The sequence below is a fragment of the Bacillus rossius genome, chromosome 2 (assembly GCF_032445375.1).
Source record: "Bacillus rossius redtenbacheri isolate Brsri chromosome 2, Brsri_v3, whole genome shotgun sequence".
NCBI lineage: Eukaryota > Metazoa > Arthropoda > Insecta > Phasmatodea > Bacillidae > Bacillus > Bacillus rossius.
Window position 1 is genome coordinate 129303160 of NC_086331.1, and position 101773 is coordinate 129404932.

Consider the following 101773-nt stretch of genomic DNA (forward strand, 5'->3'; position numbering starts at 1 on the left):
AGTACACACACACAAGATGGTGTACTCCAGCAGGTGGTATCTCCTGGTAGCATTTACTGAACATAAAATGTCGAATCCATGATGGTCGACAAGGACAAAGTCAAATTTCAAGGACAAAGTCAAATTTCAAGGTCAAGGTCAAATTTCAAGGACAATGTAATATTTCAAGGTCAAGGTCAAAGTTCAAGGTCAAAGTTCAAGGTCAAAGTTCAAGGTTAAAGTTTAAGGTCAAGGTCAAATTTCAAGGTCAAGGTAAAATTTCAAGGTCAGGGTCAAATTTCAAGGTCAAGGTCAAATTTCAAGGTCAAGGTCAAAGTTCAAGGTCAGGGTCAAATTTCAAGGTCAACTACAAATTTTAATGTCAAGGTCAAAGTTCAAACTCAAGGTCAAAGTTCAATGTCAAGGTCAAAGTTCAAGGTCAGGGTCAATTTTCAAGGTCAAGGTCAAAGGTGTGGTGACCAGATAATTATACTAACATGGTATCAGCACATTCTAGCAGACGAAACCAAGATGATGATCTCCAGCGGGTGATTTCAAGATGGCGGCCGTCACGGAAAAGTGCAATGGTGGTTTTAAGGATTTTTTTATTATTTAATTCGATTAGTTACTTTTTTTATGATTTTTAAATTTTTTCCCGAATCTCTAGCATTAAAATTACGGATTTTCAAGATGGCGGACATGACGTCATGCTCACTGGCGATATGTATGCTTTGAAAAAAAGTGGTGGGAGTCAGGCTGCCTGCAGCCACTGTGAGGAAGGATCAGCCGCCATTTTTTTTTGCCCGCACCGGGTTCGAACCGAGGACTCCGAGCTACATGTCGTAAATGTATGTTTTTAAAATAGTTTTCATTAAAATTTTATTAATTGAATTTTTTTTATAATTTAATTTTTTTTATTAAAATCGGATAATAAATAAAAAAGTTAAAGATGGCGACCGTAACGATAATTGCAACGGTGACGACATAATCCAAGATGGCGGTCATGGTATCCTTATTCCTAGAAATGGCTTATCGGAGACTGTAGACATGGATGCTTAAGCCAGTTTTAGGAATTTCTAGTCGCTGGGATTTTTAAGGACTAAAAACGGGAAATTTTCCCTCGAAACGGGAATTTTTCCCTCGAAAACGGGAAATTGTTTCTTAAAACGGGACTTTTTGAGTCATTTTGAGTCATTTTTGAGGAATTTTGAGTCAAAAATGGCCGCCATGACGTCACAAATCCGATATGGCGGACCGGCTCTCGGCTCCACACCCAGAACCCGTGTGCCCGGAAATACTTTCCTATACTACTATTATTGGTACCCAGTATCATTTATTACGCTTAATCAAATTCGGCGGTATAGTTGTTAATCTTAAAAACATACCCCTTTTTCATCCCCTAGCGATTGAATTTAGCAAAATATAAATATTTTGATTGCATTCGTATGTGTATTAATGGTACCCAATATCACTTAACCTTTTTCACAAAATTTAAAATTGTCGATTGGATGGTTTTGTATGTTAATTATTGGCACCGAATATCTTTTCTTTAGCTTGATTAGTTTCAGAGATATAATTACCAATTTCAAAACCATATGTACCCTTTTCATTCCCTTAGGGGTGGACTTCTGTAATTAGCCTATATATATCCTAGATGTTAAGTTAGCCAAAGACTTTTCTAATGAAAAAAAAAAAGTTCATCAAAATCCGTCAAGTAGTTTTCGATTGATGCTCGAACAAACAGACAAAATTTTAAAAACTATTTATTTGTATTCTCAATAATGTAAATAGGAATTTCCAATAGTTTTTTTTAAATTTCATCTAATGTACAGACCTTTTGCCTCGAGCATTATGATTATATGTTTGTAACTGATTTGTTTTATATCCCAGCGCCTATGCTCATGTAATAAACAGAATGTAAATGAAAATATTTATAAAAACCAATCTGAAAATTATAAATTATTTTTTCAGAAAAAAATGCTGAAGGGCAATGTGGTTGTCTTAGTATTTTCATTAAAATGAGCCTATAAATGCTTTGAAAAGAAAATAATAAAATTTTTTATGAGTTAAAAGTTTTTTTAATAGATTTTACAGGAACTGTATTCTACTAAAAATCACCGTTACTTATATAAATAACCAAATGTGTGCGTGTACATGCGTTAGAGTTAAAACTTCGTTTTGATATGATACACTAAACAATTTGAAATAAATAATTACAAAAAAAAATATTAAATAATTGTTACGTAACTTTTATAACAGAAAAAAAAGTTTTACAACACAATGTGTACACAGGTAATTATAAATATGCGTACCTATAAGCTGAAATACCCGGTATTGCCTGAACTTTAAGGAGTATAAAGAGACTTTTTATTTTTATTTTAGAGAGACTAATTCGAATAGAAAAAAATAATGTTTTGTTTCAGAAAATAAATGAAGGATGCGAGTACTTTATTCAAATTCCGATATAGCCTAGATAGTAATTTTCGTCCTCTGTGAATGTCAAGTGCACAAAATCTCATCAAAAAGTAGATACCAAGCAATTTTTTTAAAGGAGGAAAATGTAATATGAGGGTTGTTTTACTAAATTTTATGTAGCAGTGATCTTCTTTACTCTTTTTCTAAGTAAGACGTAGACAGTTAATTTTTAAAGTGTGCAAAATTTCTTCAAGAATTACCTAATGCTGCTTAGGGGCAGGATAGGGGAATGGGGCGGGTTTATAAATATCACGTGGACATAGATTTTTCCTTGTTTTTCGAACTCAGTTGCAGAGAGTAATGCTCAAGTGTGCAAAATTTCATCAGCTATACCAAAATTCAGCTTTAAGGTGTGGGAAAGTGAAAGGGGCGTGTTCTTTACAAATCTCACGTGGCCAGTAGCATTCTCCCCGATCTGATGCGCAGTAGTGCCAACTATGAAGCTCGGAATAAAACTGTAAATATGTATAAAAGAAAGCAAACAAATATGCAAACAAACAAAAAAAAATTGGTTGTCTGTAAAGTCGGTTTACGGACGATAGTTTAACTTGACAACGTCATAACAAAACATTGATGAAATTATTGCATACTTTTATGAATAAAATTGAATCATTTTTATTGAATTATCACTATTTTGTATGGATAGGTACAAAGAAGGACTGAAATGAAATCTACAATTTAATTGATAAATTTACTTTTATTTGCATTCATTAATTCAAATATGTTTATTACTTTAACGAAGAGATTATTTTAACTATAACTTTTATACATATTTGCTATTTAACTTCTTCCAATCTGTGTTATTCTGTTAAGGATAGGACGATGATAGGAAAAGTAGGAAACGAATGGGAGTGTTTCAAGTTTAATATGCCTCGAAAAAGTCAAATCGATGGTTGTTCCAATCGAGTGGAAGAGAGATAGATGCGGCGCAAGCGTACAATGAGCGTAACGGGACACAGCGTAACGGGGCAATATGCGTTACGGGACACTTTTTCGTGCGTGCAGCCGGCGTTCATCGATTTATCAGACGTCACGTCAAAAAATATTTATCGTTAATTTCTTTGGTATATTTAAAAAAAATAAACATAATTTCACACAAAATTATTAGTTAGGTACTTCTGTAGATACAAAGAAAATATTCTCGCATGTTGTAAAGTTCATAATGTCTTTTTTCAACTATTTCAACTAATAACATTTATTTGAACGTGGTGCTTTATATCACTTTTGCTTCCACCGCATTTCGCTTCTCAAAGTTCGCCCAAATTAATTTTCTGCGCCGGGGTGTGGCGAACCCGTCGTGCAGAACACATTGCACGTGTTACAGACAGCAGCTGTCTGCCTCCTGCTAATATATTCCCCTGTGCTCCTCAAATTATTCACATCTCATGTAAGTTTAATTAATTCCGAGTGTTTAACCCGGCCGGCGCCGCTCACGTGCTGCTTAATTAAACCGGGAAAGCGCTTAATGAAGAGGCCGCGTCGTGTAGCATCTCGGCTCTGTCGCAGCCGCGCTAATGGCAATCCTCGGCGACAACCAGGGGAATGTCAGTCACAACAACTGCTCAACTCCTTTCCCGACTTCACGTCAGGGGCAGGCATCTCTCGCGAAACAATCGGAGCTCCTGTTGGACTGCAACAAGCTATACTCCGCAACAGCGTCCGTGAGAGAAGTCGTTGCCCCATTTGACCGAGCCACTCAGGACTCGTTTGCTTCCGCGCTGAATCACCGTGATTGGTGTTGTTACAATCGACTTGCACCTGAAAGAAACTCACCCAATCACTAGAGACCGGAAAAAATTCGCGATTTCAATGACCTGTAGGATATAATCCATGATCCTCTATGCACGCGGGGAAATTACATCTGCTCATTGGCTACTGACTCGTGACACCTGTTTAACTGAGACGCTAGTGATTCCATACTTCTTTTGTTTAAGGTTTTTCGCTGGCCGAGTGTCATTCAGATAAACTGTGGCCCAAACACTGATGCGGTAAAAAGGCAAACGTTTTTGGATTCTAGCCTATCACGAAATGAATCCGCGAATTTTTCCGGTCTCTACCAATCACTAGGGACTGGAAAAATTCGCGGTCTCAATGGCATTTAGGATAGGCTCCACGATCCTCTATGTACTTGTGCAAATTACACTTGCTGATTGGTAGATACCTGCAAAATTCGCGGGTTTCGATGGCCTTCAGGATAGACTGCACATACCCCTGTACACTCGGGCAAATAACGCAAGTTCATTGGCTGCCGACTTGTAAGTCGTCTCAGCTGGTTTGTCTGTGATTCGATCCTTCTTTGGTTGAGGGTTTATAACTGGTTGAGATTAGTCCAGATGAACAGTAAGCCAATAGAAAATTATCTAAGAGGTATATGTGTATGAATGCTAGCCTATCACCGAATGAATCCGCGAATTTTGCAGGTCCTTACTGATTGGATACTAATCCGTGACACGTGTCAACTTGAATGCTTGTGATTCGCTGTTTATTTTCTTGTCGAGTATTCTTCATTGGCTCAGGGTCATTCAGGTAAACTGTGGTCCAATCACCGAAGCAGCATGAAGTTGAACTAGTTTGGATTCTAGCCTATCGCGAAATGAAAACCGCGAATTTTTCCGGTCTCTACCAATCACGGAACACGGACGATGCTACAGTGTTTCAACTTCCAGCTACTCTCAGAATATTATCGCTAAACGTTCGTGGCCATACTTAGATCATGCAAACGGTAAGTGTACACGCTCCTAAAATTGTGTCATAAATGCGTACAGGTTTTCCGTATGCGTATGAGTAGAGACCGGAAAAATTCGCGGGTTCAATGACCTCCAGGATGGACTCCAATTTGCTCTACACACTCGGGCAAATGCCAACTGTTCATTGGCTGCTGACTTGTGAGTCGTCTCGACTGGGTGGCCTGTGATTCGACACTTCTATGAGTGAGGGTCTCTAATTGGCCCTCAGTCCTCCAGATCAACAGTGAACCAATGACAGAAGCAGCAAAAAGTATAATTATTTGAATTTTAGCTTAACACGAAATGAACCCGCGAATTTTTCGGGTCTCTAGATATTACACATCAAGAATTACAACTCGTTCCCGGGGCATGCCACTCCCTCACACTCTTCATGGCAGAGATGCCTCGTGGCGGAGGTGTAAAATATCAGCGTTCGAGATTTTCAGTCTTTAACCTAATTATAAAGTGTATCTATTTCAAACTCGACACACAGGACATATTTAATAGGAAACGATAAAGTAATAATTAGATACCGAAATAATTCGCGGATTCATTTCGCGATAGGCTAGAATCCAAACTAGTTAAACTTCATACTGCTTCGGTGATGGACCACAGTTTACCTGAATGACCCTGAGCCAATGAAGAATACTAAACAAAAAAAACAGCGAATCACAAGCATTCAAGTTGACAGGTGTCACGGATAAGTAGCCAATCAGCAAGTGTAATTTGCATAAGTACATAGAGGATCGTGGAGTCTACCCTAGAGGTCATTGAGACCACGAATTTTTCCAGTCCCTAATAATAATTGATAGGTGCAGTCATTTTTCACGAATAAATCTGAACGCGTACTAGACTGCAACAAGGTATTTCCGCACCAGCGGTTTCTCCCTTGTGATTGGCGGTTGTCTGCGAGAGAATTCGTTGCCTTATTTGACTGGGCCATTCAGGACGTGTTTGCTTTCGCGCTGAATTGCTGTGACTGGTGTTGTATCAATCGACGCGGAACTGAAAAAAAAAACTCACCCAACCACGAAACAGAGACGATGCTACAGTGTTTTAACTTTCAGCTGGTCGCGGCATCTTTTCGCGAACTGTGCATGTCTCTAATAATTAGAGACCGGAAAAATTCGCGAATTCATTTCGCGATAGGCTAAAATACAAATAGTTATACCTCAGTGCTGCCTCTGCTATTGGCTCACAACTCACCTGGATGACTCTGAGCCAATGAGAAACACTCAACCAAAGCTGTATCGAATCACAGGCTGCTACGTTGGGACGTCTCACAAGACAGCAGCCAATGAGTGGGCGAAATTTGACTGAGTGTACGTAGAACTGTGGAGTTCATCCTACAGGTCATTTAACCCGCGAATTTTTCCGGTCCCTACTAATAATTGAGAATAGAAATGATAAAACATTGCAAAGCATTAACTAGGGCGACATAGCGGCAACCGAATAAACACAAGTCCCTCCCCTCTCTCCCCCTACCCTTATCACCGGGTGACTGGCTCCGCCCACTGGGTACATTGATGCATGGTACGATGCGGTCGAGAAGGATGCACACTGCAGCCTAGAGCTCAAAGTCGTAGCTCACGCGCATCATTTGTTTTGTCAAATGAGCGACAGAAGACAGCTACAAAAATCATACACAGTGGGAGACACACAGGAAAATATATTTTTTTAATATTTTATTTTAAAATATACCTTAATATTTACACTCTTTGTAATATTTATTTTACTACTTTTCAAATGTTCAATAATGTTCTTATTAAATGAAGTCATTAGAATTTTTTTTTGCACGAGAGCATTTTATACCATTAGGCAGCGTAGAGAGACATTATTATATTATGTGTAATACACCTCCATCGCACTTTTTTAATACCATGTCGCAATAACTTAGTAAAAAATGACATAATTTAGAAGTCTGTGATATTATAACGCTCATACTTTTATAAGAATTTTTCAGGAATCAAAAAAATCATTAACTGAGTGTTTTGGAACTTAATATTATTTGTTTTTTGTTTTGAGGAGACAAGTCATTTCGATGGAAAAAATAACATGCCATGTGTATATAATTGCATTTAAAAAAAGTTTTTTCCCCTTGTAACCGAACTTCTAGTAACTTTCTCGTAATACAACTTCTAGCTGAAGGATGTAAAAAACTGTCGCCAATATCTGACAAACTGGAAAGAAATGAGAAAACAACTAGAACTAATGAAAGCAGTTAGAGGTTAGAGTCAAATGTAATTGGACTCAGTTGGAGCAATTGGATCCATAGTAGCTAATTGGAGCAAAATTTATCGAGCGCAATTGGATATATTGTAGTCATTTGGAGCTGTTGGAGCAGTTGAAGCATTGTTCAAATATGATTTAAGAATATATATAGTAATATATTTATATGTTCTTATATATTTATGTTTTTTTCTTTAATTCTGTCCCTGCAATTCGTAGATTTTTGGTATGTAAACATGTAATACATATTATAGTACTCTTTTGGCGTATAAAGTTTTGTTAGTACTATCACAGAGAAAAAGGTTTGTTTGAATCAAACAAATATTTGTTTATATATGGCGAAACAAATATTTACTTGGTAGAACAAAATATTTTGTTATTTTAACCAAACTCAGTAAGTAACAAAAATAATTTGTTACAACTAACCAAATATACATTTGAGTTGACAAAATCATTTTGTTGGGTCAACAGAACCTTTCCTACTGCAAAAAAATTGGTTTGAATTAACAAAATATATTTATTTCGCCATATATAAACAAATATTTTGTTGCGGCAAACAAACCTTTCTCTCATTGATAGGCCCGACAGTTTGGAGATTATGGTCATATGTGCTTGATATTTGTCATGGCTTGTAGAAATTTATGCCAAGAATCGAAAAAAAAAAAGCATGTATTGGTTCAGAGTGCTTGGCCAAAACGCTTGACACAGTACATTACTTGGATGAAAGTTGTGTCATGCATCGAAAAAATAATCGTGGCTTGGAGATGCTTGGCTTATATGTAGGGGCAGGCATTTTTCGCGAATAAATCTGAAAGCCTATTAGACTGCAACAAGGTATACCCGCACCAGTGGTTTCTCCCTTATTATTGGCGGCCGTCTGCGAGAGAAGTCGTTGCCTTGTTTGACCGAGCCACTCAGGACGCGTTTGCTTTCGCACCTGAATTACTGTGATTGGTGTTGTAACAATCGACATGTACCTGAAAGAAATTCACCCAATCACGAAACACAGACGATACTACAGTGTTTTAACTTATAAATAATCTCGGAATCTTTTCGCGAAATATGCATGGCCCTACTTTTATGCTTTTCATTTGCTTTTACTTGGACGTATTGTGTACTCAGTGTAGACAAAGAAGACCTCATGGTTCAGTAATGCTTGGGCGATAAGCTTGTATTTGGCAGTCTTAAGGTGCACATAAGGTGCACTGAATATGGCCAACATGGTAGGCATACTGATATTGTGTAACATATTGATCTAGTCGGGCGGTTATCTTGTATAGAGTCCTTGCTCTTGGTAATGACGATTAATAAACTCGACGAAAAATAATGGGGAAAAATTAAATAAATATGTTTAAGCTAAAATAACCTTTTTTTATCGATCAAGGATCGAACCAAGGACTGGAAGTGATCATATCAATAAATTTAATATGTTGATTTTAAAAATCAATTTTTAGAATTTGTTCCGAATTTATATGTTAATATTTATAAATATTCAATATGTTGGACAATATGGCTGTAAATATGGAGGATGCTATGACAGCTGACGGTCTGTAACTGGCACTACTGCATTCTAGCAATAAAAAATAAACAAACATGGTTGCAGAAAACTCTATCAGTGGAAAACTAAATGGCGGATAAAAGATAACTGCCCAGTTAAAGGTCAATGCCGAAGGTATACATGAGAGGCATGAATTTGATGAGCAATATTCCTCCGAACATTTCAATTTTTGAAATTTTTGATTGTTTGATTTTTTGGAGAAACGTTTTACCTGAAAACGGAACATGTTGAGTCATTTTGGTGAATTTGGGGTCAAATTTGCGTATTTTAATTCAGTTTGGGCGAATTTTAGCAAATTTCAAAGATCAAGGTCAAAGATCAAGATCATTCAAGATGGCGGCCTGACATCACAATCCAAGGTAATGGACCCCAATCCTTATCCTCGCACCAGAACCAGTAGCAGGAGAAACTATTATATACTTTTGATTTTTTTAATGAAATTGTTTTAAAGCTTACGGTACGAGGTACCTTTACTAAAAACAAAAAAAAAATATTGTGTAATAGAATAAAGAATTATTTTCATTATAGCATGTTTTACTAAAAAAAATCATGATGTTTTGGCAGTGCCAAGTTGAATATAATAAATAATGTGAGAGGCAAGTGGTTCGCCATCTGCACATTCGTAAGTTTGGGATAAACCATTAAAATCAGTATCCGATAATAATGTTATAGCCACGTATTAACCATGTTAGTAGGTTTTATTGTCATGTTTTGGACTACACGTGAGCAGTGACTACACCGAAGCCCTTCCTTCAATGGAGTAGAATACCGGCCGTTGTAGCAGCCCGCACACACACACACACACACACATTAACACACCCGTGCCGGCGTGATTTAGGACGAGTCACTCAGATATGCGCCCAAGATTGAGCACGCAAATCACGAACCAGCATGCATGGTGGCGTGCGGCGCAGAACTCAGGCGCCAGTCGTTTGTTGTTGTTAGCATCGCGCACGCGACGAGATCATGGCGGATTCCTGTCGTCAGACGGAAAGGTTTGTGACCCATTTGTACAAAGAACAATTATCGACCTTGCGGCAAGTGAAACCTGAGGAATATAGGGTTGTTAATTTCAAGAACAAGTCATATTGATAGGTAGAGACCGGAAAAATTCGCGGATTCTTTCGTGATAGGCTGAAATTCAAACATGTGTACAATTCTGCTGGTTCTGCTATTGGCTCGCAGTTTAACTGGAGCTCTCTGGGCCAATGAAAGATCATCGACCAAAGAAGCGTCGAATCACAAGCTACCCAGTGGAGACGCCTCACAATTTAGTACTCAATGAAAACGCGTGTTTACTTGAGAAATGCAGAGGATAATGGAAGCTATCCTATAGGTCATTGAATCCGCGAATTTTTCCGGTCCCTATTGATAGGGACCGGAAAAATTCGCGTTTTCGATGACCTTCAGGATGGACTACAAAGTCCTCAGTATACTCGGGAGAATAACGGCTGTTCATTGGCTGCTGACTTGTGAGTCGTCTCAACTGGTTTGCCTGTGATACGATACTTCTTTGGTTGAGTGTTTCCCATTGGCCCGGAGTCATCCAGATGAACAGTGAACCAATAACAAAAGCAGCTTAGAGGTGTATGTATTTGAATTTTAGCGTATCGCGAAATGAATCCGCGAATTTTCCCGGTCTCTACATATTGATATGTCCCTTATCCTAGTGTCTTTGGCCAGCACTCCTACAAAGTGGATGCAGATGCCATGTTGCCCCGAGCCCTTAAAGAAACACTACAATGGAATGATGCTATCAATGGAGAATGTTTAAGTTCCGCCGTCGCCGATAGATGGCAGTTAAGGGTAATCACGAACACCCTATTTATTTTGATGTAGTACACATAAATAGATAGATAGAAAGAGAAAGCAGTGGAAACCCAATTTTGAAAATTTGAAACATAAAAAAAAAAGAAATTTTCTCATCCATATATTTTTAACATATGGGGAAGTTAAAATATAAATTAATAAATAACTAAATAACTCTTAACTAACAATTTAATACTAAAAATTAAAAATATATGGTATGTTTCTGATCTCAATCTTCAAGAGTAATTTCATTCCATGTTCCGTGCAAGACCCCGCACACTTGGTTCCAGCAGTTTGCTTTAGTTGGTTCGTGCTGTAGTCCTCACGCCGCACATCTATCACGGGCGGTCGCTTTTCAGTTTCGTGTGTAAACCTTTCCGCATCAGACATCGCCAGCCAGTCTCCAATTCCAAACTACAACTGAGCTACACCAGACATGCGCGGACATAAAAAATGCTTCGTAAAGTTTTGCGTTGAAACGCCGACCCCCAGAGAGGCTTAAAACGCTCGCATAGCGCATAGGTTTAACAACGTGTTCTCCACTGAACTGTTGACTCGACCTTAACGCCGCAATAAAGGCACGGCGCTTTAAACGTTCGTACAGAATATCCACCATGGGTGAGACAATTCACACAAGGTTTATGCGATTGTTACGTTTATGCACTGCTATTTGTTTTATTGATAGGTTTCAACACAACGTGTTTTTTTTAATTTATTTTGACATGTCATATGCAGGTTTTGAAATCATTGTAACCTTTAAAAATTTTACAAACGGAAATAAACAAACATGACATTAAAAAAATACCATTGTCGCTTCAAGCTGTTAATTCAGCAGAACCTTCAGTGCCGCGGAGTGTACTGCCCGCTATAAAAACACCCAGTGGCTGCAAATCGTGGAACTCGGACTTCTGAACACAGAAAGAGTACACGAAGTTTTTGTGAGATGGACCCATGTTTTTAAAATATTACACTTCTCATATGTTTTAAAATTATAAACATGCATGGTAAAGTCCCCAAATATGGAATACCTTTTGTGTTTGTCTCGATAACTTTGTATTTATGTTGGTATAAATTTCTGGCTTGCAAAAATCATAAATTGATATTTAATAACATTCACGTAATTTTTTATTATTAAATATCAACTGGTAGTTAATGTAATTATGACATTCAACACAAGGGACAGTATTCAAATATAGGTTCACTAAATGTTAATGTGAAAAACATAGTGTGCGTTATATGGAATACTGCCCCTTGTGTTGAATGCCATTTGCTTTCAATTGATATTGTTAATACATTCCTTAAAATTGAAAAAAAAAACCATAAACATCACTAGTAGACCAACAATTTTCACCATTAGTTTTCATGTAACATCTTCATGAAACTAAAATATGATTATTAGTCACGGTTTCAGCGACTAAATAAACTGTCAGTTATCAAAAAGAATTATCTCAATTATTTTACTTTGCAATTGCATCACAATAATCTTTTTGAAGCTTTCCATCAGAGCCAGTATGTGCCGAAATTTGTACATTTTGGGCACTGAACCCAGTCAACGCTTCTCTGAGACCAAAAATATTTGCAGAAGATACATTTTGCATCTCCATCTTCTTTGCTTTCAGAAGTTTGATCGAGATCATCATCCATGTCTGAAGAATAATCTCCACTCTACTTTCTACCTAAACATTTCGTTTGGTACCATGTTCATGCGATACGAACGGAGATGCTGAATTCCCTTTTCACTGATTTCCTTTTTGCTTGTAGTTTGTGTTTGTTTGGAGTGCTGGTTAGGACCATTGCTGTTCCTCGTTCTGGTCCACGATTGCTTGGAGCTGCAACACTTAATTCGGGTTCTGTACACGTGTCTTCCACGCTCACATTAACTCCAGAAATTACACCATCAACCCGGTTAGTTTCTTCTGAAACAATGTTAGCCCCTTCGTTTGGAAATCATTATCCCGAAATTGGTCTTTGTCAAATGGATAGATACTAGATAATTTGAAACAATTAATTGCTGTCTCCACTGTAACATCCCTTGTGTAGACTCTGCCAAATAGTTCATTAACTTAGTATTATGTAACTGATCTTTTTGGGTTATTGTGATTAGCTAGCCACTTCCGAATTTCGTTATTGTAGAATATTTTCAGAGGATGTACGAATGGCAAGTCTTGTGGTTGCAATTTATGGGAGCTATGTGGTGGCAAACAAGTTATTACAATATGGTTCTTATGAGCATACTCTATGAAATACAGGTTTCGGGAATGAGAATAATGACCATTGAGCAGGGTTCGTCCGATGGCAGCCCTCTTTATATGTCGTGGTCAAGCTTCTCCCAGATTCCAGAAGCTTTCCGAGGCTCGTGGAACCGGAACAGCGGGGCGGAGTTTCCGCTCAGTTCCCCGCCAGACACGAGGATGGCCGAGCGGCTCCGAGGATAGCCGAGGCTTTCCTTCGCAGCGACTTGCGGCCGTTGCTCTATGCATGGCGGGTTGCGTTCTCCGCGCGCTCAGGCGCACGACGAAAGGCAACAATACACACGGAGACGCAGAGACTCCGTAACAACATAAGCAAGTCCCAGTGTTCAATATTTGTCTACGAACATTACAGCCATTCTTTTTCGATGTTCTAGTTACATCATCATCACATTTTTACGTTTTGGCATTTTTGTAGTGCCTACATTAGTAGAACTCACGCATAACTTACTGTGTCACCGCAGCAACCCCTACACTTGCATTCAAGAAAAAAACTTTTTTTTTGGTAACAAGAACCCTTGCTTAGTGCTTCTTGATTACTGTATGGATGACTGATACTCTTCATGCACTCTCAGGGAGACATCTTCAGATAGTTTATTTTAGTACCAACAGATGACAGCTTCATGCTAATTTGTTAAAACGGTATTCAATGTTACTCTAATAGTAAAACTACAACTTTAGTAAGTTGTAAGTTTTTCAAGACACTACCTAAATAAATTATTCTATTTAATTGAACATAGAACCGCATTTTGAACTATGCGCATCTTTTTATTGCAAAAATTTCGTAAACTTAGTAAATTTAGTAACTTGAGCTCACGAAACTAACAACTACATTCAACTTCCCAGCGGGGAAATGACAGCGGCACGAGATCCAAGAGTTATCAGCCTAACAGACGATCAACTAAAGAAAACTATCTAGCAATTTACGGGAAAATAATTGTGGTTTATTTACAAAACTTTACTTATTTACATATAGTCATTCACCAGTTAAAATATACATAGTAAGTGATTCCAAAATTACTTACTTATATCAACAAAAAGCAGCATGTGGCTCTACCTTAACTGTAATATTTTCACATATAGCACGTTCTTGTTAAAATTGTATTGCAACAACTGATTGCTTTATTTTATACAACAAAACCTGCAAATACCTTGGCTGCAGAACCAAACATTGCCCTTACAGATATTATGCCTATTATTTCCATTGTGTGTGATTTTTCCACTGGGAAATGAGGTAGGTAATATTAAAAAAACATAACATTTTAAGCTATATTTGTCATAAATTTAAATAGTATATTATCGATGCAGAATAATTCATAGACAGCACAAAACTTTGAAACCATCAATACAACCTTTAAAGCTCTGGCCGGCTTCGAACACTGTACCCAAGAGAACAAAACCATCTGAAGAATTGTCATCTCACGGTGCGTGCATGAAGAAAATACTCAATCTTTCAGCCACAGGAAAATTCACAGATTACCTCAGATTCTGGATATTTTTTTTTTTTTTTTGCATTTCTGTGCTTCCTAAATGGAAAGTAAATGAAAATAGCATGTGCGTCAAAGTGGAAATGTATAAGGAAAGACAGAAACAGAAAAGCTGAAAGCTGCCATAAATATAAACAATCTAACTTCCGGGCCAAGTACCCAAGGTTGCGTACGTTATTAATTGCACTGGATTGGAATATTCTTTCAACATAACACGTCAAGTTTTTCTACAAAACATTTTGTTAAAAATTGGTTGTCTGTAAAGTCGGTTTACGGACGATAGTTTAACAAAACATTGATGAAATGATTGCATACTTTTATGAATAAAATTGAATAATTTTTATGGAATTATCACTATTTTATATGGATACAAAGAAGGAGTGAAATGAAAGCTACAATTTAATTGATAAATTTACTTTTATTTGCACTCATTAATTCAAATATGTTTATTACTTTAACGAAGAGATTATTTTTACTATAACTTTTATACATGTTTGCTATTTAACTTCTTCCAATCTGTGTTATTTTTTTAAGGATATGACGATGATAGGAAAAGTAGGACACGAATGGGAGTGTTTCAAGTTTAATATGCCTCGAAAAAGTCAAATCGATGGTTGTTCCAATCGAGTGGAAGAGAGATAGATGCGGTGCAAGCGTACAATGAGAGTAAAGGGACACAGCGTAACGGGACAATGTGAGTAACGGGACACTTTTTCGTGCGTGCAGCCGGCGTTCATCGACTTTACAGACAACCCCCTCATTTTTTTCCCCTTTTTCTTTCAATAGTAAAATTATGATAAGTAGTTGTACCCTTCACTGGGTGTCGCGAGCAGATGACCCCACTCTGACAACAGCAGTGGCGTCCCTGGTTGGCCGAGGCAGGATGATTCCGCAGTGGTGTGGCATTGCCTTCCGCAGGATGAAGGCGTATCCTCTCCCCGGGCATCGAAGTCGTGGCCCTTGGCTCACCAGGCACACACGCTGGCCACTAGACCAAGTTGGCAGGCGACAAGAGAAATAACTATATATTACAAAAAATTTAAGCTTCAGTACTTCAATATGCAATTATGACATGTCAAAATATCTCTTTTTTACTCATGAGAACACCATATAGTATCCATAGGGCTATGCATATTTCGCGAAAAGATTCCCAGACTAGATGAAAGTTAAAACACTGTAGCGTCATCTACGTTTCGTGATTGGGTGAGTTTTTTTCAGGTACGTATCGACTGTTAGAACATCAATCACAGTAATTAAGCGCGGAAGAAAACGCGTCCTGAGTGGTTCGTTCAAATAAGGGAACTACTTCTCTCGCAGACGACAGCCAATCACAAGGAATAAACCTCTGGTGCAGGTATAACTTGTTGCAATCTAATAGGCGTTCAGGTTTTTTCGCGAAAAATGCCTGCCCCTAAGTATCCATAATAAATATATGTATTTTCTGAACGACCAGGTACTTTATAAGCCACACAATTATGATTACAATGCAAACATTATCTTCAAAACCCTATCAGAGGAAAAGCTACCTTTGTACAAAACAGACAGCCAGATACGATGGTATTTTTCGAGCGAAACATTTCCTGAAATAAATATTGACGCAAATATTGGCACGTGAAATAATGCAGAGAGTGCACTGAAGGGAACGTGGTGCAGATTGCACTCTCTAAACAACACTGTTATGCTTACATATGCACCAACACATGGCATAAAGTGCATGCATATCACATGAACAAACCATCATTGTGGCCATTAAATGCACCATAGCAAAAGTACAGTCAACTTAAAACTGCCCATTAATAATTAAACCAGATAAATACTTAGCACTCAAAATACCACATACTCGTATTTCGTAGTGTCTGCCCCTCTGATACAACGTAGAACATTGGAGCACGAACGTACATGTGCAAAATATATTTTAATACTAAATTAATAAGCATTCTGCATTGTAACAACATATTTTAAATACTTTTTGACGTGACAACTTCTAATAAATCGATGAACGCCGGCTGCACGCACGAAAAAGTGTCGCGTAACGCACATTGTCCCACTACGGATGTGTCCTGTTATGCTCATGGTACGCATGCGTGGCATCTCTCTTCCACTCGATTGGAACAACCATCGATTTGACTTTTCAATCATATTTTCGTCGTTTGAATTATTAATATTATCTAATTTAACGATCGTCCACCGATTTTCAGCACAATCGGTACGGTTATTAATTTCCCTTCTACCAATATAAGAAATAAACATGGCGGACTACATACGTTTTTAAAACTTCCACAACACAAAACAAATTTTTTATAAATATATATATATATATAACATCTGAAACAATTGCTTCCAATGTGGTCTCGTGGTCGTTCGGTTAGCATCGCTGACTGGCCGCTGCGTTACCTTGATTTTTGTACTTGTAAAAATAAATACGGCGCGCGCGACACTACAAAAGTAATAAATATATATGAATTAATAAATGCAAATAAAAGTAAATTTATCAATTAAATTGTAGATTTTATTTCACTCCTTTGTATCCATACAAAATAGTGATAATTCAATAAAAATGATTTAATTTTATTCATAAAAGTATGCAGAGGTAGATTTTATCATACAATAGATAGAAAAATTAAAAAAAATTCTTCCTCAAAGAATATAATATTTTTAATGCCTAAATGGTTTGGTTGCAAAAACCTATTACGGCTCAGTCTCAGGCCGAATATGATATTTCATTTTCTTCTGGATCAATCATTTCATCAATGTTTTGTTATGACGTTGTCACGTTAAACTATCGTCCGTAAACCGACTTTACAGACAACCAATTTTTTTTTAAATCATGTTGTACACTACACCAATTTAACTAGGCTATGTAATTTTTAACGTTATTGTTTTTATGTGATTTAAACATAATGTACAAAACTAGGCCAAACGGTAAGTTGTTGAAATTTATGATCTAATCCCTCGTGGGAAAAAATAAAGCTTTACCATCAAAATTTGACAGTCTTTTATTCACAATCAACAATATCTAGCACGTGAACTTGATATATTGTCGGACAGTTTCATAATTACTTTATTTTTTGATTGAGAATATTTTGGAGACATTCCGCGATTATTCTTTCTGAGCAATTTACATCCTACTAAATGCTACCTAAAATGATTTGCGCTTTCACGTTGAACACACGAAACTGAAATAATGAGAAACAAATCAATTGCTATTGCGCCATTTACAACAGCAATGTTTATAAAATACCAGAAACAGATTACAGTTGGCAGAATTCCGTCATAAAAAAAACTTCAAGAAAATAAGTTCCTGGTTTCTTACCGCCATGGACAGTTGAACGGAAACTAGTTTTTAGTTCAAAATATTTACAGTGTTACGAGAGCGAATTCAATGCCGAGTGAATCCTGAAAGTGTGCAACTAAACACAATTCATTTATAGCTGGCTTGATTTTTTTTTCTAACTGAAAACATAACACTTATTATTTATAAGTGCAGTCGCTGGTCCAGAAAAAAAAAAACATGCATATAAATAGCTCGTAGTTCGACGAGAATCGTGTGCTCAGCGTGCGAAAAAGGACTGACAGAGATATATATATTTTTTTTATTTCGCGATGCGCGCATTTTTGATGTGAGGGATGTTTTCGTTCAGGCGTCCGCCACGCGGTAATCCGGCCGGAATACATGAATATCTAGTGCGACTGAGTCGGGCCGCGGTTGCCATGGCGACGCCAATGGGCGCGCGGAACGGCGCGGGCGCCACGTCACGACCCCGGTGGTGGGGGGAGGGGTGCGGGCAGGGGGAGGGAGCGGAGGGGTTAAAAGGGGGCGACGCGGGGCGAAGCCTGCAGTCGTCGCGGCGCGCGGGATGCTGGCGCTAGCGTTGCGAGTTCTGCTTCTGGCGGCGAGGGCGCGCCTGGCCGCCCCCAGCTGGATGTGAGTCTCTCTCTCTCTCTCTCTCTCTCTCACCCTCTCTCACCCTCTCCCACCCTCTCGCTCGCCCGTCCGGCCGAACTTCGCGGCCTCATTCACCCCCTGACATTGATTCCGCTCTTCTCCAGAGTCCCCGAGCGACGCGCGGGCCACTGCTTGCCCGCCCGCGTTGTTGTTGTTGTTGTTGTTTTTAATTCAACCTGGTCACTGCTACTTGCGTTCTTAGGGACGTTTCGGAAGCTAATTTGGAAATCACTGTTCCAAAGCGTGTAAGTTTTGTATTTTAACTGTGATTCAGATCTAACAGTGGTACTTAGCAGTAATGATAAAAGTAGAGGAAAATTAATGCAAGGTGCTGTTTGCTGCGATAAAAAAAAATAAACACAACTTTGAATCTCCAGTGGCACGACGTTTCTGATATAATCCTGCGGCCGATAGACGATGGCACACTGACCTAGCTCTGCGGACACGTTGGCACACTGCTCCGTAGTCGCGTGTCTGCTACTGCCTCGGGGTAACTCGGCCGTGTCGCTTGCCACTGTGGACATATACGTGGTGGACTCGTCTGATCTTCATAAGCGAGTCAAACTTAGGGTTGCCGCTTGTAAAAAAAAAAAAAATTGGTTGTCTGTAAAGTCGGTTTACGGACGATAGTTTGACGTGACAACGTCATAACAAAACATTGATGAAATGATTGCATACTTTATGAATAAAATTTGAATCATTTTTATTTTAATAATAAAAGAATAAATACTTGAAATTATACTAGTAATCCGATTTTTAAAATCCAAGAATTATTAACCTTTATTGCCGAAATTGTTGTTGTAATAAGCAATGAAAACCACATTAACTTTTCACTTCACTTTATAAACAGTCGACGAAACAGTTCACGTGTAGATGACTTGTAATTAATTTTAAAAACTGGCATTTAGCTATAAAGTTTAAATATAATTATGAACAAGTTTTCATATAAATAAACTGTAATCAAATATCTATCATCAATTATATGAATCACCATAATTTTTTAGTCAATTGTAACATAACCTATTATTACTGTACTCGCCGACAGCGTAACGGAACACAGCGTAACGGAACAATGAGCGTAACGGGACACAACGTAACGGAACAATGTGCGTAACGGGACACTTTTTCGTGCGTGAAGCCTGCGTTGATCGATTTATTAGGCGTTGTCACGTCAAAAAAACAAAACTGTGTTTATACAATCATGTTACGTGACACGACTGAATGCCTGCCGGCAGACTAGCCGATGAATCAGTGCTGCGAGGCGTCCCGTGGCCGCCACGTGGACGCCAGGGCGTCGCGACGCCGCGAGGAGGGCGCTCGCTGCCCAATCACAGGCGCTGTTGCGTGGGAAGCCTTCATTTCACAGACGAGAGAGCCGCACCCGAAGTTCCCCCAAGTTCATGCCCGCTTTTTTTCCCCGTTCTATCTCATTGTATAAACCGGCGTGGCGTTAAATTTTGCGGTCGATTAGGATAGGTTAGCTACATTATAAATACTTTAAAACATTGTGGAAGGTTGGTTATATTAGGTAAGTATAGCTACATTAAAAATACTGTAAAATCATTTTATGGTTGCTTAGCAAATAACTTCTTAATGTGTAGCTAACCAGGGCTAGGAAACCGTTTACATGATTTCACAGTATCTTTAATGTAGCTATCCTAACCAAATCAACCGTCCACAATGTTTTAAAGTATTTATAATGTAGCTAACCTAACCTAATTGACCATTAGTTATCATGAGTTACAATGAACAAAAAACCCGAAAATGCATGATCGGGCGTTTGGCTCTCTCGTCTGTGAACAGAAGGCTTCCCCTGTTGCGTCGGGCTCGCGTCTGGTTGGCCGCGAACAAAACACAACTGCGTGCGTCCTGTTTACAAAAAAAAAAAAACCTAAGAAACGCAGCTAAGTTATTATGGAAAAAATATATATATTTTTTTGTGGCAACAGCAATCAACTGTTATTGTACTGTGCCAGTTTCTGTCGATATTCGCCTACTAGCAGCTACAATGCTTGCACTTACAACACCGTCACGAGACGACAGCATGTATGCTAGACTCCAATGCGGCCTGTGTATCGGCAACTCCTGCCCACGGAAGAGAGCGACATATGTTTTAAATTTAATTTAATTTATTCGATACATTCGGCAGTGGCGGACACAGGAGATTTATTTCGGAGGTTGGATTAAAAAAAATTATAAAAAAATTTGTACATGTGTATTTGATAAAAATTATACTACTATTGACACTAATAACTAACATACAGGCCTACACACAGCAACATACTTTCTTCACTGATACTTTTCTGAGGGGCAATACACCCCCGCCCCCCTAAACCCCCTTCCCCTGCGTCCGCCGCGAACGTTCAGAAAATCTTTGAATTATGGTACAAACCATAAGGCTATGGAACAAGTCAGTTTTTCACGGAATAATTTAAAACATACATAGCAATATATTTATGAAAATGACAATTACGCATTAAATACTGAGATAAACATTTCAAACAATTTAATTTTTAAGACTACATACATTAAAAAATTTAACCAGGTTCAGAAATATTTACTTTAAGTTTGTATGGCTTCCTTAAATAAAAAAAATATGATACAAATATATTGTTACGATTTACTGCGGGTTCGTAAAGGATAGCCCAATTAAAGATTTTTATCACACACAGTTTTATTGATTGCCACTATTTACACTACTAGCTAATAATCTAAAAATGCAAATTAATCAATTGTACTAAAAAAAAATGTTGCTTCCCCAGTCACTCGTTATTACACACCGCACACCTCGCTGGGCCGCACCTCTGGCGCAACTATCGCCGCAGCACCCCTCGTGGACCTCCGTCGCCGCACTCCGCCGCCGCCGTCGCACTTCCCCTTCGCCGAGATCCCACTCGACGCCTCGCTCGGAACTTCGCTCGGGACTCCGCCGCACCCGCGGCACTATCGCCCAGAAACTTCGCCGCGGGAAAACTCCCGACTCCACTCACTCACTCCCTGCCCTGGAACCTTCGTCCAAGGACTTCGCCACTCTGCCGCACCCGCGGCACTATCGCCCGGAAGCTCCGTCGTGGGAAGGCTCCCGCCTGAACTCTCTCTCTGAACTCCACTCACTCTCTCGAGGCCGCCGTCCTCGTTTTATCTATCAGCCGCAATTTCCAGAACTCGCGAGCGCGGCCGAGGCCAGTCGCGTCATTCCGCGCCGACCCGACGGCAGAAATCTCTCGAAACACGTGTCGGCGGCTCGTGTAACTCCACAGCTGGCAGGTTTCAGTTACGTGTCAAAGGCATGGCGCCGCGCGGGGATTGTTGGGAAGGAGGAGGGAAAGCGACAATCCTTGTTATCTTCCAGGCGCGCGCGGTGCATCTCATGTTGCGGCAGTCGCCAGCCAGCTCTGCACCTGCACGTGTCCCGGCCTTGCTCACGTTCGTAACAATATTTAAAAATTTTTTTGGATAGTTCATAATGCCTAATACATGAAATCGTAAAAATAAATGCATTCAGATATGCAAATTACTATTTCATTTTGGATTATATAAATCAATAAGGCTAAGGAAGTTGATACTGACACAAGGAACAAGGTAAAACCTACACGAAAGAAACCTCAAAAATTATTACAAGTTTACTATACATATTTAAAGGTATCATCCCCAAAATTCTTCCACCTTTTTGTGTTGTGTGTTTCAGATTTTTTTTTTTAAGTTACAAAAGAGAGAGACGGAACAAAATTTAAAAGTAGAAATATACTTGCCAAAATTATTCAGTTTATTCAGTCTGTATGGTTAGGTATTAAATAGTATTATTCCAACATGAAAGAAAATGAGAATTGTTTGAAAAGTTATCAGGTAGCAGCATGCATTTTTCGCGAAAAGAATTCGAGACGACCAATGTGGTAAAACATTGTTGCATTTCCCGTGTTTCGTGATTGGTTGTGTTTCACTGCAACAAATGAATCACAGCTCCACAAGTGAGGAATTAAACGTGTCCCAAATGGCCTGGAGAAATGGGGCGACGACTTCTCTTGCAGACGGCCGCCAATCACAAGGAAAAAACCTCTGTGACGTGCATATCTTATTGAATTACAATGAAAGTTAAGATATTTTCGCGGTAAAATAAAACCCTGCCAATAAACTCAGTTGTCTGTACTCCAGATGACGTAATTTAAGAAGGGTTCAAATAAGAAGCTGTCGTATAAAGGCGTGCTTCGCGCTAGATGCAAGAGAAAGCGTGCTACATCAGATGCGTTTAAGGCGGGCGCGTCAGATGTTCAGTGGCCTGTTAGCGCGAGACTCTAAGATGGTGAAGAATGTGTGTTTATTTGAGCATATCTTTACGTCATTAGAGACGTCAACACGCCCCATGAATCAATCATCATCGATATTGCAAGGTAAAATATTGGGTAATCTTAGACAAATTTAGGAGAAAACATTCTTACTAGAGTTAGTGTAAGTAGTGTATTAATGTATGACCTGCGCCTGACGGGAGTGCCGCCACCACTTCAAGAGCACCGGCCTCGGCAACTGGACTAGGTCCACGAGTGTGTGGTCTGTGGCACAGGTACCTGGGCCTGAAGGGAGTTACATCACCACTTCAAGAGCAGCGGCCTCGGCAACTGGACAGTGTCTGTGAGTGTGTGGTCTGTGGCACAGGTACCTGGGCCTGAAGGGAGTTACACCACTACTTCAAGAGCAGCAGCCTCGGCAACTGGACAGTGTCCGTGAGTGTGTGGTCTGTGGTGCAGGTACCTGGGCCTGAAGGGAGTTACACCACCACTTCAAGAGCAGCAGCAGGCTCGGCAACTGGACAGTGTCCGTGAGTGCGTGGTCTGTGGCGCAGGTACCTGGGCCTGAAGGGAGTTACATCACCACTTCAAGAGCACCGGCCTGGGCAACTGGACTGTGTCCATGAGTGCCTGGTCTGTGGTGCAGGTACCTGGGCCTGAAGGGAGTTACATCACCACTTCAAGTGCAGCGGCCTCGGCAACTGGACAGTGTCCATGAGCGCATGGTCTGTGGCGCAGGTACCTGGGCCTGACGGAAGTTTCATCACCACTTCAAGAGCAGCGGCCTCGGCAACTGGACAGTGTCCATTAGTCTGTGGTCTGTGGCACAGGTACCTGGGCCTGAAGGGAGTTACATCACCACTTCAAGAGCAGCGGCCTCGGCAACTGGACAGTGTCCGTGAGCGTGTGGTCTGTGGCGCAGGTACCTGGGCCTGACGGGAGTGCCGCCGCCGCTGCCGCAGGACTCGGAGAAGGGCGCCGGCAGCGAGGACCCCGGCGTGGCTGAGGCTCGTGCGGTGTGCGGCTCGCTGCCCGGGCTGGTGCCTCAGCAGGTGAACACGTGCATGCGCAGTCCGGACTCGCTGCGCTCCGTGGCGGAAGGCGCGCGCCGCGGCATCGAGGAGTGCCAGTACCAGTTCATGCACGAGCGCTGGAACTGCACCGCGCACGCCGACGACCAGAGCGTGTTCGGATACGTGCTGCAGAGAGGTACGCCAGCTCAACATGTTCCCATGTGTTGGATATTTGAATTACTACCCCCACATCGCAGCATGGAATCATCAATTCTTTTTTGACGTGACAATGTCTAATAAATAGATGAATGCCGGCTGCACGCACAAAAAAGTGTCCCGTTACGCTGTTTCCCGTTATGATCATTGTACGCTTGCGCCGCATCTATCTCTCTTCTACTCGATTGGAACAACCATCGATTTGACTTTTCCGAGGCACTTTAAACTTGAAACACTCCCATTCGTTTCCTACTTTTCCTATCGTCGTCCTATCCTTAACAGAATAATACAGATTGGAAGAAGTTAAATAGCAAACATGTATAAAAGTTATAGTTAAAATAATCTCTTCGTTAAATTAATAAACATCTTTGAATTAATGAGTGCAAATAAAAGTAAATTTATCAGTTGAATTGTAGATTTCATTTCACTCCATTGTATCCAAACAAAATAGTGACAATTCAATAAAAAAGATTCAATTTTATTCATAAAAGTATGCAATCATTTCATCAATGTTTTGTTATGACGTAGTCACGTTAAACTATCGTTCGTAAACCGACTTTACAGACAACCAATTTTTTTGTTGTATTTTTCAAACTACTTAAAATTATCTTTAAGCATTGGCTGTAGTAAACATTCGTGGTCTGCTGTAACTATTATGTCATATCCAGGCAACACATGTAAAATTATAATTAGAGGTCTGATCCCAGTGGTTACAAGCTGCTGGTTAACACCAAACTGTATCGTTATAAATAAGTTTTATAATATTTTACCTTAATGAACTTTTGTCTCGCCAACTACACGAGTACATTTTTTTTTTAAATTAGAGAAAAAATATATTCTATGAATGAAATACAGTAAAGTATCGTTAGGAAGGCAGACAGGACCGCAACGTGCGCCAGGTTCGGAGCTGGCTGGCGGTCCCGCACGGCCACTGACGTCACGCGCTGTCCATTGTCGTAAGGCATGCCCCCTCCGCTCCCCTCGCGTCGTCCTGCCACGCCGCCGTTATCTGTAGCTGAGCGGTCTGGGAAGATCTGCGGGCCACCGCGTGAAGTGGCGTGAGCGACCGACGCTATTCTCGATGCTTCGGACGTCGGGTCGATCCGGGATGACGTGACTCGTCGCAGCTGCTCTTGTCGGTTCGGGGAGGGTCCAACAGACTACTGATGCAGCGACGTCGGCTTCCGCGACAGTTTGGTGACAGAGTCTCGCGACGGTGAGGGTCGTGAGTGCCACGGGTGTGGCGAGAGTTTTGGCGACAGAGTTCCGTGAGGAGTGCGGTGAGGGTTCCGCGTCGTATGCCGCGACGAGTTCGGTGACGGAGTTTTAGCGACAGAGTTCGGTGACGGAGTTTTGGCGACAGAGTTCGTTGATGGAGTTTTTGCGACAGAGTTCGTTGACGGAGTTTTGGCGAGAGAGTTCGGTGACGGAGTTTTGGCGACAGAGTTCGGTGACGGAGTTTTGGCGACAGAGTTCGGTGACGGAGTTTTGGCGACAGAGTTCGGTGACGGAGTTTTGGCGAGAGAGTTCGGTGACGGAGTTTTGGCGACAGAGTTCGGTGACGGAGTTTTGGCGACAGAGTTCGGTGACGGAGTTTTGGTGACAGAGTTCGGTGACGGAGTTTTGATGACAGAGTTCGGTGACGGAGTTTTGGCGACAGAGTTCGGTGACGGAGTTTTGGCGACAGAGTTCGGTGACGGAGTTTTGGCGACAGAGTTCGGTGACGGAGTTTTGGCGACAGAGTTTGTTGATGGAGTTTTGACGACAGAGTTCGGTGACGGAGTTTTGGCGAGAGAGTTCGGTGACGGAGTTTTGGCGACAGAGTTCGGTGACGGAGTTTTGGCGACAGAGTTCGGTGACGGAGTTTTGGCGACAGAGTTTGTTGATGGAGTTTTGACGACAGAGTTCGGTGACGGAGTTTTGGCGAGAGAGTTCGGTGACGGAGTTTTGGCGACAGAGTTCGGTGACGGAGTTTTGGCGACAGAGTTCGGTAACGGAGTTTTGGCGACAGAGTTCGGTGACGGAGTTTTGGCGACAGAGTTCGGTAACGGAGTTTTGGCGACAGAGTTCGGTGACGGAGTTTTGGTGACAGAGTTCGGTGACGGAGTTTTGGCGACAGAGTTCGGCGAGGAGTGCGGCAAGAGTTCCGCGACATGTGTCGCGTGAGTTCCTTGACGAGTTCGGCGACAGTTCCGAGCGGATACCGAGCGAGTTTCGCGACAGTTCCGAGAGTTCCGCGAGCGAGGGAAAGTGTGACATCCGAAGTGTGACATCGAGAGTGGCGCGACGCGGAGCGACGGGATCGAGAGAGTGCGCGACTGAGTGGCGCGAGACTGTGTGTGTGGACAGGCGCGAGGTAAGGGGCTAACCACAGTTGAGCCTAGCTCCTGTGAGGAGTGCGAACTGTGGACTGGACAGACATTGAGTGACTTGCGAATAAACATTTTTTAAGTGCGAGTAATTGATTATTATGCATTTTAAGTAAGATTTATTATTGATCTAAATATTAGTAATCTATGAAACTGTAACAAAACTTAATTGGCCTATCCTTTACGAACCCAGTTCTCCGCACTTCATAAAATCGTAACAGTATTATCTCACACAATTGAATTTTTTTTAAAATTCTTTCTTTAGTATTACTTCGCTAGTTAAAAAAACTTAGCATTGTCCAGGACAAGTGACTGGTTTGTGTGCTTCAATCACGTTAAACGGTCTAATTTTCTCAATTTTGAATTGCCGAACACCATTTCACAGTTGTTCAAGCGCCAGCGTCTGTGAGAGGGATTCTGGGTTTGATTACCGGAAAAGGCATGTATTTGTATAATGTATAGCGCTTGTAATTATAAGATAAGATTAAGTTTAGTTTGTAAGCTGCGCCCTGATCAGCATAACATCAAAGAGCCCAATTAAAATGTATAAATACAACATGTTTGTATGGGCCAGCCATATTGAAACGTAGAATGTTCAATAAGTAGAGAGGAAAAATTCGCGATTTCAATGGCCTGTAGGATATACTCCATGATCCTCTATACACGCGGGAAAATTACATCTGCTCATTGGCTACTGAATCGTGACACCTGTTAACTGGGACGCTAGTGTTTAGATACTTATTTTGCTAAATGTTTTTCATTGGCTGAGTATCATTCAGATAAACTGTGGCCCAATCACTGATGCAGTAAAAAGGCAAACGTTTTTGGATTCTAGACTATCACGAAATGATTCCGCGAATTTTTCCGGTCTCTATCAATAAGACATTAATTCGTGGAGACATTTCTCAATTTGCTACTAACATGATAGGGTGAAAACTTTAGTGTGCTATTCTTGAATCATTTGCAGTTTGATTTTAGAAATGAATAAATAAGCTTGAGTGGATTGAAACACGCTCTCACTTCTTGCCACTTTTTCTTGCATCTTCACAGGAACCTATTTCTTTGGTAATCTTGGGCCTTAAGACTGAAGTAGAGCCCAGGCTAGAAACATAGTTCGGTTATCCTTATTCTCCAAGGATTAATGAACACGCGGAAAATGCCATGGAAATGTTAATTTTTATTTCATATTACCAAATTTACATTTAAACTCGTGCTTCATTCGCGCTGAAGTTATCTGCCGCCGTGAGGTAGTGCGCAGAAAGCGACAGTTGTCACTGTGGATAGAGCAGGCCTGTATACGTAGGTAATGGTGAAAGAGTAGGTAAGTGTGCGTGTGTTTGTGTGTGTGATTGTGTGAGAGATTGTGTGAAAGATTGTGTGAGAGATTGTGTGAAAGATTGTGTGAGAGATTGTGTGTGATATACAGTAATGTGTGTTTTAGATCGTGTTGAATATATTGTGCGTTATAGATTATGGGGCACGTGTCGTTTTGCCTAAAGGCGTTTTGCCTAATTTTAGGCAAAACGCCGTTCAGGCAAAACGCCGTTAGGCAAAACGCCGTTAGGAAAATCGCCGTTAGGCAAAACGCCGTTAGGCTAATCGCCATTAGACAATTCACCGTTAGGCAAAACGCTGTTTCCTCTTTTAGGCAAAACACCATTAGGAAATTCGGCGTTTGGCAAAACGCCGTTAGGGCATATCGCGGTTAGGTTAGGTTAGGCCAAACGCCGTCAGGCAAATCGCCATTAGGCAAAACGCCGTTGGCCAAATCGTAGTTGGGAATAACGCCGTTAGGCAATTCGCCATTAGAAAAAACGCGGTTAGGCAAAACGCCGTTAGGCAATTCGCCGTTAGGCAAAACGCCGTTAGGCAAATCGAGGTTTTGTCATCATAGTAACATTTTAGGCAAAACGCCGTTAGGCAAATCGCTATCAGGCAGAACTCTGTTAGGGAAAACGCCGTTAGGCAAATTGCCTTTAGGCAAATCGCCTGTTACTCAGATTATGTGTTATAGATCGTGTGTAACATATTGTGTGTGTGTGAGAGAGAGCGAGTGATGGGTGGTCTGCGGCCCCATAGCGAGGGGCGAAAAGCAATATTGAGTCTCGGTGCGGTGATGTAAAAATAGAGTGGAGAACCTAAGGCACCCTTGAATGCTTCTCAGAGGACTGCGAAGTATATTCGAGCCAGCCATAAAGAAGATTAGTTGTAAAAACAGCAGAATAATGTACTAACGATATTTTATGTATTTAACTAAGGTGGAATTAATTACATGCCGGAATTGAATAGTTAAATATTTTGTTCCGCTTCTAATTTTACAGAGAGTCTTATTTTGGAGCACATACTGTAAATACAGATTTTATTTTATGAAAAATACATTAATTAAATAATTCAGCCAAATCAACCATAGCATTTTAAACACTTACATATCATATTTAAATAATGGTGTTACTTTATATACCCAATTTATGTTCAAAAATAATAGTAGTTAACTAAGCATTAAACAGATTTTCTGTTCTCTTGTAAAATTTAATGTTTGTTGGATACAAGGTTGTTTGGGTAAATCATTAATTTACCAAAGGCCTACACTGACTATGCATTAAGAAAGCTTTGCGTCCTTAATTATCAAATTTAATAATTTGTATTTTTTTGTGGAAAAGGTATCAGAATAATTAACACGATTAAACAGAAAATTCCAATTGAGTAGGTTTTTTTTAAGTAAGTGCTAAAATAAGGCCATCTAGATCGTCATCGCATAGAGGTGTCAGCAATAAAGTTCTACCGTTTTATATTTCAGTTGTTACAATAAGCACGTTAAGATTAACAATTTTTTTTTCCTTTTCGTAACTTCCTAAGTACCTAGCTAAGTCCGCGAAATCAAAACTTTAATATTTAAGTTTCTCGTGGTAATGCCTGGTGGGTACGCAGCCCGCATGGCGGTGCTACACGACCTGGCGGCCCACAACGAAGGAGTAGCTTTGGGAGTCAAACAGGCTTGACGGTCTACAAAATAACTAGTCACTGCACGTACTTTTAAAGAAAGTGTTCAAATGGTTCCCTGCAACATTGACATGTATGTGCCATCGAATAAGTTTACGGCATTTTTGAAAAAGAAAATATCTATTTGGTCATTTTTTGTTTAATTTTATGTAGGCTAGTTACTAATGTTTCTTAGAAAAAAAATTTAAATATGACCTTCAATGGCATGTAAAGTTTTGTGTGTAGTAAGTAGCAAGTTTTTTTAATTTTTATATGAAACTGTAGTTATAATAATATTCTCGTTTCGAAAGACATTTAGTTAAATAAAATCATTAGTGAAAATTAAACGAAAACTTTAAAAACGAATAAAAGTTAAATACATTTTTAAAGTTATTCATGCGATGGGGATTTTGTTTTAGACATACGCCATTGAAGTTTTGATCTTTTTTGTCATGGAAAAAATTCGAGATTGCAAAAATAAGAACACAGCGAACAGATGGACACAGCGCTGAATCTGAACAAGCACTATGTACAACACAACGACGACAGCACAGCAAAACACAGTCAAACTTTAATTATCACACAGCGCAATAATTCCGTGGAATGAATTTAGTCATGATAAAATAACAGCACAGATGAACACAGTGGGCTAACACAGTAAAAGCAGACAACAAATCTGGAGAACACCCCAACATCCGAAAACCCAACGATAAAAATAAACAGGTAATATGTACAACACAACGACGACAGCAGTGACTAACACAGTAAGGCTTCTATGACAAAAAAAATTGCTACGTTTCGGGAACTGGCATCTATTCCCGTCATCAGGCACAAACAGACCCTGTTTATTGACGTGACAACGTCTAATAAATCTATGAACGCCGGCTGCACGCACGAAAAAAAGTCCCGTTACAATGTGTCCCGTTACGCTCATTGTACGCTTGCGCCGCATCTATCTCTCTTCCACTCGATTGGAACAACCATCGATTTGACTTTTTCGAGGCATATTAAACTTGAAACACTCCCATTCGTTTCCTACTTTTCCTATCATCGTCCTATCCTTAACAGAATAACACAGATTGGAAGAAGCTAAATAGCAAACATTTATAAAAGTTATAGTTAAAATAATCTCTTCGTTAAAGTAATAAACATCTTTGAATTAATGAGTGCAAATAAAAGTAAATTTATCAATTAAATTGTAGATTTCATTTCACTCCTTCTTTGTATCCATACAAAATAGTGATAATTCAATAAAAATGATTCGATTTTATTCATAAAAGTATGCAATAATTTCATCAATGTTTTGTTATGACGTTGTCACGTTAGACTATTGTCCGTAAACCGACTTTACAGACAACCAATTTTTTATAATGAAAAATTGATATAAAAATAAACTGTAGCAATTTTAATGAAAAAAATTAATCAACATGTTTAGATAATACTGAAACTATCTTTTTTTTATATTACTGAGGTCAGTTCGCACGAAGACTCATTTCTTAATTTACAATGTGGAACGACTTGTAAATTCAACGAAGCGTAACAACCAGGATTCCAACATGCGAGCTAGATATTGCACAGAACTTGACTAATGCTTCGCAGAATGTCACCTCTCACCTGTTGACTCGGACTCGAGAACAACCGCGCGCTACATGTGGTCTGTTCGCCGGCTCCACGTCCAGCAGCGGGGGAAGTGGAATCATTAGCGTAACACACCGACACGCATATAAGGATCTATGAAACTTTCTCATCTTACTATTGCAATAATACGCAAATACAATTTAAAAGATTGAGAAATATTTAAATCTATCTGATAAAATGTAGGAATAAAAATATATTTTCAAAGATGTTGTGCATTTTAAAGGGAAATAAATACTTAAAGTAAAATTTTAAAGTTATTTTTAAAGGGAAAATTCTCGAACACAAAATTAACTCGAGCTTGAGATAGCCCGAATACAGACTGGGAGTACGTAATTACCAACCGTACGTGTCTAGCCAACAACTGGTAGTGTTTGGTCGCTGACTGGTCATGCCTTGATGATAACTGGACATTTCGGCCACAAACTGAATGCATCTGCCCGCCAATCACGTGCCTGGCCACTGAAAAGACATATTGGCTACCAACTGGATTTGGCTGGTTAATCGACTTGAATGTGGAGATGTTCTGAAAGCACGTGTCAAGGCATGCAAAGGACTTGCTTCGCCTTCTAATAAGCTTTTAGAAATCGAGAAACGCTAATAATTTCCTTGTTTGTACTGGTAGATATTATGTAATAAAATTTTATTGGTTATTTTGTTGTTTTATTTCTCGAATATGTCACTTTTTTGAGTAATTTCAAATAAATTATCTTTTTTTATCGAGTAAGGATCGAAAAAGAATGGATACAGATCGAATCAATCATTATTTTAACAAAAGATTTTGTTGATGATTTTTGGAATATTTTCTTGACTCTCTATGTTAATAATTACGAATTTCGAAAATGGCAGCCAAGATAACACTGGTAGCTTACTGATGGCTGGTGGATGAGGAATTTAACCAGTTTTTAGGATTGTTTGGTCATATTTTATTTAATATATTTTTACCTGAAATTAACTTTTTTGCATCAGTCAAGGATCGAAGCAATGACTGAAATCAAAGGAATCAATTAATTTTTCAATAAACAAATTTTTGATGATTTTTGGAATTATTCCCGAATTCTTGGGTAAATAATTGCGAATTTCCATGATGGTGGCTAAACTAGCACCAGTAGCTTACTTACATCTGGTGGATGAGGAATTTAACCAGTTTTTAGGATTTATTCATGATATTTTGTTTAGTACATTTTTAAAACCTGAAATTAACTTTTTTTTTACATCAGTCAAGGGTCGAAAAAAGGACAGATCGATCTAATCAGTAATTATTTTAATAAGCGAATTTTCTGAGGATTTTTAGAATTTTTTTCCGATTTTCTAGCTAAATAATTACAGATTTTCAAAATGGTGACCTAGACGACAAACAAGATTGTGATGGATGATACGTTAATAATAACTACTGCACTCTTGTGGGTAAAAATTAAATCAGTATGGTGACAGCACTCTCTAGCAGACGAATACAAGATGACCGATACAAAATGGCTGCCATGATGTCACACTGGCTGTTTTAATATCAGCCTTGATATTAGTGGTGGGGGTTCAGTGTCCGGGTAGCCTCTGTGGAGAATGAACCACATCACCATGTTTGCACTAACCGGGTTCGAACCAAGCTTAAAAATTACAAATATTCAATGTGGTGACATTACATCATAATTTCAAATTTGTGTAATGGAATGTTGTGTTAAAAATTTATTATATAAATTGTTTATGAATTTTTAATTTTTCCCAATTTTTGGATGACAATTGCGTATTTTCAAGATGGTGGCCATGACATCATAACTTAAAAATGGTGCAATGCATTTTAAATTAAAATTTTATAATTTTTTATAAATGTCCAAAAAATTATTTTATCAGGTATAGTTACGGATTATCATTATGGCGGACGTGACGTAAAGTGAAACGTTGTCGTCATAATTTAAAATGGTGGAATCCAGGATAGCGGCAGAACAAAATGGCGGAAAACTAAATGGCGGCAGGTGTCAAAGGTACAGGTCTAAGGGCAAGGTATAATGTCAAGGTCAATGACAAGTTTAAAGGTCAATATCAAGATCATACAATATTGCCGCTCTGACGTTACAATCCAAGATGGCTGTAGGCAATCTCCATCTACACTTCTAATCATGACGTAGTACCGCCATTTATGTACTACTGCATGTTTTCGGATGCAACCCGCTCTTCACGTTAATCTCTACCAAAGTACTTTTTAAGTGTGTCTTAAACGCGCCTCTTTACAACCATCTCTCAGTGCCGAGATGATTACACTACTCTCTATCGCCCTCGAACTTAGCACATAACCTCCTCTCCCTCCAGTGCCTCGCGCGCTGCGAGTCATCGCTTCCACCGACAATGGAAACTGCTGGATGACTGAACAGCTGCGACTGACCGGTGTCCGCAGCTGACGATGCGAACCCACGCGCGCGTAACGGCACAATAATGCACACTGGATCTGATTGTATTCTCTGCGTCGTTCGGCATCTGCAACTGCACCGACCACGAAGACATTGCTGACATCCCGTACGTACGTGCGATGCGGGAAAACAAGCGCAGTCTCTTATTTAATACAACACGCACGATTCATGCTGTGCGCCTACTTTGAATAGTGAAAAATTAATTTCCCTTACAATACCTTGATTTTAAATTTTTCGTTGCATTAAAAAAAAAAAAAATTGCGTACGAACATTTCTAGACAACAATTTATGTGTGTATGTATATTTATATATACACACATACATACATACACACACACACACACGCGCGTATTTTTTGCTGTTCGAAACACATTCACAAGGCCTGGCGCCTGGTCAATATTTCCTTATGCGCCTTTCTTTCCCTGAGAGCGGGCTCGAGAACTTGGCAGCTGTGCGATCCAGCCTATTGCTCCCCCCACCCCTGCCAGAGCCCCCCCTCACAACCCCCCACCCCTCCCACCCCTCACACCCCTCGCAAGGACGTGACGGCAGGCCGTGACTACACGAGGGGGGGGGGGGGGGGGGGGGGGAGAGAGATATTGCGACGTAGCCGAGGCGAAGCTTGCCGGCTTCCGCGGACCCAACTGATGACGCGTTTGCACGAACTCCCTTTTTGTGCTTCACGAAAATCAGAAAAACTGCAGAAATAATACAATCTTACGAAATTCGCGATGTTAGTTTCAAGCTTTGGAACTTTAAACGCGCGTCTGCCACTCATAAATATGATGTTACGATAAATAAAAATAAAAAAATTATAAATAGCAGTTTACCAAGATACACACCTAAAATTTTTTTTAACGGTATTCTGAAAGGAAAACTTCGGTTATGAGATTATACAATGTACATCTAAGAGATAGTACGAGATACTATCTCTGAAATGTTTTAAATATATCTAACAAATGTTAGTTACTAACCGAATAACAGTATACAGGTCCTACCAAAAGTTTAAGACTATCAGCGAATTTAAGATGATAAATTTAGATTATCAACATCAGGTAAAAATTACTTAATTAGTTTAATAACTTTTAAAATTTCCAATAACTGTTTTACTAAGAAACAAATTACTCTTTTTTACTGTAGTAATTAATTGTTGAAAAAAACAAAATTTAAAATTTTAGAAAATCATTACAACAGTACACGCAATGTCATTATTTTCTGTTGTTTCTCACAATTTCTTAATAATGGAGGTGGATAAAATTCTTGCAAGAATACGGTAATTTGCTTTAAAAATTGTAACTTGAAAAAAGTTACATGAACAAATAGCAGTCCAGAGAAAAAAATTTTAAAACATTCTTTTTCATTTTTATAAAATTAGCTAACTAGGTGTCAAAAGCCATTAAATAGTTTTTTTTTAAATACTGTATTAGGTTTAAGAAGCAATTTCTACAAGAAATTTAGATACACATACACCTATTAAATTATCTAATGGTATTAAACTGTTTAACAATACTGATTTACACAAGTTATTAAAATAATACTTACTTTAAAAAAACACCCTTTTCTTGTGAATATGGCCCTTGGCACGGTGCACAGCAATAAGCTGAAACCCCGTTGTGTTGCCCTCTGTACAAATACTGCCTTACTAGATGCCAGCAAGTCAGACACAGGTGGGTCCCTACCGCGACCCGCCTATCCCTGCAGCATGGCGGGGTTCAACCTGAGCCGCACGCCGCCACGTGGAGCCCGCTCAAGGGAACGAGTTCTCTGCACCGTCCGCAACCTATTTGCTTCAGAAATAGTTTCACATTATTTTAGGTACACAACAATGGAATCATATATCACTCAGTTCCCGAAACTACATCACCTTATTTCTACAAACCGCCGGGTACCGCCGGAATCTCCGTGCTGCTGATCGACGACTGTGGCATACTCGCTTCCCGCACAGCATTTTTGCGCTCAGATTTCTCTTTCAGTCAGTAGCGCCAACGATTCACAGTATTTACGTTAGTAGATAATTATAGTTCGTTCTGGGACAGTGGCTGGTGGCGGGGGATCTGGGGATCCGCGGCGGCCATCTTTGAATACGTCACTTCCGGCGGCCATCCACTTAACAAGATGGCTTCTTCCAGCAGACTATAATGAATGGGTAGGAGTGGGGGGCTCGATGATGATGGCAGTGTAACGAAAAGTGCAACGCACAGGAGTGAGGATCTCGATGACGAAGTTATCAAGTTTTTTAATTAAAATTTATTTATAATATTTAATTTTTTTCCCGATGATCTAAGTTGATATTTGAGGATTTTCAAGATGGTGGATGAGATGTCATAATTCGATGAAATGTTCTAGAAAACAAAATGGCAGAATTTTCTAGAAAACAAAATGGCGGAATCCAAGATGGCCGCCGGAGGTGACGTAATCCAATATGGCCGCCGGAAGTGACGTAATCCAAGATAGCCGCCGGAAGTGACGTATTCCAAGATGGCCGCCGCGGATCCCCGGATCCCCCGCCACCAGCCACTGTCCCAGAACGAACAATAATTACCTTCTTCCGTTTTATTTTGTCCTGCGTTTCGCTCGTTCTATTTCCACTTCCTTTCCGTGCACTGCAAAGTTTTTTTTTTTTTTTTGCTGTTATGTAGTTGTTAAAAATTTCATAGTAAGTAGATATAAGTACCCATAAAATGTCTGCAGTTACTGTATTCTATACAAACGTGGTATATTTGCCCCAAACCACGCACTGAACAATTACACTTCTATCTAAGGCCGCTCGACGTGTAATGCCAATGACTCGTTCTGTTACCCGACTAAACGCGCCCCTCTCCCGTCAAATGCGGCTGGTGGGAAGAGTTTCGGCTGATTCGCTCTTGGCTTGGAACCTTCCTCCGTCATTCGCTGCCTTCCCCGCTGACCCCCGTGCCGTTGTCTTCGGGTAACGGTCGTTTCCAACTCAACAGTTCCCGTGTCGCTCGTAACCATTTCGCAATGACACCAAGTATTCGTACCTAAATGAAATAGGTTTTCACGTCGAAAGAAGATTTTCCGTACAGTTGAATGAGTGCTGCAGGAAAGCAGCACGACATAGCGTCACCGTGCAAACAAACAGACAGACCCCGGCGGCATTGCCAAACTTCGCACAAATGCAGGCGTAGGAAGATTTCCCCGTCGTAATAAGTCGAAAATAACTTATATATTTTCACAAATATAACACAGAAATGCAATAATTTATTGGTTTCGCACGTCATATAGATTGGGTGATTCGTATTTTACTTCGGCGTTAAGAGTAAGTCATTAGTGAACTAAATTTAATATTGTCAGGAAAATAGTGACAGTTTACACAGTAAAATGCACAATTTTTTTTTGTTATTTTTATCTCACGATACATTATTTTTTATTTATTTTATGAGTCTTACTAACGTCACCTTTTATGCCCATTGGATAATCGGGTGTGTGCTTACAAAATCATCTTAAAACAATCTTACGAAGGGGAAAAAAACACAAATCAATGCGCTATCCAGGATACAGCCACTCACACTGAATTGTTGCTTTAACCAATCACGCCATGGATGACGACAGGCAAAATTAAGCTAACCCTCCATCTTCCGGGAAAAAATATTGTTTTGACGTGATAACGTCTTATAAATCGATGAACGCCGGCTGCACGCACGAAAAAGCATGACTCATTGTCACGTTCCGCCTGAGCCGAGCGTGCAAGAACCGGCCAACCACCGTGCGAGAAAATCTTCTACAATATCAAACAGGTTAAGGCGAGCTTTTTTTAACTAATTGTTCGTGATTATGTTTAAACAAACTTATTTAAATTAAATTAGCAAAAACTGTAAAAAATATTTGAAAATTAAAAAGTATGCAAATTTTCATCAATGTTTTCTTATAACGTTATCACGTAAAATTATCAACCGTAAGCCGAATTTACAGACAAACCCCCTTTTTTTCCAGTGCATGTTGAGATGTTTACGTGTAGCGGCTGCAGGACCAGGCGTGTGACGATGGCTCCACACTCGGGCAGGCGAACCAGGCGCGGGGCTGCTATCTCCACCCTCGATGCGAGGTGAGCAGGCCCCAGGCGCTGCGATTTGCCCGATTACGTCCAATCGTGCGCGCGAACGCTGCGTGGCGGATCCCAAACAAACCAACTTGGCAGGGGCTTCCCCTCGAACTCTGTACCCACAGCAGCGCGGCAGCGGGGACTGGATTTACGCTCGAGAAAACATATGACTGACGTGACGGGATTTTAATATAGTAAATATTTAGGTCTATTCGTGTCAATAGTATGTCTGGCGGTTGGAGTCGGGGTGTCAATTGTGGATTGGAGTCCGTTGTCTTGGCTTCTGACATCACGGTGGGAATTTTGGATAACCTTGAACTTCACCTTGACCCCAGCTACCATATTGGACAACCTTGACTCGGGTTGGCATCTTGGATGACCTTGACTTGGGTTGGCATCTTGGATAACCTTGACCCCAGCTGCCATCTTGGATAACCTTGACTCGGATTGGCATCTTAGATAACTTTGACCCCAGTTTCCATCTTGGATAACCTTGACTCGGGTTGGCATCTTGGATAACCTTGACTCGGGTTGGCATCTTGGATAACCTTGACTCCGGTTGGCATCTTGGATGACCTTGAACCCTACCGCCGTATTATATTTGAGTACCCTAATTCCAAACGTTGCAATCTTCGTTACGGTGGCGTCACCATCGAGCCCTCTCTCCGGGGTTACACTTTTGCGACAACGGCAGAGAGGTGTTGCTCGGCTGACTGTCTTTGGGGGGTCTCTCATCGATGACTTCGCTGGCGGGGTGTTTGTACCTTTCTTGCTCAACGAACATGTTCACTCAGAAGAATCTTGACCACTCTTCAACACACCAGCTTCGAAGCTTCCACGTGGCTTATCTTTCGTTTCCGTGGCGGACGAAACGGCTGCGCCAAATCTCGAAGCTGCCTTCGCTCCGGCACACACACCGCGGCGGTGCACAATCAAGGGATTACAAACAGACTCGTTACAGAGTACACTCTGCAACAATTACAAGCAGTGTTTTACAGTCACTTAACTTGTAAAGTAGCTTGCGAGTGTTTTCCTTGTACCAAAGTGACTACTTGCTGGGTTTGGTATGTAGGGGAGAGTGTTGTACCTTGACCATGGTGTACCTTGGGCCAGTTTGATTATTGTGCTTGTCCTGTGACCTAGCGATGTCTGGATGAAGTTTGTCGTTCTTAGTGACGATTTCACCCGCCAGGTTGAGTAGAAATGCTCTAGCACAAGAATTGCGCGTACTGCAGTAAAATGTTTTTTTAAGCTGTGTGAAGTAAATTTTTTCGTTTCCCGTTGAATGTGTTTTTTATTGAAACTACATGTATAAACATTGTGTTGTGTACCACTACTGGATAGCTCGTTATTTGGCGAGTGAAAAATGTTAAGCATTTATCTTTCTGTCCGGTTTTAGACTGACAGTAGCCATTCGTGTTAAAAAATACATCATCATGTACCTTGGGCCACAAATGCATCTTGTACCTTGGACCAGTGGTCCATGGTACAAGAGATTACCATTAATGGCGAATAAATGCTCGTTTGTGGGGTTGTAGCATCCCAACAATGGTAACATTTCCCCCACACACATTTCATAAGCTCCAGCCATTGGACATAGGCCTATCTGTATTTGGCCCACTGAAGACCTATAACAATCAGGCTGTCAGTGAATGGATGTATAACAACAAGGGAAAACATTTGAAATTTTTATAGTAGCAGATGCCTTGGGGATGGCTTAGCCAATAGCATTTACACCAAATAACATTTTGTCTGGGTTTATAAAATGAGGAATATTTCCATTAAACTCAAGAATCTTCTCCGATTACGACTTTTTGAGTGCATACGATACTGATCGGGCCATAGAAAACCCGTCATCAGAAAAGCTTACGACTGCATCAGAGGACCAAATTACGGAATCAAGGGGGCGTAAAGCATCAACCTCTACAGCTTTCAATGAACCAACACCCAGCAGATCATGTGACTCTCATAATAATGCTGTTCACTGTGTTACACCTGACACGAAAAGAGATGAAAAGAAAATTGGTCACCCCTGAAGACATCCAGCCATATCCGAAGGCTGCACCAAGGAAAATATCAAACAGAGGAAGAAGATCTAGAAAGACGATGATAGCTACGGACACTCCAGAAAAATAAGCTATAAAGCAACATAAAGGTAAACAGCAAAGGAAAAAACACAGAAGTTCTTTTAAAATTGCCTAGGATTCAAGCGATGTGCTTAAATTAAAGCCAGCCATTAAAAGCGAACATTCTGAGAAGATATCGATACCTGCAAACATGGCGAAGAAGCTGAAACTACTGGATCCATTGTCATCTGAAAGTGGAGATGAAGACACTTTGCTTTACGTAGGCCAATCTACCGATAAAGCAACTGTGAACAGTGTTGACGAAGAATGTCTTTAGAAGGCTGACCGTAGTGGCGAAAAGTGGTGCAAATGAATTAAATGTCGTCACTGGACTCCTTTCTTGTGCGCTGGGGTAGAAGGCAACGACTGGAAAATATAGGTTGTGATTATTGTGTTTCATGTTAAAACCTAATGACCTATTTGTATATTATTTTTTGTAGGTCTATCATTGTTTAATAAACAGTAGGACCTAGTCATATAAATAAGAGCTTTTCAAACAAAATTTTAAAGCCATTTTTTTACAATTATTTAAGGTAACCTAAAGGATACTTGTCCGAATTTTTCTTTGTATATTTTGTGACATTATTTACATTACTTCTAACGGTGAAAGCAATACTTTGTTTTGAATGCATTTTGTTTTACTTTTAAGGAACACTATATTTGTAAAATGTTTTATTTGTGTTTTGTATTGTTTTTTGCTACAGTATATGAAATAATGATTATTAATAATTAACTATAATTATTATAGTTCTAATATATTACATTAGGTATATAGGCTCGGCTATTTATTACTTTATTAATGTGGCCCAAGGTACAGGATGGTTGTCCCAAGGTACATGAGCATCGTGTACCATGGTCCACTATGCAACATATTATTGTTTTGTTCCAGGAAATATTTTGTGCATAGATGGTGGGTTTATACCGATGCAGATACAACGAAAACACATTGAAGAGTTAATTGCGTCCAAGAAAACAGCAAAGGTCGTATTTACAACTCGAGAATTCCGATTTTTATTATAAATGGTCCAAGGTACAACACCCTCCCCTACCGTCATGAAATAAAAAACTTGTGAATTAGAAGTGTGTTGGTATTATAGCAATGCGTCCCCGAAGGCAGTCCGTTGGAGGAGTTTTTGACGAAATTCCGACCCTTCTATGTCCTCACACCATTTGACCACGTCACAACCGTTAAAGAGTTCCCTGCTCTATCTAGAGTTCAAGTACGGTCACAACCCATCAACGTCAAATGGCTCCCGGCACCATTTATTCCCGACCAAAAGTACACAACCTCATTCACAGCAGCCAACACTTCCATCCTTCTCACTACCTCAGCAATCCCGCTAGACATCTTCTCACTGCCTCAGCAATCCCTCAAGACATCCTCCTTCTCGCTGCCTCAGCAATCCCTCAAGACATCCTCCTTCTCACTGCCTCAGCAATCCCTCAAGACATCCTCCTTCTCACTACCTCAGCAATCCCGCTATACATCTTCTCACTGCCTCAGCAATCCCTCAAGACATCCTCCTTCTCACTGCCTCAGCAATCCCTCAAGACATCCTCCTTCTCACTGCCTCAGCAATCCCTCAAGACATCCTCCTTCTCACTACCTCAGCAATCCCGCTATACATCTTCTCACTGCCTCAGCAATACCTCAAGACATCCTCCTTCTCACTGCCTCAGCAATTCCGCAGGACATCCAGGAAGCGACAATTTTCGTCTCATTTATAGTCAGTATGTTATTTACAGTTTTGTTCGAAGTAAGTCAGGCATCTGGGAGTCTAGTACAATGGGACGCTAGGCCTTGGTGCCGACCTCCGTAGCGCAGTTGGAGGCTTTCAGTGCGAGTGGTTCTGGGTTCGAGTCCCAGGTTAGGCATGGGTGTCAATTCGCAATGTCTATATCTGGTCACAATCATGTCAAATACAATGAAACTGTTAAATTGGCGATAATGATTACCAACAATGGCGAATACAAAAATAATTGATCAGAACACCTGCATCTCACAAGGTAGAACCCCCAGTTTTCCTCAAGTGGGAAACGGGGCGGATGTTGCCATAAGCCGGTGTGTTTTTCGGGCTACTCTCGTTTTCTTCGCCAATCCATGGCGTTAATGCTCCATCATCACCTCATCGCCCCTCACGTGAAGCCAGTTGGCGCAGAGGCAAGTCGCTTGGCTCGCATTGCAGAGCATTGACTACAGACCCGAACACCGTGATTCACTCCGGGTGAATCCTTGCGAGGGCATGGCGGATTCCTTGCCCGCCATCTCTGGTCTGTGACATTGTATGTCACCGCCTCTGGTGTCCCGCTGTCGACGATACGTCAAGGCTCGGCTCCATCCGACATGTTAGGCTACTGCATTCCCATGTCATTATTTACTGATGTAGATCCATACAAGTATTGCATTAAAATTTTTGTTGCTGATTATGTCACCCGATTTGTGCTTCAAGTTATCAGCTTTTCTGAAACAAATACTGGCAAAAATAAATAACTTAAGTTTTTGCATTACTAATTGCGTCGTTGTCACTCAATCGAAGTTAATATAGTTTTCCATAGCTGAGTAACACACACAAATTTGATGCTTAGATCTAATTATTAAAAAATTCATAAATCACCAACAAAAAAAATTCTACATGGTGGGTGAAGCCATTACTGTATTTTATTTAAGGTAAATTACTGAAACTTTACTATTTTTCATATCAATTTTTTTAAGTGTCTACCGATAGGGGTAAAATGTCACGCAAATAGATTTTGTGTGGAAGTATTTGGTGACATTTGTAACCAAACAGAACACTTACAGAAATGTAAGTTGACCTGACTGTGACGCCAGCAGCGCAGTCGGGTGACATGACGGGCGGGTGTTGCAGGCAGCCGCGAGACGGCCTTCGTGTACGCGGTGACGAGCGCGGGCGTGGCGCACGCTGTCACGCAGGCCTGCAGCTCGGGCAACCTCACCGAGTGCAGCTGCGACTCGTCACGGCACGGCCGCACCACCGCCGAGGGCTGGAAGTGGGGCGGCTGCAGGTAGGCTCGCCCCTCTCACCATGCTCATCATGCTCTCCCCGCTCACCCCTCTCACCCCTCTCCACTCTCCCCTCTCCCCTCTCACCCCTATCACCCCGCTCCCCTCTCCTCTTTCACCACGCTCACCACTCTCCCCTCTCACCCCTCTCATCATGCTCACCCCTCTCATCATGCTCACCCCTCTCATCCCGCTCACCCCGCTCACCCTTCACCCCGCTCACCCCTCACCCCGCTCACCTCTCTCACCATGCTCACCCCTCTCACCCCGCTCCCCTCTCCTCTCTCACCACGCTCACCACTCTCCCCTCTCACCCCTCTCATCATGCTCACCCCTCTCATCATGCTCACCCCTCTCATCATGCTCACCCCTCTCATCCCGCTCACCCCGCTCACCCTTCACCCCGCTCACCCCTCACCCCGCTCACCTCTCTCACCATGCTCACCCCTCTCACCCCGCTCCCCTCTCCTCTCTCACCACGCTCACCCCTCTCACCCCTCTCACCCCTCTCACCCCTCTCACCCCGCTCCCTGCGCTCACCCCGCTCACCTCGCTCACCTAGCTTACCCGGGGGCGCGGAAGACTGCCATATCGGAAATAAACCATAATGACAGTATTCCGCCTGGCCTCTTCGAAAAAGGCGGAAAAGTACCATAACGGAAATCTGCCATAAGTTCAAAGGACGAGGCGGAATTCTACCACATTTCCTTATACACTCCATGGAATGAGTACAGCTGCTTTGCTCTCGAAGTAGTGTATAGAATACATCGCTAGGTAGCACTGTTAACCTCCTAGCTGTATCTTAGGTTAACTTAAAAGGCTACAGATAGCGCTTCTGACGGTTACTTTCTGTAGTTCCAGTCATAAATCAACTAAACAGATCGCGCACTAATAGAAACAAATGTTTCCAAAAATGGGTTATAGGAATCAGCACTGTATACTTATAGCCGCGATCTCTAAAAATAAAAATATGGTACTTTTCATCCTGTTTTGACGGGGGAGATGGGGCGACGGAAGACTGCCATACTGGAAGACTACCATAATCGAATTTTTTCCGTCTGGGGGCGACGTAAAACTACCATAAGTTAAAACGCGACCATACAGTCCTAATACTCGAACGACATGAGTATATTATGTCTATTACCTTAAAAAGAATTTGAATAAATAAGCAGCATATAAAGTCTTGTGATTCTAGTTAATGTTTTAACTCCAGGTCACTAGTTGAAATGAAATGCAATCTAGTGACCGAAAATCACAATTCCCTGACAACCGACGGTTAAGTTATATATATATATATATATATATATATATATATATATATATATACTGACTCATCACGATATCTCTGGAACCATAAGGCCTAGAGACTTGAAATTTGGTAGGGATATTCCTTTCGCCGAGTAGAGGTCAGCTAAGAACGGATTTTACGAAATTTCACCCGCAAGGGGGATTGCGGGGCCGTTAATTTAAAAAATCCACATTTTCAAACTTTAGCTCTCATAAGTATAAAACTTGGCCAGAATATTCTTTTTGGCATGTTAAAATTTACCATGAACGAATTTTATGAAAATCCACCCACATAGGGCCATGCGGGGGCGTTAAAAACATTAACTTTAAATCTATAGCTCCTACAGATTTTAAATTTGGCGAAATTATTATTTTGGCGTCTTGAGTTCAACTGAAAACGAATTTTACAAAATTATATCGAAGGGGATTGCGGGGGTGTTATAATGAAAGTAAAAAAAATATTAATTACAGTTCAGGCTATAATGAATAATAAAATTAATATGTAGGATTCTATACTGGTTCAATTTAGATTGCTCATGTTGACAGAAATATTCTTTTGTTATAGAAATTGAATAAGCGTTGTAAAAATCATAACCAAAATTCTTTGTTGTCAATAAACTCATCAGCATTTGAATTCAACCAGCGTCTTAAGTATTTGAAAAAAGTGAAGAAGATTTTAGCTAACCAAGTATTAATTTTTATAATTATCACTACATTATAAATGAAAAGTTATATCTTATCTAATATTTTTTCATTCTTCATAGCTTTTCAATGCTGAGAATACAACAATTGAACTTGGAGTTCAGTTTTCGTACGTAGATGACGATGACATTTATTTTCTCTCCTTTTCAATTCTCGATTGATTTATTACGTTCTTTGACTATTATTTAACCTCTGAATTTGCAAATCTCTAGTTCCAAATAATAAAATCAGAAGAAAAAGAATAAATTTTATCAATTAATTATAATTAATTTAATAAATTGTATTTTATTTAATTTATAGAGGTCATAATGTATTGTCTCCATTTATTAGCCTATTAGTTGCTCTAAATTCAATTATTTATGAAATATTGGCCAAATTTTTTTATTAGTTGGTTTATATTTGGTTGTTTTATTTAACATAAATTTTATTTTCTATTTAAATTAGTTAATTTTGGAATTTGTAATTAAATAAATTTTTATTTCAGTTATTAAATTGAAATAGGTTATTTATTTGTAAATAATTTAAATAAGATTTTATTGTAAATTGTATTATATAACTTGATTATGTTCATAGAATTGAAGCTATCTTAAAAAACAAATGAGATTCATTTTGATACTTTTTTTATTGTGTCAAAATAAAAATATAACCAGACAGCTGTCAGGATAAATATTTTCAAAAAACTGATCAGATTGATTTATTTAAATCAAGTAGACCTGATTTAAGTGAGCTTAATTAAGTGAGATTAATTATTAATATATAATTGTTCTTATAATTTTCTTCGTTTTGGTGATTTTTTTTATTTGAGTAGAATGTTAGTTAATGTGTAGTTGATGATAATTTAGTTAATTGCTACTCAATTCAGAAGTGGTTTTGATTGACATTTGAAGTGAGTGAAAACAAACTTAGTAAACTCAATCAATAAGAAGTTATGCTTCATAATCTTGAAGTTTTGGTGAGTTTTTATGTAATTTTTTTTCCGTTTAAACGTATATAATTCTAATATACTCTACTATATTCCCCGTGTAATTCATCAACATAATTTTAAATAATTCAACTTATGAAGTAATAACTGAAATATTAATTACATCTCCGTTTAATAGTAATTACTAGATTCTTAATTAAATTTAAAAACGTCCGTTCATTATTTTTTAAAGTTTATTAAACTTTTTTTAAATTTGATTTGTTAAGTTATTGATAAATAATACATTTAATGAAATTTTATTTATGGTTATAATGATAGTTTAATTTTTTAAACTATTATTTTTCAAATAAATTTTATTACAATGCTTACCCACTGTAGCATGTCTGCTACAGCTCTGGCCTGGATAAGGTTTATGTTGGCAGAAATGGTAGATGGTGTATTTATTTTTCTGGCCTGCCTAGTAATAGAAGTTATTTTGATTTACGTTTGTTATATTTGGTTTAACGTAAAAAATATATGAAACTGTAATTTTTATTTAGCCTTCTTAATTTGTTAATTTTAATGGACTTTAGTTATTATATTGGTCTGGAAGGTTCGAGAACATCATCGATTGTATCGCTCCGCGGCGAACGCACGTGGCGGAAGAGCTGTGTGTCTGACGTCAGCGGACATATGGAGTGGGTGTGACGTCAGAGGACGAGTGATCGGGAGTCGGCCCGTGGGCCTAGCCGGCGGCGGACGTGTCGAAATAAAGCGGGTTGGCCGTAGTGATGCTTCCACTACGAAGCGATTATGAACGGCTTGCCCTTTTGAAAAAGGTTGGGGAAGCCGTATACGTAGGACGCGAGTGAGCGGTGAAGAGGTTGGTGAATATCGCGAGCATGTTTTAAGGAGGAAATACGTGCGTCGACAACACCTCCGAACCAGCATGACGGGAACTCGTCGCAGCAGAAAATCGCAACTACGGCAACGTCTAATGGTGATGGTTCGCCATCATTTTACACTCGTGAGTAAGTGAGTGTACCACGTGACCGGACTTCTCGACGTGGAACGCAAGTAAGTGCCAGCCATGCCACCGCCCCATTGGCCCTTTTTAGTCGCAGCAAGAAATGATAAAGCTGGGATTTTGCAAATTTAAATAACTTACTACGCAACCTGATTGTTCAGCAGTTGGTTACCTTCCGCGTGCAAAAATAACTATACTCGACAGACTATGACTTAAACTGTGAAAGGTTTTTTGTTTTAAGCCAAAATTTTGGAACTAGATAAAATTTTTTAAGATATTTAGTGAGATGTTAATATGTGTTAATATGTTGTTACATTACGCTTATCAGATGCAAAAGTTTATCCTTTAATATTTATAGTTGTACTATGCCTGGCGCGTCAGAGGTTGTTTTTAATATGTTATATATATATATTTATAGTTAATATTTTTTTGGGGTAATTATATTAATTCTTCGGAGCTCCGAAATATAAGATCAGAGTATACCGTTGGTAGTAATTGATGAAGTATTTTGTGTATAGTTTAACGGTAATTTTTTTATATGATACAGTATGTAATGGAAGTGGTTCGCGGCGATTTGTGAGAAATCCGTTTATGATATATTTATCTAACTATTAAATGGTGCCATATAAATTTCTCATTTTTTTTATAACTTGCTGTCCCCTCTCACTGTTCAAAATCTTACTAGTAGTGTTGTTGTGTCTGCTATCGGTTTGGATTCAAATATTTGTTTTTGGGGTTTGCCTGCGCTCGCGGTACGAGTCATTAGAGTCTTTTGACGGTGTGGCGAGGCGCGGGAGTTGTACGTGTTGGCTAGGGTCAGGGCCAAAACGTTATAAAGTGCGCTACTCTGCTATATGCAGTGGCTGGAGGGCAGCAGGCGTAATGTTATTTCTTGTAGGGGTCATTGTGTTTGGAATAATAAGGGCTAGTATGGCAGTGAATGTGAGTTGGATTTTTAATTTGCAGCGCCCGGACTTGATAAACAACCTGGAAAAGGTGGGGATAACAGTGGAAGGGCAGGAGGACATAGAATTCCTCCAGGTGACGTTTATGGAATACGTTTTGCATGGAGCTGACGGAAATGTTTCAGGGGGAGAGGTTAATAAAAGTGATCATTACTTGAATCAGAAATTGTTTTTCGAGGCGATAAAAAATATTCCTTACTTAAAATATAAAAATCCGGAGGACTTAATCCAGTTTTGCAGCGAGGTGGAAAAATTGCGGGAAATTAAAGAATGGGCCGACGATAATATTATTTTGAAGAGTGTTGTAGTTAAATGTTCGGGAGTAGCTCGCGCCGTAGTTATTGACGGATTGGTTAATAACCTTAGTTGGTGTGAAGTAAGTGAGGGTTTATGGGATGCCCTGTGTCCGCGGCGCCGTAAGTTACAACTCGTGCAGGACAGAGTGTTTAGGTTTCAAAAGGAGGGGGAGAGAATGGGTGATTATGTATATGATATTTTGTTACACTTGAAAGTATTTGGTTTGTGTTTACCGCAGCAGGCCATGGTGGATATAATTGTAGAAAATATGAATCCCGATGTGAGGAGAGAGTGTTCATTTGTGGAAAGACCGAGGGATCTGAATGGGCTGCGAAGGTGGTCGGTAGAAATAGAAAACGTGATGTATGCGCGGCAGGAGTACCAAAAAAATATACACGGGGTGAACAAAGTTGTCGAAGAGAGCGTAGTTGAGGAAATATTCACCCGCGGGAAAAGGAAAGGGAAATGTCATACGTGTGGGGAGAAAGGGCACTATAGAGTAGAGTGTACTCAAAAGGGCAAAGACAAGGTCTTGAGGGTTAAGAAAAAGGGTAATGATTGTTTTTATCGTCACGAAGGGGGGCATTTTCAGCGGGGCGGTCAATCAATTTCTAAACAAGGATGTTTTTATTGTGGGAAGAAATCGCATGTGGTTCGTTTTTGTAGGAAAAAGGGGCGGCTAAATAAATTGCGTTTTGGGAATAAACATTTTTTAGCCGTGATACGGAACGAAAATAATTTACAGGTAGACCTTAAAATGTATGAGGAGAAGGTGGTGGCTCTTATTGATACTGGGGCTACCCGAAGTTTTGTAAGTGAGGAATTTGTGAATAAGCTATTAAAAAGGGATGGGAAATTAAAAAAAAAATTAGCGGTCGCGAGTGGTATGGAATTTCAACTCGCAGACGGAAAAAATAAAATCTCTAAATTAAAGGCTTACTTACACATTAAAATTGGATCTTTTTCATGGGATCGCGAGTTTTGGGTGATACCTGATCTTATTAAGGAGGTAATTTTAGGAATGGATTTTTTGGTGGACACTCGGGCGGTTATCGATTGTAATAAGAAGAAGTTGAGTTTCTCCTTTGAGCCAAAGGTTAGTGTGAGGTTAACCAAGAATAGGAGTAAGACAGAGGTAGTGTGTGGTGGAATGCAGGGGGCTGAGAGTAGGTTAGATCAAGAAGTGGTAGGTCGAATTCAAGAAATTATCGAGGAGTTTGGAGATGTGATCACTGATAAAGTAGGAAAGTGTGAAATAGATCCTTACTGTATTAAGCTAACGGATAACAAAGCAGTGAAGTGTGTACCATACCAGTGCCCCCCTCCGAAGATGCAAGCCTTTAGACAGATAATACAGGATTTAATGGAGAAAGGAATTATTTGTGCGTCAAAATCTGTGTATGCGTCACCGGCCTTTTTGGTAAAGAAAAAAAAGGCAGGGGAATATCGTTTAGTGCTGGACTATCGCCTTTTGAATGAAAAAATTCGGCTAGATCCTTTCCCTTTACCTAAGATTGAGGTGTTATTCCAATATTTGGGCAAGGCCAAATATTTCACTATTTTGGATCTGAACGCGGCCTTTCACCAATGTGTGCTCGACCCTGAGAGCCAGCCGTATACTAGTTTTGTGACACCCTGGGGCCAATATGAGTGGAGAAGAGTACCTTTTGGTGTGAACTTTGGGGCGCAATGTTTATCCAGGATTTTAGGGAAAGTTTTACAAGAGTATCAATACAAGTTCTTACTTAGCTTTTTAGACGACATCTGTGTGTTTTCCGATTCCTTGGAAGAACATTTTCAGCATTTACGGAAAGTGCTGGAGAAACTACGAGAAGCTGGGTTTACGGTAAACCCGGAGAAGGTGTGTTGGGTAAAAAGGAAAATCAGTTTTTTAGGATTTATTGTGGGAGATGGATGCTTAGAGATGGATCCTGCAAAAATAGCTCCGATTGTTAATTATGGCCCACCTAAAAATCTGAAAGGGGTTATGCGCTTTTTGGGGATGCTGGGTTTTTTTAGCAGGTTCATACCCGATTATGCCACCTTGTGCGCCCCTTTAAATGAACTAAAAAAGAAGGGAGTAGCCTTTGTTTGGGGTGAAGCTCAGAATAAAGCTTTCCAGGAGTTAAAACGCGCCATTTCAAGCCCTCCGGTGTTGGCACTTCCAAATTTTGATAAAAAATTTATTGTGCAAGTGGATGCGTCTAGTTTAGCCCTAGGGGCGGTTTTATTGCAAGAAGGAGAAAGGGGTTTACAACCTGTTATGTTTGCTAGTAGGACGCTCAATAAACATGAAAAAGGTTATAGTGTATATGAGAAAGAGGCCCTCGCTTGCGTCTATGCCTTAGAAAGATTTGAGTGTTATTTAGAACACGATGAATTTGAACTACATACGGACAACCAGGCCCTAACTTGGCTCTTTACCCATCCTAAGCAGCTTGGAAAGATTGGGCGGTGGGTGATGAGATTAAGTCGTTTCAGATTTAAGATTCGTCACATCAAAGGGCAGGAAAATAAAGTGGCCGATGCTTTGTCGCGCATGTATAATCCCGAAGAGCATGTTGTAGAAAATGAGGACCAATCAGACGAGAGCGAATGTGAAGAGGAGGACGGGGTGGAAGTTAAAGAATATTTAAATGTTTTAGGAGACTTTCCCGAAAGTTCTATAGGTATAGAGGAATGGCAGGAGAGGGATTGTGACGTCAGAAATATTCGTAGTAAAGTAGGGGAAAAGGGGTATGAAAATTTCCAACTTTTTAAAGGAATTCTATATTGGGTGAAAGATGGGGTAAAAAAGGTATATGTCCCCGAGGGTTTGACGAGTGTGCTTTTAAGATATTTTCATGATTCTTGTGTAGGAGCCCATGGTGGAAGTGAGAAAACAGAGGAAAGATTAAAGGGGAAGTTTTATTGGCCCACCCTAAAAAAGGATGTGGATGAGTATGTTAAGCAATGTCATTTGTGTCAAGTGTGTAAACAACCCCGCAATAGTAAGGTGGGGAAATACTCGGTGGAGAAGATCGAGAGACCGTGGGAAAGAGCATTTATTGATGTTTTTGGGCCCTTACCGCGCACCGTGCGAGGAAATAACTGTTTGTTAGTATTAGTAGACGGGTTTAGTAAGTTTTGTATAATGATGGCTTTGCGGGACATGAAGAGTGTGCAGGTGGTACGGGCATTGGTGGATAAAGTTTGGAGTTTGTATGGGGGTCCGGAGCTACTGGTTTCCGATAATGCCACTTATTTTATGAGTACCATGTTCCAACAAATGTGTTTCCGATGGGGGGTGAAACATATTACTACGAGCCCTTATTATCCCAAACCCAATTTAGTTGAGAGAGTAAACAAGAATATCAAGGTAGCCTTAAGCATTTTTCACCAAAAAGACCCCCGCCACTGGGATGATTCGGTGCCTTATCTGAACTTGGCGTTTAACAGTAGCAAACACAGTGGAACAGGTTTTACTCCTGGAGAAATTTTTTTGGGTCGAGAACTCTGTCACCCTCTATTAAATGTTTGGGGGATCAATCCGGAATGTTTAGAGGTACATAGTCCTAGACGACTGGAAAATATGTGGAATGAAGTTGCTATCAATTTGGACAAAGCTAGGAATAAGATCTGTTCGCAGTATAACAAAGATCGTATTCCTAATCCTTATCAGATAGGTGACAAGGTTTTGTGCAGACAATATATACTTAGTAATAAAAAGGATTTTATTTCTGGGAAACTTCAGCACGCTTTTGCGGGGCCCTTTGAAATAACTAGATTTCTAGGTCCAGTCACGGTTTTGCTACGAGATGTTAAGAATGTGTATAAAGTAAAGAAGGCGCATGTTTCGCAGTTAAAAAAATATATTATTCCAGGTGGATAATGAGTTGGGTAGGTTAAGAGTGGAATATTTTTTGTTATGGTATTTGATTTATTTTTAAGTACTGTCGGTTATAGCGGTTAGTCTTTGTTCCTTTGTTAATTGTTGGTGCTATCTTGTCATTACTTTGTTCCGTTGTTAGGTGACTTTGTGTAGTTTTCTCTCCTTTTTATCTTTATTCTTGTTCTTACTTGCCCTATTAATTGTACTTTAATTGTTACCTTTTATTGTTAGGCTATTCGGTCCTAGGATGATTACCGCTAAAACGATAAGGGTTTGGATAAAACCTTTTCTTTAATTGCTTCAATGGTTTTTTTTGAGCGGGGTGATTTGTAGCATGTCTGCTACAGCTCTGGCCTGGATAAGGTTTATGTTGGCAGAAATGGTAGATGGTGTATTTATTTTTCTGGCCTGCCTAGTAATAGAAGTTATTTTGATTTACGTTTGTTATATTTGGTTTAACGTAAAAAATATATGAAACTGTAATTTTTATTTAGCCTTCTTAATTTGTTAATTTTAATGGACTTTAGTTATTATATTGGTCTGGAAGGTTCGAGAACATCATCGATTGTATCGCTCCGCGGCGAACGCACGTGGCGGAAGAGCTGTGTGTCTGACGTCAGCGGACATATGGAGTGGGTGTGACGTCAGAGGACGAGTGATCGGGAGTCGGCCCGTGGGCCTAGCCGGCGGCGGACGTGTCGAAATAAAGCGGGTTGGCCGTAGTGATGCTTCCACTACGAAGCGATTATGAACGGCTTGCCCTTTTGAAAAAGGTTGGGGAAGCCGTATACGTAGGACGCGAGTGAGCGGTGAAGAGGTTGGTGAATATCGCGAGCATGTTTTAAGGAGGAAATACGTGCGTCGACAACACCTCCGAACCAGCATGACGGGAACTCGTCGCAGCAGAAAATCGCAACTACGGCAACGTCTAATGGTGATGGTTCGCCATCATTTTACACTCGTGAGTAAGTGAGTGTACCACGTGACCGGACTTCTCGACGTGGAACGCAAGTAAGTGCCAGCCATGCCACCGCCCCATTGGCCCTTTTTAGTCGCAGCAAGAAATGATAAAGCTGGGATTTTGCAAATTTAAATAACTTACTACGCAACCTGATTGTTCAGCAGTTGGTTACCTTCCGCGTGCAAAAATAACTATACTCGACAGACTATGACTTAAACTGTGAAAGGTTTTTTGTTTTAAGCCAAAATTTTGGAACTAGATAAAATTTTTTAAGATATTTAGTGAGATGTTAATATGTGTTAATATGTTGTTACATTACGCTTATCAGATGCAAAAGTTTATCCTTTAATATTTATAGTTGTACTATGCCTGGCGCGTCAGAGGTTGTTTTTAATATGTTATATATATATATTTATAGTTAATATTTTTTTGGGGTAAATATATTAATTCTTCGGAGCTCCGAAATATAAGATCAGAGTATACCGTTGGTAGTAATTGATGAAGTATTTTGTGTATAGTTTAACGGTAATTTTTTTATATGATACAGTATGTATTGGAAGTGGTTCGCGGCGATTTGTGAGAAATCCGTTTATGATATATTTATCTAACTATTAAATGGTGCCATATAAATTTCTCATTTTTTTATAACTTGCTGTCCCCTCTCACTGTTCAAAATCTTACTAGTAGTGTTGTTGTGTCTGCAATCGGTTTGGATTCAAATATTTGTTTTTGGGGTTTGCCTGCGCTCGCGGTACGAGTCATTAGAGTCTTTTGACGGTGTGGCGAGGCGCGGGAGTTGTACGTGTTGGCTAGGGTCAGGGCCAAAACGTTACACCACTTTAATTTCCTATCCATTGCATTTAATACTGATCCACAGCGAAGCGTGGGCGGGTTTAGCTAGTTTATATCATATGTTTAAAATGCCACGACAGATTGTCACCATCACGTGTATAACCATCTATAGTACTGAGGTGGCAATTCAATTGATTTATTTTTACGTCATGTATATCAAAATAACGATAAAATAAACTTAAGCATGAATGATTTCACAGAAAAAATATGTTTACGCTACTCCATCTTTAATAATACCCACATTATATTTCTGATGGGCTATTGGGGTTCACTTCACTACTACCTTACTTCTTAATGGCGGTGGTGTTGTTTTTGTCATGTTGGGGATGTTACAGGGTATTGTGATTCCAGCATTATGTTTTTAGCATGGGCTGTGAAAACCATTAGAAGAGTATTCTAACATATAGATATACAGGAAAAAAAACTATTGCCATTAAGAATAGATAAAAAAATCCACAGCATTTCCAACTTGTATACTGTGAATACGGAATATTTTTTATACGTTACTTGAGAACGATTTATGTTTGCTGTTTAAGTTTTACTGATTAAGTAGTTGTGAAATTATACCTATATTTTAACTGCCTCAATGACTAAGAAATAATTTAGAAATACTGTAATGAGCTGGTTAAGTGAAAACATTTCAAAAATTTAATTTATGAAAGCCTTGAAATCATGTTTATGTATGTTTACTAGGGGAATAGCCTATTTCCTATATTATTTTTCTTCTTATTCTGAAATTGTTGCTTGTCCGTAAACATATTAATAGCGAGGTCAATGCAGACGGCAAAACACAACGCCACAGTAGAGCGACAATGTGAAAGGGATTAGCCGTGACCTATAGTTAGAGACCCGTGAAATTCGCGGGTTCATTTCGTGTTATGCTAAAATTCAAATAATTATACCTTAGTGCGGCTTCTGCCATTGGTTCACTATTAACCTGGAGGACTGAGGGCCAATTAGAGACCCTCACTCATAGAAGTGTCGAATCACAGGCCACCCAGTCGAGACGACTCACAAGTCAACAGCCAATGAACAGTTGGCATTTGCCCGAGTGTGTAGAGTATATTGGAGTCTATGCTGGAGGTCATTGAACCCGCGAATTTCACGGGTCTCTACCTATAGTACGGAACCATCCTACCAATTCTCTAGAAAAAAATCGGTGGGGCTGTATCGAGAGTCACGGCCGTTGGTTTCACGTCAAACTTCTATGTCAGCGAGTCGCTTTTAGTTTAATGGTTTAAAATAAAAACAACAAAAACGAGAAATTGACTACGTACTAAAAATTTTAATTCAAAACAGACACTAAATGGTAGCTTACTATTAATTTCAATTAATATTCGACGAAAATTCTGTTTAACATTGGCCTGTGATATGATAAATGAGATACCGAAGGCATAATATAAAATTAATGTTTTTTGGTGAACGTACAATCTGTATTGCCCAGTGTTGTCAGTTCTCTATACACAATCACACGAATCACCGCGCTATCACATCTGAGTCGTGAGCTTCACTGAACAGAAATTTTTTCCGAACCTAAATTAAAACTACGTGTATTTGGGAGGTCTAGGTAGGGAAGACTTAAGTGCGTCTCAGGCCGAAGCCTGTATAGTTAGAAAAATGTTAAAGCAAGATTTCCGTCAGCGGCACAAACCACCCACTTAAAGTAACAAAACTAGGCAACAAGTGGTTTTCAATGCTTACGACGAATGCACCCACCACTCAGAAGTGGGTTATAGCTAGGGACACCTGTATTTCGCGAATACATTTCGTGTCAAGTTATTTCACAAAATACTGTAGCTTTTCTCCTGTGGTTATTGGCTGAGGTCGGTGAGAGGTGTCGTCCCGCTCTTGACGGGGCCAATGAGAATGTGGTCACCGTACTGCTGCACCCTCACAATTTGCCATGACTCTTAGAAAAAGCTACAGTAGTTTGTGAAATACCTTGACATGAAATGAAATCGCGAAATACAGGTGTGCCTAGTTATAGCCCTCTTTTTCGGACAATTTACCCCAATGTGTGCACAGGAAAATCATCAACGAAGATATAGGCCTATACGTTCAACAGGGGAAATTACAGTTCGATCACAATTTCTGGTCCAATGCCCAGAGCGATTGCAATTGACGCATCGGAAATTGCTATATTTGCGAACCGTTAATACTGAAGAACAATAAATTCCCCCACCCCCTTTTTTTCCCAATTAATTTATATCAATGCAGTGTATTTGCAAACATTTAAATTACTTTGATTTGTTAGTATGAACTTCTTAACCTCAAATATCCGTGCGCTTCTTGGCTTGAAGTATACAAGCTGTTTATTTTCTTCTTCGCCTGTGACGCCGGCGGTTGGAGACAACCAATATCTGACGCTCGGGCGATGCTCGCGCGTAGGCGCGTGCGTCATCGACTCTGATTGGCTGGAGCTCGTCACACCACGCCTCGTTGCATCCCGGCGTGCTGCAGGCGCATCTTGTGATTGGCTCGTGATTTGCGGCCGTCTGCAGCAGCAGCTACTGCCCTGTTTGGCCGGGCCATTTAGGACGCGCTTGCTTCCGCATTGCTAGGGCCATGCATATTTCGCGAAAAGATTCCGAGATTAGTTATAAGTAGAGACATGCAAAATTCGCGGATTCATTTCGCGATAGGCTAGCATCAAAACAACTATACCTTCGTACCGCTTCTGCGATTGGCCCACATTTTATCCGGGGAACTGTGAGCCAATGGGAAACACTAAACCAAGAAAGTGCCGAATTACGGACAGCCTAGTTGAGACGTCTCACGCGTCAGTAGCCAATGAACAGGTGTCATTTCCGCGAGTATTTAAAGGACTGTGGAGTCTGTCCTAGAGGTCAATGAATCCGCGAATTTTGCAGGTCTCTAGTTATAAGTTAAAACACTGTAGCATCGACCGTGTTTAGTGATTGGGTGAATTTCTTTCAGGCGCGTGTCGATGGTTACAACACCAATCACAGTATTTCAGTGCGGAAGCAAACGCGTGCTGAGTGGCTCGCTCAAATAAGGCAACGACTTCTCTCGCAGACGGCCGCCAATCACAAGGGAGAAACCACTGTTGCGGGTATACCTTGTTGCAGTCTAATAGACGTTAAGATTTATTCGCGAAAAATGCCTACCCCTACGCATTGCATGGCTGACAGTAGACATGTTCCTGAAATAAATCCAGCCAACCACGAAACACAGACGATGCTTCTGGGTTGTAGCCGCGTCCAAGGCGAAGATATCGCCGACGTTTCGGTCGACGTTGCAGTCGCCATCATCAGGGAGCAGTTACCTACTCACCCTGCCTTTTAATAATCTCGCCTGTGATGGAAACTTTTTTCCGATCGGCTGCAGCTCTGGGTCAATCAGAGCCTTCCTCTCTTCTGATTGGCCTACAGCTGCAGCCAACTTAACTAACCCCGGCACACTCCGGCACACCCCGGCACACCCAATAGCACCATTTTGCACCTTGTAATTAGGGACACCTGTATTTCGTGAATAAATTTCGTGTCAAGGTATTTCACAAAATACTGTAGCTTCTCTCATGTGGTTATTGGCTGAGGTGGGTGAGAGGTGTCGTCCCGCTCTTGACGGGGCCAATGAGAATGTGGTCACCGTACTGCTGCACCCTCACAATTTGCCACGACTCTTAGAAAAAGCTACAGTGTTTTGTGAAATACTTTGACATGAAATGAAATCGCGAAATACAGGTGTCCCTACTTGTAAAACCAATGTTTTCCGGGGGAGGACCCCTGGACCCCCCCCCCCCCCCCCTTCGTTTTTTGCTTGGAGTATGTGCACTGTGTAGGGGCCACTTTTCTGGATGATGCCAGGGGCACGGGTCTGCCCGGCACATCCCGGCACACCCCGGCACACCCCGGCACACCCCGGCACACCCCGGCACACCCCGGCACACCCCGGCACACCCCGGTACACCCCGGCACACCCCGGCACACCCCGGCACACCGCGGCACACCCCGGCACACCCCGGTACACCCCGGCACACCCCGGTACACCCCTGCACACCGCGGCACACCCCGGCACACCCCTGCACACCCCGGCACACCCCGGCACACCCCGGCACACCACGGCACACCCCGGCACACCCCTGCACACCCCGGTACACCCCGGCACACCCCGGTACACCCCTGCACACCGCGGCACACCCCGGCACACCCCTGCACACCGCGGCACACCCCGGCACACCCCTGCACACCGCGGCACACCCCGGCACATCCCGGCACACCCCGGCACACCCCTGCACACCGCGGCACACCCCTGCACATCCCGGCACACCCCGGCACACCCCGGCACACCCCTGCACACCCCGGCACACCCCGGCACACCCCGGCACACCCCTGCACACCCCGGTACACCCCGGCACACCCCGGTACACCCCTGCACACCGCGGCACACCCCGGCACACCCCTGCACACCGCGGCACACCCCGGCACACCCCTGCACACCCCGGCACACCCCGGCACACCGCGGCACACCGCGGCACACCCCGGCACACCCCGGCACTCAGCCGCGGGAGATATGCGCGCGCCCCGAGAGATGACATCCGACCACGGTTCAGGTGTTTACTCATTTCCGGGAGACACTGCAGGTAGCCAGTCCTGCGGTGGACTAGTTGGTGTGTTTGATTAGGGGGGGGGGGGGTGTGGTAGGGAGTTCATTAGGGGCAGTACAGTCGCGCCTAGAACATTGCAGCCGGGAGGCCAAGCTTCAGTACGTTGCTGTGATAGAAACATGTGTTGATTTCACCTATTTATGAAGAAAAAAAATTTGTTACCATAATAATAAACTTATATTTTAAGGTTTTTGCTCAGGAAAGGTTTGAAAAAAAAACCTTGAAATTTTGCCACATTAAAGTTAATTTCTAACTTTAGTCACGAAATAAGTCTGTCGTGAGGCGTAATGTCAAGGTCAAACACTTAACATTGTTGTTCTACTAGCGACCCGCCCCGGTTTCGCACGGGTGCAATGCTGATACTAAATATAATAAATATAAATATAGACTAAAAACAAAAGATAATCAACAAAAGATACCTTTGTATTCTATTCAGTTCTTTTTTGAACTTAAATACCTTACCTTAAACTACGATTTTCGATAATTAAATAAAAAATATTTTACTTACTATTCGTTCGACTAAAAACAAAAGATAATCAACAATTATCAACAACATGATCTATTTCGTAGAGTTCAGCCAGCGTTTGCAATGTAAGCGCAAAAAAAAAAAAATGTTTATTTACGACATCACATTAGAAACCTCTAATTTTATCAGTGTTTCTCTAATATATTACGCATGTATTATACATATAAACCTTCCTCTTGAATCACACTCTATATATTAAAAAAACCGCATCAAAATCAGTTGCGTAGTTTAAAGATCTAAGCATACATAGGGACAGACAGACAGCGGGAAGTGACTTTGTTTTATACTATGTAGTGATTATAATGCAAAAAAAAAAAGTATTTCTTTTCAACTTGTTTCCAAAATAGTGATATTGTGAGCAATGAACTATAAATGTCGAGCTTGAGAGATGATTGCAGAAATGGGAGAAAGTGATAAGGGCAGAGTGGAGCATGTGGCTAGCGCTACTATCGGTAAGCAACACCACAGCCATAGCAGTGGGCCCTGTCCGAGCCTGCATGACACCGCACTATCGCGTACTTGTTGGTGTCCTTTATTTTCAGTATTTCAGCTGTTGCCTGCATTTGCGCTCTCTTGTGTCATGTCATGATGCCTGTAGCAATGGTGCTGACCCGGGGTAGTCTCTGAGGCCCGCTGGCTCTTGCAATATCGTAACTGTCAAATGGGAATAGTGAAAGTTATACCACGGCCCATATGGGAATCAATCCAACTAATAATAATTCCACGCAGATGACTTCTTGGGTAGCTTGTCGAACTGGAGAGACTTCAATTTCTAGGGATCGGAAAAATTCGCGGGTTCAATGACCTGCAGGATGAACTCCATAGTTCTACGTACACTCGGTCAAATGTCACCCACTCATTGGCTGCTGTGTTTTGAGACGTCCCAACGTAGCAGCCTGTGATTCGATAAAGCTTTGGTTGGGTGTTTCTCATTGGCCCAGAGTCATCCAGGTGAGTTGTGAGCCAATAGCAGAGGCAGCACTGAGGTATAACTATTTTTATTTTAGCCTATCGCGAAATGAATTCGCGAATTTTTCCGGTCTCTTTCAATTTGGTTACCTAACCTCGGAGTAGATTGTTCTTTGTATCAATAAATATTTTGTGTTGAAATATTAAGTTGTTATGCATTGATAGTTTTCCACCCGGTTTCTGCCTTAAGTCAGCGGGGTTTGGCTAAATCTGCCAACATAGTCATGTCCTTACTTAAGTATTTTAATTTGTCAGACAGTTTATAGCTTTGTGTGGATAAACTGTGCTGGACGTAGACAGCGAAGTGTAAAATAATAATAATAATTAATAGAATAAAAAATATTTGCATTTACATGCATTTTTTACTTAATAATAATTAATGAAAAATTTGGTAGTTTGACTTTTGATTTTATTTTAGAGTTTTTTTATTCAAGTTCCAAGCACACATTTTAAGTGGTTTAAAAATATAGCCGCAACATTCTAGTTTATTTTCCAGGCCATGTTCAGTACTATGTCCATAATAAATATTACTATAATTTGTTTAGATTAAGCCGAGTCAATACAAGGAAATTTGTACTATTTAAAACGAGCAAGTAATACCGTTTTGAACTTACGTATTGAAACCGTGAAATTACTGTAGTGGACAAGAGTACTCGAAGCAAATAGGAATCGTCTTATTGTTAGATGCATAGCGCATAGGTTAAAAAGTGCATACCGCCGGATAACCTTTCTTTTGCTCACTTAATAAGCAAGTCTCCAAAATCGGAACCAATACTAGAAATGATTATTCAACATCATATTCAAAAAGTGATCATACTCGAAATGCATTAGGCCTATGCTTAATACAGAACCATATGGCTTATATTATTACAATACATTCGTAAAAGCATGACAGGTTACTCTGCACATTACAGTAAGCATAATGCCTTCCCTTGTGGATGCTGAATGTCCCGATGTTCAGGCACTGTTGGGTCTACAGCTGTAAAACACACAGTGTACAGTGTACCACCTTATGGCATACGCAGCACACATCTAGTATGGTTGTAGAGTATGCCGTGTGGCTCGCAGTCTCTTGTCTTACATGCACAGACTATTTTTTTTTGGTACTTTTACAAGGAAAATTTTGTAATCTCAGTTCGCCAACGATATCACTTGTAGGCAGAGCTTTGCACTAAATTAAATCGTAAAAAGCTCTGCCTTGTAATTTTACCAGTGATATCGTTGGCAACTGAGTTTCCAAAAGTACACCAATTTATTTGAGCGTATTTGTTAAGGCTTTACAGTTACCGTTAAGCGCAACAGGTTGATGTCCGTACAATGTGCCTGGTGGTACGAAGAATCTCATCCTATATGCTTGTCATTGGTGTTTGCTTAGGTGAATGGCATGCTAAATACCTAAAAATACTGGTGCTGAATGGCACGTGGTTCGAAGGCAATGTGTCCACATACTTGTGATTGTCTATGGTGTTGTTGCTTGGCACACCGTGTATGGACACACAGGATGCCTAATGTCGGTGCCAGTAATTACTGTTGTTTACAGTCTGCTTGTTCGTAGTGAAGATGACCACCTAGTATGCTCGTGTGAATAAATGGGTAAGCGTTTGCTAAGTTTAACACTTGTGTTGTCGTTTTGATTTCTTCACCCAAAACTTTGGCTTCTAAAATGAAGAAGCAATTTACCTAGAGGGTCATGTTTAATTAAAATATACTTTTAAAGGGTAGTTTGGAATATAAAAATTACATTTTTTTACAATAACCAGTGATCGAACCATAAAATGGCCATTCATAAAATATATTAATATGTTATTTTTTAAATTTTATTTATTTCATAATTTTATAGATTTCGAAATGGTGGCCAAGTTGCCCGTCAAGATAGCAACCAGTTAGGTGTCTGGTGATAGACAAATGAAGCAAGATGGCGATGGCGAACTTCAGCAGTCCACAAGAGAATCCAGCCTGTCAACCGATGTGATTGCCTTGACACCGCACTGGTTGGATAAAAATTATATGATATACATGACCTTCTTTATATGTACATTCATCGGGAATCGAACACAATATCTTAAAAAATGCACGACGTAGGTTTTTTTGTTTCTGTATTTTTTTAATTTTTATTAAACCATTTTTCATGTAATGTTAAATAGGCTAATTAATTTTTGCACTCGGTGGGTTAAAACTAGTAACTCCTTACTCGATGGCATAATTGCCCTTTTTATTACAGTTTTTTTATAATTTTTTAAAGAATTTTTTAAATGAAATATTTCGAAATTTAATGTAAAAACGTGCTCGAGGTGACATTTCAAGCCAAAGAATTTTTTGTGGAACGAAACCGCAATCTTTTCTTCTTAAAACGATAAATTTTCTTTCCATAAAGAGATTTTTTGGTACATTTTGTGTCACCTTCGAACATTTTGAAGGCAAAGCTACCAAAACGACAGAATTAAAGATTGCGGACTCCCGATTAGTCCTCCATGCTCTGACTCGAGTGCTTAACTGTTGGCGCCTTATTAACTCTCTATGAGTCCATTTATTGTGCGTACAAGTTAACATCTATGGTCCAACTTTATAAATATTTCTTCAGAAATATCTGAAATCGGTTGAAAACTAAAAATATAAACATTGTCCAGCATTGCATATAAAAACTAGTCCTAATTATGCCTGTTCGAACACATTTCAGATAGTCTGGATTTGCAGCAATAGGTTGTTTATTGGCTACAAAGATAACAATTGCTTTCAGTTGCAACAATTCGAAAAAGAAATATATAAATATATATTATTTTGTCGTGGCAAGGTTCGACGTCCCTGTGACGTGCAGTATGTCGTGATGTTGCAGTGACAACTTGCACTACGGACTGCAGTTCTCTCGCCGCCCCTGTGACGTGCAGTGTGTCGTGATGTTGCAGTGACAACTTGCACTACGGACTGCAGTTCTCTCGCCGCCCCTGTGACGTGCAGTGTGTCGTGATGTTGCAGTGACAACTTGCACTACGGACTGCAGTTCACTCGCCGCCCCTGTGACGTGCAATGTGTCGTGATGTTGCAGTGACAACTTGCACTACGGACTGCAGTTCTCTCGCCGCCCCTGTGACGTGCAGTGTGTCGTGATGTTGCAGTGACAACTTGCACTACGGACTGCAGTTCTCTCGCCGCCCCTGTGACGTGCAGTGTGTCGTGATGTTGCAGTGACAACTTGCACTACGGACTGCAGTTCACTCGCCGCCCCTGTGACGTGCAGTGTGTCGTGATGTTGCAGTGACAACTTGCACTACGGACTGCAGTTCTCTCGCCGCCCCTGTGACGTGCAGTGTGTCGTGATGTTGCAGTCACAACTTGCACTACGGACTGCAGTTCTCTCGCCTCCCCTGTGACGTGCAGTGTGTCGTGATGTTGCAGTGACAACTTGCACTACGGACTGCAGTTCTCTCGCCGCCCCTGTGACGTGCAGTGTGTCGTGATGTTGCAGTGACAACTTGCACTACGGACTGCAGTTCTCTCGCCGCCCCTGTGACGTGCAGTGTGTCGTGATGTTGCAGTGACAACTTGCACTACGGACTGCAGTTCACTCGCCGCCCATGTGACGTGCAGTGTGTCGTGATGTTGCAGTCACAACTTGCACTACGGACTGCAGTTCTCTCGCCGCCCCTGTGACGTGCAGTGTGTCGTGATGTTGCAGTGACAACTTGCACTACGGACTGCAGTTCACTCGCCGCCCCTGTGACGTGCAGTGTGTCGTGATGTTGCAGTGGCAACTTGCACTACGGACTGCAGTTCACTCGCCGCCCCTGTGACGTGCAGTGTGTCGTGATGTTGCAGTGACAACTTGCACTACGGACTGCAGTTCTCTCGCCGCCCCTGTGACGTGCAGTGTGTCGTGATGTTGCAGTGACAACTTGCACTACGGACTGCAGTTCTCTCGCCGCCCCTGTGATGTGCAGTGTGTCGTGATGTTGCAGTCACAACTTGCACTACGGACTGCAGTTCTCTCGCCGCCCCTGTGACGTGCAGTGTGTCGTGATGTTGCAGTGACAACTTGCACTACGGTCTTCAGTTCACTCGCCGCCCCTGTGACGTGCAGTGTGTCGTGATGTTGCAGTGACAACTTGCACTACGGACTGCAGTTCTCTCGCCGCCCCTGTGACGTGCAGTGTGTCGTGATGTTGCAGTGACAACTTGCACTACGGACTGCAGTTCTCTCGCCGCCCCTGTGACGTGCAGTGTGTCGTGATGTTGCAGTGACAACTTGCACTACGGACTGCAGTTCACTCGCCGCCCCTGTGACGTGCAGTGTGTCGTGATGTTGCAGTGACAACTTGCACTACGGACTGCAGTTCTCTCGCCGCCCCTGTGACGTGCAGTGTGTCGTGATGTTGCAGTGACAACTTGCACTACGGACTGCAGTTCTCTCGCCGCCCCTGTGACGTGCAGTGTGTCGTGATGTTGCAGTGACAACTTGCACTACGGACTGCAGTTCACTCGCCGCCCCTGTGACGTGCAGTGTGTCGTGATGTTGCAGTGACAACTTGCACTACGGACTGCAGTTCTCTCGCCCCCCGGTGACGTGCAGTGTGTCGTGATGTTGCAGTGACAACTTGCACTACGGACTGCAGTTCACTCGCCGCCCCTGTGACGTGCAGTGTGTCGTGATGTTGCAGTGACAACTTGCACTACGGACTGCAGTTCACTCGCCGCCCCTGTGACGTGCAGTGTGTCGTGATGTTGCAGTGACAACTTGCATTACGGACTGCAGTTCTCTCGCCGCCCCTGTGACGTGCAGTGTGTCGTGATGTTGCAGTGACAACTTGCACTACGGACTGAAGTTCTCTCGCCTCCCCTGTGACGTGCAGTGTGTCGTGATGTTGCAGTGACAACTTGCACTACGGACTGCAGTTCTCTCGCCGCCCCTGTGACGTGCAGTGTGTCGTGATGTTGCAGTGACAACTTGCACTACGGACTGCAGTTCTCTCGCCGCCCCTGTGACGTGCAGTGTGTCGTGATGTTGCAGTGACAACTTGCACTACGGACTGCAGTTCACTCGCCGCCCCTGTGACGTGCAGTGTGTCGTGATGTTGCAGTGACAACTTGCACTACGGAATGCAGTTATCTCGCCGCCCCTGTGACGTGCAGTGTGTCGTGATGTTGCAGTGACAACTTGCACTACGGACTGCAGTTCACTCGCCGCCCCTGTGATGTGCAGTGTGTCGTGATGTTGCAGTGACAACTTGCACTACGGACTGCAGTTCTCTCGCCGCCCCTGTGACGTGCAGTGTGTCGTGATGTTGCAGTGACAACTTGCACTACGGATTGCAGTTCTCTCGCCGCCCCTGTGACGTGCAGTGTGTCGTGATGTTGCAGTGACAACTTGCACTACGGACTGCAGTTCACTCGCCGCCCCTGTGACGTGCAGTGTGTCGTGATGTTGCAGTGACAACTTGCACTACGGACTGCAGTTCTCTCGCCTCGCCTGTGACGTGCAGTGTGTCGTGATGTTGCAGTGACAACTTGCACTACGGACTGCAGTTCTCTCGCCGCCCCGGTGACGTGCAGTGCGTCGTGATGTTGCAGTGACAACTTGCACTACGGACTGCAGTTCTCTCGCCGCCCCTGTGACGTGCAGTGTGTCGTGATGTTGCAGTCACAACTTGCACTACGGACTGCAGTTCTCTCGCCGCCCCTGTGACGTGCAGTGTGTCGTGATGTTGCAGTCACAACTTGCACTACGGACTGCAGTTCTCTCGCCTCCCCTGTGACGTGCAGTGTGTCGTGATGTTGCAGTGACAACTTGCACTACGGACTGCAGTTCTCTCGCCTCCCCTGTGACGTGCAGTGTGTCGTGATGTTGCAGTGACAACTTGCACTACGGACTGCAGTTCTCTCGCCGCCCCTGTGACGTGCAGTATGTCGTGATGTTGCAGTGACAACTTGCACTGTGGACTGCAGTTCTCTCGCGTCCCCTGTGACGTGCAGTGTGTCGTGATGTTGCAGTGACAACTTGCACTGTGGACTGCAGTTCTCTCACCGCCCCTGTGACGTGCAGTGTGTCGTGATGTTGCAGTGACAACTTGCACTGCGGACTGCAGTTCTCTCGCCGCCCCTGTGACGTGCAGTGTGTTGTGATGTTGCAGTGACAACTTACACTACGGACTGCAGTTCTCTCGCCTCCCCTGTGACGTGCAGTGTGTCGTGATGTTGCGGTGACAACTTGCACTACGGACTGCAGTTCTCTCGCCTCCCCGGTGACGTGCAGTGTGTCGTGATGTTGCGGTGACAACTTGCACTACGGACTGCAGTTCTCTCGCTGCCCCGGTGACGTGCAGTATGTCGTGATGTTGCAGTGACAACTTGCACTACGGACTGCAGTTCTCTCGCCGCCCCTGTGACGTGCAGTATGTCGTGATGTTGCAGTGACAACTTGCACTACGGACTGCAGTTCTCTCGCCGCCCCTGTGACGTGCAGTGTGTCGTGATGTTGCAGTGACAACTTGCACTACGGACTGCAGTTCTCTCGCCGCCCCGGTGACGTGCAGTATGTCGTGATGTTGCAGTGACAACTTGCACTACGGACTGCAGTTCTCTCGCCGGTTCGTGAACGCGCCGGAAGTTGTGAGTTTGCTCTCCCAGCCTAAGAAAATAATGCAAGTGCGGCTGCAGATGAACTTGCACAACAATGAAGTTGGGAGGCAGGTAACTCTAGGTTCATATTCATAAGCGCCTTGTAGGACCGTAAATAAACCTTTGTTTGGAGTCCTGACCTCTTGTTATATTTCCATGAAAACTTTGCTCTAGTATGCAATTTGATGTTTGATTTGTGTTTAAGCTTGGGTGGACATGTTGTAATGAATCTTACTTTGTTAAATTAAATTTTATTAAACTGTAGGATATATTTTAATGATAATATTATATTTCGGGACATTGAGATATCGATAGACATATTATTATTTTCCCGAAGTACACAATATGGGGGCTATTATCTACCAATATAGATATCTTATAATTTTACCTCTTACTATAACGACATTAATTTATCTACCACTCTACAAAAATGTAATTATGATCTACCATTTTAAAGACTTTAATTTACCACTTGCAATACATACTTCGAATTTAATAATCAAAGGATCAGTATTACTGGAGATCTAGCACTATAGTTTTTCTTTATTTAGAATACCACTCTAAGGATATATTTTTATACCAGAAGGAGACAAAGAGAAGGATAGCTATCACAATATATTTTTTCCTGTAAGCATATAGACAGCTATGCACATCTTTAACACGCACTATTCTTAACTTTAAGTATCATTATACGTAATTAATATATAATATACGACTATTACAGAAGAGCTATCACTATAAAAATAAAATTATTACTGTAACCGAATGAGAGAATATTATTACTTATGATTGAATTCTTTCTTCCTATAATAATAAGCTATTTAATATTACTTTTTATTTACAATACGACTTAGATTTAATTACTACTGTGTACATAGTTAAGAACATGTCATGCCTACAAACGAGAATTAACAATCTCCTTATAATAATAACTATAACAAAATGAAGACTTATTTAACTGAATATTAAACATATTTAATGAAAATTATATGCCTATAAGACAAAGATAGCATGATTTTTACGGATATTACTAAACCAATTAAACAGAAAGTTATATATATAATAAATATGGGAACCAAGAGCTAGAACACAACTTATAAGCATATACATTACAATAAATAATTTAAAAGCTATATATTGAATAAACATACTATGCCAATATCCTACAAAAATCACAATACTTATAAGTAAATGAATATTAAGATATTTAATTCTTTACCACTTTACATACTGTGCCTGTATCTAACACTCTCCCTGTAAGCATACCGATGGCTTAGAATGAAAACCTCGTATCTCAATTTGTGGACGAAAATACGTTTTTTATGTCATAATTAGCAGGAATGACATTACATTAACATGAAAACACCCTCTTCAGGCATCCAAAATATTTTATTAGTAATCACATAAAAGAATTGTGCAACCATTAATTGAGGGGGGCGAAAGAAACGGTTTTTTGTCTCTGCTATAAAATTTGCATTTTATGAGATACAAGGTTTTCATTCTAAGCCATCGATACACATTACTTTAAGGACTTTATTTAAACAACCTGGGATATTTCTTATGCATCTTGCCCGCTCGTCTATTGCAAGTAAGGGAATGCTTACACATTATTCCTACACTTTTGCATCTAAGATGGCGCCTTTTTTAATCCAAGATTTTGAAGGATATAGCACATTGAAACCTTTTAACTATACGGAACAGATCCATAGGTGCATCCTGCCTAACCCTGTCCATCCATAATTTTGTCTTTTTTGATCCACGATATCGGGTGATGTGAATAAAAACTTTTTTTTGCACTCTGGGCTTGTAAAGGTACGCCTCCTAGCAGATTTAAAGCCAATCCAAAATGGCGCTTTTTAGCAGACGGAAATATCATTAAAAAGATGGTGCGCTGTGCCAACTTATTTTGAAATTTAAATGGAGAGCTTCCTACCATGCATCACGACCATTTAAGATAACCAACTGGAGCGTCCTCTACAACCTTTTGTTTGAATTAAAGATGGTATCCCCTGGGAAACTGAATTTAAAAAAATTCCCATATGGTGCTCCGTACCAGAAGTCAATAGTACTTATAGCCCCCTAGCGCAGTTGCTAACCTCGACATGCTGGCCTCTCTCGGGTGACACCCAACCTAACACTAGAACTTTGTACACATGCTTTCAAGCATTGGAACTGGGGTCACTGTCCTCCTCTTCTAGGGGCTATGTTTACCAACAATGACATTAACCCGGTCTCCTTGTGTGCCATAGTTGTCCCAGAACACCCCCGCTCCTACTACTGACACATAAACAAAATATACAAGTTATATGATACTAAACAATGCTTCTGATTTTAATTAAATAATAATAATCTTAGTAAATCTTTTTATTTAGAAAACTAGAAACTGCTTTGTTTGGTTTTTTTATGTTCCTGCATCGACAAACAATATATATGTAATAAAATATATGTAATTTTTAATAGTATTTTATTGATACAATTTCAAATATTTGAGGCCTTAGATAATTTTGGTATTGGCTTACTGTTCATCTGGACGAATCTCAACCAGTTATAAACCCTCAACCAAAGAAGGATCGAATCACAGACAAACCAGCTGAGACGACTTACAAGTCGGCAGCCAATGAACTTACGTTATTTGCCCGAATGTACAGGGGTATGTGCAGTCTATCCTGAAGGCCATCGAAACCGCGAATTTTGCAGGTCTCTACTAATTAGATACCATGTCATGTCTTATGCCACTAAACTACATTTGTGAAGTTTTTGTCCCGTTTTTTACTAAACCGTTCTGGCTGCTTTGAAATTATGTCTAATCGCATGTTGGTAGCATTGTAGACTGAGTAAAGACCACTGGGCAGCTGGGAGGCAAGGTAAACTCTAGCCACTGTGTAGTGACTAACTCTGTGTCACACATCGGTACTTATGCCTGTTTGGCTATCAATGCAACACCCCAGCCTATGTAGCATACCCATTCTAAACATGAATTAATTTTCGACGTCAACTATGCAAAGAAAATTTTCTATTATTGTCATAATTTTTGTACTGCCCGTGTTTTCCTCCTTCACTCCATTTTTTATTGGTGTAATTCCTCCTGTCACGGTAATCAAAATGCCTTTTCTGTATCTCGTGATGGAAATTTCTGGGAAGACTTCAGGACGTCTGATCTAACCACAGTTATGGTCGGCAGGGCCGCAACTAGGGGGGAGCAAGCGGGGCATACGCCCCGGGCGCAAAGCTGTGGGGGCGCCGAAATCGCCGGCTTGCATTGTAATTCCTACTACAACTGGTAACTGGTAAAAATATTTTAACTTGCATGCCAGGAATGTCTAATCTGATTTACAATATAACATCTCAACATATTTAATGAACATCTAGTGATTATACGGACTACTTTATGGACATAGTGGTTTCATGCATGAAAGTTACATTAGCACAGAAACTGTTACATATAGGTATGGAAAATGCTTAAATAGCACCATTTTTCCGTGGGAGGGCCCCCGGACCCCCCGCTTTATTGGTGTGGTATGTGCAAAAAAAGAGGTGGGGGGGGGGGGGGCGCATGAATCCATTCATTCCCCGGGTGCCAGAGACTCTAGTTGCGGCCCTGATGGTCGGCCTACTTAATACTGCCGCAGCAGCCATCAAACATCCAAGAATTATACTTAAAACTAAGTAATGTGTGAATTTCAATAAACAATATTTTATATCATTTGTTTTTTAAGTATTTAAAAAAATTCCTTTTTTACAATAATGTGATTTGTATTTATAACTCAGTGCATCATAATCGTTAATAACGAAAGAAAGTTACATATATATCCCTTCATACCGAGTGATCAGATCAAGTTTCTAAAAAAAATATATCTTAAAAATTGCATTGCTTTTTAATTTTTTGGCTCTATCGCCAACTTGGGAAACACCTCCCAAAAATGTTGTATGTTCAATAGTTGTCTCTAATGTCAATGTCTGATTTTAGATTAGGCAAATTAGCTACTGTTTGGGTGCAGGTTCACACATGCGTTTTAAAGAGTATGCTCTTGTCTTTCGCAGGTCATATCAAGTTTAATGAAAAAGCAGTGCAGATGTCATGGGATATCTGGTTCCTGCGAACTCAAGACTTGTTGGAAAACAATTCCGACATTTTATGAAATTGGGGATATACTCAAGATGAAATATAACCATGCTGTTTTGGTATCACGCAAGGTAAAAAATATATATTTTTCATTAAATTTTCTTAATTTTATGAAATATCGACAAGAATTTAAAGAATGGTATTATTTCAACTTCATTTTGTATAAATAATAAGGTAGGAAACTTTATATTTTGTATGGTGGCTATTTTTTATTTACTGCTTTCCTATAATAGGCTTTAGATACATCCCGCGCGGACACGGGTGTGCAATACATGCATTTATAGTCCTCATCCGTTGTGAGGATGTTCAGTGTGCTCGTCAAAACGGAAGTGAAAGGAAGTAAAGCTTTTTTTTTCATTTTATGCCAGGAACTCAGTTTTTTCATTAACAATTAATTTTTATTAAGCGATGTTCTATTTAGTTAGTTGCATATTAATAACCTTTTTATAAATAAAATAAATACTTTTTATACCGGTGCAGATTTCAAACCAAGGACTGCAATCATAAGTTAAATTTTAAAATTTTAAAACGTTTTTGGATTCATCCGACAATTGCTTTGATATTAACGGATTTTCAAGTTGGTCGCCAGGTTGGCCGGAAAGATGGCGGCCAGAAATGTGTCCAACTACGTGCGCTCCGTCAACTGACAAGTGAAGCAAGACTACTATCGTGCAGCACTCTCTAGCGGGCAATATGGCAGCCGTTACATCGCATGGGTGGAAGTAATACAGATAGGTAGATCAACCCCCTCGCATTCACCGCCATGCCGATTTGCCTGTTGCAGGCTCAGACAGTCGTGATTCCGAAGAGTGCCAATCCGCAGCAGCTGTCAGATTCTCGCCCAATCACGATCTCGCCCATTTTACTGCACTAATGCTGGCGTCAAGCAGAGATTAGAAAATGATACAGATGGGTAGAGACCTGCAAAATTCGCGGATTCATTCGGTGACAGGCTAGAATTCAAACACATATACCTCTTAGATAATTTTGCTATTATCTTACTGTACATCTTGACGAATCTCAACCAATTATAAACCCTCAACCAAAGAAAGATCGAATCACAGACAAACCAGCTGAGACTACTTACAAGTCAACAACCAATGAACTTGCGTTATTTGCCCAGTGTACAGGAGAATGTGCAGTCTATCCTGAAGGCCATCGAAACCGCGAATTTTGCAGGTCTCTACAGATGGGGCATTAGCCGTCAGACGTGAAGCCTTTTTCCCCCCATTTTTTTCCTTCTGATTTTCACATACCAATTGGCTGATGTTTGGTTACATTTGTATCGGCTGTTGCAGCCTGCTTTTATTAACGATTGTGGTTAAGCTGTTCGGAAGAAAGTTAGATCAAAATATTACTGGCTAGCATATTATATATATTTATATTTAAAGTCCCAAACGAATATTCATAATTAGGGGCAGGCATTTTTCGCGAAAACCTCTAAACGCCCATTAGACTGCAACAAGGTATAACCGCAACAGCGGTTTCTTCCTTGTGATAGGCGGACGTCTGCGAGAGAAGTCGTTGCCCTATTTGACCGAGAAACTCAGGACGCGTTTGCTTCCGCACTGAATCACTGTGATTGGTGTAGTAACAATAGAATTGTACCTAAAAGAAACTCAGCCGATCACGAAAACACGGACGATGCTTCTTTTCGCGAAATGTGCACGCCCTTATTCATAATACAAATGTAACGAAGTGGGTTGACATTTTTTTTCTCCAACTTAACCTCCAAAACAGATACAGCTGATGCACTTGTAACATGGCCCCACATTCGATTACGGACCCTGGACCCAGAATCGGAGACGCCATTTTACAGTCACGTGCTACATTATAATTGCATGGTTATTTCTTACCTATACTCTTTTTAGAATATCTAACCTGAAAATACAGGGTATAATAATGGTTACTATTTCATAAGTAGGGGCATGCATATTTCGCGAAAAGATTCCGAGACTAGCTGAAAGTTAAAACACTGTAGCATCGTCTGTGTCTCGTGATTGGGTGAGCTACTTTTAGGAACATGTCGGTTCTTTCAACACCAATAACAGTGACTCAGTGAGGAAGCAAACACGTCCTGAGTTGCTCGGTCGAATAAGGCAACGACTTCTCTCGCAGACGTCCGCCTATCAGCAAGGAAGAAACCGCTGGTGTGAGTATAACTTTTTGCGGTCTGATAGGCGTTTAGATTTATTCGCGAAAAATGCCTGCCCCTATTCATAAGTCCTAACTAGGCTTTATTTATAATGTATTTAATAGGTTTCTCTAGTTTGTAAAAAATTAAACATTTAAAAATAGTCAGGGATGGGCCCGGAGGGACCGCCCGGCCCCACCCTGGGGGGGGGGGGCATGGCTTGTAAACAAGCGGCGGCCATGTTGGCGGCCACATTGTCAGCCATGTTGGCGGCCATGATGGCGGCCATGTTGGCGGCCACATTGGCAGCCATGTTGGCGGCCACATTGGCAGCCATGTTGGCGGCCATGTTGGCGGCCATGATGGCGGCCATGATGGCGGCCATGATGGCGGCCATGTTGGCGGCCATGTTGGCGGCCATGATGGCGGCCATGATGGCGGCCATGTTGGCGGCCATGTCGGCGCGCAGGTGGCGGCCAGGAAGCTGAAGCAGTTCAAGCTGCGGCGGAAGGTGCGGCTGCCGGCGAGCCGCGGCGACCTGGTGCACATCCAGCGGTCGCCCGACTACTGCCGGCAGGACGCGCCCAGGGGCATCCCGGGCACGGCGGGGCGCGTCTGCAACGCCAGCGCCAGCGCCGCCCGGCCGGACAACTGCGCGCGCCTCTGCTGCGGCCGCGGCCACCACACGCAGGTGCGTGCGAGCTTCAGCGTGCGGCATCGTGTAGTGGCGGACGCAACTTGTAGCTTCATGATTGGTAGAGACCTGCAAAATTCGCGGTTTCGATGGCCTTCAGGATAGACTGCACATAGCCCTGTACGCTCGGGCAAATAACGCAAGTTCATTGGCTGCCGACTTGTAAGTCGTCTCAGCTGGTTTGTCTGTGATTCGATCCTTCTTTGGTTGAGGGTTTATAACTAACTGGTTGAGATTCTTCCAGATGAACAGTAAGCCAATAGCAAAATTATCTAAGAGGTATATGTGTTTGAATTCGAGCCTATCACCGAATGAATCCGCGAATTTTGCAGGTCTCTAATGATTAGAGACCGGAAAAATTCGCGGATTCATTTCGCGATAGGCTAGAATCCAAACTAGTTCAACTTCATGCTGCTTCAGTGATTGGACCACAGTTGACCAGAATGACCCTGAGATAATGAAGAATACTCAAAAAGAAAAAAAAAACCAGCGAATCACAAGCATTCAAGTTGACAGGTGTCACGGATTAGTAGCCGATCAGCAAGTGTAATTTGCATAAGTACATAGAGGATCGTGGAGTCTATCCTAGATGTCATTGAGACCGCGAATTTTTCCAGTCCCTATTGATGATGGTTCGATCCTTAACTGATGCAAAATTATAATTTAATTATAATTACCAAACAAATGACAGGTTCGATAAATAAAACAACAAATTTACGAATACAATATTTCTTACATATATTCTATTCTACTACAGGAACACTTGCTAAAGTTAGCAATCTAATAAACATTTAGTTCTGCATTGGCTTAAACTGATTTAATTCTCAGCTCCAAACAGTTTACTGAAGACAGAGACCAGCCAGATCCTTTTCCTATATAGTTTTATTTCTTCCCGAGAGAATTTTCCGATACTGTGTTTAACGACGGCTTCACATCGTCAGAAGTGTAACTTGTAGCAGCCAATGTCTTGAAAGCGCACTTATTCTGTTAGTCCACGAACGGATACAGTTTACCAAATACAAAGTCCAGCAACAAGTTTTATTTAAAAGGTCCATATGTTGCTACTTCATCAATAAGCCGATTGATAATGTTCTGCTTGATATCGTCAAGAAAAGTACAAATGTATTTAGACTCACTGAACGTATTAAGATAATAGTAGTCTTTCAACATTCCACGAAATGCAGATTGAGCTAAGTGGAATCCGTTATCATTTACCTACAATGCACCAATCACAGTCTTGTGTTTAGTTTCATGTCCAGACGTCATCGCAGTCGGTTGCGGCACATCTGCCTGTGTGCTTGTACTCATGCGAGTCTCCAACCGAAACCGAGGAGTTGAAATTTCTGCAGGTAGTTCCACAGTAGGCACATGGACTTCACCTTTACAGTTTTTCGCGTTTCGTGTTAAAGTGTCGATATGTGTGAACCAAACATGACACCTATCGCAGCGATTCTTCGTACATTTACTTGTCTCGTGTCTTCGTGCATCATGGGAAATTGCGAACGACATATCGCAGTAACCGCAAGGATGTCTAGTCGACGAAGACGAACCTTTCAGACCCGAACCAGATGCTGATGTTGCTGCAGTTGTACCAATTCCCGCCGTACTCTTATGCACATCGATGCATCGCTGTGGCAGCGAAACCTTTACTTTCTGCTAATTGTTTTTACGACCTCTGCCCAGTCTTCAATTGCGTTTTCGTATTATCTTTTCTGGGAAACTGCTTATGACATTTCTCACAGCCAATTCTTGGCACATTCTCTCTTCTCGTGTCGACGAGCATTACTGTTGTTCGAGAATATCTGGTCACAGTAACGGTAATGATGCTCGTTAGTTGTTGGCGAGTCTTTGAGTAACTGTACATGGGCTTAACCACGCCCCACCCTGTTGTCAGGGGCAACCCCCCGCCTAGCTGACCACCACGATGTTCCCCCCGAGCATGTCACATTGTCGGGCGTAGTCCTGGAGCAGCAGTCCCAGATGTTCGCATCACTTAGCACTGCATCCCCACCACCCCTCACAGGCCACCTTTCGAGAAGTCTTTCAGGTTCGGCCCCCACGAATTACTCGCCACCAAGGAGCAAATCACCGAGGTGCTGGGCGATTGCGCCATGGAGCCAAGCCAGTCCCCGTACAAGTGCAGGACCATCATGGCTGGCAAAAAGGATGGTTCACTTCCCCCTCCCCTGGTGAAGACCTAAACCTATGCCAGGCCCCGCTGCACGATCTGTAGGCAACTTTAGTAACTACACTAAAGGCCCTCCCGCTCCCACCAGGGACCATCACCTTACAGACTCCCTTTTCAAGCATTTAGGCCCACCCTCATCTCATGCTCGGCGCGCAACCTACCAGCCTCTCCTGACAACACTATGCTCGAGGTCGTTAATCCCGGTGTTCTTCACTGGAGAGCACGACCTTCTTGGCCTCCTTCACATCTCCTCCCCTTTCAGCGAAGCCCCACCCTTTTTTTTTACTTCGAGACCCCCTAAGCTTTCCTTTTAACTACGCGTGGTAACTTCCATTCCTGGCTGTCTCTTCTCGGGCGCAGAGCTCATCGGCTCTCTCGAAGTTTTTCTCCAGTTTCAATTGTTCGACTGCAAAACTTTCGATTTCGGCATGTAGTCTTGTCGTAGAGAGTTCCATCCCCTTTTAGGCTTTCTTTCTCCAAGATGTAGTGCTCTAGAATTTATATTTGCGCTGTTTGTGGTGGAGTTGACTTTTTTAGCACCACCCAAATTATGGTTCAAAACCAATGCTGCTTACCATAATTGTTAAGTGAGATTTATTTTGTTTTATTTGTGGATATTTCTAGTTCTACCTTTACACTGTCCGAATCCTTTTTCTTTTTATCTCACTACACATCCATTTCTTTTCCCGTAGTGTGGGTTCAACTTCACCCCGGACCATTCCTTTTGATGGCAAAACCACTGATGTGAACTCCGGTTGGCATGTGCTTTCCAGGTCATTGTTTTTTGGGCCCATTTTCGGCCTTTTCTCTGATTCGTGATGATCTCTGTCCCTCCGAAGCTGGTAGGGAGTTAACGCACCATGAATGTGTAACTTATATCATTCGAACTGTCAATTCTCCCTTTAGCTCTGACAGGAGGGAAAATAGTGGTTTAGAAACATGATGGTTATGAACATTGTATGTACATAATATTAGTCTTATAAAATTTCTAATTGTTTATTTGGGTTCCAATTTGGGTTCCTCCTGTTTACTTTATTCAAAAGAGCTACTCCAAAATGGCTACCTGTATTTTTTGTATCATTAGAAACTTTTGTAACTGTAGTAATTTCATGTTTTCCTTATTTACTTAATCAGCTTAACTGTTCAACGAAAACGAATGTAATGATATTAATGTTTGTTCATTTCATTAATGCATGTTTCATAATAACTGCAGAAAAACTGAAAACATATGTGAATGCCATAATGCATAGTCCCAAAATGCAGCAATTAGGCTAAGTCAATTCGTAGAATTAAATTTGCTTATTTAATGTTTTCATGTGTTACAAGCCATCAAACCATGCATCCACGAGTATTATTAAACATAAAACCTAATTATATTTAACAAAATTCAACTGATGCTTTTAAAGCTTTGCCTCTGGCCTTTACAACAAATCTTATCTCATTAACTTATTGGATTATTAGGCCAGCACTCTCTTCCAATATATGTTGTTATTGTATAAATGCAAAACCATCAGAGGTGTACATATTATGGTGTCAGTGTACTATCGTTGGCGAAGACTCGGGTGGCAGCAATGCAGACTACCTACCAGGACTCGAGTTAGTGGCCCCCACATCACCTGCTGTTGCGACAGAACAGGTTTCCATACATTTGTAATTTCCATCATATTCGGTTTTTTCTTCTCGATCTGCTGTGGTACTATTTTTCTATGTACATGTCTGTGTGTATTTGTGTGTGTTGGTGATTTTTTTGTGTGTATGTTGGATGAAAAGATTGTGGGTTTTTACGATTGTTGAGGATCTGTTGATTGTCATTAGTAGACTCTAGCAGGTAATAATTGAAGTTATATGGTAGTATAAAACCATCAGACTTAAAAATAATCCAAAATTGTGGCCAATATGGCTGTCATAGCGTTACACTAGTAGGTGTAATATATTTCTTGGTATAGGAAGTGGACTTCTGTCTGCTTGTGCACAAAATTAAGGAAGAATGTGTTTTTTTTTATTTACTAGTGAATTCATTGGAATCCAAAAAAGACTCCAGGGTCTGTGAAGTAATTTTAAATTATTTTTTTTATATTTGTGTATTAAATTTCTGTGTATTTGTAACACAAACATTAATATGTAATGTGTATAAATATTTAATTAAATTTTTGTACTAATTACTGTAACTAAAACAGTATCAGTTGTATATTTGTGTAATGCATACCTATTGTGATGAAGAAAGTACACATCCGAGTTTGGGAATAGTGGCTTCGCCAACATGCGAGTTATTTTCAATGCAGTAACAATTGAGAATATATAGGCCAATATTGCAAAATGTCTCCATTTTTAATACTTGTAACTATTGTTTCCCATGACCACAGAGTGCAGGAATGTACCTTTCTGACACTGAATGCAGGTGTTCACTCACCAAAGCACAGGTCGGAACCTGCCTGGCATCGCATGTGCATGGTCGAAGGACGGCGACCACGATGTTAATAGAGTACATAATAATAAGATATTAAAACAGTCGGATTAAAATTTTTTTAAATAGATATATTTTTTTTAAATTCCATTCGACATGTCGAACTCTGAGTACTTTCTCAAGGACAAATTGGTTTATAAGCTGAATTTGCAGGATATTGGGTCCACAGGTGATGCTCAATCACTCAGAATACTTCTTAGGATAGCTTTTTAAGACAATGTTCCAACTTCACTAAACGAGGTAACCCTTGATGTCCTTGAGGAATTTAAAGTTTTCTGCTCTAAACTCCAGGACATTTTGGCATACACAATTTCTCTAGATAAGGAAACCATCCAAACAATCATTCAACATGACCTTACGAGGCTCGCACATGTAAAAACTCAATTTCCTAAACTTTAACAGCTGTTGAAAAATTAACTCGATGTAGGTTATACGACTCAACATGAAACGTTTTTACAGCAAGCTCCAGCCATTGTTTCCTAGTTGAACAAGAGGTTAGCTGCTTGAACCCAATTCTTATAAGTCAGCACATGACTTCATTTTCTCAAAGCCCGATGCCTGTAAGTGCCACACTAACAGTCACTCAAACAAAACCACCGCCCCCAGAGGTTCAGAAGTCGATCCCAAGCTCCTGCAATCCCATACAACTTCAACCCCTCCCACACAAGCACCACTTACCCTCACCCCACCCCACAGCCTTCAACCCCTTCACCAGTTTATCTTTACCCTGTCATTCTCTGCTACCACCCACCCCCTACCCGTATGCTGTTCAGAACCGCAACTGTCATGGCACCTGTATCCCAGCTGGTTACAAATGTCACCTACCCCTACACCCTCCCTGAATTCATCCCACACACCTACCAGCCCACCTGCCCATCTATTTTCCAGTCTCATCTGCTGCTTATTATAATCTGTACCAACAGTTCCTCTCAACATTCCTTTCCTTTTGAACTACCCCTAAACCCTCCCGCATATTTTACACCTACCACTCATCATCCTCACTCAGTAGGCCATGTGCAACCAGCATTTAGTCTACCATCCTAATTATTGCCTCTACTACAGCTTTTACAGCTCAGCCCTTCAACAACCTATAACATGTCAGCCCCTACAGTCCCCTTCTCACAGAACAACCCCCAACCCTCAACACCACCATAACCCGAGTCCCAGACACCCTCAAACTCACCACCTCACAAGAGCGGTTCAGAGACATGATTACCTTGTTAGAAGTCTACCAGCCGATTTTCCCAAAACCAACTGACTTGACTCAAATCGATTAATTGATATTCTGCGGCGCCTCCTCAAACTTTGACTGTTGCTGGAAATAATTGTTCCATTTTACTCAATTACCACTGATTGAGGGCACCCTGCTGACCATTGAGAATAATTATTCCTCTGATCAATACCACGATAATGTTTTTATTTACTTCATCCCTTCTTACATGTTAACCAACATTAGACTTGGCTCGAATAATCATACGCAACAAAAGAATGAAGCCTTACCACAGTACATAACTGACATAAAGAAAGCAGCCCAAGTTATACATTTAGGTGTGCCAGATAGTGAAGTATTTATAAACATTGTGGATGGAATAAACTCTGCTTTGCACACACGCTCTCTCTTCCAAGATCGCGCCCATGCATTGTGCATTAATGCCACAAACGTCGAGTTCACCGACTACCAGAGAAGTCGACCTCTATTTTTTACTGCCCAACATGAACACAGAAAAGAATCTTCCACTAACACATTCAATAAAAAAAATACTGTAGCAATTATCTGTCCAGGTCCAATCACTCACAATACAAAAAAAAAATACTGAAGGTACTGTAAAAAACCAGGCAATGTCATCGAACAATATCATGCTAAAGAACACAAACAAAATTTTTACAAACCAAAAAACATGTAAACTAGGGACCAGAAAAAAAATTCTCTGATACCTTAATTACAGCTATTTAAAAGAATTTATACTGCTCTACTAATGCAGTCTTTTCACACAGGTATGCAGTAGAAACCACAATACATTACTTAATCTAAATGTCAGATTACAGAAAAAAACATAACAACAGTAAATCCAAGAAATCCCAAAATACAAAAAGATTGAAAAAAATAAATCCTGCAAAACATTTAAGAATTCCTCTGTTGCCCTAAAGACAGTACGGTTCTCTAGACTATGAAAAACTGCATATGTCCCAAAATTCCCGGCAGATGGAAAAGCCATAACATTTACGAAAACATCCCATCCCTATAACAGTACACTAATTGGCACTCATGAAATCCCAGGTTTAATTTATACTGAACCACTTTGTAGTTTTATATCAAGAACTCTTTTCCAAAAATCACAGGAAAATAATTTAACTAAGAAAATCAAATCAAAGTCCTCAAAATGTTTCACTGCCTCAGAAAGCCACTGAATATTCAAACGGTGCAGCTATTAAAATCAAAATTAATTAATTTTCTTGGAATGTTTCATATTTTGTGTGTAATAATTTAGCGACCGATCTCATTCTAGGCTCAGACTTTATTGCCAAAATAGGCTTAGTAATTGATCTTAAAGCAGTCAATTTTAAGATTATATTTAATAAGAAAGTCTTTATTGTCTTTTTGGTGCCAAGAATAAAAAGCTCTGAGTCATGTCACCACTTTAGTTACAATTGCTGAAGATGGAAATACTTTACCTTTGGACCATCTCAGCCAAGAGAAACAATTTGCAATCAGAAATTGATGTAGTAAATTTTCCGAAGTTTTAACCAAAAAAGAATGAACACACCTTATTGAATATGACAAAACTATCAATATAATGTCACTTTGATCAGTTGTTAGGTCCCAAAATGTAAATTATGCGGAATCACATACAAAATTTACGAGACAAAAATGTTAATCGAACCACCAGAAAATGAGTAACAACTGACCCTGAACACACCCAAGCCATTATGAAGTTAAAACCAAATTAATTTAATGGACCAGCTATACTTGAGATCTTTCACGAGTCGGAATAATGAGACTACCTTTGAAGTGTACAGGAAACATAATAGGTGGTTCCTCGGTGCTAAAGAAATATACTTTTTACCAGGCAATGTCATAGCTGTAGAAGAGTACAAAACACATGGGACTACAAGTATGTAAGAATTGTTGTTTCGCAGGGAACCTAAAGGCTATTCCCACGACGATTTGCAAGAGTAAAAAAAAACTTCTAGAACTGACTCATGCTCATTTTCGCGATAACGATCCAGAAAATGGTATATATAAAGACGAGGATCATGAAAAAATCGACATTCTCACTAATATATACAGTGAACTAGCAGAACGTCGTGAAGGTTTAAAAAAGCTATAAATTCGTCAGAACTTTGACTATGTGTATTGGCATGGCCCAAACGAATTTGTTGACAGATTAAGACTTTTACTTGCTTCGCTTAGTGCATGAAACTATTCGCACAGCAATGAAATAATATCCATATTCTAAGAACTGAGAGAACCTGGCTGGGTACATACAATGAGTCGAACCGGAATCGCTCATGAACTTCACGCTCATGCAAGACGAAAATACCCTCGGCGCAATGTTGTAGTGCTTGAACATGATGATTTATTCCAGGCGGACCTTGTTGAGATGATACCATATTACCGAATGAATAATGTTTTTAGTACATGTTGACGGTCATCGATGTGTATAGCAAGTTCGCTTGGCCATGATGGACATTTTGCATGATGGATGTGTACTCGCACCTGCAAACAGATCTCGGTAAAGAATTCTACAATGCGACTTTCAAGGCTTTGATGAAGAAGTTTGACATCAGACACTACTCTACATGTAGGGAGTCAAAGCCTCCGTTGCCGAGAGGTTTAACCGAACTTTGCACACCAAAAAGTGGCGACAGTTCATGGCTAACGGAGATTACTAGTGGTTGGATATCTTGCCGAAACTAATAAGCGAATACAATTCCATGGTGCATTCTACCATGTAAATAAAGCCTCAGACGTCAAGGATAATCACCTGCTTCTAACAGTGTTTTCCAACATGAAGAATGATCCACGAAAGCCTAAAGCTAACGTCGGTGACATTGAGCTGATATTCAAACAAAAAGGCGTCTTCGAGAAACGTTTCACTGCGAATTGGAGTCCCGAACTTTTCCGTGTGACCCACGTTCGTGAATCGGAGCCTAGGACCTACTACCACGAAGATTTGGAGCACAAGCCCATTCGTAGTGGCTTCTATGCCGAAGAGATTGAGCCTGTCGTCCTGCCGATGTTGATGCGTGGTTGGGTGGTGTCTGAGGGCGCCAACTAACCTTTAAACAGGGGTGGTTGCTGTGGGCTAGTTCACAGCATGAGACTCCGTCTCTCGGTGGTCGTGACGTCGCCACGTGGCAGGCAGGAGTGGTTGGACCACACACACGACTAACGTTGTCGGCACGCACACGACTGTCCGGTCCGCACACGAACACCGATCGCCGAACTCCGCGAGTCGCACACGACTGCTCGCGCTGAGGGGTGAAGGCCAACTGGCGTGTCCTGGCAGGTCCCGTTAGGGCTCGAGTCGATCTCCGCTCTCCATGACAATCGACCTCCACCCGTTCGAGACACTACCACCTTTGAATATATATACTGTATAGAAGTCGCGAGTGGATAGGATTTACTCTACGTTTTTCAGAAGCGTATGATGAGCAGCTTGGGAACTTCACCGCTGCAGTGCGCTGCCGTAACGCCCTGTATCGTCTTAGTTGTTATTTACACGTTAGAGCGCAGCGCTGTCGCCCGCTGTCATTCCCCGCACCCCCCCAGCAATCATTCACTGCAGCTCAAGGACGTTCAACGGGAGGGGGAAGGGGTGTTTGAAGAGTTCGACACTTGTCCGCTAGGGACCACCACAAGTCGATGCCCTAGAGACGGTGGCGATTGCGGCGGTGAATTAACCAACTACCTCAAAACCGTATTATAAATTTTAACCTGGGCTGGCGACTTCTATACAGTATATATATTCAAAGCTACCACCGACCACACACGCCGACCGGTGAGGCACAGAGGTGGCATTACGACCTGTGCGAGCCACGGGAGCACCTGGGACGACGTCAAGCCTATGATGTAGATTCTCAAACGAAGAAATGGGTGATCCTACGTCAAGGAGTGGGGCTTACCACTTCGCTTTAATTTGTGGATAGCAGATTCAGAAATCGTGAAATGCTAGTAATTTCCTTGTTTTTTGTACTTGCAGAAAATATGTAATACATTTTTATTTGTAATTTTGTTGTTTCTATTTCTTGAACCTGTCTTTTCTGGTAAATTTAATTAAATGATCTTTTTTGCATTGATAAAGAATCGAACCATGGTGCTCGAATCAATCGTAAATTAATAAGTGATTTTTCAATGATTTTTGGAGTTATTTCTGAATTTCTAGCTTAATTATTATGAATTTCGAAGATGGCAACCAAGACAACCGACAAGATGGTGGATGACACAGTAGTAAATACTACTACACTCTAGTGGGTAAAAATGAGACTAATATGATAGCAGCTCCTTTTAGTATACGAAAACAACATCTCGGATCCAAGATAGCGGCCTCCAGCAGACGAAAACAAGATGGCCACCTTGACGTCATACTGGCTGATATAATATCTGCCTTGGAATTAGTGGTGAAAGGTCAGTCTGCCAGAAGCTTCCATGGAGGAAGAATCCATCGCCATTTTTATTTGAATGACTTAGCTAGGTCCGAACCCAGTGACTTACATTAAAATTTGACTATCAAAATTTAATTTAGTATTGTCTGCAGTGAAAATCTCAATTAATTCCATTTCGTTAGCTATTTGTAATTTAAACGAAGTGAAGCAGTCTTTTAAGCGCAGTGCCGAGAAACTGCATGAAGAACAAGACTATGTAGGGAAATAATCTGTCTTGAAACAGTCTTCGGTAATTCGGCAGGAGCTTAGAATAACTAAATTCAACCTGTTACAGAAGTAGGTGTTTATTAAATCGCTAACTTTTGAATGAGTTACTGTAGTAGAATGGAATTTGTGTAGTAAATATTATTTATAAAAATGTATGGTTTTATTTCTTGAACCTGAAACCTAGACTTTTATGGTCAAATGTTAATTTGAGTATATAATTTATTTAATTAGTATTTTTAAACCAAGATAACATTTTAAGAATTGTCTAAGGATCGAACCAAGGACCGAAATAGCCGAATCGATCAAAATAATAGGTGTTTCTTTTTAATGATCTTTGTACTTTCTTCCCAATTTTTTTAGTGAAAATAATGGACTTTCAAAATGGCTGACAATATGGCGGACGTTAAGACAGCTGACGATCTGATGATAGAAACTACTATGATAGAAACTACTGTACTCAAGCGGGTAATTAATAAACCAATATGTGGGCAAGGCATTCTAGGAAACGATAAAAAATATGGCAGATACAAGTTGACTGGCATGACATCTCTCTGATAGACATAATATATACTTTGATAGAAGTGGTGGGGGTAAGTTGCCTGGTAAATAATGTAGAGGGAGGATATGTTGAATATTTTTATAAGTGTGCCGAAACTTAATTAATTAAAATATGTTTTTTTTTCATGTTACTAATATCTTACTCAGCTAGTCTGTGAAGGCCCTGTGACCGAAAACAGTTTTAAATTAAAGTTGGCAGTGGCCTCTTTCTATGCCCCACAAATGCTAAAATAGCCGATATTAAGAGTTTTTTTTTATCAGTGTTCCCATTATATTAACCTATTATAGGTTTGGTTTATGAGGTTGGAGTGATTTTACAGAATCTCCATAAATGAATGTCCCAGTTTTAATGGTATATTCAGTTTAATTTAGACTATTTACAACAAATGATTAATCAAATTGAAGGTAAACTAACCTGGTTTTTCTTACAAATGTTCAATATGTGCATCTTAGATATACGGGTCACATATAACCTAAAGTATTCTTTCCACACTTTTGTTAACAAGTCCGGAGTAATGGAAGCAATAGCCTCTTAAATTCTTGTCTCAACTCTGGCAAATCATTAGGTAGCGGCAGAACGTAGACACGATCTTTTATAAAGCCCCGAAGGAAAAATCGCATGGTGTTATGTCAGGTGAACATGGAGGCCAGCGAAAAAAAAGCCCTGTCGTCTCGACCTTTACGACCAATCCAACGGTCAGGGTCTTCGGCGTTCAACCACTCTCGTACAAAGAGATTCTAATGGGGAGGGGCTCCATCCTGTGGCCAAATAAAGTTTACAGGTTCACCCTCTATTAATTGGTGAAAGAGACATTCTTTCAACATATCCAGGTAAGCCACCCTTGTTACGGTAGCTTCAACGAAACAAAACGGGACAAAGCGCAGAAAACTTTTAATTTTGGGGAATTTCTATGTGTTCTACAAGTTTGTGAGGATTTTCTGACCCCCAGATACGAACATTGTGGGTATTTAACTACTCATTTAGATTTTTAAAAAAAAGGAATCATAGTTGAACACCACATGATCAAGAAAGTAATCTTGCCACTCAAACACTTGAAGTGCAAAGTTACAACGTACACCATAGTCATCTAGTTTTAAAGCATGTAGCGACTGTAACCGGTATGGACGCATGTATAAACGTGTTCTTAAAACCTTACACACGGTGGTCTTTCGTAACTGCAGTTCAAGATTTGCTTTCCAAACAGATTTCTTAGGACTACCAGGTCAACATCCTTTACAGACACTTTTGGTCATTCCTTGCTTGACCCTTTACAAACAAATTCGGTCGTTTCGAATTGCCTACACCATCGACGGATGTTTTTGCCACGTTGGGGACCACAATAAAATTTTAAACGAAATGCACGTTGAACTGAAAATACAAAATCACTCTTAGCAAATTGCAGAACACAAAATGACTTATCCTCTGAGGTCGCCATTTTGCCTAGGTGGCGCTGCAAGCGAGAAAACAACAAATCAGTTCTTACACATGTGCTTATCTAAAACTGTTGAGTTACTCTTTAATTGTGACCTTGACCCAAAACTCTTCAACACTTACAGTTGATACTATTGAAATTTATAACTGGGATATAATTTTATGGGCATACTGTATTTTAAAGGCCTATGGATTATTAGCGCATGTAACTACTTGAAAGTGCCACCTAACTAATTATATGAAGAGATATATTAAGTTTTGAGAATTTTTTTATTTCTTGGTGTGTATCAATCGATATATTCGAGTGCTTTGCTGCAGTTTAGTGAAGCAAACATAATTTTCAGACTTTTAACTCTTTATAACTTTTTTATTCTTGTACCAAACAATATTCTTTATACCTGTAGCCCTATTCATCAATAATACCGTATAAAGAAGGAAGAATGCATTGTTACCACTGTTTTCAGATTGTATGGGTGGTCGATATTGGCTTTCATTCAACATATTTTATCAGTTAACCATCAGTACCAAGAACCTCCGATGGCTGCAGCAACACCAGCGACGCAGTTCCCGATGGCTTCCTCGTCACATGCGCTTACAGCTCCTTCAGCAATGTCAAACACAGTGATGGTGGATGTGACCTCGATGGCAGCAACTGCGGTGACTTCAAAGAAAGCAGTGTTGCCAGCAGAGGGAAATTTTGTACCTCCAGTGACATCAGCAGCATCGACCTCGATGTGTACGGCAACTTCATCTACGTCTAGAAAAATTTCGCATTTGAAATGATGAGAAGACTACGCGCCAGTTCAGAGCATTGCGCATAGAAGCGATACCGCGCTAGAAGCGCCAGCGAGCGTCGCGCTTATCACCCCAACACACATAGACCCCGACCAGAAGGCGCCTTTAAGGCACTGAAATAAAATCGTCCATATATTTTTAAAAAAATGTTTGAAACACACGTCACTTGTCGAATCCATTTGTCGCGTGGCGTGACTTATCACATGATTGTGTAGTCTCAGCAAACACGTGCTCGCTGTACGGGCAATTACGTTTGTGTGCGTCAATAAAAGCAATTAATTCATTCTAGTATTTTTCGCACGAAAAAGATTTTTGGGTTATAACATGATTGTTCGTAAGACAGCTCTCTTTGGTTACTGTGCGAAGCTATTTTTGAATTTGTTTCTTAAAACAGATCGGATTATACGAATAGTCGATTGACAGGGACACAACTGAACGAGTTTTCTTTATAATTATTTTGTATCAAATTTAATTTTTTTCCAAAATGCCGGACTCTTGAGAGTGACTGACAATACGGCACCAATTCACCAGACGGTACATATAGTGGCTGACATTAGCAACTCTGACTGATGGCAAGTGAAAGAAAGATGGCAGCTGACACAAGTGCACACTTAACAGACATTTGAAATATAATAATTTGTCCTAAATAGCTGTCATGATGCTATAGCGATGGGGCAAGGCAACCCTGTATTTCTCTGGTTGATAATGTTGGGCATCAGTCTTCTGATCGGCGTCATGTAGAAAATTTGCTCTGCCGTTCGTTTTTCACCCTTCGAGAATCAAACCGAGGACCTAGATGAAAGTTTTATTGCATGTTTTAAAACATTTAAAATCTCTATATTTTAAAAATTGTTTGGATCATGTTTACGAAATACAGTGCAGTTGATCTAAGATGAAGGACGAGATGAAACTGTTGGCATCACATTAAAATAAGGTGTCAGCCATGATGTTACAACATCAAGTATTGTGGCCAAGATAGCCAATTGAATATGGCAGACGAGGTCATTGTCTATGTCAGCACGTATGGTACGGTAGTAATGAAATCACAAAAGGCAAGATAGCGACCAGCGACCATTATAACACCGAAACTCCACATGACAGTCGGTTGCACGGCGCTCCTATTTCATAGTGTTCATCAAACGTGAGTGCAGCGCTCATATCTGAATAACTCCAACACTTTGAAACTTGTCAGTAGACGTGGTTGAGTAAAAATATTTGTTCATTTTGGTTATTATTCATTTTTATTTGAGCAAATGTAAACTCGGAAAAAAAATATGTCGAAATCCAGGTAGCTGAGCCATCTAAGAGACATATTGGGCTGATAAAGTTTTATTTTCGAAAAACTTCTTATTCAAAACTAATTTTAAGCCGCCGCAACCATTGAAAGAAATTTAAACATGGAATAATTATTGTATTCAAAGCATGTTATTGGTTGGAGCTTGCCATGGCATGGGTGTCTGAAGACCAAAACTTGTGAAGCAAGTTTTTCTTGTGGATGTTTATAAATTCTTGATTGTAGCTGGGTGCGGCCAAAAATATTTAGTGTAGGCTTCTTGATATGGATATTTTGGTACACAACTCTCAAGTCTCGACTGAAAGTAGTTTACATATACCTTATTTTGTGTTCTAGATATGACATCGGGGGCTTTGTTGACTGAAAAGCTGTATGGCATCTCGACCAATGGAGTTAAAAGGTCTGTATAGTCATATAAGTGTCGCGATGTGATAGTTACGTGTAAGTGTATCAGTGAAACAAAATGAGTGTCATTGAGTAAGCTAAAGTGAAGTGAGTGATGTAACTATTTTGAAGAGAATGCTGTGAAGTGAGTGGCATGAAGTGATATGAATTAAGTGTCGTAAAGTAAGTTTTGTGAAGGAAGTGTCTTGTAGTGGCTGTAATGATTCCAGTGTAACATAAAATTATAACCAGTTCATAAATATAACTCAACTATGAAAATTAATTTCGTGGTAAATGTAGTAGTTGAGCTACAGTTGCAGTTATTTTCGAGGTCTAGCCGCTGACTGCGGGACGGTGTGGGAATGAATCTCACCGGATATTCAGATAGTAATTGGTAAATTTGGATGCCAGCAGGTTCACACGCCACCAACAACGAAGAGGCCAACTCGTGAATGTCACATTATCTTTCAGTTGACGTGACCAGTCAGGATCAGAGTCGGACACGTTGCATATTGCAGAAGGCAGGAGAAAACCACTAGGTATGCGTCGTGTTATCAACTACAAAACACTTCGTTACCCCAACAGCATAATTACCGGTGACCCGATTTTTCACACAATCAAATTGTGCTTATGTAAGTAATAATGCAGTTGTATAAGACGTGTTGGATAATTACTCGTTATGACGTTCAAAACAGTCTACACAGCAAACGTACCAAATCTCCGGCCACAAAAAATGTTATTCGATTTTCGAACTACCATTCGATAAGATTTTACGGAAACTACCCAGATGCGTATTATATTATTAGATAAACACTAACACACGATGATACCAAAGTCTCGGTTTATCAAATTTATTAGTTTTTTTTTATTAGTTGCAGAAGGGACTGTTGTACCATGAAACACATTTTAGATTTAATTTTTTTTTAATTTAATTATAATTGTTGTACTGACAAATTATGATTATAACTAATAAAGATTATTGTAAAACTTTTTTATTTTTATTTATATGTTTCACATCTCTGTCATGTAGGACTATGAACACACCCTCTTGTACCTTGAAATGCAGGGGGAAATAGCTTTGAAAGATAACTGAAGAATACAGTTGTCATTTCTACGAATACAATATAATTTTATGCATAAATGTTACATTAATTCAATGTTTTTAACCTACATACACAGCATACACAATCTAAATAGTTCCATTTTTTAAAACTATGTTTGCATCACTTTTTTCTTTCGTGTAAAATACGGGTTTTATTTTCCTTTGAAAATGTTACAAAGGTAGGCTTTCCACAAAAAGATTCCAATATCATTGCATAGTTCATTCCTTTTGAAGCTACAATTTTCCATGTAGTTTGGACTGTGGACATTCCAATTCCAAATGCGACCGGGTGGAATGGTCCCAAAGCGATTATTATCGGAAAAAAAAAAGCGCCATCATTTGATGTTATGAAGCTTGTATCTCTGCTAATACTAGTGGGTCTCAGGGACCTAATAAGTCAGTGTGATGCATCATGTATCCCCTCATTTATTCCTCTCCAGCTAATTGGTGCTCGTCCCAATTCTCCGATTATTTGTTGTCATTCCCACAGGAAAACTCATGTGCTAAGTCTCGCACACCTTATTTCAAACCATAGTTCATTTATGCTAATTTTTAATGTAATTTAGCAAAGCATTTTCTTCAGAGTCAGAAAATATTTTTCTTATGTCGAGGTTTGGTTTGTATAGAAAGTTTCGACACCAATTCCGGAATTTCGGAATTTATTGTTTACTTTGCAGGCTTATCTAGCTGATGTTTTCGTTTCGTTAGGTGTCAAAACCACTTCTACAGCCTTTCTCGTGGCATCTGGATCATTCCACACTTACTTCTTGGCATAGCGTTCGGTAACAAATAAAGAATAGCATCGTAACTTGCAACATGTTTAATGGTACATGATGTTGTGTGAGCCAAGATACAAGAGGTAGCGGAAATAAATAATCATCGCGGCCTAAGCTAGTGGCTAGAAGAAAACTTTAATTACATTGTATGAATCTACTCACCACAGTTCAGCCAACATACTCTAAGTGATCATTTTGACAAATACAACTTTGTTTTTAGTAAAAAAAAAATTGAATAACAACACATGAAAAATTTACTTTCTTTCTGTTAGAAAATTACACAGTCGCTCACCATCTTACTTCAGTTCACTTGATATCCGCTATAGTTCACAAGTGTTTATCACCAGGTCGTCAGACTCTTTACTAGCCACAATCTTGGCCATAGTTTAAAAAAAAACTTTCAAAATCAACCTCCAAATTCGGAAACAATTCCAAATTTCTCAAATAATTCAGACAATAGAAAATAGTATTTATAACTTTTATACTGCTCCTTTATTCTTAATCAGTAGCAGTCACCTTTAAAATCCGCAAATATCAGTTAAATCTTTCAGGAAAATTTTTCAAATTAAAAAAAAATATATTTTTAAATACAAAAAATCAGTTGATTGATTCGTATACTTGTTTGATGCCTGGTCAATGCAAAAAAGGATTTGAGGCTTTGAAAATAATGTTTTAACTAAAATGATTTCAACTAATGAACATACAATTTGTCCATAAATAAACAATGCTCCTGTATTAAACTTTAGTTGAGATAGCTAACGAAAATAATATTAGTGTATCATACCCTCTCTACATACTGATCATCCTCACTACGAACAAATACTCTATATAAGAAAACTACCCCACTGAGTAGATATAATTCGGTACCAAAGGCCCATACACAGTGCGCATTACGCCTATCACATGACCTTCATGGTTCACCTTATGTCTACCTTATGGAGCGCGTTACGCATAATATGGACCATATTCGGCGTGCCTTACGCCTACCGCAGGGCCATATGCAGTGTGCTTTAAGAATACCATGGGCCATACGCAGTGTCGATTACGCATACTGTGAAGACAAACACGGTATGAATTACGCCCACGATGGGGCCAATTATAAGCATAAAAACGAGATTATCCAAACCCAGAGGCATAGGTACTCTACGGCCATAATCTTGGTGATTTATACCAGGCCATACGTTTCATACAGTGTTTGTTTTATGACTATAGATATATCACTCTCCAAACTATATAGGATCTGTTAAAACATATTAGATGAGTGTTTGGAAGTGCAACTTGTAAACAAGCAATATATTATTTGGGATTTGGATCTGAGTAAAAAATTATGATAGTGATGAAATATAAAAGGAATAAATGAGCTGTTATTTTTGATATCTAAAATTTGTTTTATCATTCAAATCATATTTTCTTTGTCTTTCTGTTCGGATCGATTCCGGTATCTAATCGATAGTAGTGCGGTGTTAATTGCTATCGCGCAAGTCTTTGTTTATGCTAGCTGGTATCGTTTAGTTCGTGTACATTGTAAACTTGGTGTATGCGTTCAAGTGAACATTGAAGAACTCTTAATGTAGTCACTTTGGTGGCCTAGTGGTTAAGAGATGACCTACGCATATTGGTTACATTTTGGCTGTGTGAAACCAAGTAGGTAGCTGGATGTCTAAATGTAACAAACTTAGATAGATCCCTGGTGACCATGAGTGGGCGTATTTTGGTTGACCTACTGTCTGAGTGTGTACGAAAGTAAGTGGCTTGATTGACGAGTGCTGCCATACGTGTTTAACCGCACAATAAATGTGTCGAATTGACGTTTAACTGAGAGTCGATATGCATCGATGTGGGTCGATGAGTGCGACGATGTTTGTCAATGTGCGTCAAATTATGCGAAGATGAATTCGAAAGTGTGCGTTGCGTTGCGCGAAGATAAGAACGAAGATGTTCGTTGAAATCTGTGAATATGAGTGCAAAATGTGTGCATTGGTATGTCCGTCGATTTGGGCGTCGATGTGAGTTGAAGTAAAGGTACCTAAAGTACAAACATAAGTTTGTCGTAACTTTCGTAAGTGAAGGTAAACGCATGCTAAATTATGTAACCGTTAAATTTTGTTATATATTTTTGGCTTGTTTGTGTTTAATTACATTTTGCTCGGGGTCACATAATGAACATGACTGCAATTGATTATATATTATAATCTGATGTTCAGAGACTATCATCTCATACGCTTATATTGGGAGTACTGTAGATGTAAAGTGTACAGTGTTCCGTATCTGAAGACATTGTGGCTCGAAGACTTCTGTTCTATGTAATAGCAATTGGGACTTTGGTAGCCATTACCAAGTTTCGACGCGGCTAGCGATGAGGTTGGCCCGTCAGCTGAGATGCCAGCCTGTGAAGGGTCGCAATAGAGGTAGCGCCCACCCCTCTCCTACCGACATGTAAATCCGATTAGTGGACTGCCCGAAGAGTCTGGAACCTCTCTCCCACCTGGTACATTCTGCGCGTCCCGAGAGCACACCGTCGTGAGAAGTGGCGTAACTAGGACTCCATTTTTCTCGCAGCTTCGAGTGTTAAGTCGGAGATTCTGATGACGCAGCACTTTGGAGGTCTACAAGACCTTTCCATGGCAGGACCTAGCAGGTATATAAGACGACACCGAACTCTGGTAAGTAAGTGACAGAGGCCAGTGGCGACACCAGCGAATCCTTGGGCAATGAACTGAAGAGGGTAGTGTCCCCTTGGCGAGCGATAGAGAGCGGAGAGTGAGAAGAAGTGTGTTTGGGCTGAGGCACGTGGTAAGAGACGAACAGTAATTAAAGACACTGTCCAGCCGAGCTCAGTGTGGTAAGTAAAACAGTGAACTTACGAAGGTGCGATTAAAATGTGGCTAGACATTTAATTAATAGTGTAAGCAGTATCTAATAACTAAAACTACGATTAATTTATTGGGCTATACTTTCCGAACCTGTTTTTCCCAATTTTAACAACATGTTCCGAGTTTTTGCATCAAAAGTTCTTCGTGAGTCGATGACCTCATCGATTAGGCTTTAATAGGTACTATGGAAGACATGAAGCATAGAGAGGATCAGACATAATGTTTACTAGTATCGTAGCTGAACGTTACCATGTCCGAAGATCGTTGTATATATAGTAATGAAGCCAACTGAGCAAGGTACTATGGCAAGTGTAAATCACACAGAGTAGGCTCATAGAGTAAACCTCATGGTTCGGAGATTCTTGGTTGGTATTACTGTAACTGATACAATAGTTAATGTAAAATGTAAAGAGCATTTACCTATGGTAGACGTCATGATTCTAAGGCTGAACATTAGGCTTCTTGGATCGGACTCTCTCAGCTTACATGCTTGTAATTGGCCCTGTTGTGCGCGTAACTCACTCCGCATATGTATTAATGTTATGCGTAATGAACAATGCAAAAGTTTCACGGTATGCATAAAGCGCACCGCATATGGCCCATTATTAGGTCTATTGCGATCTGCTTATGGCCCTGTAGTATGCGTAAGGCACATCGAATATTGCCTCATAGTATGCGTAAGGCAAACCATGAATATAGGTAGGGCATATGTAAGCCGCATCGTGAAAGACCGTATGGCAGGCGTAGTGTGCAATGCTCTGTAGTTGGCCAGCAAGGCATACGAAAAAGTGGTCCAATCTCTATGTATCGGCTTAGGTAATACTAGAATACGGAAATCGGTTGTAGAAGGCCTCAATTCCTAGCAGGCGCGGCTCATCAAGCCATTCCTCATTTGTCCATGCAATCGCATGGAAATGTGTGTTTATGTGTACATGCTCTGATATTTAACAATTAAATGGATTGTGGAGTTTTGTACCACGGAAGTATAAGGAGAGCGAAGCCAGATATCGGCCCACGAACTGAAATGTGTCGGCAAACTGGATGAAGAATCTACCGCCCACCTTTCTAAAACAGTTTTTTGTTTTCATGTCTTTGGTCTTTTCTTGTATGTGTCTTTGTTTTCGTTAATTGGCTAATTGATTATAACTTTTTCATCGTAAATAACTTTGAGGGAAAATACCATTTACTTGGGCAGCAGATCAACGGAATTGCAGGTGGCGCTGAGATATATTCCTGGGAATGTTGTGATATTTTGGGTAAATGTTGATTTTCGTGAATTCTGAGGCACAGTAGCAGCATTTGTACGCATTTTCGAAGCTGGCCTGCTCAGATGGATCTAGAGATTTGATTCTGAAGTTGAATAAATGTTCTGCACTTGTTTGCCATTTTCAACTTTTATCCATAAAAACTGTTGACCGCATTAGGACTTTGATATAAAATAGGTTCTTGAGGCAATGAATATGACAGAGGTGCATGAATTATATCTGTATCCACTTTTATAAACACTTAGAAACTATGTGGCGTATGCTTTTGATATGCATTAGTAATTGCATTCTCTGGGTTCGGTTCGCAGGTATCTACAAACTGAAGTATAGCCTCGAAGACGAACATGCTACATTTGAAAGCTTTTCCATATGATTTTAGTTCTTGAATTTTATTTTTGGTTTTAATCCATTCTCAGCTACGGGGATCATGTTGTGTCAGATACAGCAAGTGTGAATATTAAAAACGTGGCAAATGCGAGGAAACTTCAAATACTTTGAAGAATACTCGCGTGCAGTAGCTAATGGTGAGCACTAAGCTTTGATGCGCCACGCAGTATCTCTTGCAGCTGAGTTGTAGGTACATGCTTATATAATATTGAAACTTAAAAATAAATATTATGATTAAAATAGCAATAAATGTTTGCCTGATTTGAGCCTTTAAAAAATTTATGATTACAAAAATCGGGCTTCTTTATGTATGCATACATATAAGCATATGTTATAAGGGTGCCACATTGGCCAACCAACCTGCATAGCGCACGCCGGCTTACAGCACGAGGGGTTCCAGTTCGGGTCCCGGCTAAGGCATGGGTGTGTGTGTGCATCTGCCTTAATTAGTCACAACTCTGTCACACAGTCACTCAATAGTCAAATATGTCATATGTCAACTGTATCATTAATTGGCAGAGACCGGAAAAATTCGCGGATTCCTTTCGAGACAGGCTGAAATCCAAACTCGTTTAGCTTAATGCTGCGTCAGTGATTGGGCCGCAATTTACCTGAAGGACTCTGAGCCAATGGCAAACACTCAACAAAAGAAGTATCGAATCATAAGAATCGCAGTAAACAGGTGTCCCGAGTCGGTAGCCAATGACCAGGTGTTAGTTGTCCGAGTACATAGAGAATCGTGGAGTCTATCCTAGTGCTCATTGAAACCGTGAATTTTTCCAGTCCCTATTAATTGGTTGGCTTTCTGGAAATTGAAAGTTACCAACTAGCCAAACCTTTTATATTGAACTAAATATATTTTGTTAAAGGCGCCATGCTGTGCTACAGATGCGAAGGTTTTAACACACCTACTTCCACAGTATACTGAATTTAAGAAATTTCAATAAACTTAGAATAAGGCTTAACTTAAAAAAAACTCTAGCACTACTACTAGCAACTAACGAAAAAATATCAAATAGGACTACTGACAGCAGGATTGTGCTCTATAACAGCCCACATTAGTACACTCTGGGGGGAAAAAACCAGTGAACTTTTAGATAGTATTGCGTTTGGAGTCAAAGCTGGTGACCTATCATGGAATGTAAACTACTAATAATACGCTCAGAGAGGCAGACACGCTAGAATATACCGTTATGATCGTGAGAGATAAGCCTGCAAACTGTAAGTCATACGAAATACTTTGTCAGAAGGAAGTAAATTAAAATAGTTACATTCGTTATACATATGCAGACATATAACATATTTTACGTGTATTTATTTTTAGCTTAGCAACATTTATTTTAAGATTATTTAAATGTGCTGAAGCAAACATATTTAGATCATTGATTTTACTTAATTGTATCAGCTTACATATTTAATAACTTTAAATAATCTGTAATGACGACGTCTTGTACTTTGAATTCGGCGCGGCGTGGTCGTCACCCCTCCTACCCATTCCCCCTCCTTTCCCCTTTAAATATGTCACGATTCCTTCTCCTTCCAACTGGTAATTGATCCCCCACCCTTCTGGTTTTCTGCGCTTGCGCTGTTCCCCTTCTGGGGCGCGGCATTGGAGGATTTTCGGCGCTGGGTCTGGAGGCCTGTTCAGCTGTAGCCACCGATAGTGTCGGGTCACTTTGCATTTGAGCAGCATGTAGTTCCTTTTGTAACTCTTTAAGTCAGTCTGGGGTACTGTGCTGGCGAGCTCTCGACATGGTAAACTTCTTCGCGGAACTTGGGTTTGTGTGCTTGGGCACCAACAGGTTGTGGCCCTGTTCTTAACGTCATGTGATCGTTATGTAGCCTTTTGAAATTTGTTCTAAATTATTTGTTTCGGCTTGCCACTTGGAAATATACGTTTGGAATTTTGCAATAGGGTAACCATGTCAAGTTGTTTCGTGGTACGTACGGTTTTGTGGCTCAATAAATTTTCAATTCCTTTTATTTTTGTATGTTGTAACTGTATCTTGCTTTGCCAGTTCTGTATTGTTGTCTGGTCTACGTTCAAGCCGTTTGAGGCATGATGCGCTGTATCTATTTGACTCTCTTTCTTTTTGTCATTCACAGCTGGCTAGCTTTGCTTTGCGAGAGTCCGATTACGGGACCTGATAATGTAAAATATAGTGGTTTCGTGTTATACTTATAATTTTTCTACAAGTATTGAATGTTACAGTTGCAGGGATCAGTATTATACATGTGTGAGCGATTTATTCAATTATGTAAAAGCATTTTGTGAAAGAAGCTATTTGTATCTATTTATAATGTACCTATTTACAGTTGAAAGGATAATAATTAAAGGAGACGTAAAGATAAAATTTAACTTTTCTTGTACCTACAATAACACACCTCTAGTAGCCATTCCTAATCCAGCTTAGGACTTTGTCATTTGTTTTAAGGTACATATTTTGTAAGGGTACTTTTTATGTTTATCCATACTTGGGTTGGAGGTTATTTGCTGATCGGCACAAGTACCCTTCAAATCTTTGAAATAACTGTTAATTCATTCTTGCTAATGTTTCCTAAAACTTTATTGTTTTGTAAGCTTTTTGGGTTCAATACATTTGGAAACAAATTATTAGCCACTGCACCATTTATGTCAAAAACTTTCAATCCGTTGATTACTTTAGTGCTCAAATATGTTTCGTTTTCACAATAAAATTATTGTGCATTGTTTTCTGTTTTTAATTTCAGGTAGTGAAACTAATCAAGAGGTGTCACTGCAAGTTTATCTGGTGTTGCCACGTAAAGTGTAAGATCTGTGAAAGCAACATAGACCTTCACACTTGCAAGTAACAACTCATTGCTACACTCTGGTCTGCAGTGCTTCTCCGTCTTTCAAAACTTGCTCCAACAATGTCAATTACCACTGTTACTTGAATAAGTAATTTTCAAAAAAAAAATGCGTCCAAAACTTCAAGAAGAAGTTTTTTACTTGATTAAGTGACTACAAATATATGCTTTAATCTAGCATAAAGATTAAGAAACATTTTGAATCATATGTGTTTTAATGTTAATTTTGGAGAAATCTTCTGTAGCAAATGTATATATTTCCATACGCTGCTTTGTTCAAAACCTTTTAAAAGTAAATGTTCTTCAATAAATATTCGCGTACATGTTACTGTCCCGATTTAAAGAATCACACATTATGATTTGTATACTTAAAAGTTTTAACAGAATTTTTTTTGAAGTGAAACCTCTTTGGATGTGAAGAGAGTAAAATTTCAAGGCCGAATTTTAGTGCAAGGTTTTCGTGAAACATTGTTTTGAAACGTTTCTGACGTAAAAAGGACAGGGAATAGGTACTTGGCCAAATAGATATAAAGAGAGCACTATGCTATATACATTGCTGGGCTTGTTTTCGTTCTCATTTATGTGCGATGATTCGTCTCCCACCAAAAAAATAATAGAATTGAGAGATATAGAAAAATGAAGTAATAAGAAAGAGAGTGAGCGTATGCTCTTGTTTCAGAATGAATGCCTTGAATTTTATATTTGCTACCAGCGTGCTCGCGTGCCTACTTGTTCAACCAGCAGCGTAGAGAGTGCTGTTGAGATAATACCTGCATTTCCCGCATAGATAGCGCTACGTGTTATGTTTTTCATATTTAGTTCAGAGATTTGGCGTGTAGGAAATGGCAGAATTGTTTGAAGAAACGGTAACACGCACAGTTTTTCGTTATGGCGTGAGTATTTCAACAGTGAGTAAAATTAATTGTTAATTAATCATTATTAGAAAATTGTCTTCTTTCTCTCTCTCTCTCTCTATATATATATATATATATATATATATATATATATATCTGCCATTTTGCCGCTTTCGATATACTTACGAATCGAGGTTTGAATTTCCAAAGAAGTTTCACTTCTATCACATGTACTGAGTTACACGCGCTCTTTTTTTTAATACACCTAACACCTTTATTACAAAAATAATTAGTTTTCCAAGGTTTATAATGAACATCTACCCAATTGTAAGGTTGATCATTGTAATAACCACATTCACTCGTCATTTGTTTCCTTCTTGGAGCAGCGTTAAGGGGGTGCTACCCATTCAGGTCAAGATTTTATATTTATTGTAATTACAGATAAACTTGTAGACTTTTCCAATTGTTTAACTTTCACGAAATGAAAAATATATACAGTGCATACTTTTTGTATAATTAGGTGCCAAAGTTACATTTTTAACGTTTTTGGGTTGTACAAATAAGGAGAATTTAATTTATTGCAGATCTGGAACTTTTTTTAGGTTTAACTACAATGCCACTGGCTACTTCAAGAAATGGTTTGAATTTCTTTCAGAAAATATTAATTAATTTTACCTGGCATTTCAAATGCAAGAAACATCAAATCGGTTTTTGTGATAGAAATGCAAACCATATCATGAAGTAGCCAGTCGCATTACAGTTAAACCTAAAAAGTTTCAGTTCTGCAATATATTAAATTCTCCTTATTTGTACAACCCAAAAACGTTAAAAATGTAACTTTGGCACCTAATTATACAAAAAGTATGCACTGTATATATTTTTCATTTCGTGAAAGTTGAACAATTGGAAAAGTCTAAAACTTGATCAGTGATTAGTATAAATATAAAATCATGACCTTCAATGGGAGGCACGCCATTAACTTGGATGAGATGGTAGCTGACATCAAGAGGAGCTGTTCAAAGCCGGATACCTACGCTACGATGGAAAGTACCTGGCAAGCTGTCGTGGTCGATGTATGGAAGGTTCTGTACAAGTTAATCAGTCCACTGGCCGATTGCATGTAAGTTCTTATTTTTGGACGTGAGCCTTTTTCTGTGGAATGTTTCCTAGAATGTGAAAATTTTAGCCAATCAGATGATCGATTGGTGATGCTCCGAATAAATAAATAAATAAATAAATAAAGTGATCAGATTTATTTTATAAATATTGAAAATTGTGTTTTGAGAAAATATTAGTATAGAGTTTATTATGAATATTTTTATTTCTATTGTTACAAGTTGTATAAACGAACATTTTAGACGATGTGGGGGGAATATCGTGTAATACATTATTTAGTAAAAATAATTCATGGTTCCTACTATGTAGACTCAGGCAGCAGTTGTGTTAAGGGTGTCATACCTCGTTTGCTAATATTTTAAAAATATCACCGGCAGGTTCTTGTAGTACAGATTTCTTACTACCTAATTGTTGGCTCGACAAATCTATATGACCTAGCTGTACACATTTACATAATTGAAATACCTCACTTGTATTTAGTGTAAATATTACTTATTCTGTAATCGTCCACGTGAAAACATCTGCTAATTTTTTTTCTGCTGTTCGAGACTGAAGCAGGTTCACTAATAACAAACTTTGACCACGAGAATAAGATATAAAATATTTTGTTTATGCTACGTCATGAGAAAAGTTTGGATAAAATTTTAAAATAGCAAAATTAGTAAAAACTTTATGGATAAAAGAGAGCAGGTGGTTATGTACCACTTCAATTTCATCACAACCTTTACGAAACATTCCAAGTGGTAAAGCTGTGGCCTTTAGCTTCCAGTCTAACGAATTATTGAGCTGGGATAAGGTGATGTGTTGCAGCGAATAAATGCCCTTTAAAGACACAAAAGTAGTACCCAGAGCAATAAACATGCTTAACTGCCTTTTCAAGGTTACCCACATTATAAACGTCCACGTATATATTTTTAATTTTGTCTGTTCAGAGTTGAGATATTTTCAGTAGCTGCCTGAAAAAACATTTATTTTTTTAATAATAATCTTAATTTTGTCTTGGAGAATATTAACATAGCATTCGTTTCACAAAAATGTTTTACAACGAAATTAATGACATAAGAGTCAAAAATTGCAAAGAACATACTTCAGAATGGTTTTAAAAATGCGTTTGTGGCGTTTTATGACCAAGCTGTTTAGACAGAAGCCGAAGACGATGTATCACCTCCAAAGGTAAAGTCACGCCTCTAGGGGTAGAGTCACCGGAGAAATGCCACCCGGCTAATTGCAACACCCAACCCAGGTTAGTCAGCGGGTGGATGCCACCCGGCTAATTGCAACACCCAACCCAGGTTAGTCAGCGGGTGGATGCCACCTGACTAATTGCAACACCCAACCCAGGTTAGTCAGCGGGTGGATGCCACCCGGCTAATTGCAACACCCAACCCAGGTTAGTCAGCGGGTGGATGCCACCTGACTAATTGCAACACCCAACCCAGGGTTAGTAAGCGGTGGATGCCACCTGACTAATTGCAACACCCAACCCAGGGTTGGTCAGCGGGTGGATGCCACCTGACTAATTGCAACACCCAACCCAGGTTAGTCAGCGGGTGGATGCCACCTGACTAATTGCAACACCCAACCCAGGTTAGTCAGCAGGTGGATGCCACCTGACTAATTGCAACACCCAACCCAGGGTTAGTCAGCGGGTGGATGCCACCTGACTAATTGCAACACCCAACCCAGGTTAGTCAGCGGGTGGATGCCACCTGACTAATTGCAAAACCCAACCCAGAGTTAGTCAGCGGGTGGATGCCACCTGACTAATTGCAACACCCGACCCAGGGTTAGTCAGCGGGTGGATGCCACCCGGCTAATTGCAACACCCAACCCAGGTTAGTCAGCGGGTGGATGCCACCCGGCTAATTGCAACACCCAACCCAGGTTAGTCAGCGGGTGGATGCCACCTGACTAATTGCAACACCCAACCCAGGTTAGTCAGCGGGTGGATGCCACCAGACTAATTGCAACACCCAACCCAGGTTAGTCAGCGGGTGGATGCCACCCGGCTAATTGCAACACCCAACCCAGGTTAGTCAGCGGGTGGATGCCACCCGGCTAATTGCAACACCCAACCCAGGTTAGTCAGCGGGTGGATGCCACCTGACTAATTGCAACACCCAACCCAGGTTAGTCAGCGGGTGGATGCCACCTGACTAATTGCAACACCCAACCCAGGGTTAGTCAGCGGGTGGATGCCACCCGGCTAATTGCAACACCCTACCCAAAGTTAGTCAGCGGGTGGATGCCACCTGACTAATTGCAACACCCAACCCAGGTTAGTCAGCGGGTGGATGCCACCTGACTAATTGCAACACCCAACCCAGGTTAGTCAGCGGGTGGATGCCACCTGACTAATTGCAACACCCAACCCAGGTTAGTCAGCAGGTGGATGCCACCTGACTAATTGCAACACCCAACCCAGGGTTAGTCAGCGGGTGGATGCCACCCGGCTAATTGCAACACCCAAC

General features: G+C 40.6%; 1 protein-coding gene across 1 annotated transcript; it reads left to right on the top strand.

Annotated features, from left to right (window-relative positions):
- Positions 1-18369: 18369 nt before the first annotated feature.
- On the top strand, positions 18370-97478 carry LOC134528991 (protein Wnt-16-like). Its single transcript, XM_063362659.1, has 7 exons — positions 18370-18437; positions 23664-23950; positions 42412-42568; positions 66094-66232; positions 70202-70354; positions 72887-73108; positions 97234-97478. The coding sequence occupies exons 1-7, from the start codon at positions 18370-18372 to the stop codon at positions 97333-97335; spliced, it is 1128 nt and encodes a 375-aa protein (XP_063218729.1). The 3' UTR covers positions 97336-97478.
- Positions 97479-101773: the final 4295 nt, after the last annotated feature.

What these genes read in the sequence shown, in the direction of transcription:
- LOC134528991 (XM_063362659.1), top strand. Translation starts at nt 18,370, where the DNA reads ATGCTGGCGCTAGCGTTGCGAGTTCTGCTTCTGGCGGCGAGGGCGCGC. An exon ending in TGGAAGTGGGGCGGCTGCAG is followed by an intron (nt 42,569 to 66,093) that starts GTAGGCTCGCCC and finishes GTGATGTTGCAG; the next exon opens with TGACAACTTGCACTACGGAC. An exon ending in ACAATGAAGTTGGGAGGCAG is followed by an intron (nt 66,233 to 70,201) that starts GTAACTCTAGGT and finishes TGTCTTTCGCAG; the next exon opens with GTCATATCAAGTTTAATGAA.